Source organism: Coffea arabica, chromosome 2e, assembly GCF_036785885.1.
Source record: "Coffea arabica cultivar ET-39 chromosome 2e, Coffea Arabica ET-39 HiFi, whole genome shotgun sequence".
NCBI classification, from domain to species: domain Eukaryota; kingdom Viridiplantae; phylum Streptophyta; class Magnoliopsida; order Gentianales; family Rubiaceae; genus Coffea; species Coffea arabica.
In genome coordinates, this window is record NC_092313.1 from 72,969,077 (window position 1) to 73,108,187 (window position 139,111).

The following is a 139,111-nucleotide window of genomic DNA, read 5'->3' on the forward strand; positions in this document are numbered from 1 at the left end:
GACTCCAATTTGTCTTGGATAATAAAAATAGAATAATTTTGTTAATCATGGAACCACATCTGCAACAAGTGAAGAACTAATAAAAGACGAAGAAGGGTTTTTCCATATACAAAGAATTGATAGCATACTTAGGAAAGTTGTGAGTGGGAACATTAAAAAGTTCTAGGAATCCATATATCTTCTCAGCACATGAAATCTTGACGTAGGACAATGGCATCATCAATCAACAAACCATATGATGAATCATCAAACTCCAATTAAATCGTTAATTATGTATACACTTTCACATTGTTGTAGTATGATATAATCATTATAAGTGTGTAGTGAATCATGCATCTGCAATATTCCAAGCTGCTCACTGATGTAAAATGAAATGAAGAGTACAAAATAAAAGTAATGTTGGGGCCGCAGAACGTAGAAATTTTTTATTCTAATTTCCCTACATGCACCTTCTCCGCTTCTTAAATTCCATCTCATTCCTGCTAAAAAAATTTCTTTTTGAAAAGGAGTACAAAATGAAAGTAGGGACTCTACAGGAATTTGTATCTTTTTTTTTTTTTTTTTGCTGACGGAGTGGGTGTCCGGGTCAAGTCCTTAAAGAATTTGTATCTGATGCTATCAAATTATGCTAAAACCCTCGTGCAAATGTGCTGGCATTCCAAAGGGGCAATGAGTTGACTTGGTAACAGGATGTAACAGGATGTGACTAATTCTAATGAATTGGCTCAACAATCTTTTCTCATGGATGAATGCACTAATCACGGGGGATTTCTTGCCTCTATGTTTCAGGGCCTACAATATACTAGCTGGCTAATCACGTCCTTAAATTTGAGCAGGCTTACAATCACGTCAAAGGATCCAACAAGATATGCTGATGCTCTCTTGCATATCTGCTGTTTTCACACGCCCCATAACAGGACCTTCAAACTTGATTGTAAAGCTTTAGCCTCAGTGCCATGAATCATCCGTGAAAGTCTCTAGCCGATATAAAAAAAATTGGGATTTTCTCAAAGGACTTAAGAAATGGGAAAAAAAATTAAGAACACACACTTTACATCGGCCTACATAATTTTAGAGAATTGAAAAGTTCAAGAACGTATTTTTATACGATGAGAAAAATCATGAGTATGTTTTTTCATGCACTGAAAATGTAGTAATTTTTTTAGGATTTTTCTGATGAGTCGTTAACACATCTAATGTTCACCTAATCTACCAAATATATACACATACTTACAATTATTACCCTCCCTTGTATTTATACACTTTTCTTATTTAATCTTACCTATACTCCCTTATAATTATTTACTTTTTTAATTAATCTTACATTTCAAAAAATATAACACTTGAAAACAACAAAAAATTTATACACTGTATAGGAAAACTTGCACTTTCTTTATATATATACATAATTGAAAAAAAAAATCTCATCCTTTCCAAACTTACATATAATGCATTGTACATGTGTAGGATCACTTTTTGAAAAACTCGTACACATAGAATTTTTAGTTACCCGATAGCTTCGCTGTTTTTACAATGGGATAATTTCACAAACCTCCCCTGAGATTTCTAACACTTGCACTAACAGTCCCTGAGGTTTTAAAAATTTTACTAACCACCTTTGCTTATGAGATTTTGGTAACAATTCAATCCAAATAGGATTAAAATATTATTTTCATGAGTGAGATGAGATTTTTATTTCATGAATGCCCTCTTGGTCCCTGTATTAGTAAAAGATTGTAAGTTATTAAAAGGTTGAAATGATTAGTAAAGTTGAAGGGGTATAAATACAATTCAGGAACTTTCAAGCACCACATGGAAACATAAGCAATGTTTTAACAACCATAGCAACACCTACCTGCAAGTTCCAACCGCCAGATTTTTTATTTAGCAGCAAGTGTATATAAACATCACAATTGCATCTACACCCTCAAGATTATAATTGTAAGCAGCAAGAGTTTGGGTGCATATAAAGTTATTGTTTTGTGCTGCATTTAGAGTTCATAGTGAAAACATTTAGCAGAAATTATGGCTCTTTAAGCCATAGGGAGAATTCACCCACATCTTTCAATAACAAAATACAACTTTTATTTGACATAAGATCAGAACAACACACCAGCATTTACTTCAACTCTTAATATTTTTCTATTATCCCTTCGTCACCATATAAATTTACCCATAATAGAATGCATGAAGTATAGGAATTTAGCTTTATTACCAACTCAAAAATCTACTGATCAAGCAAAGCAATTCAAAATGTATTGTAGATAACATACTAGTTTTCTTGAAACTGATTCACAAGGATAGAAGTGGTCATCATTGTTTGTGAAACCTCAAGGGAGGCTTGTGAAATTATCCCTTTTACAATCTGGTAGGTTTTTTTACTTTTATTATTTTTCAATTTGCTTTCGATGTGATAGAAGTGGTCATCATATAATAGTCATGACAATTATGTACATTTTGAACGGCACGTAACTTTGTTTGCACAACGTGTAACTTTATAACAAATTTTTGTGGATCCCACACACTTTATTAAAAACGAGGTATAAGAATTGATCTGGACCATACAAATTTTTGGGACCAAATCTTGGCCATGAACAGCTCAGGTCCCTGCCCGTATCCAATAGTCATGTATGATGTACAGATGCTCACTTGTGACACATAGTTAAAATTGTTGACAATTTGAGATTCTTATTCTAGTATAACATTCTTCTTGGTTGAAGAAAATCCCTCAAGTCTCGGCATATCATTTTTCACAAAAACTTGTCTGCTAAAAGATGAAAAAGAATAGTCATCTATCAAATTGGAGAAAATTCAAACAAATAGACAAAAGCTTTTGCAGGTTCAAGAGGACAATCTTTAACAAATATTGTACTACCATGTGGGGTTTTAATAGTTGGAAAATAGCTGTCACTCAAGACATGAAGTCCCTATCAAAAGATCTAAGACAGAAGACTCAATTTTATGAGTGAATCCCAGTTTATTTCACCAATTCATGAACATCTTGTATACTAATATTGATTGAACTGTAGAAAACTGTTTAAGCATTACAGTACTTAAAATTTCAGGCTGCAAGAGAAGTTTCTGTTGGGCAGTCTTCTCCATCAACAACCATACACGTCAACAATCCACATCCAAATTGGACTTTCTTTTTGGGAGGGCGGGGGGTGGAAGGAATTAAGCAATGACATTGCAAATCATCAAAAGGGGTTATCAGAAATTCATGCTGTTTCCTATTGGCAAGATGGTGCATTTTGAATGGCCCGGCACAATGATTAATACTCTACTTGATATAATAATCTTCTTAATTATGAAATCAATATGGGTAACAACACTTTACAGATATTGATTGAAGCAGGCATAGAATAGTTTCTGATTATAAGTATTTAGTGTGTTTCGTTTAATTATTTTTGTTCCAAGATTGTTATCTTATCATATGAGCAGTGGGCCAATCTTAAGGTGCTGAAATCTGTGCTCCAATGCTATAATCATTTGTTCTAATGAATGTAATCATTATTACTCGAATCTAGAAGGTTGGAGCACCATAATTAGTACATACTCTAAAGTAATTATTACTATTAGAGATGGAACATACTAAGCATAAATTATTAAAAAAAACACACACACACTCACACACACAAACTAAGCACAAATGGCACTTCTTTTGTGTTGTAAGATTTGAAGATTCAGTATGTACAATATAGTGTTTAATATAAAGTCGTGGTATTTTAGACACGATTCTTGAAGTCATAAACCTTAATCTTGCTTGTGTTGCTAACCAGTACCATCAATGGATGTAGATGTGGCAGATTAAAATTAGATTGTAGATTTTTTTTCACTTTTAATTGAGAGGTAACGGATTACTAATAAATTTTTAAAAGGAAAAATTATCAAATTATACAATTTTCTTGCATCCATAAAGTACTATAATAATAATAATTTGGGGGAGAGGGAGGGGTTATTCACATTAATAAGAATTAAGGATAACGAAGTACTATTTTTGTTTTTGTGTTACATTTTGGCCTCGTTTGGTAAGTGAATTTTTTGAATGTTTATTTAAAACTTTACTGTAAAATACTGTAGAAATTGTAAAAAAAAATTTTGAAGTGTGTAGATTTTTGAATATTTTGAAAAGTTTTTTGATGTTACTGTAGGTAAAGTTGTTAAAAAACTTGTAGCAAACAAATTTGGCAAAAAACTTGCTTGCAAACAAGGCCTTTATTCCTTCTTGTTACAAAACCACATTAATTATGGAGGACAACTAAATTTGGAGCAAGAACAATACATAGATTTACCGTAGCAAAATGACCCTAATACTGATGTCATTGTAATTAAGAGGAAAAGAAGAAATAATAGCGAGGCAACAGTCAAGAAAATATAATACAAAAGTCATTATATTTTATAGATTAGTTTTTCTTTCTCGTCTAACAAAATTGAATAAAAAAGAAACAATTGTCTCCCTTCCTCACACTCGCTTTTTTTTTCTTTTTTTTAACTCGATAATTTCTAATCTACTCCCTCTTTTATTATACACTAAGGGAGAGGTGGAATATTACACTTTTTCAATGAGTCAATTCTTCCCCTCCATTTCCAAAATAAATGTAAAAGAATCCAAGAAAATTAAAAACTAGAAATTGACCTTCTTACATTTGGACCGGTAATTTTTGAACTACTTTGGACCCAAATTCTATCCATCCTAATTGGATAATTGTCCGTCACTCAATTGGGCCGAAAAATTTTCCTTTTAATAAAACATCTCCAGCCCAAAACGTAAGCGAGCTCTGCTTTCAATCAAAAAACGACGTCGCAGTTCTCCTTCCCGCTCATCAGACCTTTTTAAATCGCTACCCCCTGCTTCCCCAGCACTGAAATGACAGCAATTAACGTTACTCTCCTGCTCCTGCATTTAAATTCCTATCAAGTTCCAATGATGGTTTCAAAATCAAGTGGTTAGTTCGAAAATTGGAGCCCTAATTTTCAACAGTGATTCGGTTTGAATTTTAATGCATAATTACACATATTTTCCGGTATGATTTTTTTTAGGTGATCTCTGGGAAGAAATTTTAGCCGAAGAAGATGGCAATCTTGACCGTGGCAGTGATTTTGGGAACTCATTAAAGCCGAAAGAACCAGAAATCACCGTGTTGTATCGAAGGCGAAAATGCCAGAATCCTAGCAAAGATGTTGTAGCAGAAAGGTCCATCTTTCTCGTTTTTGTTAATATAATTTCTTTTTTCTTTCAAAATATTGAATTTTTAAAGTAATTTATTTCAGAAGGCGGTCAAATTCAAGTTCGACTTCGCTAAATGAGAACCGGGTGAGTTTAGTGCCTGCTAAACGAGTTAGTTGGAATCGATCACTTTCCACTAGGTATGTGCCCTAATTTTCCTTATTAGCTGAATAATTTTTTGCTGGGATGGTAAAAATACGGCATTGTGGCAATTTCATATTATGTAGTGATGCAAGCTGTACATGTGTACGTTTGTGTTTGATCTTTGAGAGCTGTGGACTTCCTTGCATTTAATTATACTTGTCAAAATTAACCGAGTTTCGAATAAGCGTGAGGCAGTTTTGATCAGAAATGAGGGATTGCGGTTCTGAATTAGGACTAACTAAAGTAAAGTTGAAGCTTTTAGCACGTATCCAAAATTCAAATTTTTGTTTTCACGGTTTACTCTGTAAATGAAGGCATGAAGTGAAAAGATGGCTAACAAGTAGAAAGTTAGCAAGATGTTTTATAGGGGACATTCTGCTAGTAGCTTAGAGATAGGAACTCTGGTGAAGGTTTTGATATTGAATCTTTTATAGTCTGAAATGTGTGCAGGAAGTTCTGCATTTGATAGGTTGAGCTATGTTGGGATGTAGTGTTTTAATCCATGCTTTAAGTTGTTATTTCTACCATTTTTTTTATGAGGTTAGAGGTTCAATTTTTGTTATACCCTTCAGATCTGATACTATTAAGCGTGACTTTTCCCAAAATAGCAATGGTGAACAGTATCTACAGAACAACATGTCTATAGCGAGATCTCATCAGCCTGTTATTTTGCTTGTACTCCATTTTAAACTACTGAATAATGCTAAATAGAAGGCATGCGCTGATTTGCATACCGAAGGTATTGTGAATTTGCCCTGAGGTAGCACGGAAAAAGACTGTGAGCACACTACTGGAGTCGTTTTTTCCCCTTTTGCTGTTCGTATATCTAGGTTCTTCATGTTGAAATTTGGAGCATCTTTATTTGGCTGGCCTGTTCACTTTTCTTGTCAAGTCAAATAGTGAATGTACCATAAGTTATTCAAAAAATGCCGCATCTTTAAGTCCATTGCTCTTTTATCCGGTTCAAACATCAGCATTCCCTGAAGAAAGCCTTTCTGTGGCAAGCTCGTAATACATGATAAACCAAACACACATTTTTAAGACCTTCCAATCATAAATTCACAGGGGAAGGACAAGCATCACAGTTGAGGCATTTGTGGGCTACCAACCTCAACAAAGGAAAAGTAAAAGGAAAGGGAAACCACCTCTTCCCAAGGTATACACTAATGCCTTTGCCTCATTTCTTAAACTCCAGCTAGAATTTTACATTTTTGACATATTACTCCCTTATGTGTGGCACTGGTTGCATTAAGAAGCATAGCAAAAAGTTGGTTCAGTAGCTTTCAAACATTGCTGAAAAGTCAAAAACAGGATAGCATTTACTGTTGGTTTGCTGATATTTTAGCTTGAAACAATATAATGCTAAAAAACAAATGCTAGACTTATGTAGGAAGCATTTCCAACTCATGTATGGTTCCCTCTTTCAGTTTAATTCTTCGTTCTATGTAGGGAAAAATTATACAGACTCCCAGCTTTGATAAAGAGATTGCATATTTTAAAGAGGTTGATTCCTTCGAGTTGTTGGAGGAAAGCCCCTCACCTAAGAGATCTGGTACATGGCTCATGGGTGTCCAAACTGATAAGGTGGCCATACCGCATTTGTCATCTGTGCTGCGGAAATGGCTAATTGCTCAAAAACAAGGTTGTGGGCCTCCCCTTTCTCTGACAAAGATATTGCAAACTCCAGCAGTTTGCAAGGAATCTGTTTCTTCAGCTCTAAGAACCTTGGAAGATGGATCCCTTCCAATCCATCCAAGCTTATCTATCCAGAACAGAATCAACTTTAGTTCTCTGAGTGGAGATTTCTCCATAAGGCCTTCTGCAGCAGAAAGGTGTAGCGAGAAGAGCTGTGAGGATATTCAAGTTGCAGTTGGTAAACTCTCCCTGACTTCATACCATGATTCACAGGATGGTCTGGGCTGGGATCCACTGTTGGCTCTGTTGACAGCCTGTGGACAGTCAGCTCCTTCAACACTATTGGATGTACTTTTAAGTTACTGGTTTGTATATATGTTACCTCTTTAATCCCTATTATGATTGCTTGAGATTTTATTTATTTGTTATGTCCTGCTTATGTCAAAGAAAGTGATTTCATTTTTTTATCAGGACTAGTGTTTCTTTTTGTTTTTTTGAAACAGAATCATGAAAAAGATAAAAGAAAATAGTTGATTGGGGAAGTTATTAAGTGGTTTCACATCTACTATGGGATTTTCAGGAAGAACATAAAGTGACACTGCACCAAATTTGGCTTGATATTTTGTATCTAGTAAGAAAAGATGTTTGAGTTTGAACGAGCAGAGTCTTGATGCAGTACACTTGTACCTCTTGCAATTTGCAACAGATTTATATTTCATGGCATTGCTTGTTGCCTCAATTTTTAAAGAACAGTCAATTTTCATGGCATTGGTGACTGGATTCTGTTATGCTTCTAGTTTTTGTTCACCTATGTTCTGGACAAAATCAGAAAGGATTTTACAAATCTGTTAGTTTGCTGAATTTTACTTCGTGATTTAGTAAATTTTGTAGAAGCATAGTTACATTTCCAGGTGCAGCCTTCTCTTCTCAAGGGTGGGATTAGAAGTAAAATCAAAATGAAAGAAGACTGAAAAGAGCTCATAGAGAAATTTAAGCAGGGTTCACAGCAAGTGATGTAGTAGATTCTTGGATACTTCCAAGTTATCTAAATCTTACTTTTAACATCTTTTATTTCCTGCTAAATTTATCCAAAGTCCAACTTGTGCTTGCACATAAGCAACTTGGAGGTGGAAAGGGGGATCTTTGTTGCTAACTCTTTTTTTCTTATTAGTTTTGCACTTGCACTACACTTTTATCATGACATTAATTAAGAAACTAAATTCTTGTTCAAACTCAGTGATTCAGAAAACATATCAAAGGTTGGTGAAGGAACATTTGGAGAAGCATTCAAGGTGGGTGAGACTGTGTGCAAGATTGTCCCATTTGGTGGAGATTTTCAGGTCAATGGAGAAGTGCAAAAGGTAATTAACACATATTCGTACTTGTGCAAGTGAAATAATTTTTTATTTCCATTGGAGGTAAATTTCTGGGTTTTCCTTTTTCAAACTTTGCTCTATTTTCTGTTAAACACCTTGGAAAAATTAATCTTTGCAAATATCAAAGTGATCTTTGGTTAAGGAAACCAGATTTTCTCTAGTTTTATGAAGCATGTTTTTTGTACTTGTTATGAGCCAAGTTGGAAAGTTAAGGATCTATGGATGGTGTCTATATTTGGAAAAAAATGTCAATCTGTTCTCTGTCTCTAGTTCTTTTCTTTTACTTATGTGTGAAGTAATTTTAAGATCCCAAATTCTAATTATTAGCTTCTTGCCCTTCTACTTTTGACATACTTCAGAGACCAGAAGAACTACTTGAGGAGGTGATGCTATCCTGCACTCTTAATAGGCTAAGACGTCATGGGGATGATGTCTTGAATGCATGTACTTCCTTTATACAAACAATAGAGTAAGTTCATTCATCACCAACAATGTTTTTGTCGTAGAGTACATTAATGTTTCGATCCAGTCAAATTTGTTACAATGCTTTGTGCCACTTCATGCCAGTTCATACTTCTTTGGGATCATAGCCTGTCATTCTTAGTCACTTGTTGATTTCTGAATAGGCAAAAGGCAGAAAAGTTTCATGTTATGTACTAGTTATTTGATTTCTTACATTCCAGGTGTTCCTTAAGATATTGTAGAAATTTTCAAGGACTTGAACTATTGTAAGCAAGATTTTGAATAGCTGAACCTAACTAGTACTTCTTTGTATTGTCACTGAAAGTTTGCGGGTGTGCAAAGGTCACTATGGTGCTGCCTTGATCAAAGCCTGGGAAGACTGGGATGGGAAGCATGGTTCAGAGAATGATCACCCTAAGGAGTTTCCAGAAAATCAGGTTCCCTTTCTTGTCAGCTTATTTTAACTGTGCCATTTTCGCAACTAACACATCATAATTTCTGACCATGGCAACATTGATTTGCACATTGGTATGCCTCAACTCTTGTGACCAAGATATATTTATTTTAGTTGTATTGATTATAAGATAATCAGCTAAGGTAACTCAAGAAAATTATTTTAGTACTCGTATTAATTATATATAATCCACTAAGACAACTCATGAAATGTTGTTCAGAACTATGTTGTATTTGTTCAAGAACATGGGGGTAAAGATCTTGAAAGCTTTGTGCTTCTGAACACTGATGAAGCCCGGAGCTTACTGCTTCAGGTTAGCTATTGGCCTGCATGTTCAATTTAGTTTTACTATTTTGTATGTGGCATAATATCTTGTCAGTCATATGTTGCAGGTTACTCTTGCGTTGGCTGTAGCTGAAGCTGCATATGAATTTGAACACCGGGATCTGCACTGGTAGGGTTGTCACGCCTTTTGGTTGGGGGTGGTACCATGCTTCTTGTCACCTCCCTTGCAACTGAAAATTTTTTTCCTTACTTGCAGGGGAAACATCCTTTTAAGTCGGAAAGGTTCTGAAACGCTATCTTTCACTCTTGAGGGAAGAAAAGTGAATGTCAGAACTTATGGATTGTTAATATCAATTATAGACTTCACCCTTTCAAGGATTAACACAGGTCAAGTTTGATTTCTACTTTGTCATGCATTTTCAATGTGTGAAGTCATTGTCGTAAAGTCCAACAATTTATCCACAGGTGAAGACATACTTTTCCTGGACCTTTCTTTAGACCCTGAAATATTTGAGGGTCCGAAAGGAGATAAGCAAGTAAGTTAGGGAAGTTTGTATACATCTTATTGATCTTTTAATTTAAAATTTTCTTAACTATCATGTATTTGTTGCAGTTCGACACATACCGAAAGATGAAAGAGGTTACTGATGAATGCTGGCAAGGAAGGTAATCAAACTTGATCTTTTGCTTTAATATTTAGACCTGTGATACTGTTGCCTCCGTCATGACACAAACCTGCACTTCTATAGACACCCGTGTGCATGTATAGAACATGGCTCGCAATGTTGGTCATATTTAAGATGCCATGCAATATGACAATATTAGTGATGTACATAACGTTTGTGCAAGATTCATTCTCAGTTAGGATGTCAAGTATTTACCTTAAGAATATCTATTTCGTGTTTATGCATGAGATGGTTCCTGTTGAAGGGCTAAGGATAATACGATGCATATCTTTGATTAAGATGCAGTTGAGACAGATCTACATAGGGGAAAGAGTGAAAAACTAGATTTAGGCAAAAGCGCTAATGAAACTGGATCTAGTACATATGTGTTTATAAGTGGCTGTGCAAAGTCTGCAGAATACATAGATCTACACATTTCGTTTGATAATAAACTTACATTTGGTCATTTATTTCTGGTAGAAATCAGTGTGCATTTCTAGGTCAGAGAAGTCGAAGAGAACTTTTTTTTTATTATTAATGCAGAACAGAAAATACTGCACAGAGATACTTGCAATGAAACATCAAACAATCAATCTTTAGATGTCCTACTAGAAGATGATACCCAACCTAGCTTTTCACGTATCTTATTCCTGAGAATTTCTTTCCTCTGTTGGGCGTTTTATTGCTTAGCTATTTGCATAGCACATCCCTCAGGATCTGCTCCCTCCCTAACCGTAAAAACTGCAATGCAAGAGGAGATGGTGAAAAGATGAATTAGTTTCTTTAGCTGACATCCAATTTGTATTGCTAAATATCACCTCAAATTATACAGTATCAACTAGTCTTGCAACATGCCTTAGAACGCCATTTGAAGTACTTGAATGTATGCTAACTGGGGCAAGTTTTGATAGCTGAAAGAGATGAAACTGCCTAAATCCTACAATAAAATGTGCTATTCAGAAGGATCATTAGGAGCATTTCTGATCACAAGTTTTTAAAAGTTGAAAACTTGGGCAAAGAGTTTATGGTTCAGCATAAGCAGGTATCCAGAGATATTTATCCGTCGTGCGTTATATCAACTGTCTTTTTATAAGTGGATATAAGATTCTACTCTATTATCAGCTTTGAATTTAAGATACTCTGTCACTTAACAGTCTTGGCTTCTGTTTACAAAGGCGTTGCAAATTTTAATCTCTTTAAGAAATTTGAATATAGATGAGAAGATTTGATTTTGTTATTAAATGATCGTACAGTTTTCCGAAGACGAATGTCTTGTGGCTGCAGTACTTGGTTGACATTTTGCTACTAAAGAAATCGTATGTAAGTCTTTTTTTTTTTGCATGTTGCTTGACAGTTTAATTCTTGCTCTCTTTATAAACTTTGGTTGATTAATGCTATGAACTCTGGTTTCTTCAACCTGCTTTTAAATAATGTGGCAGGATCGGACATCCAAAGATCAGAGAGATTTACGTTCACTGAAGAAGCGTTTAAATGGTTATGGCTCGGCAAGAGATGCAGCTGCAGATCCTTTTTTCAGTGATCTGTTTGTCAACCATGAATCTTGAAATAAAACTTGCTAATTTCCATGGATATACATGCAGGTCTTAAACCCCTGATCAACTACTTATTTAAGGTCCTGGTAAATTCAGCTCTAGGAGATGACAGCAGAAACCAACTTGGTTTCCGTTTCATGTGGTTATTTAGTGGCCTAATTAATTGAGAAAGTATTATGGAAATTTTCTTTTCCTGCTTTTGTCAATCAATATATCTGTTGTATTCGGGACAAAAAAAATTGAAAAGTTGGATATACTCATGGGAAGCTTCGACGATTTTTGTAAGCTCGGTGCTTCGTAGATTGATCTATTGGTTGGGAACTTTGTGATATATGTTTTCTTCAATCTGATTTTTCTTAATTTCTGAACTGCAATCTTGAGTACTATTAATATTTCAATAGCGTACGCATATCAGCATGTATTGACAAACATTATTATTGTTCCATGTTTTTATTTGGCAAATAATGGCAATATAAAGTTTAATTCATGTGGGTCATCTTTTCTTTTATTTTTTGCTTTTTTCTCTTTTTTTTTTCAAAGGTCATACGGGTTATCTTTTTACTTGCAGGCACTAAATCATGCATTCAAAGCTCCAACCTTCTTAACCAAATTATGACCGCATACAGAATTTCCTGTTTCAAAAGGATCAATCCACCCCAAGCAGCCATTTGTAACGTTTATTAATAAGGAGGCTGCGTGATATGCTCCAGAAAATGTGGACATACAATATCTACAGCCTTTTCCGTCTCTTGATAGCACGCAATAGAATTGTCATATGGCCATGTCAAAAGATATACATTTAAAGAAAAATCAATTCCAGAAGAATGGTGCGTGGCTCTTATTTTTAGAGTTGAAAGATGAATTAAATTATTCGTTATTCAAATCGAGTACAAATAGAATTGAGTTCAATTTGATAAAAAAAAATTTGATAATAGTATTTTTTATTCAATAATTTTTAAATTTGATTAAAAAAATTTATTCAAGTTTAGTTTGATAAATAAATAAATCAAATTTGAACAAATTTTCAAATTCATTTACGGCCCTACTTGTTCTCAAAAGAAGAGAAACATCGGATCAGGAAGTACGAGAAAGAAAGTCAAGAGTGCCACATTTAGTGCTAAGTGCTTTACATCCTTCTTTCCAACGCCAGCACACTCACTTTCCGATTCTTGATGGTATTTTTTTTCTCTTTAGAATTTTATTACCCATTCGTGCTTTCGGCTGACACGAGACCTAGTCAGACAAGATACTTTTGATTCATTTGGTTTAGGAAAATTGAGAAATTAATCCACATGGGTGGACCCAATTACGTTCATATTGCCTAAATGATAACATGGGATAAAAGGTGAAAAAGTAGCCCAATGCATGTTTCTCGTATATAAAAGGTCTCCTAAATGCCTGCGTTAATGCTGACACTAAAAGGGCAAAACTCGCGAATGAAAGTAGGATTTCTTTTTGAGGATTTTTTAAAGCACTATTGAGACGTTTATGCTTAACTTATTATATTATTCCGCTATATTTCACGTTCATAGTCTTATTTTTCTTTTTTATCCATCCCAAATTATAATCTACGTTCTAATTGAAAAATATAATTAACTTTTAACTTATCTAAAATATTTTTATTTAATATATTTTCTATAGCCTGTCTTATTTAATACAGTCAACTTTTTCATCAATAATTGCTTTGATATATATGTCTTGCAATATAGCATAATTATTATTGTTGTATTTAATGTAAAGGTATAGTGATAAGTGATACTCCTAATATTAATATATGGATATTTTACAAAAAAATATTAGACTAGATTTACTTTTCAAACAATCACAACCAATTTTTCTTAAATTGTGTGAGAGAAAAACCTAAAAACTATCAAAGTGGAACAAAAGAATTAATACACACTCACATTTATTGTCCTCCCGCATTTATTAATACTTTTCTGAATTAATTTTACTCTTGTTAAAATATCAACACTTGAAACTATTTCCAATAAATGTCTCGGGAACATTCATCAGCCAAATCCTTCTTTTTTATATACATCTTTACATCGCCTTTTTTTCTTTTTTTTAAGTCTAGTAGATTGTAAACAGTCGTAGATACATGGACCCAGTTAATATCGCGCACCACGTCGAATTCTTGAAAATTTTTCCCCATGTCGTAAATAAGCATGCTTTTGGTTGGAGCTTAGAAGGAAACGTGGGTTTCCTAATATATATATATATATATTCATTAGCAGAATTAATAGGGTTTAGCTTGAATATGTCGTTAGATGGTGGATAAAAAGTCTCAACGACCATTCAATTATTGATGGCATCGACTTTTCACTATCCAACAATTTTTTATCACAAATTTGTTATTAAATTAACCAATCAGTACACCCGTAGTCATTTCATTGATTATTTATCTTAATTTACAAAATAATCAGAACATGTGTGAAACTGCAAGGGCGTATTTGTCCATCAGGGGTATTTTTTTGTCAAAACATAGTTTTGTTTATTTTGCAGATTGAGAGCAATAATTGTTGAAATGGCCACGAGTGTGTTGATTAGTTAGTTTAGTGGATAATTTGTAATGAAAATTTGTTTGATAGTTAAAAATCAATGCCTACAATAGTTTAGTGGCAGTTGAGATTTTTGACTATTAGATTTTACAGTATGAGAAACGATTCGGCTCTGTTTGGATTGTAAGTTATTTGAGATATTTTTACTGTAGCACTTTTTATGATGTGATGTATGTGAGATAAAAAGGTAATTGGGAAGATAAAAAGGTGTATTGAAAATTGTAATGATGATATAAGCAAACATATTTGGGGAAATAAAGGTCAATCCAAACAAACCCGATGGACAATTTACTCTTACCCAAGACAGGATATTATATTATGAAATTAATATTACATTTATGAATAAAATTTCATTTATGAGATTTGTCTACATAACTGTCTGATGCTTGCAGCAGCGCAGTATATAAGAAAATTAGCAAGTTTTTTAGCCACTTCACTCCAATACATTCAATAAAGTTTTTTAGCCACCTCATTTTAATTAGGAAAATCCTGCTTATACCAAATCTGATGAAAATAGTAAAAGGTTGTTTACTTGTTTCCAGCCGACAGATCTCATTATAGTCACAGGTTTAGTCCAAACAAAACTTGAGTTTTTCTTGGCAAAAGTCATTGGAAATTGACTTTGATGCCAACTTTTTCACATTTACACCAGTAACCAGCCATCATCAGCTTTTCTTTAAGACTTTAACCGGGCCACAGGTGTTGGCTGTTGTGTCGTTGGGAGGTGGGCGTATTCCGAATGCGTCCGAAGAATGGTTAGCTTCCATCTGAGCTAATCTGGCAAAATGAGCAGCGTTTATGGTTGATTCTTGCAATTTCTTTATTAGCAGTAGCAATTACAGGTATCAAGAAAGCAGATATTCTTTGTTATCTTTACAGAACCCTGTGCTCTTTAGTTCAGAATATCAACTCTGTTGCAGAAATGCGTTCGTAAAATTTTTTTACTTATTTCTCTGTAGCAGCAAATGTTTATTTCCAATCATGTGTTGATTTAGCTGCAGATAGGAAATGAGTTCATCCACAAATTCCAGAAATTTGGGCTTCTTAGTGCGGCTCAGCTTGGGGTAGCGTAATTGCGTTCTTGCAAATGATGGTGACTGTTGTAAAGTTAGACAGCAGGCTTTGGGATAGAATATAATCTCAAATAAATTATTATAATTTTTTTTTATAATGTGATGTATATCAAACAAAAAATAATTAAGAATATTTTAAAAAAAAAGTTGAAATTTTTGTTTGTGGTGCAGGAATTGTATCCAAAGATAGATGGCGCGGAGATCTCTTTGGACTTTGCCCATGTAACCATTTAGTCTATTCTTGTAACAATAACGAAACAAAGGCCAATTAGTGACATGTTTCAAGTTCAAAGGGTTGATGACTGACTTGATTGCATTCAAAACTCTTCACCCAAGCATCAATTTCACTGAACCGACTCAGCACGACTGAGTTGGCAATTAGGTGACTGTAGATTGAGAGACCTCGACTTGCAATTTTATCCAAGCTTTCCTGTAAATTTCACTAGCATGTGCCTGTGCACTTGAGGGATCAAATTTTTCGGCTTGCATTTGTATCTAGACTTTTTTTAATATTTCACCAGCAGATGGCTTGCATTTGTATCTAGATTTTTTTTAATATTTCACCAGCAGATTCCTGTATATTCATTTTGTCCGATGGTGATTCAGTTTCCTTCCAATTTCTATTAATCCCTTTAACTCCACCTCTTTCCCTTCACTTGGAGTAGGAGTAGGTTTCACTAACTAAAATCATGTTATCTTGTGGTGGAATACAGTTGTATGCAGGGCTAGTGTAACATAGTCATTAATCAGGTAAGTTTGGTAGGATTTTGCCTTATAAATGGTTCATTATAGTCCAAAGACATCAGCATGTGGCACCATGAATGTGACATGGTACTGCTTTTCTGCTTCATACAAAATTTGTCACTATCAGTCCTTTGGCTAAATTTGATTTTTTTTTTTTCGGACACGACAACTGTTGTATAATATAATCTATTCTACACTAAGGGGGAGGGATCGGACCTAAGGAGCCCCAGGAATAACCCGGAGGAGACTAAACCACCACCGAACCAAACGGGTGCACAACACACCCGCCTAGATTTTTTAAAGCAAACCACTTAAATGTGACATTTTGGTTTGCCTCCCACCCCACCAAGCTAGGTGATTGCCACCGGCCTTTGGGCTGGTGGTTCTTCGGCTAAATTTGATTGAACCAAACATTTTTCAGTGATAAGATTCACCAACCTTTTTGGCTTGTGGACGCATATGCATGTGACATTATTGTGAACCCCACTTTTCTTGAAACTACTTGCACCTTACTTTCCTATAACATATAATCTCATGCAAATAGTTTTTTCCAAAAACAATGGTGGTATGTTGGTTCTTTCTATGGCCAAGGGGGGGCAATGCATATTTTTGAACCAAAATTCGTTCTTCATGACAAAGTAATCACTTTTCTTTACCATTCTTCTTCCATTGCAAAAATATTCGTTTGTCTTTAACTTTTTCCCTCTGTCAACTTTATATCTTGAGCACCTTTTCCGCCTCTCTGTCTTCATCTCTTTTTCCAAGATGGCAAGCTTATCAAATTCTCTGGGGCATTTGTTTTAAGCAGCTCAACATGGTCCAACATAAATTAAAATTCCATTTCGAGCTCTTCCCAACAGAAGAAACTCCTCTCATAACAATGGCTTCCTCAAGAGGGTCTCAATATCTCTTCCTATTACTTCTGTCCCTTGTTGTCTCTGCTTCCTGTAAGTGTTCGATTGAACTGTTCTTGAATCTGCGAAAACTGTTTATTTTCTGAGTTCTGTGCAGCATTATGCTTGTTAGATTCCATTGCTCATTGTGGAAAGTTGTTTGAAAACCTTTTCTATTGCTATTATTCTTTTCTTGCTACTGTACGCATTTGCAATTTTGCTTCATCAGATTAAAGATCTTTAAGCGGCATTTTCATTAGTTTATTCTTGTTGGTTAATGGAAACTGTTGTGAATTTGTGATTCTCTCTCTATTCTGTCCTTTACCATTTGTTCTTCAAAAAGTTTAGGGTTCTTGAATCCAAGTATCTTCAAGTACAATAATGGTATTTTCTGCCTAATAGAGTAAAGCTCATGTCACATTAAGGGTAGGACGGTTGGTGGTCTTTTAGATTTTTGTTAGATACATCTTGTTTACTATAAAATACACGTTTCCGCTGTACTCTCCTTCAATTAGGAGGAGCAAATAATATAGAAAGAAGTTTTACTTCCGACCAACTAAATCCTACTTGATTTTGTGGTTTCTGTCTAAAGCTATTTTTGTGAACCATTAAAAATATCGAACCTTAGCATATTGACACAATAAGGGCTCCCTTTCGCGATTCATGTTTCATTTTGATGGCTAAGAGAGAGTGCTCTAAATTTCTGGAAACAGTAATGTATCAAGTGGCAACAGCAGTCGTAATGTGAAATGTATCTGGTGAATGCTTAGTGCTTGTAGTCACAGAATCCTTTTCATCTCGGATAGACTGTGATGCCACTTATTGAGAGGAATCAAGGCAGAGGTGCAGAACTAAGTTCATCTTTATGGAAAGATCTTATATCTAAGGTTGAAGGTGAATTGAGCAAAAGGGATTGATTTGGTGGGACTGATAAAAAAAGAACTGCCTTGGCTGCTTTTATAGCAACTATCCTTTAACATGGTTTTGAGATGAATATCTCAGGTTTTACTTGGTGTAGACTCTCTTAACTTTTCATGAGTTCATTGCAGGTGCATCTGAAGAAAAATTCGAATGGGAAAAACTCCGAGTATTTCATCCATCCTGGAGAGAATTATTGGGAAGCTTTCACATTAAAGTAGTTAAGCATGACTTGGTAAATCCACCAGTTACCACCAATCCCACAACTCCAGTAACTAATCCTGTGACGACTCCGAGCATTGTTCCCCCAGATAATTCAGCCCCAGCAGTTGTCACTGTTCCGGCAACAAACCCTGTTGGAGTAACGCCAAATCCTGTTGCTACTCCTGCAACAGTTCCCCCCACAAACCCTGTCCCGGTGCCTAATACAAATCCGGTCACTCCAACAGTGCCTAATACAAATCCAGTCACTCCAATGGTACCGAATACAAATCCGGTCACTCCAACAGTACCAGCTACCAATCCAGTTCCAACACCAGTTACCAATCCTGTTACCACTCCAACAACACCCGGAGCTATTCCTGTCACTTCACCTGTTAATAATCCTACTCCAGCTCCAGTAACTCCAAACGCCCCAGCAACTCCTGGGCAGAGTTGGTGTGTTGCTAAGAGTGGGACATCAGAAACTGCACTTCAGACTGCACTTGATTATGCGTGTGGAATGGGAGGTGCAGATTGTTCAACTATCCAACAAGGTGGAAGCTGTTACAATCCTAATACAGTGCAGAATCATGCTTCAGTGGCCTTCAACAGCTATTACCAAAAGAATCCATCACAAACAAGCTGTGACTTTGGGGGAACTGCTATGATAACCAATGCAAATCCAAGTAAGCACCTGAAAGATCTCTTTGATTTTGAAATCTTTAGCATTAGTCGACAAAAACAAACAGATAAATCCTTGTTATTGAGACAATCTTTTGTCATGTACAGGTACTGGTTCTTGTGTTCTTGCAACGTCTTCCTCCTCTTCATCACCATCAACGAGCGCCCCAACAACAGCATCTACATCAGGAGGAGCACCGACAGCAGCAGGGTAAAATATGAATATATTCTACTGCAATTTGTCATTGGTTTCCAGAAGAATCTCTACATTCCTTTTTTTTTTAAAAAAAATCTCCTACATTCTTAATTTGTTTAATATATTTTTTGCAGCTCTGGAGCTTCTCCAACTGTTTTAAATGCCAGTAATCCTACTTCAGGAGGCACCTCATCAGGTTTTGGTGACAGCCCTTCAACTTCAAGCACCTCCACATCCCTCTCTATCCGCCTTCAACCAGCTGTTGGCTGCATCTTATTAGTGATTACCTCCACCTTCACAAGGATCACAGTCTCCTGAGGTTCGGACGCTGACTTGTCCATTCAACTGATTGAATCGGTAGCAAATAGCTTGCATGAGAGGTTCAGCTTTAGTTTAGGTAGTATATCAGGTTTTGGTAGTTCAAGCTATGTACAGTTTTATGCAGGATAAAGATTGCAGTTAAAAGAGTACTTTTAAGGTTCAGTGTAAACCATTATACTACTGTTGATCACCGTGACTTTTAGGTGCAATATGTCTACGTGATTGCTTCACATATTTATAATCCAACATATTTGCATCTAATTATCCTTCTCCAAGTAGGTTGGACTAAAGGAATGAGAATGACACAGAAGTACTCTGTCCTGAAACCTTCAGTTTGATTTAAAGAAGCTTAGGGAATCTGATTGATCAATGGTCTAGGCATCCCTCGTCAAAATCCATAACAAACTGATATTCATAGATTTACAGAGCATCAGCTTTCTAGTTTCCTGTTCCCTTTTTCTTTAATTCTTCTTAGGCTCCAAGCTGGTCCAGGGGGATTATAGCAGTTTTTATCCACGATCCAGCAGGTTACCTGGCTATCAATCTCATTTATCAAAATTCTATATGTTAAACCAGTTTTATTGATCACCAACAAGGGCGGAACTAGGGGGGAGGAGAGGAGCCACCGCCCCCAAAATTCTAGAATCTAGATATTCATGCTTCGTCCCTCATAAAATTTTGAGAATTTTCAAAGTATCTTATATATATATTTAGCATTTTGCGCCCCCAAGTTCTCATACTTTCTTTTCTTAATAAAAGTTCTGCAAATTTTCAGAACTTCTTATATATATATTAAGCTATTTGTCCCCCAAAACCTTTTTAAAAAATTTATGTTGATTCTAAAATTTGTGTTTGCATTTCGTCCCCTCAAACTAGAAATTTCTAGTTCCACCTCTCACGACCAAGATGGTTTTCTAATTCGTGTCAAACATCAACCTCTCTAGAACAAGTCTTTTTAGATGACCTAATGGTAGTTTAGGTGGGTATAAGCTTTAATATGTATGAAAGATTAATGTATCTTATCCGTAGCACAAATAATTGGAGTTTCTTAGGTGCAGAGCTACTTTCAAGCTGCACTCCACTTTTCCTGAGAATTTATGAGCCACAACGTAAACTTTCTTTCTTGAGTTGGTGATTGCATAGGTTGGCGTTGGTGCTTTGTGATCTCACACTTGATGATAGACCCAAATTTCAAAGACGCGATGATCCGAATTGTACCACGTCATCTCACCAATTGTGCGACATAATCTCGACCACTCTGCATCTTTGAAAATCAGATCTATCCGAGTTTTGGCCATTGGTTAATAGATACCGAAACAAGACTTAATTGACAATACCATTTTCTCTCCTGTAATTCTAGTTAATAGCAATTATCACAGAGTTGATTGAAGAGCAACATATTGCTCCGTCAGACGAAAAGAATAAGAGCTTAATGTTGACTGTTTAGTTTGGCATTCACCAATGAAAGGGCCTCCAGCCTGCATCGGATGCCACTTCTATCCAACATCCGCATCAATGACCAGTTTCCCTTCAACCTTTAAAAGAGTTATCCTGCTTCCTTCCTTTAATTTTTGGAACTACATGAACAAATGTTTTGTTGTAAAAGACGTTTAAAGGTTTTAACCAAATACTTGGTTGGTCATCAAAGCTATGAAAACATTTTATATGTTCAGAAAGAGCTGCAAAACAATTTTGCTTTCTTGAGTCCCACACAGCTAGCACTCACGAAAGGGAATAGAGAATAGAGAATGTTTTCTTGTGCTCCTTACTTTATATGTTGGAAAAGAAAACTAAAAGATGAGGCCGGCCCTGGCCATGCAAGATGGAGACTTTCAAAAGCTTGCCCTCCAAAGAATATCCATCCACACAGACACAGTGGCGGAGCCACATGTAAGCAAGTGGGGTCTACTGACCTCACTTAACTTTGAAAAATTAGAATTTAGGCTCAGGTAAATTCAAAAAATTTTAAAATTGCATCTTATTTGACCCCACTTAATTTTAACAAATTCTCTTTTTATATATATATATATATATTGATCCCTAAACAATTGAAAATTCACAAATGTTACCATCAGAAGAATTTTGAATTTATGTCAGGTTATTTCAATAATAAATTCTTCCTAAATTTTCAGAAATAAGGGATGAGCTTTCTTGAGTGGAGTGGAAAAGTCAATTCTTCAAATCAATTCTTTCAAACTTCAAAATTTTCAAAAACAAAAACTTTTTCTAGTGGATGCTGAATTTTTTTAAATTTACAGCGGGATATAGAAAATTTTTTGAAAAGAAATCTATAAAATATCAAGTTGAGGATAATTCAAAAAGTATTTTTTCAAGAAAAAAATCAAGAGCTTCAACAGCTTATATTGAAAAGATATATTTAACCAAATTGATAATGAATTAATTTTGCAACATTTGATAGGTTGAAATTTGCTATTAAATTTATGGTTAATTTCCCCTTTATTCCTGTCAAATATTATTTTAATTGTCGGATTCTACTTATATTTGATATTTTGTAAATTATAGGGACGTTAGAACAAAAAGTGCTAAAAGGGGCGATTTTCTTGAAGTTGATTGTCAAGCGCAAGTTTTTCAATCCAAGATGAAGTCTACTTAAACTGTCAAGCGAAGATTAGGAAATTGTCATTTTTATTAGATGCTTATTTAGGGAACAATTAGCATTATTTTTAGGAGCTTTTCCTTTTTTGACTAGAATTCTATTTTCGATTAGCCAATTAGAAACCGAATGAATAGTACTAAGAGTAGACAATAGGTCGGGGTGACGGGTCGCCAAAAAAAAGCAAGAAAGCTTTGGCCATCTTGATCGTTATCTTTTGGACGTTGTCCGATGCTTATGAAAATCATTTCAATCAATTCGTGCTGTTCAAGCAACTAAATTTTCTTTTGGTTAACCAACAACTATAGATCTAACTATTTTTATTAGTTTCTTTTATGTTAGTATTTGCATGTTTTTTGATTTAATTTCTCATGGTTATTAGTTATTTGAATATCAAAGGCGCCTGATATTTAATTCAATTTGATAAATTATAATTGTCCGTAATTGTTTAATTGTCTTAAATTAGTAATGACTAGCGTGATTGATTTCATATTAGGGAGACATACGATCTAATTTAAATAAATCCTAATAGTGTGTTTGTTGATTAAAACAGAACTTTTCTGGTTTTTAATGCAATCAAGAAATTAAATTTTACGGTCATACCTAAGGTTGTTGCTTGATTAAGGAAGTAGTTAACAGGCGCATCTTTGACTATCGAGACACTAAGAAAAAACTAGTTGTTTATCGCGTATATGACAACTATAACATGTTTATTAACGAATAATTGAGATAATTCTTGAATCGATGATCAATTATTTGAACCACTCCCGACGTTATTTCCTTGACTAGAGCTCGTTTATCCTTAAATTAAGTTTAATTTGCTTTAGTTTAATTGTTTTTAATTTGTTGATTGTCCATTTTTATTTTTAGTTGTCCAAACTCCCTCGATTAATTTTCACTTGAAAAAAAAAATAAATTTTCCTCGTAATTTCTGTGGAGATGACCCTACTTACCGTTATACTCATTTATATTTTTATGAATAAAAATTTTATTATTACACAAACCCGACACCTGTCCCATTTTCAAAAGATGAGAAAACATATGTAATGTTAATCATTTTTACTTTTTTTTTTTATATTCTAATTTTTGCATTAATAAAAATTTTAATATAGCACCAACAAAATAAGTTTTACTATATTGAAATTTGACTCCACTTATGGTGAGGTCTTGCCTCCACCCCTACATCCGTACGATAAAATAATTGAAGAGCAAATTACTTAACTTTTTATGCAGTTGAGTTTTAACTCTTCAACTACTAATAATATGTTTTTATCCACTAAATTATTAAAAATTTAAATTTTGAAAATTAATTCTGTCAAATCTAACTATTAATAAAATATCTCATGAAATGTGCAGACCCTTAAATCTAATAGAGTTGATAGTAGAATCAAACAAAATAATCCAAAATTCACACTTTTGATAGTCAAGTGACTAAAAACATGCTACTAATAATTAAGTGACCAAATCTTTAATTGTTGAACAAATTTAGGCTTCCTTTGGATGGAGAGAAAAGGACAGAAAAGAAAGTGACCAGAGAGAAAGCCGTACCATTTCCTTCATTTGGGAGTTTTAATATGGACAGAAAAGAAGGGAAATGAACGGATAGGATCCCTTCCAATTGGTGAAAATTTTTCCGCCCAAAAATGGGAAGAAATGGACGGAAACTTGTTAGGCGGCAAAAGGTATTTTTAATATGACATTTTTGTCCCTTAAAAGCTGATACAAAAATTTATTATTCCCAATATATCCTAAAGTTCATTTGTAAAACCACCGATTCATTTTTTTCTCAGCTCTTACTTTCAATACTTCCAACTGGATTCACTTGGCTTTCTTCCGTTCAACACCCACAATTCAATAACAGGTATTTCTTTGACTCAATCTCTTCTTTCTTTCTTTCTTTGCTCAATCTTCTTTAGAAAATTATGGAAAAAGCATTTTTTTGTGTAGATTGTTATTGTTTATATTCTAAATTTTTTTATTCACTTTCTGTATAAAATTCTTGTCTGCGGGAAATCTTGATCTTTATATTATTGATTTGTGATTATATCTTGCATGGTTATGGTACATGTAAGTTTCGGTGGTGATACATGAATATGAAATTTAAATGCATACATTCTGTTTGTTTATTTGCCTGTGTAAGCTTCAAAGTGTAAAATGATAAACACAGAGTCCATAAACAATATGTTAGCCTCTTTTATTGTAATAATGCATGTTTCTTTGAAATGATTACAAAGATAGTAATACTAGAAGTATTGTTTTGAATGGAGGCTGATGTTCAAAAACAAAATTAGAGATCTCCTTATTCATCATCCCCAGGAGGTTTCATGCTTGTCCCTGCTCAAGTTACGATCCTGGGTATATAATAAGCCTTAAATTGCCTTGAAAACAGTCCAAAGTAAGGATTGGTAATAGTAAAGTTTAAAACTGCCGAAGCTTCTGCAAGTCTGGCCATGTAAACTTTGTCTTTAGGTAGGTACAAAAATTCGGAATTCAATTATCTCAAACCTACAGAGTTCGACAAACTTGACACATTCTTTAAATTACTTGACACATTCTTTAATAGCCTGCCTGAAACCCGCTTGCGGGTTTCCCCCTTATGTAAAATGACTAAAAGCTGCTTTTCTGTTCTATTTATATCAAACACATACTCTCAAACCCTCACCTGAAGGGTGAGGATGAGAGGGGAGGTTTGCTGGGCATCCTAGGGCCCTCCGATGGGCATGTGCAACTCAACGCAGCTTGCATGTAAAAATTTTTTTTTTTTTAAGTAATTTGTTAAATAGCCTGAAACCCGCTTGCGGGTTTCCCCCTTTTTTTTTTTTTAAATAAATTCTATGCTAAAATGACTTAAAACAAAAATAAAAGACTAAAAGTAAATAAAAACTAGCATGAAAAATAAAAATAACAGTAAATAAAAATACACTAAAAATTTGGTGTCTACAGTAGTTACTGAATAATCTGGAAACAGATTGAATGAAGACTCAGAAGAAACGGAAGCTGGTCTCTTATTATTAAAGAGTGAAGGCTAAAATAGGCATATCAGGTGAAAGTTTGTGGTAGAAATCTGTTTTTCGCATATGCACGCGCCTTTGCAGTTCGTTTAAGACACACGCCGAATATTTGACGATTTCCGTCCACTTTTCAGGTTAATTCAAACCACGGGGTATCGATTGGTATGATATTAAACCACAGGGGGTTTTTATGTATGATTGCTTAACCACAGGGGGCTTTTTTGTTGTTTACCCAAAATTTTATAAACATTAGGATGGATCAAGTGGTGAAGAAGTAAAGATTGAGATAATCGAATAATTACTGGTAAACTTGAGGCGATTTACATGCATGCAAGAGAATCGAAATCCAGCAAGAAATTTGTTGTATTATTCACCTTGTGGGAATGCATATGCAATTGTTTTAGAAATTTATCTTGTCCAAATATTCTATTTATGGGAACAAAAAAGCTAATTTTTGGACTTTGATTTACAAATAGAAAGGGCAAATATGTAAAGTTGTGTTCTCATAAAATCCTTTCTTTCCATATCTCTCTAACTCTCAAACAAGAGAAAGATATTTCTTTTCTTTTCTTTCATTAAACTCCCAAACGAAATATGCATCTTTTTCCTTCTCTTCCTTTCTTTCGTAAGCTATCTTTTCTTTTCTTTTCTCTTCCTTCATAAACTCCCAAACTAAGCCGTGACTACCCAAGCAATTTGCTGCAATTTGCTCCACAATTGGGAAGATACGGCTGATAATCATGCTTTGCAGCCCCCAGGAATTAGCACCATTTACCTGCTTCAAAAAATGGATAAAGCTAAGCATTGTAGCGATATTCATTGAAACTTTATCGCCACTACAATCTCTGCAGCTGGAAAAAGAGGATTTTGCCATACAAATACAAAAGACTACCTCTTAAACAAGATCTACCGCCTCCCTAAGGCCTAAATTTCTTCCGCTGGGCTTCTAGGAACCTAAGATTTTTACAGAGTCCTAACTAGTATCTGCTAGAAGCCTAAGTTTTTTACACAGTCCTAACTAGTAACTGCTGCTCTAAAAACGGTACAGGGCCTGCAGGCTATAACATTACCGCTTTGAAAATAGTACTAAGACCAGCATAGACATCGATACCACGATTTTGAACCCTGAGGTTTCCCAAAAATTCTGCTTGTCAATGCTCACAGGTATGTTTTGTTGCTTAGTTGCCAACTGATCTCTGAGTTCTTTCAGGGCTCTGTCCCTACGTTCTCCCATCTGTATAGCAGGGTAATATGATTAGAAATGCATGTTAACATGCCAAATAACTGAAGGAATCACGTATGAATCGCTTTCTCCTTTTACAGGACTTTTGGAAAGGTGGGGGGGGGGGAGTGGAGCTTATTGCCATGTTAGCTGCTCAGGCTTCAAGAACCGCTAAAAGTCTCTTTATCTTGTCTTTCAAATTGGGAAAACAAATGTCAAAACCAAGTTTGCTTCAAACTTGAACAGGAATAGCGGCAATATCTCACCATTACACCAAGAGACTACAAAGCATCGAGAACGATAGGAAATTACCCTTTGGAGCTTGCGAGTTTGAGCACGAGCTTCTTGTAGACAAAACTCCAACTTCAACACCCTCTTCTTCAACTCCTGATCAGCCCTTCGATGCTTCTCTAACTGCTCAACATTGCAAGAAACAATAATGTCAAGGCTATTGACGAACTATGAATTGTGGGTAAAGTAACATATAAGAGAAAATGCGGTGGTCAAACCTTGGACTCCAATTCCTTAGTTTTGAGTTTCCAGTGAGCAGACATAATCCTGATCTCATCTCTCAGCTTGGCTATTTCTTCATCCTTTGCAGCCAACAGCTTATTCATCTTCTCAAAATTTTTTGGAGAAACCTCATCTAATATCCTCCTCAATTCGCAGTCTTTATTTGCTCCAGCTTTGGCCAAAGCTTGCATGATATCCTGCTCGACCCGTATGACTTCATCTTTCAGTTGCTTTTGGGAAAATTCTCTTGCTTGAAGATCCTTCTGCAGGTGATCTAACTGCTCACCCAATTTGTTTACACGACTTTCATGCTCCTTTAAAGAATTATTTTTCTCATCTAGTTCTTTCAGAAGCACCAAACACTGCATTTGCGCAGACTCTGCAGATGCAGCACTAGTAGCTGCAGTTGCTTGAGTTGCTGAAAGCTGTGATCGAAGATCATCCAACTCCTTAAGGTACTGCATTGCATTCAAAGATTAATGTTCTCAGCTTAGTGACCAGAAAAGAGAGGGGGGGGGGGGGGGAGGGAGGCAAAAAAGAATAATATAAGCTGTGAAAAGACACAAGATATTGTACCCTGGGCATTTACAGAACAAGAATGTCGCCTTACATAAGGGAACTCGTAATTTATCATCTCTACCATATGGCAATGTAAATGAAATTCAGTTTTCACAGATTCCAGCTATTGTATAGTTTTTAGTGCATAAGAGAAGACTCAGTCCCCCACTTGTCCAGAAATTCTAGTAGGAACAAACAAACAATAATTAGAAAATAAATAAGAAGTTTAAAATTTTCCACTTGTAGTTTGGAGTAAATACCATCCCAAAAAGACAAAGCGTTGAAAATTTCTCTGTTTCTTTCTAAGTTCAATTAGCTTTGTCCTTCACTCCCCAGTAGAACTGAGTATGGCATAACTAATAATGTTGTTTAACATTTTACCTTTTAAGGGTCAAACTACTTCAAAAGGTGTGGACCGAAGTTCTTTTGCCACCATAACCAGTACAAATGATACTGTCAATCATATGGTAACATCACTCTCGCTTGGGTATACCCCTCTAGTTTTCAAAAACTAAAAGTAAGCGAACCAGGAAAAACAGGATACAACAAACATATACTCCCATAAACATTTGAACAATGTTAAGATTGACAGTGTACTGCCAAGCCAAATATATTAGCAAATGGCTGTATTGGCCTAATCTCACACTAAAAGATTCTCTTTCCCAAACCATTTCATATAAATAAGAGGGACAAACTTTTTGAACCATTCAAACTGCAAAAAAGTAAAGCAAGGCAACCATTTAATAATGAAGTTGATAGTTAATCCTGTTCCTACTTCCCCATAATAACAAACAAGAAAAGCCAAAAAGTAGCTTCAAAAGATGAGTATCAGGTGTCATGCTAATGGATCTACTCACAAACATAAAACAAAAATAAACTATGAAAAAACAAAATGCTAAAGAAAAACAATCCCTCCCTTCAGATCCATCCGGTGAAATCACCAGGAAAAACTAAAATCATCACAAACCAGATTTGCAATCCGAAGACCCATAATAGAAGATAAAACAAAATCAATCTGTTTCGAACACATGCATAACCATAAAGGTGGAATTGAAACTAATACTTTCTCAGAAGTAGATGCAGAAGCACGAAGCTGCCCATTTCTATCTTCCAAGCTCTTGTGTAGTCTGTTTATTTCCTCTTCCATTTTCTTTGCTTTAATCTCCGCTTCCTGCAATTCAAAAAACCATTAATAAAAACAGAAGCTTTTCCAAAACCAACTGTGCCGAGTTTTTGGCTAAAATCAAGAACTCCATAGCAAAATCAAACCCTTTTTCACAAGACCAAGAACCCAGTAAGTAGAACAATCCGCGTTTGCAAAAACAAAAACCCATTAAGAAACTCAAAATTTTTAAGCAAATCGAGAACCCGATAATAAAAACCAAAACTTTTCACCACAATCATCAACTTAAGGCCCCACCCATTATTTCACTTCCAAAAAGTCAAAAACTCATATATCTTTCCATTTCGGAACATGCCTGGCGGGTTAGGGATTCACGAGCAAATGACTGTTCTTGAGAAGCAAGGCGGCTGCGGACATCCTTCAGCTCAGCCGCCAAGGACACCACGTTCCTCCGGAAACTCTGCTTCTTCTCACTTAGATCTTTTAACAAGGGATCTATCTCCCTTTCTCTTCCACCACCACCACCACCAGCCCCCAGTCCCACCGACGACGACAACGACGACACCGAGGAAGTAGACGAGGAGGAAGACGACGGCCTCTCCGTCACCGTCGATACTGATGACATCACTGCATACACAACTACTCTAATGCTCCTCTGCTACTCTGCGTAATAGAAATGAGCCCACTTTGCTATGAGTTGAATGCTTTCATGGCGCTTCATGTGAACACGTATGCCAACCCAGCATTTATTTCGCTGACAATTAAAGAAAATTCTTTTAAATCAGCTAATTAATCACTACCATATATACCACTATTATTACTATTCTTGAAAATAAATTACAGGGCTACTCATCGTTGACAGATACCACACTCAGGTTGATTCAAATTTGAAACTTTTTTTTCTTGAAGGGTGTGAAACTATAGGACTCAACTCAAATCCCAGATGGAAAGCAAGAAGGAAAGACGAACGGTAAAAGATAAGTATTTGAACAGATAATTGTATAAGCCTCAAAAGTCTTACCTTTTTTAGTTGTAGATTGATTTTGAACTGAAAATAAAGAAACCTCTTTTGATACGAAAGACTACAGCTTACATGCAGAAATAATAGCAGTTTTCACATCTATATGGTTGAGGAGACGAGGATAAATGAAAAGAACACGGAAAATACACACTACTACCACTCTGATCCTTCGATTTTCAGCTACACCATTTTTAATTTTAAGTCAAACTTTCATGTGATACAAGCATATAGATGCAGACACATGTACTTAGAGAGAGAGAGAGAGACGACGAACGAGGAAGGTAACCACACAAGACAAAAACAAGCCCGGATTCACTGCTTTTAAAAATGTGTTGTGTAAGTAGAGATACTATGAGCTAATTCTCTGCTTCGCCCTTAACCTTTAAGCAATTTGCACTTCATACCCCAAACTTACTTTGGTGCCGGTATATCTTGTTTATATTGAAACTTTTGGGAATGGGTCGTTTTTCCAAATTATTTTTATAAATGCTTTTTAAATTTTCAACTTACTTATAGTAGTCCTACGAAAATTTAAATGTTATACAAAATGTTGGACAATAAGTGGATGGATGTGATGGCAAAGGAAAACAAAAGGGAATCAAAATGAATAATCGATTCAGTGTTTTATCACAAAAGGATCATAATTTTATAATGTTGGGTTAGATTCAAATTTAAACTTTTTGAGATAGACTTTTAACTTCTATTTAAATTAATTACTTCATTTTAACTGTATTTGGAAGTGATTAAAAATTCACATAAATATTAAGGCACAATTGCATAATTAGTTTACAGGTGGTATTGATGAGGGTGGAAATAGCGTGTAAGTCCAAAATGCGCCCACAATCATTTCATTTCATTCTTAGCAATGTTAGAAATTTCCAACTGCATTGCTTTTTTTGAAATTCTTATAAAAAAATTATTTTATAACGATTTGATATAGCTGTGAAATATATTTATGAAAAATGTATTCCATTTTTTGAGGAAAAAAAAACAATGCAAACAAGGGGAAAAGTGAGAACTTTGAAAAGATTCATAATAGGGATGTAAAGGTGGAATCTTGCAATTATTGTAATAAATATGTAACGTAGGGGATTTACCGGCCGTTGATTAGTCGGGGACAAAAGATCGGACGGCGAAGAATGGACTTAGAGGGACGAGGATTTTTGGGTGATTAAGGGGTCTTGAGTGATTAACATTATTGTTGCTTATATTAAGCGACATGGGTCTGGGAAGAAGACAACTGGACAGGGAGTAATAATGAGGGTTGAGGTTCGGATTTGACGGTTATGTTTCTAGGAGTTGGTTCGGAGAGTCCGAGCCTCGGGTTTGTCGAAATGACAAAAGTCCGAGCCTGAAGGTCGGTCAGGAGATAGCGGGGGAATGAGGTAAGCGCGGCAAATCTTAAATTTTCATGGGGAAGATAAATCCGGCCACGTGGACGGCGTGCTGAGCCTTTGGACCCAGGTTTGCCAGTGCGCCAGAGCTCAGTCCATTGGCCCAACTAAACTTAGAGCCCAGCGAATAAATTAATTTGGGTTGAGAAAACATAGGAAATCAGCCACTCAATTTGAAGTAATATAATATGAAGAAGAAAAATGGGAAAAAAAATGAAAAGAAAAAAGAAGGAAGCATGGAATAATTTGGATTGTTTATCCTAATTAGTATTCCTCTGATATTATTATATATTGTATAGGTATTAATTAGGTTTGATGAATCCTTTTCCTTTTATTGATAGATTTGTGATTGTGATGTCTCTTGGTTCATCTCCTAAATCCTAGCCTTTAAACCTTTGCAAGGCCTAGTCACAAAATTATAAGTACTTTTTTCTAAAATTTTTCTAACAGAGAATGAATAGAATGAGATTTAAGGAATAAAATTCTAGCCTCCCTTTGTCAGGCTAGCTTACAAAATCATAAATATATTTTGTAAAACAAAAATTTCTAGCAAGGAAGAAATTATGTCTAAAAAATGGAGAGGATTTGAACTCGAGACATTTAAATTATGGAATTTCAATCTTAGCCACTGAACTAAAGTCTCGTCGGCCAAGTAATGTACATTTATTGTTACATGTGTGATTATATTTCATAACTGTGCTTACATGCAAGCTTAACTTCTATTTTTCGTTAAGTTGATATTGTGGTGTATCTGAATCCTATTTTGTCACGATCAAATTCCTATATTAATACTCATTAGAAAAATTCTTATATTACAGCAATATATAGTGCATGTTACATTTGTATCTTTCATAAAAAAAAAAAAAAAAGAAAGCTTCAGAAAATATTGTCTGTTTGGATTGTGAATTATTAGAGATATTTTTACTGTAACACTTTTTGTGATGTGATGTATGTGAGGTAAAAAGGTAATTGGGAAGATAAAAATGTGTATTGGAAATTGTAATGATGATGTAAGCAAATAAATTTGAGGAAATAAAACCCAATCCAAACAATTAGAGATTTAGGGGAAAACTCTGATGTAGAAGGCAAATTTAGATATGGGCGTATTAATGCAATCAAATTTTCGGTACTCAAAATTTGCATGCGTGCAAAATCTACAGCATCGTACTTATGTAAGAAAAATTCACATAAATGACTATTAACCGTTGTGACTTTACTACTTTTCAATGATTTTCGCATCCAAAACAAAATTCATTGCCTTATGCTTATATTTCACAATCCCATAGACACCTGGTCTGGATTGTGGTTTTCGCAGAAAAAATTTTATATTTTTCTTGACGTATAAAAACTCTTAAAACTAGCAATTCAATAAAATTATTCTATGGTAAGGAGACATTTATAAACTCTCCTAGTCCTCAAGAAAACTTTTGGAAGTCTCTTGTATTCGTTGAGTGTATAAGCAAATCCCGTCCCATGCATAAACCAACGAAAGCACGCCAACAACTGATCTTTGCTCGAAGAAGCTAAGGTGAAAGCGTGAGGAAGCGGGAAGGTAGCTGGAGCTGTAAAGCCTTCGACAACAGCGCAGCTAACCCGACGAACAATGGTGAAGTATTCCTTAACTTGCCTGTACACTAAAAGTAAAAGTAAAATTCTGTACTACTTTTTCGTTTTGGCCTTTTTGTCTGTGTCCAATTCAAATGACGCTGTAGTGCTGTACTATGCCCGTGAATCACATTTTAATCTACTATTACCAGAAATTATTGTGGGCAGTCTTGGAAATATCAGTTAGTACTACTACTAGTTGTACTAGTTCCCTTGTTTACAAACAGACATAGAAACCCAAGAAGTTTGTTGACAGCTGATTGCACATGTTTAATACTTACTTCGTCCCAATTATTTAGTCATATTGATCGGAGAATTCAACTTTTTAAAAATAATAATTTAATTATGATGTTTATATTTTTCTTTCTAATTTTATCTCCATAAATTTAAAATTTAATTTGAACGATAATATGTATATAATTAAAAAGAATGGTTATATTAAAAAAAAGATTAAAAGGTATTTTGAGCTTTTTAACATAACAAATGTTTTAAGATATTTTAAAACATAAAGTATGACGCTTTCCATGAGAAGGAAGGAATAGTAATGTAGTAGAAGTCATACACAAAACTGCTCTAGTTTTTCTTGCTTTCTATTCGCTGTCCTAATTGGAAAAGATGCAGTTAAGTCTCCCAAGTTTTTGATTGCCTTATTCTTGTATTATTATTATTTTGCCATTTCTTGCTAAAGGGTTTTGCCCTACCTGTTCAACATGCAATATTTTTTTCTTTCACATTTGTTTGCTGCGCAAACAAGGAATTTGTGCATGATCTGAGTCATCTGACAAGGAAAGTTAGTGAAAGTGGAACTTTCCGGGCAACGGTGGTCTACGATGAAGACAATAAATTTGATAATGACTTCATTGTAATTTTTCAGTAGCTAATACATATGAAATAAAAAATTTATTCTTGAGAAACGTTAAACGTTTTTTCTTAAGAAACTACAATCCAAACAAGACCGTACGACTGCTGACAATCATTTGAGATAGTGAGTTATTTAAGATATTTTTACTGTAGCACTTTTTGTGATGTGATGTATGTGAAATAAAAAGATACTTAGAAAGATAAAAAGCTGTATTGAAAATTGTAATAATGATGTAAGCAAATATATTTGAGGAAATAACCCACTATCCAAACAAATCCATTTGTGTCGAAGGTCGAAACCTTATCACCTCCTATCCTCAACCTTCTCCTCCTCATTCAATAAATGTCATATTAAGGCAAAAAGAAAATTGAGTATTTCCCTTTCGTTATGTTCTTGGACTTGGTATGGTTCACTGATAAGCTTGATCATAACATCGAGGTTGACTTTACAGGCTGAGTTGAACATCAATGAGGTTAAAAATAAAGCATGCAACGCTATTGATAGAGAAAGAATTTAATTCCCCACTGGCCTTTATTTTCTTTTCCCCTTTTCCCACCAAATTCCTTTTTGTGCCAAATAAAGAAGATTGACAATTAGATTCTTTAGTGGTGGGTGCTAGTGGATTACATGTAGAGCTGTTAAACGAACCGAGCTGTTCGGTAGCTCGGTTCGTTTCGGCTCGTTCGTGTTCGTGAAAGGCTCGTTCGAAATTTTAAACGAATCGAGTTCGAACGAATTTTTTTGTTCGATTAATAATCGAGCGAACACGAGCATGTTCGCGAGTTTTAACGAACATTCGCGAACATGCTAAACGAACGTTCGCGAACACGAACATGTTCGCGAGTTTTAACGAACGTTCGCGAACATAGACATAATTATCATTTAACAAATTTTAGGGTTAATTTTATGGCTGGACTTTTATATTTAAAGGGCAAATTTCTTTGTTTTATTTATTGTTTTTATGTTAATGTTAGTTATATAGTTAATGAATAATAGAATTTAGTCACTTAGTGCTTTAATTATTTTTTAGAATGATTAATAATTTGCATGGCATATTTAAGGCATAAAATAATTTGGATTCGACCATTTCGAACATGTTCACGAACGGCTCGTTTATGTTAAACGAGCCGAACTCGAACTCGAACTCGAACATGAATTTTACTTAACGAACCGAACACGAACACATGTTTGGAGTTCGAAAATTAACGAACGAACACGAACGTTGTTCGAACTGCTTAACGAACAGAGCTCAAACATGAGATACTCGGTTCGATTCGGTTCGTTTACAGCTCTAATTACATGGAGGAAGGATATTCATTGTCCAACTACATATGATAAGGAGCGATTTGTGATCCATTTCAATTTTGATTGCTAATGATATCAAGTTGTGAGTACAATTGTAAACGCATCATTACTCTCAAGCTTGTGATGTAAAACATTTTAGAGATTGTATGTAGCTTGTTTAATTTTATGACATCTCTTTAGGGACAAGTACAAGTCCCTAAGTGCAAAAATTTCACATCTAGAGAATTACTAGTGGCTTTCTTTGATCTGCACATTTCTCACTTAAAACTAAAGGTGTGTTTGATAAAACTGAAAATTGAAAATTGAATCTATTAAGTTATTAAATTGTTAGGTACTAAATTTGATATATTTGAGTGTATATCACATTAAATGATAAATGAACAGTTGATCACTTATTGTTTAGATAATGTTTTGACTAAAAAATTCAATGTCATTTAATTAATTAAGATGTTCTATTTTTTTATTATCAAACGCATTTGAACATATTAATATTTGAATTTATTAAGTTTAAGTGCTAAACTGCATTATCAAACAGGCCTAACACTCTTTTGCAAGGCAACCTCAAGAATTATTTTTTTTCTTAAAAAAAAGGGAAACTCTCTTTTGTATGTTATTACCAAAATGAAAACTCTTCTGCAAGTAGGCACTGGATGGTCCATATTCCATCTTAAGTCAAATCGTGTCAAACATAGTAGGGTTAATTACAACAAATCCCCCAAGATTTTAGAAAGGACACATTGTACCACTTTAAATTTCAGAAATATGCACTCTGTCTCCTTAACTTAAAAATATTTGTATTTTCAAACAACAAGAGATAAGCGAATTTTGTTGAAAATCTAACCATTTTTTCCAATGTCAGAAATAATTACTTTTTTAACCAAATTTTCTCTTTTAATTTCATTTTTGTGAGTTATCTTACTACTTGAATATTATGCATGAGCCATATATATTCCTTATTATGAAGTGTCTGTACTTAACTTTTTCTAAATATTTAAGCATGCAAATAATATATTTGACTTACAAAAACCGAGCTAAGGATTGTGAATGTAAAAATGAAAAGGAATGTAAATGTTTAGACAGAATAAACAATAACAAAGTTGGTATAAGATAATAATTGTTGTTTTCATTTAAGTAATTAGAACACATACATAAACTTTACTTAAAATAGTATGGTTTACACAACCTAAAACCACATATCATTTGTTAATGGCTAAAATACTTGCAGGTTGGCCACAAATGATGTAAAATCAAAGTTGCAATAAAAAATTTTCTGTTAATAATGGGTGTGTTTGGACAGCCAATTATTTGGCCAAATATATTTGCTGACATCACCATTACAATTTCCAATACACCTTTTTATCTTCCCAATTACCTTTTTATCTCACATACATCACATCACAAAAAGTGCTACAGTAAAAATATTTCAAATAACTTACAATCCAAACACACTCAATGTCTAGCTAAACTATTTCCAAGAGTTATTTTTCTCATAGTGATTTGTGGAGTACATTTTGTATTTGCTTAACATAATTTGTTCAAATAACATGCACAACACGCGAGTTTTTTATCGTGACATAGGTTACCTCCGAGCAAATTATTTATGACAACTTATCTCTTTGCTTGTATTTGTTTTACCAAAAGTACGTTTTCAAAAAAAAAATATAAACACGCTTTTCATCTACGTTTTGATGATTCGATCTCACAGAAATAACTGTTAATAAAGATGCTACATGATTTTTGTAGAAACAAGTTACAAAATCACCATCTAAATGGACTCTTCACTGATAATTCGTAGATACTATTATTGTCATTGTTCGTCAATCATTATTCATTGCATTGGTTCTTTTTTCTAAAAAAAAATTTTAACTTCTTAGTAATTTAAACAATTTGCAGGTCTCTAAGAGTATATTCGTGTAAACTTGTAGAATAAAGTGTGACTATCTCCAAAAATTCGAAGGTAAAGTCAATTTTGAAAATAGGAAAAACTGTGGCGTAATTATTAGTTAGTACTATTACAGAGTGGTGGAAAAGAAAAAAAGTGGAAAACCATTGTGAGGAGTGTAGAATGGTTTGCAATCTCTAAATCTTCTGAACACCAGACCATGACCATGCCAGTCTTCCTACGTCAATCCCAACAACTCTCACCCCACCATCCCATCACCTTGCTTCTTAACCCTTCAGGAGTCACCACCACTCCAAATTATTTCCTCTAGCCACTTTCTCCCCTCCCATTAACCAATTCAATTAGGACTTTACCCAACCAAAATCTGATCTGCTAATTGAATAATTCTGCCATCCAAGATAAAGGAAAGCCCATCAATCTTTGCCCACAATCAGACAACAATTGTTTTGTAAATTAGAATCTGGGTTTTGTTTAATAATGGGCGGGGCAGGAGGAAACGTCGGGGCAGAGCAGCCGGGGGTGGCGGAGCCGCAGTATGCCGCGGCGAAGATATCGGTTTGGTGGGATATAGAGAATTGTCATGTGCCTAAAGGATGCGAACCCCACATGATCGCTCAGAATATAAGCTCTGCCTTAGTCAAGATGAATTATTGTGGGCCGGTTTCGATATCTGCTTATGGTGATACTACTAGAATTGGATCTTCTATCCAGCAGGCTCTAAATAGTACTGGGATTGCTCTCAATCACGTCCCTGCAGGTATATGGAATTGTGGTTTTGGTGGAAAGTCTAGATTTTGATGAAAATTTTGGTGGGTTTTGTTTATTTTTAAGGGAATTATGGGTTTTTTGGTGGTTTGTTGCTTTGTGTGACTCTGGTAAAGTTTATAACTTTTTTGGGATTTTTGAAGTGGGTTTCTGTGGCTAGATTTAGTCTCAGTCTGATTCTTTTTTCTTGCTTGCTTGTTGATGTCGAGTTTGGGGGACAGGACGAGGAGTCGGTGTACGGTGATCAGTTGGATCTGTTTTTCTGATCTGATTAATTGGTCGGAATGTGTGTTATAAGTAATAGTTGTGGATAGATCTTGCTTTTCTTACAGGAGGAAATTTGGGAAGAGCAAAGGGGGCTGCTAATTTTGCTGTAATATCGGTCATGCTATTTTTACAGCATGGTTTTCGTTAAGCTTGTTACTTTGGGGTTTGTGTGGTGGATTTGCCTTTTGCATTGAGATTTAAGTGTTTAATGTCTACTTTGATAAGTTGATTTATTATTGTAGTACCTTGTACTGGTTGTCTGTTACTGAAAAATTTGCACTATCATTACCTTCTCAAGTGTCAGTTCTTCAGGCAAGATGTTTCATTGTGCTTCGAAGTTCGAATAGACAAGGATACCTTTCTGGCTGTTGGATGATTCTCTTTTCATACAGAAAAAAAATTTTCTGGTCACCCTGATCAATACCTTTGCTGTTTCAACACAGTGTTTGCATGATTAGAAAACTGAATAAGAAAATAAGAAAAGAAAACTGAATAAGCTGCTTGTGAAAACTTGGAAGGGAGAGAATCTTGGGTCATTCTTGCTGATTGAGCACTGTTATATGCCTCGTGTTAGATATTTCCTCTTGTATTTTGTGATCTAGAATGGAATAGATCTAATTTCGGTTTCATTTGAATAGGGGTTAAAGATGCAAGTGATAAGAAGATACTGGTCGACATGTTATTCTGGGCAGTTGACAATCCTGCACCTGCCAATTATTTGTTGATTTCTGGTGATCGAGATTTTTCGAACGCACTTCACCAATTGCGCATGCGGAGATATAATATACTTTTGGCACAACCTCAAAAAGCATCTGTTCCTCTTCTAGCTGCAGCAAAAAGTGTATGGCTCTGGACAAGTCTTGTGGCTGGAGGACCTCCACTTACTAGTAGTGAAGCATCCCAATTTGTGAATAACAGCTTTGGGTTTTCTTCCAATGGTGACAAATTACATGTTCCAGTTTCTGATTCGATTCAGATAAATCAACCCCCAGATTCATTTTATGATAGTCCCCATTTGGGAAATCAGAGGTTCCCAAATATGGGAAGGGGAACAGATATAAAAAACAAAGGAAGACAAATTCGGAGAAACTTGACTCAACCAATTATGCCAAGAACTTCAAGCACACAAGATGACCTTGACAATGGAAACCCGCAAAGATCAGGATATGGGCTTCCTAAACACTTTAATGATTTGCATGAGTTTTCTGCTACTCAGAATCCCAAGGTTCCATTTAGTGGACCCTCCCCTAGTTTGATTAATCCAGATCCTTTTCCAAATAATATCAGTATTCCTCATAGCTCTCAACAAATTCACTATCCTATTCCAGTTAGGCCGAACAACCTTCCTTCTCAGCTTGCATTGCCTCCTGGTAACTTTTTACCGCCTAACTCTCATATCCAGTATCCTTCACATACAATGCCTCCTGGTCCTCCCCGACCTGATGCATTGAGCTTTACCTCGGGACCCTTTACATCTGTGCCTGATATTGGTAAGATAAACATTTCTGAATACCCTAACAACCACAAGCCTTCTACTTGGAATGGAGGAGAGCTTAGACAAACATCTATGACAGAACCTACCAACTATGCCAATTCATACAGGCCTCAGAAAGGGCAAAATTTGCAGAAGAAACCACCGGCGCCCCATGAATTAGTTGGAAATAGGTATCCAAGCCCTAGTCAACAGATTCCACCACCACCTGCCCCAGAAGTTGGTAACACTAGTGTCTCTATATCTGAGAGTGGTGTTTGGGGAACTCCAGGATGTCCTAAACCTTCTGAATATATTCAAGGCCTTATGGGGGTAGTTTTACTTGCATTGAACACACTAAAAAATGAGAAGCTTTTGCCTACTGAAGAGCACATTTCCAATTGCATTCGTTATGGAGATCCCAAACATCGCAACACTGATGTTAAGAAGGCTCTTGAGTGTGCTGTTGAGCAGCAGCTGGTAGTTAAGCAGACCTTAGGTGCTGTGCAGCTGTATGTTGGTAAGAATGAGAGACTATGGAACTGTATAAACCTCGGGGATACTAATATAAAGCAATATCCAAAAACAACTTGGGATGAAATCCAGAAATTTCTGTCATCATCTTCTGGACGAACTGCAATACTAGCTACTCAGTGCAGGTTTGCGACAGATTTACCCTTTTTTTAATAGTTGCTATTATTGTTGTTTTTATCATCACCATCATCATAACCATCACCATTTTGTAATTTAGGTTTTGAAACTTTTCTTCTTTCCTTTTCTTTTTTATTTTCTTCATCAATTGTTTTAAGCTCACTGACACTTCTCGTATCCTTTGAACCTTGTGATGTGTTGGATAGGTATGAAGCAGCTACTGTCATAAAGAGAACATGCTTAAAAGATCTTACATTGGGAGAAATTCTGCAGATCTTAAACATGGTAATATACATGAAAAGATGGATTATGCATCATCAATCAGGATGGCAACCGATTAAGATTGTTCTTGCAGAGACCTACCCTGAAACAGGGGTGGCCGCTGCTTCATAATTTCATGTTAAACTAGTTATGGGAGGGGATAGAGCCTGAGGATGGTGATGGATTTATGTCTTCAAAATGGTGGTTTGGAGTTATAAATAGGCTCTATGTGGTCCACCTCCCACCTTCCTAAAGAATACTTGGATGTTTTGAGTAGCTGCGTTTAAGTTTAATTAAAGGATAGACGACTGGGTCGATGTTTAGTTCATATCTGGACATGGTTTGCGTGTTTCTGTAGATTTTGGGACAATGGTAGCTCTGGTTGGCCAGAGTTTAACGAATTCACGCAGGATGTAAATTTGGGAAAATTGGAAACCAGTTGTGAGCTGGGCTGGTGTCGGTGCCAGGTCCTGATTATGACACTTCAGTGGATACTGTCAAGTTGTTTTTCGGATGCTTCTTTGTTGTATACGTTCTTTGCGGGGATGTTTCTCATCAACTCATGCTCTATTACAAATGTACTGAATTTTGAAGGAAGTTGCTAGATGGGAAAGTTGTAGGAGCTCTTTGGAAAGAGATTCTTTTGGAAAGTCATCTGTACTTGGAACGTCTGGAAATTACTGTTGTACAAGGCATAAAGGCTTTTGGTTCATTCGTCCCGGATAAGATAATTATGTCGTGGAAACTGATAATGATAGGTATGCTTGCTGATAGTTTACGTGAAATTAATTAAGAGCTACAAGCTTGCGATGTGGCCTTTTACATCATGCACTGGAGCTTAAGGTAAAAGGGACTTGAATGAAGACGGTTTAGATAATACTTACTTTTTTGGGAAGAATTAGAAGGTACAATGAAGTAAGGGGACACTTTTGAGCAGCCAAAAGGATGAGCCAGTTATCACCTGAACTCCTAAACCTGGGAGTTAAATTAAAGGTAAAAAATCTACATACAACAGAATTTACAGAACGAATGACAGGCAGCTGACAGCAGATTGTTCAAGGCATATGCAATTTGCAGAGTATGAAAGATACGGCAACTGGATTGGATCAATGAAAATTGTGGTATGCTGGTTATATCTTGTATGTATAGTATAATTGAGCTATATTGAAGCATGTTTAAAGCAGGTCCAACATTGTTATTATGTTGATCCTTCTTCTAGATGCATGTGTACACTCAAGTGGGAAAAAATTGTGCGAGCTTCTGATGGCAACCTGCTTCACTTGTATCTATTGTAATGACATAAATCATGACATAGTTGTCAATGACTAGCTCTTGTGATGTCTGTGAGAAGGTTTAATGTTTTTGAATCTTCAGACTAGAATTATTATTATTATTATTATTACTATTATTTTTGGCTGCCTCTGTGGAGTAGTTGGGAATTTTCGTGATTGTTGTACGTGGAATTTCCACGTATCATGTTCACTTTTCTTGTGAAAGGGCAAAATCTGAACCGTGTAGTTTGTCTGCATTGAGGTTAAGGCTTGCTCTTTGGGACGGATAAATGCATCTAGTTTGGTTTAGATTCTGGATTAATGACTTAAACAGAAGTAGACCGGTGGACATGGTCCTGTGCTAATCATTCTTCTCCTAGTCTCTGGGTTTTCATGCTGTGTAATTTGTATCTTCAGGCTTCAGCTGGGATTTTGGATCATTCTTGCCTAGTCTTTGTGGTGGTGTACTTTGTTTCTTTAGCTGGGATTATGATGACAACATAACCTCGTAATGTGAGCTCTTTTATGCAGGCGGGCACTTGTTTGCTGTAATTGCTATTGGATTCTTCAGTCATGCACATGCACTTAGGTATCCAAAACATGATCTTGTGTAGTAACATGGGCCATGCGGTAGATTAAGTCTTTCTGCGTGATTGCGTACATTTACTAAGGTAAAAGCTTAAAGGCCAGTTTAAGAAATCGCAGCAGTTTTCTCTGGCAAATTGCCATATGCTAGGTCTTAGGTTCACAACATTCAAAATTATTTTTTTCTCCAGTTTCTGCTAATTTCTTGCAGCTAACGAGAACCGTCCTAGTTATTCTTTTCTTGGTTTCGTCTCCAAAACCACACGGGGCCATGCTTTTTCTTTCCCCAACCTGGTAATGATCCATTGCAATGTTAAATTCATATCTGAAAATGTACTAGCTCGATTATCATGAACGACTGTCTTGTCTAGATGATGCTCTTTTCTGTGCGTCCAATTCGAAGGAAGGAAGGAAGGAAGATTCATGCGACAGCCAACGGTCATTGTCTGTGGTTGTTGGACGTGTTGCACGTTTGACGCAAGGTTGGTTTACTTTCCGCGAATACTGCTGCCATTGAAGATCAGTCGGCAGTCTGACTTTGATTTTTTTTTTTTTCACTAACAACTGCTAATCCTCCCATGGAGGGAAAACCATCTAACTACACTAATTGTTGTTTGTGACCCAATCTCGTGTGTGTCAATTTCTTGATTGTCAAAAGGGATGGAACATAAAGACTAGGACTCAATTCCTGTTTGACACCCCCTATGGCTTGACAGGAGGAGGGAAAAAAGCAGTGAAGGAGGCAGGCATACATGGTACAGGACTAATGACTTGTCCACTGACTTTGGGCATTGACGCTCAAGTCTCACCCATTGGAGTCAAGAAAGCAGCATGAGTTGCTTGGTCCATCAAATTGCCCGGTGGGGTGGAAAGTGGAAAGTGGGAGTTGTGTGAGTCCTACTACTTAATAGTGCATAATCATTTTGTGCTTTGTATGGCTATATCCCATTACCTAGTTGCACAAATTGAGATGGTATGCAAGCCAAGCCAACTGGTGTGTCACTTAAATGATACCAGGTTTGGTTATTGAATAAAATTTTCATATTGGGTTTTGAACTTTTGATACAAATAAAATTCCAAATTCACGTATAAATGAGTTAAGCTACTTGAGTTTGAATTAAAGTTGGCTTGATAAAATAAAAATTGGTTGGAGTTCAACGAGAAGGATGCTAAGGTGCTCGGCTCCGGAGTAGAAGTCCAATTCTTGAGACAGCTTACAATAAATTTTTTTTTTAAAAAAAAAAAGAAGAGAAGAGAGAGAGAGAAATTGTTCTCTTCCTTGTAAGCATTCTCCTTTAGTGATTTTTTTTTTGCCATAATGATATTATTTCTATAATCTAATATATTTTCTTTTAGGAGGAGGAGAGTATAAAGAGAATGTATAAGAGACTAACAGATATATAGACTCAACAAATCAAATGAGTGTTCTGGTATCTCTTTTAAATTTTTTTCATTGCAGGTAAAATTCAAACCCCCGACTTGCAGTTCAAAGAGAGATTTATTCACTTTTTGGTGGCCACTGATGATTTACATCATACTTAATTTCTCTTTTTATGAAAAAATTGGTTGGACATATATCTACTTATCTAAGAGCTGCTTCTAGCATTGAACATCAAAAAATTTTTCATCTATGAACCACCGCCAAATCATTAAAATTTGATGGGGTAGGAGAACCTTGCCTTCCAACAATTGATACACTGGTTAAAAAAATTCAAACGGGTGTATAGTGCATCCGCCTGGTCTGGTATAGTTATCGTTTTGAAAAAAAAAAAAAAAAGAACACCCAATAGAAAGAGAAAAAGAAAAAGAAAAATGAAAAAATGTAAGGAGGAGAAGAAAACAAATTACTCTTTTTAACTTTTTGTTAGCGACTAACTAATGAACTACCCATCCATCCAAATGTTCTTGCACAAACGTCACCTAAGCATAAGCTTCTTTTTTTTTTTTTTTTTGGGAGAAAAACCTGAGCCCTAATTTCGAAACTTGTACTATATGCTAAAAAAGTTGCACTAAAAATGTTAAAATGCCGGTTGAGAAATTAATGTCTCGAGAAACAGGAGAGCAATGGCAATCACGGAATCCCAGTCTCCCATTCCTTATTTGGTGTTAAATTACTTCCTGAATCAATTTATAGCTTTTACTTCTTCCTCTTCCACAGGGAGCGATTCCCAGGCAAATCATTAAAAAGCGAAAATCCCAGGTTAGAGTTTGATCATTCCCGCTGTTTACTACTTTTCTTTGCTGCAAACCTTTCATATGGAACTTCAATGGCCGTAAAGCTTGCATCTTTAGCATTTTTAAAGAGAATTCCCAAAAGGGTCAATTTAAATGCCACTTTTTCTTCACTTTCATGTGCAAATGTTGTTCATATCAATTCAGAAACTGATCATACTCCGTCAAAATCTTCTGATTTTGAGTCAAAGATCCAATTTTTAAAGAATAAGCTTCATCCAGATATCTTGGTCCATGTCTTGGATTCCACAACTGATGTAAATTCTTCGTTGAAATTGTTCAAATGGGCTTCACTTCAGAAAACGTTTAAGCATAATGTGGATACTTATTATTTGATGATTTTGAAGTTGGGTTTGGCTGGAAATATTGAGGAAATGGAGGGATTTTGTAATGAGATGTTAAAGGAGAAATGTCCTGGTTTTGATGAAGCTTTCTTGGGATTGATTGAATGTCTTGTTAGAAATGATAGGCTTGACGAGGCTTTAAGGGTTCTTTCTTGTATGAATTCAAGTAGTTTTAAGCCTTCAATAGGTGTTTTTAATATAGTAATGGGTGCACTTTTGGTGGCAAAGAGGGATTTCAAGGATGTATTATTTGTGTATAAAGAAATGGTGAAAGTAGGAATTGTTCCCAACGTGGAGACTTTGAATTACTTGTTGGAAGCGTTGTTAGAGGATGATAGGGTGGGTACAGCTTTGGAACAATATAGAAGGATGAATAAGAAAGGGTGTAGTCCTAATAGTAGGACCTTCGAGGTTCTCATTAGTGGACTTATTGCCAGGGAAAGGATCGATGAATCTTTGCTTCTTTTAGATGAAATTTTTGAACTTAGGTGTGAGGTGGATTTGAGCTTTTACACTCGGATAGTACCGCTGCTTTGTCAGATTAATAAATGTGAGGCAGGGATGATGTTACTTGTGAAGATGAAAGCTTCAAAAATTTCTCCAGATTCTTCAACTTATGGAGCTATGATAATATGTTTATGCCAGAATCTTTATGTGGATGAAGCTGTCAACCTTTTTGAAGAGATGGTGGACAGCGGAATAACTCCAGAGGATGATCTATATGTGGATATTGTGAAGGGATTTTGTACATTATGTAAATTTAGTGAAGCAAAGAAGTTTTTAGTAGATAATGATGTTGATATAACTTGTCCTTACAATGCACTTCTTGGAGCTTATTGCAGTTATGGTAATCTTGCGGCAGCAAAAGATCTGTTTGATGATATGTTTGAGAGGAGTTTAACTGATAGCTTGTCTTGGAATTTCTATATTCGGTGCCTATGTGAGATTGGCGATATCAAGAAAGCCTTGGAAGTTCTTTGTAGAATGATTGTTTTTTCATTTCTTCCTGACTCTACCACTTACTCTGCTCTTATCATTGGCAGATGCAAGCAGGATGAACTTGATGATGCTATACTGTTGTTCAATCAGGTCCAGCAGAAGTGTGATGTTTTGGATTCTGTATCCTATGCTGAACTTGTTAGATGCCTTTCTTATAATGAAAAGATTCAAGAGGCTGCTGAAATTTATTGTTATATGTCAGGCAAGCAAGTAGCTTTGCAGTCAACCTCTTTTGATTTGTTCATTAAGGGGCTTTGTGCAATAAGAGAAGTCAAGAGTGCAATCAGGTTTCTATCTCTTGCTCATTGTTCTGGTACATCGTACTCGTCTGTAGCTTACTACAGCATAATGCGAGTTTTATCCAAGTTAGAAAAGGCAGATGACCTTTTAGTGGTATTATCACGAATGATTGTAGATGGTTGTCCTGTTGAGGAAGAAACTTATTTTATCCTCATAGAAAGTATGAGTCTAGCCGATAATCCAGACCATTGTGCTCGGTTTTTCAATCTGATGCTCAGCAAGGGTTTATTACCCAACTCCGAAACACTAACTACTGTACTGTCTTGTTTAGACAAGCATTCTCAAATGCACATGATTTTGAGTGCTATGGATCAGCTTATCTCTTGTTCTAATATTCTTGGTTCCAGTGCCTATAACATGCTCATCAGGGGCCTTTTGAAAGAAGGATATAGAAGTGCAGCTGGTCGCTTGCTAGATGTAATGTTGGGGAAGGGTTGGATTCCTAGTACTGAAACTCATCAATTATTGGTTGGTTCTGTTGTAAAAGAGGAATCAGAAGTAAGAGCATATATGAGCGAAAATTTTGGTCCGCAGGATGAGGTTAGCAGCATACTTGAAAACGCATTGGCTCAAACTTAACCTGATTCCATATATCAACACTATCATTGGCCGTTGTTCAATGTCTCCATTAAGTGCGATTGTGAAAGCCTCTGTAAGACTTGTAGATTTCATCTCAGACTTCAGTGCTATAAAAGGTATGCTATGTTCACACAGCACATAACTTTGCTTCACGTGGCATGGGTACTTAACAAATTGTTCTTCTGACAGTCTTACATGCACTTAATATGTTGGTACATACTCCACCAAATTTTTTTTAAAAAAAAATTTTGTGTTTTTAATTTCTTTAGTGGTAAGATATGCATTTACTGAACTATAAAGTTTTGGTTTGACTAGATTAACAGAAGATGGGAATAGTTGAGAATGGTCTGAGAGCTAGTCTAATAGCAGATGACTTCTCATGTCTGTGTATGGACTCGTACTTTACCTCTCGAAGTAAATTTTAAAACATAAAACTATAAATTCATTCTTCCTGTCACTTAGTTATTCCTGACAAAACATAACCTTGATCATTTTGGTATAGTTATATTTATCCAGACTAGCATAGTAGTCATCAGGATCACAATGCTTGAACTGTCTTCCTAGTAACCACTTTTTAGTTGTATACGATGGTCTTGATGAACTGACTTGGGTTGAGGGAATGGATTTGACTTTAATATCATGCCTTTGACGAAGTTTATTGGATAATCTGTCCCCCCCCCCCCCCTTTCCACCAGGAGGGTATCTTTCTCAGGGATCTGATTTTGACAAACTTCATTGAAATTCAGTGTCGTGCATAAATTGAGGGATTGATGCTGACGGAAATACCATGAAGATGGCCTTTAAATGATGATCCCGTGGATAAACTTTCTGGGAAATTTTTTGGAAGGAATTATCCTGGTCGGCGGTCATCCAGCCCTTCTGAAACTCTTGAAATTTTTGTCAATTTGATTAACCCTGAAGGACTCTGGAAGCAACATCCGTAGCTCCGAAGGGGTTGCGAGGCTGCTAACATGAGCTTTCAGTGGCCAAATACCATGAACAGAAACTTAAGAGTAATGCCCCCTTCTGAAAGCAGAGCAATATATGTATGTTCTCCCGTGTCCAAATTTCCGCATGGAATGTCCATGCAAATTCTGATGCATCCGCTACAATGCTCGACCCTAGCTAGAGGGTGGCATGGTAACTAGAATATTGTCTACAAATGGAAGACAAAGGACTGGCTGCAGGTGTTTGCATGGTTTCAGGCATGACAAAGGCATCAGTTTTGCGGATTGTGTTCTAAACACGGTAATGCTACAGGTTTTCAAGAGAAATAGGAATTACCTGTATCAAAACCCTATCATCAATAAACGTATGTTACTAGTAAGTTATACTGCGAATAAAATATCGTAGTAATTTATACAGCGTGGAAGATTGACAGTTATATTTTCCTTCGTGGCAATCCCAATGAGATATGGTCTACGAGTCATTACAATTATCTGATTATTAATTTCTGCATTGTGATTATTTTTCTTCCTCGATCATATTTGCTGAATTCTGAATGTAGCTGCCGGATACCTGCTCTTTTGTAAGATTGGAATGAAGAAAACACAGAAATCTGTCTGGTTAGTAGCTACTGCTCTCCATTCCTGGTTTTCCTGTAGCTGGATTCTCTGGAATCACAAGAATCCTTAGTTAGAATGAGACTCCAAGCCCAAGCTTTAGCATGTTGATGATTTTACACTCATGACGATTTCACAAGTACTTTTACAAGCAGAGCTCGATACTAGAATCACATTTCCAAGTCCCAAAACTGTCGCGAGCAGAATACGTATCTATCCCGCTCCAGTCTTTCAAGTCTTATTTTCCATGCAACCAACAAGCCAACAATACCATCCTCTCCTTTCCCCACCCACTACATCCCCTCTCCCCCGCCCCCCTTCTTCCCAAAAAAAAAAAACTCCAAAGACTTCAATCCAGAAAATATGGAAGATGGATAATTCAAGAAATTTTCATTCAACACACATCAATAAAGGCACCTGCAAAAACCCAACCAAAGAATTTGTTTGATTCAACTGGAGAAACAACCACCAACTTGGAAGTCCTAAACTGAGGCAACACCCACCTGTCCTATTTCTGAAAACGCATCATCCACCACAAGTTAATGTCCATGAAAAGCATGGTTAAAACCTAGCATCCTGCCACTGCTGTGCTTATAAGATGCTTTTACAAAGCCTTAACCCATCCATGGGATAGGTTGTGTGACTCTTAAAACCTGAGCTCCCAAAAACTGAAAAAACCTGAGTGCTACACAAGGCTATGCATAGAAAGCTCTTGATTAGCCCATAAGAGCCTTTAACAAACCAAAATAAGTTCCCTTAAACAAACCCAGGTGCACGAGTACCAGGACTAAAAACACGTATCTGAAACAGGGAAGCGACTACAAATTTTTTCTACCTAAGCTACTAAAGGCATTTGTACCAGAAGAACAGAAAGAGAAAAATCATCAACCACAGTATATGCACTGCAACCAATTATAGAATCCAGCTTTAAATAACAAGATTTACTGCATAATAAGCTCTAAAATTCCCTACAAAGAACTAGGCTCAACCTACAGATTATGCTATGTGCCAACAGAGTTCTACTTGATCTTACAAACTCTATTCCCGTGTTACTTTCCATCAAAAGTTCCTGAACTAGGCTTTACACATTCCAGAAACCTGAAATTCGACATTATGATGGGAAGCAAAGAGAAGCTACAAGACAAAACTTCATTATAAAAGGACAGCATGAGATCATAGAATCCCACCTCAGACTTCTCAAATTATTGGCACAAGTCTCTGGACATCATGAACTAATGTCCTGGTCAGTTATGATTCTGTTGCAAAGACAGACTCTTTTCCGCATGCCGCACCTGATCCTCCGCAGGCAAAACTACAGCGTCCCCATTACTAACATTCTCCATTACTCCATTGGGATCCTTCACATGATCTATATTTCCAGATTTCTTAGCAGTCAATTGCACTGTCCCATTCTCCTCAACGTCCATTGGCACAACATCAATCACATTGTCCACCTTCAGGTCTCCATTTTTCTCTCCTTCTCTCAATTCCACCGCATTCAAGGCCGCTAAAACATCATTAGACCCATCCACTCTCTCCACATTACCAGCCCTTCTCCCTTCCCTCCCTACTCCCACCACGCCTACATTAACACTACTGACATTGCTATTGACGTTATTTCCACTAACATTAGACACTTTAGCACCGCTGCTACGCCCGGCAACCCCTAATACCTCCACGGCCGTAGCTGCAGCGGCAAACTCTTTTTTCTTCAATTTCTCCTTTGCAACTAAATAAGCGACATGCTCCAACGCCTCCCTAGCACGTTTCCTCGTAAAAGCTGCCTCTTTTGCCCGCCTCTCCGCCTCTGCTCTAGCGGCTACGGCAGCTTTACTCATCGAAACGGCGGCAATCCTCGCCGCAGCCAACAAAACCTTAGCAGCCTTCTTATCAATAACCCTATACTCCCCATTATTCCCATTGGCAGCCTCCGAGCCCTCAATTCCCAAATCTTTTGCTTTCTTCAGCGTAAAGATCGGCGAATTAGGGTTCACACAATTAGGACAAACGTAAGGGTTCGGGTAATTGGGCCCCACGCAATGAATGTGAGAAGAGGAGTAACATTTAAAGCAGGTGACGGCGTCGTTTGGGCCGGATGGAGGCGGGGAAGGATGATAGACGGCGAAGCAAGTAGGGCAGAAGGATTGAGGGTGGAGACGGAGGACGCAGGTAGTGCACAGACGGCGGAAGATCCCGCGGTGGCGGACGTGGTGGAGGAGGCGGCGCTCCTCGACGCCGCAGTTTCCGCAGGTGGTTGGGGCGGTGGAGGAGGCAGAAGAAGAAGATGGATCGGGTTTGACTAACATCGTTGATTTCATTCAAAATCAAATCAATACAACATTTGAAGGAAAAGAAACCCAAAAAAAAAGGGTTATGTTCTAGCTTGGTGTGCGAGAAACAGAGGGGATTCTTTGTTTGGGGCTTGCGAAGTAGGGTTTGTGAAGGAGCACGAGGAAGAAGAAGAAACAGAATTGGGAGGGATAGGCGTAGTGTTTGACCTGGTAGACGGTGTCGTTCCGCATAGCTTTATTGGATTTTGCAAACGTCCTCCAATTTTTTGCTGCTTTACCGGGAAACAGTGGCGCCGTTGGTACTTGGGAGTAGTATCACGTTCCACCTTGAACTCGATCATTATCACACTTACTTGGGCTCCAGCTCGTGCTAAATTTTAATTCGAATACGACTCGACATAATGAACCTGTTTGGATTGTCATATTCATATTTTTTTATTAACTTTTTCCCTCACATATATCAAATCGTTACAGTAATTTTTTCATGAAAAATGTAATCCAAACGAGGCATAGCTCAAACTTGATTCATTTGAACTTCATTAAAAATGCAAGCCTTATCAAGATTTAACTATTCAAGTTCGAGCTCGATTTTTTCTTTTCTTGTTTTTAATTTTTTATATTTTAGATTTATCAAATTACCATTTTATCATCCATCAATTTTTTACTGAACATTATTTCATGTAAAATTATTAAAAGATGAACTCATAATATTCATTCCATAATTAGAATATATAATATATAAATAATATAAATACTCGATTAAACTCGTCGAGTAGTTATTGCTGATATTCGAACTCAATTCGTTACATGAAATGAGTAGCTCAAGTTTGAGCCAAACTTTTGACCTAGCGGTTTGGCTTGCCCACATTCGTAGTTGTTGATCAATGGAAAATCATTCAAAGTTTGGTCCTTCATTTTTAAAATAGTAAATTTACATCTCTTAGAAAATCAAATCGGTAAAACGTTTTAATACAAATTTTTTATTAGTTTTTACTCTAAATCCATCACATGACTCCACAATCATTTGTTTAACTAAAAAAAAGGTTAGATTTTATTTATAATTAAACAAATAACTCAATCTATATTCATTTTTAGTCTTAAAAAAGTAGAATTTGACTCCAATCATATTCTTTTTTTTTCTAAAAAAGTGAAATATGATCCAATCTGTATTTATTTTTGCCATTAAAGAAGTGGAATATGATATTTTTGTACATAAAAAAAAGATTGCATGTAGATTATGTAGCGATTTCAAGTTAAAATGTGATTGAAAACTTAAGTTAGGACTAAGTTTTGATAATTTAAATTTATGAGCGATATAAATTTACTATTTTAAAAGTGAATGGCGAAAAAATTCGTTTAACGTGTTAAACTATTTTCTAATCAATTCCTCATGATTTGGGCTTTCAAAAATCAATTCCTCTTTTGCAAGTGAAACCTTTGGAGTTCGCAATTAGGCTTGGCCCAAACTAATGGGGCTAAATAATGCAGGCTGAACACGATGTACGACGCTGGGTTGGTATGGAGTGTGGACCTCCATTTCCTAATTAACTTCACGCCACTCAAACTAGCGGTGAGTTAGGCAAACAATGATGTAGTTTTTCTGAATATACCATAAAAATTGAGTGGAGGAGCCTCCTTTGCACTTTAAATCACATTTTGGTAAAATCTACGGTTGGATTCGTGCCAACAAATCACTGAATTCAATTGTAATATCAAAAGTACATGGCTTCAATTCTTTTACATTTAAACTTGAAGTAAGGTATCATATAATATATATATATATATATAAATATATGTATATATATATGTATGTATGTATGTATTTTTTGATAACAAGTAAGATATAATATTAATAGCTAGTTTATTTCTTACGAATCCGTATTGCGTATGGAAGATCTAATCCAATGTACACACATATATTTTGTTCGGAAAAGAAGGTTTAATCCAATATTGAGTAGATGGAAATAGAAGTTTAATCCTATATTGATCAAATCCCCTGTTTATAGAAAATAGTGTTGAGGGTACACTCGATGTACGTGCAATTTTAGAACAAATTAATTTTTTTATATGAAAGAATTTAGTATAAAATTTTCATAATAAAGAAAATTTTATTTCTAATATTTTTTTGAATGGGCTTTTAAAGAGTTTAGATAATTAGGTTGAAATTTAGGTAATTAGGTTTAGATAATTTGCACCGGGCCTACGAGTATTACTTATTGGGACCTGATTTGAAATTGGTCTTAGCTCAACGGGATGGTTCTGCTGCTGGACTATCTGACCATGCTGGAGCAGGAGGAATAATCCGACACTCTTCTGGTCAATGGGTTTTTGGATTCTCTAGGAACTTGGGCTCCCGCTCAGTCCCACTAACTGAATGCTGGGTGTGCGAACGAGGTTTGGGTTGTAGATATATAACTTGGGCCGAGACCTGCAACATTACACAAGATCACAGAGCGAGGCTATCCCCTCGGCGTAACTCACGATGCCTAAGTCAGTAAAAATGACGAGGTTGAGGTGTTCAGAGAGGCGGAAGCAGTAGTAGTTACCTCCTTCGTCGAGAGCGAGAATCATGGAAAATCGGGTCAGTAGGCTGACCTCACTGTTAGAAGTAGTTCGCCGTGTCAGTTAGAAGCCTATCACACTACAATGTCAGACGGTGCAAGTCACATCAATCAAATCAACAGAGCATTCTTTCCGGACAATGGGCCGGAACGGTTATCAAGAAAATCGTTCGGGGCACAAAATTGTGCAAAGTGCATACAAAATGCATACGGCGTAACTCTGTCTCACACGGCATAATTCACTTTCAACAACGTGTAACTATAAAACAAAATTTTGTGGGTCTCACACATGATGTGCAAAACGAGACGCAAGATAAAATCTGAATCTTTTTTTTTTTTGCCAAATCTTGGCCATGAACTTTCAGAAACTGCAGCCGTTCCTGTCCCTCGTCCATTCCTTCCCAAGGTCTGTCCCAACTATCTAATCAGGAAGTTGGTTGACCTTGGGGGAATCATCTGGTGATGTCGAGTTTCGGAGAACGCAGGTTCAGCCGAGGAGAGGTTCCCTCACCGGGCAATACGGGATGGCTTGGAGTTAGCAAGCAGACCTCTAACATTTCTTTTGTGGAAGTGGAGCTAGATTCCACACAGTTTACTTCCTTTCAAAAATATTTTATCCATCTACTCATGAGCTTTCTCCCGTCTTGAATGATTGCAGGAGCTGTTGACTACATTTCACCAAGCACATTTCTACCATAACTTCCGAGAGACAAAACAGATGTGCACATGCATTAGCAAAAGCATGAATCATGTCCAGGCTTGTTTTCACATTTTATTTGGACGATTTGAAGGGAGTTACCCTCCCAAGATTATTGAAGTACATCTATCTGGGTCTAAATTATGCATACAAGCACCTTTTGAATTACAATATGACATTTGTTGTCCATTTAATACCAACCAAAATCCTAAAATTCTAGTTTTGAATAATAATCTCTAGACATTTAGGATCCTAATCCAGTGGGAAATTACATAGAAGCAACCGGCCTTGAGTACATCAGGAAAATAAGCAAAAGAAATGTTATACCTTGTTCCTCATTAAATATAGTGATTAATTTTGGTTCACACAAAGAGAATGAAAACAAAAACATCTCCAGGTTACAATCTTATCTAGATCAAATGATGTTAGTTTCAAATCCGAACTCAATCCATGAAGTTCAGAAGTTGTGCCACAAATTGAAATTATCGTTTGAGTTGAGGGAAACTAAAATGATAGTGAAAGAAGACAGAGACCACAATAGTTCTGAATTTTATGATACAAAAGAAAATGAATTTTAACCTGAAGGCGGTTGGGGATGGTCATCCTGGCTCGGCCCCTTTTTTTTTTTTTTTTCTGCCACTAGTTATTTATAATGGCCATCTGACCAAGCCGATCCCGTCACCACTTAGGGCGACCCCCATCCGTTCTGGTCACCACGGCCACACATCGCATACGGATAACAGAGGTGACTCTCACATCTACTGTTATCTCGGATTGGCGCCGTGCCTGGCATGACAACCAAGGTCCTGTCGAAGACCCTGACACCTGCAGGATGGACAGGACATCTGCTGAGACCTATCCACTGCACAGACCTGTCAAATCAGACTGACATGCTCAGTCTCAATCAGATCCTAGGAAATTGGAGTCCAATATCCTTCCCTCCAAGTTGTCTCATATAAATACAAGGACCCTCACTCAGAAACAGACAGGCAAAATATTCCGTAAGAATTACTTTCAAAAACTTCTTCAACCCTCTCTTATCCAAGCTAACTAGATCGTCAGAGGAAACCCGAGGGATACAGTCCTGTCTCTTATAATTTGAACAGGTGACTTTTGTGCGGTTACACTTCACTTAGGAGAGCACTTCGGCAACTTGGCATAGCTTGTCAAACCAGAAATCGCCTCTTCAGTGGTAGAACCAAGGAAAATTAAATGGCAGTGAAAGAAGACAGAAAGCACAATGGTTTAGAATTTTATGATACTAAAGTAATGATATTTAACCTAAAGGAGTTAAAAAAGGAAGAAACAAATTTTACACACTAGAAGAATGGAATCTTCCTCTGTGCTATTTGGGTTATGAAGTGACACCAAAATGGGGGAAAAATTAACGGGCACAAGCACATAGTTAGAAAAAAAAGAAAAAAGAAACACTAATCCCATGTAGAACAAAATTGACATCGAAGTCACTGACATATAACTTCGGGTTCGTTCATCACCACGAGTTAGAGCATTCTCCTGGACTTTAGGTTATTTACAGAGTCTTTTACAATTCACTCACTCATTAATACGGTCCTCGTATCGACGGCAGCAGCATTCGGATATATGACCTTTATTTAGGAAGTAGTATGATCTTACCAATTGAGTTGAGCTAACTTTTGTTGGCAAACAGCCAAACATACATCGTGTGTTATCGAACTTATCGTGATTCAACTAATCAAATTATGGGTAAAGGACAAAAATTGAGATGGAAGAGAGGAGCACTAGAACTGTAGAACTGGGATGTGAGAGGAATAAGTCCCTTGTTTTGCTAATAATAAACCTTTTGAATGAGTGATGAACGTGCCAAACTAAATCCATCAATTACTTGAAAGAAAAATTCAAATGATATTGAGATGCCAAAGGTGATGATAAGATGACAGGACAGCCAGGGAAGAGGCAGTGCACGGAAAGGCCATCAACACCAAAAATCAAAATAACCAGAGGGTGTTGAAATGCACCCTTTTCATGCGCTGCCTCGTCCCCGTCTGTCCTTACCAATCTTGTTTACCTTGTAGCCGAATTATGCAGATGATTAGCACCCCATGATGTGCTAATGAATACCTGACTGCAGCCGTAACTGCCCATCTCCATGATTGGTGGAATGAGCATAGGGAAGAGAGAATTGGCAGAAAGCATATGAGGGTTAGGCTCGAGAAAGCATGTTTGAGTTAGAAATTGATGTCCCGTTTAAATATGAAGAATGAGAAAAGCATTCTACCAAGAATTCTAACTCTTTGCTCGAAAAAGATGGTTTCGAAATGTCTGCCCTGATGGACACGAATTGGCAGAACAGAACGGCTGACTTAAATACAAGGAGAAGGAAAAAGCAATAGTCGCAGTACAAATGTTAGTACTACTAGAATAGTAGGAGCTAAGGGCCTAATAATGCTGTACTTCCTATCAAAGATGTACTACCACCAAATTGTTGGAGCTTTGAAGATACACAATGATTGTAGCAGCAACACAAGGTTATTGAAAAAGTGTTCTGACGAAGTTGGTCACCCATTTGATAATTCTGATGTCGCATGTAACAACGGCTTCTGATGACCAATCCTAAAAGACCCACCTGGCTCAAGAAAATGGCACATTTATCATCAAGTGTGTCCACAATTCATTCCAAACTCCAACGAAGCCATTTTTGCCTTGGAGATTGGTGTAAAGTATAACTCAAATCACTTGGGGGTTCTCGAGAAGCAGGCTGAAAGGGGAGGAGCAGGTAAGAGAGGCGCTAAATGGTGGGGGAATGCCATATGATGCTGTGAAGGATTAAAATACGCAAAAAGAAAAATAAAATGACAAAAACTTCCGAGGATGGAAAACAGGAAACTTTGGTTGTACTGGTTGTACGACTTTTTCTGTGGAAAGATAAGTGTACTTATTGTTTGAGACTTGCAAATTTTAGCAGTTGCGTCAACCTTGATACTAGAAACGACAGGGACATTTACACTAAATTGGACCACATTCAAGCATGTTCAGCAATTTCCCTGTACAATTTTGTCTAAAACTAATTCTCACTATCCACAACCTCCTTGAAAGGGAAACTCCGACTACAAGATCCACCGTGTATCTTTTCCATGAGAACCTGGGACTTAAATATGAAAAGGATTAAAAAACAAAAAACCAAGGAACCTCTAGTACCATTACCTAAAGCTTTCTGATCTAATTTGATATATCTTTACATTGATAGCCTTCTAAGGGTGGAATTCTTTTTAGGATCACAACTTTCTGAAATGTTAACCAGTTAACCTGCCCACCACAATGCAAAGGCACACGATCCAAAGGCTATCGTCCAATTAGCTGTGTTACTGCCCCCTGTAAAATCTGCAACAGTATATTCTCCCATGGTGATACAGCAGCAAAAGACTTCAATTGGGTTCCAGTTCCTCCAGCTTAAAAGGGGAGTACTAAATAAAGTAGCGGGACCTTTCATGCTAAAAGAAAAAAAAATGAATAAAATTGCTAATTGCTAGTAGTACAGATCCACATCTCACCAATGGGAATGTACTACCATCCCTAATCTCTTGGTACAATACCAAGAGAATCCACAAAAGACACATCCAGAGGAAGCTTTTGACATGAAACAAGTGAACTGCGCAACTGATATTTACACCACAAGGTGAGCTGATCTCAGTTAAGAAAGCTGTCTAATGATTCTAAACATCTAATCTAACTTATTAAGGCTAAAAAATATCTAAAGTTAGAAAAACCAAATAAAAGAAAATGATAAAAAAAATGAAGAAAAGAAAACTGCCTAGAAGGTACGTCAGCAACTATCGATGTGTTTGATGGCACAACAGTTCCATTTGTCCAAAAATCCTGAAAACAGAAAGCAAACAGATTCAATTCGACTGGCACTGTTAACAGCAAGTTGTCATACCAATGCACTGAAACTAAAACCAAAAAATGTTATTCCATCACCCAGGCAAACCTCCCCAGCATACATGATCAAAACCACTTGCAAAAAAGAAAGCAACAAGAAGCTTAATTTAACACTAGAAAATATGCTGCATAGTAGCAATAACATAGGCTGCACTCCTATGCAATACAGATTTAAAACACTAGAAAATGATATGGGGGAATCTGTACTACGGTCCAAATAATTAACTAATTTATTTGGCTAATTGTCCTATGGTTTAAGATGTCAACACGCAAACAGATAAAAGATAATACTGTACTGAGAGGACGTCATATCGTTAGTACTTACATAGTCTAGAACTCCAATGCAAACTCTTTGCATGTTGACTTATTGTGCCCAGTACCCTTGCATCTACTACATTGGAGCTGACGTTTCATAGACTCCTGTGAAGCATTTTTCTTAGTGGTAGGTCTGCCAGGAGGGCGACGAGTTGGAGGAGGGGTTACAGTTACAGCACCCTGAGAAATATCCTTTCTCCCAGGCCTTTCTATACTTGGAATAGGATTTAAGGACTCTGAATATGTTAATCTGTAACTATTGGTGGTGAAGTATCTAGCACAATAATCATATGGATCTCGGCCCAAGCAACCAATGACAGTCAAGGCATGGCAGCAAGGCAATCCAGAAAGTTGCCATCCCTTACATGTACAATTGCAGTTCGCAATGTCAACAAGTTCAATGGACTCTCCACGCACCTCATATGTGCTCCCAGAAGCTGTTAATACTTGATGGGGGCGAACTTTAAGGCTTTCCTTTTCAAATTTTTCCTCCATAGACGGGGTTAACCGTGTGATCCATTGATTGGATTCAGTCCGCCGGGTGTAAATCAACTCCATTATCTTTCCTCTTATTGCATCAACCATCTGTGTTATTGGCAATTCATTGGCATCTGACACCCAACTGTAAAAGAGCTCTCCGAAGTTTGATGTCATATGGTTATATCTTGCACCAGGAAAAAATGCATTAGCCCAGTGCTCAGGCTCACTTTGCATGATCCAGTTATAGGCTTCAACTGAAATACTTTTAATACTCTCAATGCACCTTTGGAAGCCTTCTGGCCTCGTTGCATAAGCTGTTGCAAACAAGTCTTCAACCATTAGACGCTTAACTTCATGAGAAAACTGACCCTTCAAATCTCTAATTAGTTGCTCAGAAAGATATCGCAGACAATAAGCATGGTAGATCTCATCATCCTTAAAAATTTCAGCTATTGATTCTCTTAATCCTTTGTCTCTATCTGCCACAATTGTCATACTGCGACTTGCTGACAACGTGTTGATGGCAATTGCCTCTCTGTCAACTCCAGCAGTCATATCACGACATCTTGAAAGTGCAGTTTTAAGTTGTAGCAAAAACCAACGCCAATTATCATCAGATTCTGAATCTACCACAGCAAAAGCAACAGGGAAAACATCATCATTGCCATCAGCAGCTGTTGCTGCCAGAAGCGTACCTTGGTATTTTGAGCGCAAAAGTAAGCTATCAAGGAAAAGCAAAGGACGACATCCATGTTCAAAGCCATATAATGATGCATGGAATGCTATGAAAAGCCGATGAAAACTCGAATTTTCTTTGGTAGTGAAAGTAGCGAGACTACCAGGATTTGTCTCCATTATCTTTTCACAGAAGTACGGTAACTGTCTATATGCCTCTTTATATGAGCCTTGAATTTGTTCCTTGGCAATCTCTTTCCCACGCCAGGCCTGAAAGTAATTTAATTGTATTCCATAATCCTGTTTGATGTCTTGCACAATGTCCTTTGGCTTATAGTTAGGGAAAGCTTTCAACTTCTCCTTTATGATACTTGCAACCCAACTTCTCGTTGCCTGATACCCATTCTTTAGAGTAGCACCTTCACACGTATGCGTTGGATTCATTTTCTTAATGCATATCAATTGGGTTGTTGACAACCTTGATGCATGAATTCTCCACGGACAGCCCTCTTCTTTGCATTTTACTGTCACACGATGACTGTCATTCTTCTTGTACTTGAAAGCAAACTGATGTGCAATAGCATATTTGCGCAATGCCTCACGAAATTCATGTACACTGTTGAACCGTTGGCCAACACCAGTAATGTTGTTTTGCCACATTTCAGTGGCTTTAGCATGCTTTTCATTATAGGAACCAACAGCATTTATAGGAGCAGCAATTTCAGCTGGAATATCAATATCAACATCACCATGGTTGGTATCACCTACAATATCAAAGTTGGCATCAAGTAAAAGACCAGCCTGGTTTGAATCATCAGCAACATCTTCCTCCATGACATTTGGAGGGGCATCAACTGGAACTCCCGCTTCTGACAAAGTTGTCCTGCTTGACCTGCAAAATAAAATGTCCCCAAATGTTTCATTCGTAAAAGGCAGACACTTGACACACTATTAGACAGCAAGAGAACTACCTACTGCCAGGCATGTGCGAAGCTTCAGGAACAATGACCTCAGTCATTACAAAAATCTCAGCAGTCTCAGCATCGCCGTGAAACTTGATCATGCGTTTAAGGTCTTTATCATTGGAGATAGTAATAAGTGTCTTCTTGTTGCTTGGGAGAAAATATTTGACAGTCATTGTATTAAGGTTGGAATTAAACATCTCTGCAACCTCCGTCTTGAAATCCTTATACTTCATCTTATCATCAATTTCCATAGCATGAGCATCTCCACCCTTATAAGATAGAAAACCATCTTTATCCGTCTCAAATTCACCTCCTGACTGGCAAATAGCTATCACTCTTTTCCCAGCCATGACCTGAAGCCAAGTCCAAAATACAAAACTGCATAAGCCAGTAAACGACCTCCATTTACACCAACAGGTGAAAATTCGTTCGAATTAAATCAACGTCATCTACCTCCTTACGAACGAACACTAAGGATGTTCAATAATTTAAAAAAAAACACATGACCGAAAGAACGTTCAACAAAAGTTAAATTTAATCAAATACACAATCATTCCGGACTCTGCCCTGTCAATATCTATTTACCAGCAACTTAAAAACCTTAAACCATCTCTCCATCGGGATATACAATTTTCATATCCCAAACTACATATAAAGTAAACTATATCAATATGTAAACGCTTAAAACATTAACTGAACACTCCCAAATTAGGGCAAGCGAAAAAGGGCAGACTAAAGAACAAGAAAGTAGACATACAAACATGTTAATTAGGCAAAACCCAGATGAAACATACATATTTCTAGCAAAAACCCATATAAAGATTGAGTCTTGGACCAATGAAATTCAAAAAAAAAAAAAAAACTTAAAGACAGTAAGATGAAAAAAGAAACAAAAAGCCCATAAAAATCGTACCTTTAAGCCAGGGTGCAAAATTGGGAGAAGGGTTTGTAGTAGGAATTGACGAATGGGGGGGAAATAGAGGAAAGGTGAAGGGGGAGGGAGTCTGATGAAGATCTACATTAAAAGGCGATAGATACGCTTCCAAATAAAACTATACCTATATATATGTATATATATGTATGTATCTAATAGAGGCTGGAGGCCTTGGAAAGGGGCGAGTAATTTTGTCACAGGTCTAGTGATGGAAATACGGAGTACCAATTTAAAAAAAAAAAGAAAAAGAAAAAAACACACGCAAATACACACACAATAAAAAGCTTGTAAGAGGGGCTTACGTGGCTATTGGCCACTGACCAATCAGATGTTGCCGCTTCTCATATATCAGGCATCCCCATCATTGTGTCTTGTTAAATCTTGAAAACAACCTTGGAAGACCACGGGGGAATGCTTACTAGATGAGGATTAGGAATAGGAAGTGGACAAAAAGTGCCCATCTTATTATTTTTTTTAATAAGAAAAAGAAGGTTTTAACCATTTGTGATCAATGTGTTTGGAAAGGAGATTATTTGCCTAAATATATTTGCTTACATCATTATTATAATTTTCAATATATTTTTTATTTTTTTAATTACCTTTTTATCTCACATACATCACATCACAAAAAATGCTACACTAAAAATATCTCAAATAATTTATAATCCAAACACAGTTATTTTTATTTGAAAGATTCTAGTATTATATGGTTTCTTTGAAAGATAAAATCCGGGCACTTTTTTAAATGTGTTTAAGAGGCCTTGATTTTCTAAGGTAATTAATTTGCATTGTGAATATAAATACAATCTAAAATTGATATTTTGCCATTGATATAACCTTTAAAATTCCTAGATAGACGGATCATTCAATCTCAATAAGACTCTATTTGGGGTTACAATGCTTTTAGTAAAAAAGTATTTTTTAATGTTACAAGTACTTTTAAAGCGTTTGGTGAATATCATTCCATTAAATTTGAAATTGAGTATTCGGTGTTAAAAACACTGTCAACAAAAGTTCAAATTTGGTACTTTTAGAATAGCTTTTCCCGATTTAGAAATAAAATATTAAATTTTATCATTTTATCCTATATTATGAATTAAATAAAGAGATAAATACATTTTTAAATTTTTAAATTACACATTATTCAATACAATGAGTACTTATTCAACTATGTCTCAAAATAATATATTTAAAAGCAATTAAGTACTTAATAAGTACTTTTGTTAAAATCTCTATTAAAGAAGTGTTTTTCAATAAACTATCGCAATTCTAAACAAGCCCTAAGACAAAATTATGAAAGATAATGTAGACCAAAAAGTAAATGTTGAGCAATTAATTACCTCACACAATGCACATATTCTCCGTTGTGTTTGGATTTGTAGTTACAAAGTCACCATCAAGCTTGATATTTGTGTATAATTTCCCTTCCCGCACGTTTCCCAAAAATAGGAAAGTTGATGTTATTTACTGCTTGTTAGTAGTTGAAGTACTGGTGAGCCTTTGGCAAGAGTCTTGGTGTTTCCCCTCCCCCATTCCCTCTATCCCATATCGATTGTGAGTGGTGTGTGTGTACTATTTAAGGTCCTCAATGTAACCTGAAAGTCAGCATGCCTTTTGGGTTGGGCTGTGGGTTTCCCTTAGGTAGTGGGTGTGCGTGTGTGTGTTATTTGCGGTTGTTTGGATAAGTAGTTGAAGTACTGGAGAAGGGTGAGAGGAGGGATGGACTATATGGTACGAGAGAGAAGGTGTAAGTGAGAGGTTTAAGATTTGAGACCTCCTACTTATATATATATAAAAAAATTAAGGAACAGTTAGATTAGCTAGTAAAGTGGAAAGGGTTGGATTAGGCGGTAAGATGAAAGAGATTGTAAATAGGAAAATTTTGAAACTTAAAAAAAAAAAAAAAAACTTATGGGCTTGTTTGGCATTTAGGTGTTTTGGCGAGGAATTTCGAAAAACTCTTCAAAATTTTTAAAATATACATTTCAAAATACCTAAAAACACACAAAAATTTTTTCCTTTCTTTCTTTCCCCTTCAACCTACTACCACCACTACCCGTGCCCGCTGTTGCTGTCATTGGGTGCTTCCCTATTTTTTATTTTCTTTCTTTTCTCTCTGTCCTTCTCTGTTCTTTTCCGTCTTTCCTTTCTTCTTCTTTTCCTATCCTCCTCCTTTCCCCTTCTCCTGCCACCCCATCTTCTCTCATCTCTTTTGACCTCTCTGGTCCGTGAGGGAGAGAGGAAGAGGGGGGAGGAGGGTGGGGGCGGGGTGAAGAAAAGAGGGTGTCGGGAAAGAGATGAAGGAGGTAAAGGGGGAGAAAAAATGAGGAGAAAGGGAAAGAAGGAGGAGGAGAGATAGGAATTGAGACAGAGGAAGGAAAAAAGGGAGGCGCTAACAGAAGTGTCGCCCGACGACAGAAGTGGAGGCTGGCGGTGATTTGAACAGTTGTGAGAAGGAAGAAGATCAGAGGAAAGAAAAATAAAAGAAAAGAAAAAAAAGAAAGGAATAAAGCATTCACCATTGCCACTATTGCTCCAAATTATGATAAATTAAGCATCAATGATATCCTAATTTTACTAGTTATTATTGTTGTTATGAGTTTTGCTTAGGAGGGGCACTTTTTAGGAGTTTTTAACAAATAATTTTTTTTACAACTTTTATCTATAGGAATCTTTAAAAACATCCCACATTTTAAAAATGCACCTTAAAATATCCCAAAACACCATCAAATTTTGTCTCTTTGGCCTTTTTCCTTTTTCCTCTTCTCCTACCTCAATTCTCCAACATGTCCGCCAGTTAGCACGTGCACTGTCATCTACTCTAGTACCGACTCCACCCCCTCTCCCCCTCCCTTTTTTTTTTATTTTCCTCTCTGTTTTCCCTCCTCCTCTCTCCATCCCTCCACCTATTTCTTTCCCCTTTAACGTCCACCCCTCTCCTCTCACTTGGCCCCCCTTCCCTTCCATTACTTGATCCCTGTGACTTCTAGTCAAGCTACCAAATCTGGTCATCTTTTCCCTCTAGTCAAGCAATTAGATTCAATCGTGTGACCAAAGGTCGCGAGGGTGGGAAAGGGCGGCAAGGGAAGTGAGGGAAGGAAAGAAAGAGGAGGAAATAGAGAGAGAGAAAAAGAAGGGAAAAAAAAAGAGAGATGGGCAGTGGCGATTGAGGTAACGGCTATCAATAGCGGCAATAAGAATGGAGGGAGAAAGAAGAGCAAGTGTAGGAGGAAGGAGAAAGAGGAAAAAATGGAAAAAAAAAAGAAAAAAAAGGAAAAGAAAAGAAAAAAAATAAAGTTTTTTAATTTTTTAAAACTCTAAATAGACAAAAAAATTTATAATTTCTATAGTAAAGTACAATAAAATTTTATATAAATCCCAAAAAATACACCTTGTAAAAGACCCGTGGTTATTGATATTAGCGTAAGTTTCTCATGACCGTAGAGCATTTAACAATTTTAATTAATAGCTCATAAACTCAAATCAACCCATTAATAAAAGGAATAATTTCAAAAACCTCTCCTAAAGTTTTTGATAATTTCATTGATCTCCCCTGAGATTTGAAAAATTACACTGACCTCCTCTGACAAAATAAGGGGCCATTTGCTAACATCACCTAGTATAAAATTACTCATGTACCTCAACACATTATCTAAGATTAGAAACTAAAATATGAGAATTAAGTAATTATGGCACAAATCAACTAATTAATAGAATTATTTATTAACAAATATGAATAGTAATGTGAAAGACACAAAATAGTGTCATTTTGCCATACCAATTGGCACCGTTTTGTGATTGACATGACTTGATGTGACCACATTTCAATCGTACATAAGAAAGGCTCGAGTAGAATAAAAGAAGCACCAAGCAAAGAAATAGAACAATAAGTTTGTTTTTGAAGATTTTTCCCCTTGGTTTAGAAACTAAAGAGATGGCCTTTGTATCAAAATAATTTCGTGAAAGTAGCTAAGAAAAAAGATAGAAGAAAGGCAAAATTGGATATTCTTTTCTATGCAAAATCACAAAAGGTATACCCTAAATCAGGTAAACAATCTCCTTAGCTCAATATTTAAAAGTTATAATCTTAGTTGAAATCATGAAATTTTTCGAGATAATCATAATTGCAATGCGTCTTGGCCGATAATTGTTTGCAACTGATAATTATTTTTGCTGATACACGTTGATTGGAATGCATAAGGGGTATTTGTGAAACAAAATTTTCATCTCTCTCCTAAAAGTAATTTTATTAGTCATACTTTTTCAGAGATGAACTGATTTTGTTACAAAATCATAAACCTTAAGGGAGGTTAATGTAATTTTTCAAATCTCAGGGAAGATTAGTGAAATTGTCAGAAACCTCTGGGGAGATTTTTGAAATTATCCCTTTATAAATTAAAACTCAAAATAGTAAGGAGCTCTATTAACAATTTAACATTATACGAATTTATACATTGATAATAATTAGTGATTAAATCAAATTCTAATAAAGTACAGTTTATTAAAACGTCTATGTTGACCACGAACCTTAATGATCTTCCTTTTCCTTTTTTGGTTTTCAGCTGCTACTACCAGAAATAAACTGAACCTGTAGACGATTGAATTGAAAGGAGATAATACAAATAAAATTAACAACACAAATGCCATTCTTTAGCCGCAGGTGAACCAAAAGATGGCGACAGCGGTAGGATGGACGTGGAGTTGGAGACCGCCCACAACCACAGTTACAAGTCCCCGGTGGTCATCGCCTCTTTCTTTACCTCTACCAAGCTTCAGGTAACCCCTCCTTCCTCTCCCTACTTTTCTGCACAAGAAACTCCAGGCGGGTTCTAACTTCAATTGTTAATCCCTGTACCTTTTGGGGTGGGGATTTTATTCCACAGGGTGGTCCATGAAAGCAAGACTAGACCATTCAAAGTCTGCTGCGATTATTCCTGCTTCGAGGTAAGCTTTCCCTTTGGTTTCCTACATTGGGATACATTGACTTGAAGTTTATGTTTTTTCTGTGTTCACTTTATAGATGGTTTGTCATTTGAAAAAAATGACGACTTTTCGAACTGTGTATTTAGGATTGTGGATACAAAGCAATGAGGTACAGAGCTGTTGAATTTTGAACTGTAAGAGCAAAATGAAAATGCTGTCCATATTGGCAATTGAAGTTCAAATAAATCTCGAAGGTTCTGAAACATCAATCTTGAGAATAGATGAAAGAGAGCTGAACTGAACTGAACAGAAAGAATTCAATCATTTGCTAAAGCTTTTGCTGATTCTTAATAGAATTAGATCCTAACATTATGGGAGGAAGAAGATAAGCATCGCTTAATTGACTAAACTTTCTTGTTACGAATATCCTAAAAGAGTCTGTAACAAATTAAGATGCGAGATTGTTTGGTTTTCAAGTTTCATAAATTGCCCTTCATCTTTTTAGCTCTCCGAGTTTTGAATGCAACCAAGGGTGATTATCACATAGTAGAGTGCACGGATGTAATTCATTTAGTGCTTTATAAATTGCATCCTTGGTCAAGTGGAACCAAGAGGTTGAGATGTGAAGTGTTCTTCATCATCTGTTGGACCTTATGTACAAATATCAACACCTGTTTTTATGAGATTTTCTGATTCAGTTTCAACCACAGTGACAGTACATCTATATGTTTGCTAATCGATATGTAATATTTTCTTTCTATTTTGTCAAGATGTGCTTTGCTACTAAGCTTTGTAGAATCTTTACTGGACAATACGAAGGTCAAGAGTTGCTAAAATACCCTAATTTCTATTTCCTAAAATATGTGCTATTGCCAGCTAAAGGATGTCAGTTACCAACCTCCTGGAACAAAAGTCAACCTTCTAGATGGCGTGAGTTTCTCCCTCCGTGAAAAAAGGTGGAACCTTGTTTCTTACTTATCTTTGCATAATCAACTGCTGTATTTCTATTACTTTCAAACAGTTTTTCAGTGTTCCCCTCAAACTGGTAACATAAGCTACCTGAGTAAAACCAATTTATCTTCTTCTGTTAATTAATTGGTGCTTGTGGAATATATGTATTCAAATTGCATTCTTTTTCTTTCTTTTCAAATTTGATTTGAATTTCACTGATGGTAAATTTTTCCTTGCACCATGTTTTAGTGGACACATGCATCTGTTATGAAATGCTTCACATTTTATCTTTTTGTCATGGATTTCTGCAGTTTTGGTTTGATATTTGGACGGAGTGGTAGTGGAAAAACTACTCTCTTACAGGTGCTAACTCTGTTATTAGAATTTGTGCTGTACAATTAATACAGTTATGATTTGTCCCTCAAGTTAAACTTGCATCACTGATTTTTCTATGCACAGCTGATTGCAGGATTTAGTAAGCCCACGTCAGGCTCCATTCATGTCCAAAGATATGGTAATGATGGCTGCCCAAATAGGTCCCCTGAACTCTTAGATGCAAATAAAGTTGGGATTGTATTTCAATTTCCTGAGAGGTAATGAGATGCTGTTTAAATTTAAAATGAAAGTTCTATTGTTTTTATCTTTATGTGACACATAACTGATTTATTTGGTGTGATGAACTTGTGATTTTATGGGAGGTAGGGTGAATAGGGAAGGATTTATGATTGGCTTGACCTTATATCTTTCAACACTTTTTAAGTCTCTACCTTTCTTTCACGAGAATTTCTGAAGGGTTACATAGATTTTGGATAGGTTTGAGTGGTGTAGGATTGTTCATCAATCTAGAGAATGACTTTAGATTGAGCAAACTGGATATAACAATGTTATCTGGGAAATATTGTTGATAGGTGAAGTATTATGGTGTGCCATACTCCTGCCATCCAAGTGCTTCTTTTTCTCAATTTATGTTTGGAGAGAATGAAAACCAAGAGAAAATAGAAAGAAATTGCACACTTACAGCAAAAAAGAATATCAAACTAATGATATAGGTAAACAAATGTCCAACTTTAGAGCAGGCTGTCAGGCTATGAGTTTGCTGTTAGGGTATCTCACAGTTAGATATTATTGTTTGATATATGTAAATGACACTAAAAAAAGTCTCTCCTCTAATATGCAAGTTTGCTTAACTGCACTAAGGAATTTGCAAAATAATACGCCATGTACTAGGTATTTTGTGGCAGAGAAGGTTTTTGATGAAGTCATCTTCGGGTGGGCAAGACAAAAAGGTGGCAGTCAGTTGAAAGAGCTTCTTGCATTAAGACTTCAAAAAGCTATTACTTCAGTATGTATTGTCATTGAATTAATTCATTCGCTGCCCTTCTAATTACCATTAGTTCTATAATTTATCTGTCTTGCAGAATATTTCTATTTTGTGCAGTTCCAAAATTTTTTCTTGTGGTTGTTGCAGGTTGGTCTAACTGGAATTGCTTTGGATCAAGATCCACAATCACTAAGTGGTGGTTACAAACGTCGTCTTGCTTTAGCAATTCAGTTAGTGAGAATCTGTATCTTCTGATGTTTTTTTCCTACTTTGACATTCATAATATGTCTGCACCAGCAAAATGGTACACATATTTACATGTCATTATTGCACTCTGGTGCTAATTTGACTGAAAAATTTTGTTTACTTCACTCAGGTACAAGCTCCAGATTTGTTGTTATTGGATGAGCCTCTTGCTGGTCTTGGTATGCGGATGCCCTATGCTAAATTGCTTGTAACTTGTTATGCTTCATGTTGCAAATTTCCTTTCTACCTTTCATGTTCTAAGTAAATATGATGAAAAACATGTCAGTAAAACAGTTATGTTAGATTTATTCTTACAAATGTGTAGCATGGGACACACTCAGAAAGTCCTACAGGATAGTTTAATTGTAACAGTAGCATATATTACAGTTATTTGTAGAGAAAGAAAAGGGATGTGCGTATGTGCAATTCACTTTGTTAGTCGATGGTATAGATTCATTCTTCTGTTGATCCTTTTGCCAATACAAATAAATGCTTGGATGGAGAGGAAGTAAGGTAACAATTGCATACAGATAGAATGAGATTTAAACATAAAAGGCAGATATAGTTCCTTTTTAAGATACCACTTTCTTTCCAGGAAATGATCGAGGATAGTGGGAGGTGGTAGGTATTCATGAGGATATACACCATTTCCAAGTTATTGGTTGACTGTTTAATTTTGTTTTCGGGATTATAATTTATTTCAAAGAATTGTGTTGTTATGTCTTGCTACTTCTTTGAGTCTTGAAAAATGAAGTGAGGGCATATCTGATTAGGTTATATTGTTGAATTATCTTGATCATTCCTCTTATTCTCCAAGTAACCACTCCTAGATCGCTGAATGTTTTCTGTGTTATGAAATTCAGATTGGAGAGCTCGTGCAGATGTCGTGAAACTTCTAAAGAATCTAAAGAAGGAATTAACTATACTTGTCGTCAGCCATGACCTTAAGTAAGGTCTTTTTTTCTTTTTAATTTTTCCAATAATTTCTTGTCTTGGAATATATATATATTTTTAAATAGAGATTTTGCTTTCTTTGATTAATTTTTCTTGATTAGCTGTTAACAACTTTGCTGCATTATGTATTTGCTTCACTTATGGACGGAGGACTTCAGTTCCCTATTGTGCACGTGGCTATCACCTGTATTTCTATGGAAAAAATGAAAATTTTAAACTGTTGTTATCTTAGTCAGAAAGTAGGTCTACAGAGGAGAAGTGTACTCGTGTTTGAATTGCATTGAGTTAGTACTTTTGTTCCATGTAGCTGTGTTCAAATTCCATTGAGTTTGTACACTTGTTCCATGTTGATGTTGTAAAGTAATTTAGTTTCCATGGGACATTACCAAGGTCATATGTTCTGCTCATGGGTGAGTTGAAATGTACTCAGCATCAACCAAGTGAATTTACTGAGAGTATAGATTTATATTGGTAGGAGTTTTGGGTGGAATTTTGCCAGGCATAATTCTTTGTCTTGCTTTCCTTTTTCTGAAGTATAGTGTCCAATTTCCTATGATTGAAAATTGTCAATCATACAAAGTTTCTCCTCAATGACTCTTCATGTAGTATGAAAGGTAGTGTCTCCATATGTTCTTTCATTTTTCAGCATATCTTGTCGACCTATATCATCCTTTTCACTTCCTTTTTAAACTATTATATAGGTAGAACTGTCTCTTATACTGATACCAGTTATGGGATATAAAATTTTGGATCAAGGGTGTATTAGGTTTTTGATGGGGCTGAGCTACCATGTTTTTATTCAGAAATGTGAATTTATTTGTAGAGAGTTGTCATGCCTAGTGGATCAATCATGGAGGATGGAGATGGGTGGAATACTTAAAGGCGAGCCACTTCCAGTTTAACAGATGCAATAAATCTTTGCCTACTTGAGCTATGCAAGATGTAAATACATGAGGTATGGCAACAGAGTATTGTAAACTAATTGAGTTGTTTATGTTGCTGAAGTTCAATGATCATGTTTATTCAAAAAGATTTAAACACAATTAACTAAAGTACATTCACTTCCTGCACCCACCCCCCCCCCCCCCCCCCCCCCAAAAAAAAAAAAAACAGATGGCAAAATCCTTTGTGAAATGCCATGTCACTCGTACAAAGATAAGCTCATATTTCTCTGGTGCACAATTGTGGTAGTATAATGCAACCCCATTGGATACCTGCAAAACTTTGGAGTTTGCAGTTCTGCAATTCATCATATAAAGAGCCACCATTTTGACAAATGCTTTTGAAATTTAGTACAATAGCAGTACATTCCATTAACTTTTGCTTTGGTATCACATGCAGAGAGATACGAAGAACCCCTCTTTATTCTTGCTCTTCATCGAGTTCAAGCACTACCACTCATTGCTAATGACATACTAATCACCAGCTCACAGTGACGAATCACGATACTTGATAGATGAACAGTGAATACAAGAGTTGGATTGATGTTTCATACTAGGGTGAATATGTTTGTTCTTTGTTAAATGTAGTCAGCATCAGTTTTGATCCAGTGCTTCCAAATTAACCGTTATAGTACCAGTGTCAATCCCTTTAGAAGATGGCACAGATTTGGAGGTCTCCTCCTTCAAAGTGATCTTCTTAGGAGACCTTTATTTTCCTGTGTCATCCCCATAATGCATGCCCGGCTTGCCAGAGAGTTTCTTGATTTTGTTTTGTCCAGTGCTTTACATATATATGATTAGCATTCTTCAGAACAATCTAATTATGTCTTCCATTTTATCTGGATGAATAGTTGAAATTGGACATCTAATTATGTCGACTGAAAACTGTTTTGTCAATTTGCACTAAACATGATAAAACATCTGGGCAGTGCCAAAGTGAACAAAAGTGATTTTATTCAACAGAAGTAAAATGCTTATCACCAATTTCTTTGGATTTCTAAGATTCACAGCAGATGAGAAAGATCGTTATGCCTTTATACTTAGTGAATTTTAAACTTTTGAAGTGTAGATGGGACTCATGTGACTGCAAGCTGAAGTATATCCTCCATCAATCACAAGATTGTGGGCTGTTATGAATCCAGATTCATCGCTAGCTAAGAACAATGCTGCTTTTGCGACATCTTCCATACTTCCGCCTCTGCCTCTCAGGAGACTTCCCCTCTCACCCACAATCTTTGTTACGTCCTCAGCCTGTAGATCATCCCTCCCAAGGCATGTTCTGTAGGCACTCAAGAGCATCTCTGAGGCTACACCATGAGGTGAAATGCAATTCACACGAATCCCATATACTCCCAACTCACAAGCAGTAGTCTTGGCCAGTCCAAGAATTGCATTTTTTGATGCTGTGTAGGCATGTGAGGCAAGGCCTCCCATGATGGCTGCCGAGCTTGATGAACAGATAATGCTGCCTCCATTTTTACCTGCGATCATTGCTCTCGAAGCATGCTTAATGCCGTGTATAATGCCAAACAGATTGATGGAGAGGAGGGCTCTCACATCCTCCATGTTAAGACTGGAGATGCTCCCTCCAGGGCCACTGACGCCGGCATTGTTAAACATGATGTCTAGTTTGCCTTTCCATGCCAACGCAAATTCTACTGCTGATTCAACATCTTCTTCTTTAGATACATCACAATGTATGTAGCGCCCTCCAATTGAATCAGCTAATTTTGATCCTAATTCGTCTAGTATATCAGCAATAACAACGTAGGCTCCATTCTTGGCAAATAGCTTTGCTGTTGCACCTCCAATTCCTCTTGCACTACCTGTTATGAGTGCAACTTTGCCCTCAAGCCTGGACCAGAAAAAGGAGAAAGAAAAGTGAAAAACATAACTAGGAAGATCAATTACTAGGAAATATTAGCACAAGGTTTATGTATTGACTAACCTCTTTGATGGACTCTGTCGATCTTCTGCGCAAGGATCCATTTCATTATGAAGAATGTCAAGAGAGCAAAGGCACTAGCTGCATATATAGGGGCCTATGTTTGTTTTCTCTCTTCACACGTGTATATTTTAAGAAGCAGCTCTCTTTAGGCTTTTATGTTTGTTTTCTCTCTTCACAACTTTTCTCATGTAAAACTACTTTGTAACTAAAAAGAATCTGTCTCCTAAAGTGGAGTTGAAAACTCTTGACAGGAGATAATCCCAATTTACAAGGGAGAGGCAAAGAATGCCCGTCATCTTCTAAGTTTTTTTATGGCTAATGAGTTGAAGAGAATTCTCTAATTTGCTTTGCCTCGAAGGGCAACTTTCAGCCCAATAATTCTGTTAAAAGAGAAACGAAACTCAACCTAAAACAAGAAATCTCCCTAATAATTGAAAACAACAATTGCTAAAATTTTAAATGTATTATGGACATCATGTCCTTGGAGAATCAGATTTCAGAAAGAGCTCTTCCATTTTCATTGACGACATGGATTGTGATCTTCCATAATTAGATGGGGAGGAAAATCAATTTTAAAAATCTAACCAGGATGGTTTTCACGATAAATAAAACTACAGATATGGTAATGGTATTAGCTTTGTGAACTTTCCATTTTTCAAGGTATAACAGCTTTTGCTTATTCTGATCAACCTGAACATTAAGTAGATTTTTGGAAACAAAATCAATAAAAAAGGTACATGTTTCCTCAAACCATGACCATTGCCAATGCAACAGTGACTACATTGTAACTGAAATCTACACCTGAAAAAAAAAATAAAAATGTATGTATAACTTCAGCTTAAAAGAAGCAGCAGTCCTTCCACCCAACGAGCTAGAATGCTGATGCAGCCCATTCAAATAAAATACTGAAACTGATGTTAGGAAAGACATCTAGACAATGACCTAACAACTCCAGTGTCCAAGGAATTCGAGTAGGACAATGTGCCAGCTCTTCAAACGATCCCCGTTAATATGTCCCCTTTACAAGTTAAATGGACATAGCTATATCATCCAGGATAGTACAACAGAGCTTTTAGTGGATGAGTTTCTGGCTTAACACTTCACAGCAAACTTCCATTTGCATTTGAAGGTGTCAAGTCCATCAAGTGAAATCAATCAAGTCACATAATTCTTGTTGAGGCACTTTATTAGCCAATAGCTCCAACAGCATGAATGGCAAGTATCAGAGGTATTTTAGTAGCTGAAGCATCAACGGCCATGAAGGCAAGCTTTTGAGTGCAGGTAAGCACTTCAATTTACAGGTCTTTGTCTTCAACCTCTTGAAGCTATGGTGGTCAGCACCAAATTAAACTGATGAAGAGGAACCAAGAAGTATTTCTTATTTGAAAAACAATCATTCATCAGCCAGTGATCTACAAGAGAAGAAAAGGCATGTTAGGAACAACTAAAGCATATTGGGCAGGGTAATTTACAGGTAGAAAAACTCAAAAAAGCGGTTTTTCCTTTACAGTAATATGCTTTGATGGGCATTTCTGAGCAACCAAACACAAAAAATGCTTGTGTCAAGACCAAACTTTATATACGTTATGGATCATCAACCACAAGAAATTTAAAATTCATGAACTTATATGGAAAGAAGCTCTAATTCAAAGAAAACATATCTTGAAAGTTGTAGGTAGTTGTCAGCAGCAATATTTATGATGTCCAGCAGAAGAATCAAGTTAGTCCAATCACAATATGTAGCATAAATATGATCCGTACTTTCATTGCAGAGTTGGGAAATTCATATCACAATTGTTTCTCTTAGTGACTATCTGTCACAAATTAAATGAAAATTGGAAGTTTTTCTTAGTTCTTTCGCATCATTAGGAAGTGGTGTATCTGGGAAATTAAGACCTCATTACTCTTCAGAAGTGGGAGTAAAGGTTGAGTTTTTCTCCAATAAGATACTAAATGTGCCCTTTTAGCCAAAGTGGGGTAGACCCTTTTACAAAATGGTAAAGCCCACCAATTTTAGGTTTTCCAAAGGAAACCTTTACACTGCAAATACACCATATAATTGAAGCATAAGAAATCCTCACCTAGAAAGAATTTTCGTAACGAAAACGGACTTTTGCACAAGAAAAAATTTTACGACCTATGCTCTGTTTTTCTGAAAATGAAGGAGCTCCTTTTGATGCAGACACGTTCTATACTTTTGATCTGGAACCATCAAATGATTCTATCAAACCAAGACCTTTATTTTCTTTACCCATACATAGCTGCAAAAGGCAAGTAGTATACAAAGCAAGAGCAGAAGGACCAAGCTTCAGACGGTAGATATAGATATAAAGAAAGAGATCCACAAAACGTTTAAAAGAGTCAACTTGACCTAGAAATCAAGTAACTCAATTTCCAAAGTTCCTGTTGGTAGCAAATTCTACAAAACCCAATCCGTGAGAAAAGCAACCGTAATATGGCATGACTAACTCCTTCGATCATCAGCTTCTCATTATTTTGATACATATTGTTACCTCACGAGTTAGTAATTTGACATGCAAATGTAGGAAAGAGCAAAAATTCAGAAGTAGCTTCCAAGAAAGATGTATAACCTTCTCAATCTGAGAGAAAAGCACAAGTAACACCATCGTTAACGAGCTTGTTAACAGCATCCCTGAACTTATAATAATCCTCAACTGTGTTATACACTTGATGGGAAATCCTTGCATACCCTGTTATAGGACTATCCTCCCCTTTTTCTGGTTCTCTATGGTATATTGGCACTTCAACTTTAAAACAATCCCTTAAATAAGCCCTCAACTTCAAGCCATCAGAGTGACTAAAAATCCCCAAACAAGCAGGCAATCCCACCATAGCCATGCTGGAACACATATGTGGAGGCACACCTAGATGCGTCCCCCACGCCTTAGCCAACATAATTGCCATTTCCACAACCTTCTCGTGATTCCTCTTCTTAATTCCATCAATCCCACCATCAAACCTATTCACAAAGTCCATCACCTCTGGAACTACCAACTGAGCACTATAGTCCCTGGTACCGATCCAAGAACTCTCGATCGCCAATCCATTCCCGTATTCATGTGAAACAACAGGATGATGCAATTGATTCAAAATATCCGATTTTTTACAGTACAAAAACGCCACAGCTGGCGGGCAAAAAAACCACTTATGCAGATTACTAGTGTAGTAATCAGCCCCAATATCTTTCACATCAATATCCACACACCCAATGGAGTGTGCCCCATCAACAAATATCTGATCCACATCTTCCTCTCTACACATCTTAACCAATTCTTTGACAGGAATAACAACGCTAGGCATTGAAGTAATATGATCAATCAAAGCTAGCCTGATTTTCCTACCATTCATCCTCCCCAATTCAAGGGCCTTTCTGAATTCTTGAATAATTTCTTCATCCGAATTCACGGGGAACGGAAGCTTCACCTCAATAATTTGGCCGCCGGCGCGGGCAACATAGGCCTGGAGGGATTTCTTGACGGCCCCATAAGCATAGTGGAGAATGATTGCCGCGTCGCCGGGCTGAAACTGGGAGGACAAAAAGGACCAGGTAACATGCTGCAGGACAATGGCTGCGGCCGTGGTGGCGTTATCGACGATGGAGATTTCCTCCACGTGGTCGGCGTTGATGAGGTCCCGGATGATTAAACGGGCTTTTAAGATGGAGGGCTTGAGGGTGTTGAAGTAGAAATCATCGGGTTGTTGAAGCCATTTGAGCTGCCAATCTTGCTGGGCGGAGATTACGGAGGATGGGCAGGAACCGAAGCTGCCGTTGTTGATGCGGGCTATTGCGGGGTCGTGGTGGGCGAATTCGAATTGAATGTCAGGTGGGGTGGTGGTGGAGCCGTTGGGAATGTGGTGGTCGTCGGAGGCCATGGCAGGAGGAGAGTTAAGATGGAGGAAGATGGAATGGGCGAGGTGTCATATTCTTGGAGAGGTTTTAGTGCTCAGAGAGGGTGGAGCTGCCCATCAGGTCAGAGCAAGCCTCTGTGTGTGTGTGTGTGAGAGAGAGAGAGAGAGAGAGAGGGAGTCTGTTTGTGAAAATGTTCACTCAAGGTGTTAATTAAATATTGCTTCATGACAGATGATGATGTTGCTTATCAGAAAATTTGTTTTGATGATTAGTGATGAGTCATCCACTAAGGAAGGAAGAAATCAAGCAATTGATCTTGGCCATTCCTTAAATTTCTTTCGGTGTCTTGATGCCATTGAGTGGTTCCTGGTGTGATTGGGGTATGGTTTTTTTATCAAACACTAAATCAGTTTTCAGTCCGTTTGAACTGCAGAAATGGTTCAATTTCACGGCCATTTTGTGGAAAGTAGATGTTTATACTGTACGAGGAATTACCTATAAGTCGCAATTTTGTCATTTATTTTATAATTAATTTTCTCCTATTATATTATCTTTTTTTTTTTTTTATCAACACAGGGCTGTCCGGGTCAAGACCCGAAGGCGGCCCGACTAATCCCCTGCGCCCAAGTACACCGCCACCCCAAGCGCACCGGGAGTTAAGTGGGATTCGACCACTTGACTTTGGAGTTTCGGAAGAAGCTCAAGACCAGATGGTCTAGCCCCGGGGGGCTCCTATTATATTATCAAGTGTGTATTAATCGACGGATTCTACTCACTTTTGAAAATTTGTATTTATTGCATGGAGTTGAAATAAAATATGGTAAAAGGGCACAAATTCTTCGCTACATCTGCTAATTTATGCAATTGCTGGCCATATATCCTTGTTGAACAGGAGGTGCGCAGAATTAATTCCTGTGACAACAAGTAAAGGCGTTGTGTAGCAGTCAATAAGGTGGAGACTACTTCAATTCTGTTTCCTTATCCAATGGAAAATATGCGGCAGAGGCAGACGTGGAGTCAAATTAGAACACTTCCTTTTTCTTCTTTTGATAGTTTCCAAAGAGAATGGAGATCAACAAAAATTAGGACTCTTTTCCTTTGCTTTTAGGGGAGCGGGGTAGCCGTATAGGAGTAGGGAATTAGGTAGGGAATAGAGAGGAGAAGAATAGCAGACCATCTTGATTACTCTTTCGCTTCTGACTTTTTCGTATTATTCATTGTTCTTTCAATTATTCATTCGGATTGATCATCTCAATCGAGCGATGATGTATGCAACAATTAATTCTACAGTTATGCGTGAAATTTTCTCCATAGAGATGAACTAAATATCTTTTTTTAGTCAAGAAACAACGGAGGCTTTAGTTCATCTAAAAATTGTGAGATCGAATTAATTTTATTTATTCCTCTTATTTACTGATATTTGTATATTCTCTGATTATAATGCTTATACTTGTTTTATTAATTGAGTATACTGAACCCAAACGTTGAATTAATTAGCAACCTAAATGTCAATTAGAGCGTTAAATTCGTAATTGTTTAATTACTCTAAAATAGTGGCAACTGACATGATTGGATTTGTATCAGGGGAATACGCAAGCGAATCTAAAATAACCCTGGTAGCGTATTATTTGGTTAGAATAAGACTCCTCTAATATGTAAGGTAATTGGAAAATTAAATCTTACGGGCATACTTTGGATTATTTCTCGATTAGAATAATGATTAACGGGTGTGCCTTAGTCACTGACATAGTAAGGAGGAGTTGACTGTCATTCGCTTGTTTGGCAGTTATAACTTATTTATTAGTTAATAATTGAAATTACTTTTGCATCGATGATCAATTAGGTGAACCATTGCCTAAATTATTTCTTGGTTAGAGTTTAGTCATTATTAATTTGATTTTAATAGTTTGTCATTTAATTCTTAGTCGGTTATCTATTTTTTATTCGAACCGTTTAATTATTACCACTGCTATAAAAAAACCCTCATTGTCAATTTAAATTTCAAAAGAGACAAATATCCCCAATCCCTATGGATTCGAGCTTACTTATCACTATCTACAAAAATTATATTTTATTTGAACAATATTTATTATTACACAGGTTCGACAACCTGCCAATTACTCTCTAAGACTAATTAGAACAATTGTAGTAGTAGTATTATGATTTCATCTTAAGTAGTAAAAAGAAGAAGAAAATTCACAAAGAAAGCTAATCGAGGTGATGTTTCTTGAATTTTGACCATTAATGCTTGATATGTGTTTTCTCGATATCTTGACAATAGGAGGATAGAGTGATAGCATTATCAGGAATTGATGTTTGTTTGGTATTCTCATGTTTGAGAACAAGCATAGTCTAGGTGTGGGGGAAATTGATAAGTCACAATTTTGTCATTTATTTTATAATTAATTCCCTCCTATTATATTATCAAGTGTGCATTAATCGGCAGATTCTACTCACTTTTGAAAATTTGTATTTATTGCAGGGAGTTGGAATAAAATATGGTAAAAGGGTACAAATTCCTCACTACATCTACTAATTGATGCAATTGCTAGCCATATATCCTCGGTGAACAGGAGGTGCGCATAATTAATTCCTGTGACAAAAAGTAAAAGCGTTGTGTAGCAGTCAACAAGGTGGAGACTACTTCAATTCTGTTTCCTTATCCAGTGGAAAATATGTGACAGACGTGGAGTCAAATTAGGACGCTTCCTTTTTCTTCTTTTGGTAGTTTCCAAAGAGAACGGAGATCAACAAAAACTAGGACTCTTTTTCTTTGCTTTTGGGGGAGGGGGTAGCCGTATAGGAGTAGGGAATTAGGTAGGGAATAGAGAGGAGAAGAATAGAAGACCATCTTGATTACTCTTTAGCTTTTGATTTTTTCGTATTATACATTGTTCTTTCAATTATTCATTCGGATTGATCATCTCAATCGAGATATGATGTATGTAACAATTAATTTTACAGTTGTGCGTGGGATTTTCTCCATACAGATGAATTAAATCTCTTTTTCTAGGTAAGGAACAATAAAGGTTTTAGTTTGTCTAAAAATTGTGAGATCGAATTAATTTTATTTATTCCTCTTATTTACTGGTATTTGCATATTCTCTGATTGTAGTGCTTATACTTGTTTTATTAATTGAGTATCCTGGACCAAACGTTGAATTAATTTAGCAACCTAAATGTCAATTAGAGCGTTAAATTCATAATTGTTTAATTGCTCTAAAATAGTGGCAACTGACATGATTGAATTTGTGTCAGAGGAATATGCAAGTTAATCTAAAATAACCCTGGTAGCGTGTTATTTGGTTAGAATAGGGCTCTTCTAATATGTAAGGTAATTGAAAAATTAAATCTTACGGGCGTACCTAAAATTATTTCTCGATTAGAGTAGTGATTAACGGGCTTGCCTTAATCACTAAGGAAGAGTTGACTATCATCGCTTGTTTGGCAGTTATAATTTATTTATTAGTTAATAATTGAAATTACTTTTGCATCGATGATCAATTAGATGAACTAATTATTTCTTGGTTAGAGTTTAGTCATTATTAATTTGATTTTAATAGTTTGTCATTTAATTCTTAGTCGATTATCTATTTTTTATTCTAACCGTTTAATTATTACCACTGCTATAAAAAACCCATATTGTCAATTTGAATTTCAAAAGAGACAAATATCCCCAATCCCTGTGGATTCGAGTCTACTTATCACTATCTACAGAAATTATATTTTGTTTGAGCATTATTTATTATTGCACAGGCTCGACAACCTGTCAATTACTCTCTGAGACTAATTATAACAATTGTAGTAGTAGTATTATGATTTCATCTTAAGCAGCAAAAAGAAGAAGAAAATTCACATAGAAAGCTAATCGAGGTGATGTTTCTTGGATTTTGACCATTGATACTTGATATATTTTTTCTCGGTATCTTGACAATAAGAGGATAGAGTGATAGCCATTATCAAGAATTGATGTTTGTTTGCTATTCTCATGCTTGAGAACAAACATGGTATACGTGTGGGGGGAATTGATAAGTCGCAATTTTGTCATTTATTTTATAATTAATTTCCTCCTACTATATTATCAAGTGTGCATTAATCAACGGATTCTACTTACTTTTGAAAATTTATATTTATTGCAGGGAGTTGGAATAAAATATGATAAAAGGGCGCAAATTTCTCGCTACATCTGCTAATTGATACAATTGCTGGCCATATATACTCGGTGAACAGGAGGTGCGCAGAATTAATTCCTGTGACAACAAGTAAAGGCGTTGTGTAGCAGTTAACAAGGTGGAGACTACTTCAATTCTATTTCCTTATCCAGTGGAAAAGATACGGCAGACGCAGAGTCAAATTAGAACACTTCCTTTTTCTTCTTTTGATAGTTTTCAAAGAGAACAGAAATCAACAAAAACTATGACTCCTTTCCTTTGCTTTTTGGGAGAGGGGGGTAGCCGTATAGGAGTAGGGAATTAGGTAGGGAATAGAGAGGAGAAGAATAGAAGACCATCTTGATTATTCTGTAGCTTTTGACTTTTTAGTATTATTCATTGCTCTTTCAATTATTCATTCGGATTGAGTTATGATGTATGCAACAATTAATTATACAGTTGTGCGTGGGATTTTCTCCATAGAGATGAACTAAATCTCTTTTTCTAATCAAGGAACAACGAAGGTTTTGGTTTATCTAAAAATTGTGAGATCGAATTAATTTTATTTATTGCTCTTATAGCATATTCTCTGATTGTAGTGCTTATGGCAGTTTTATTAATTGAGTATCTTGGACCCGAACGTTGAATTAATGTAGCAACCTAAATGTCAATTAAAGCGTTAAATCCGTAATTATTTAATTGCTCTAAAATAGTGGCAACTGATATGATTGAATTTGTGTTAGGGGAATACGCAGGCTAATCTAAAATAATCCTGATAGCGTGTTATTTGGTTAGAATAGAGATTTTCTAATACGTGTGGTAATTGAGAAATTAAAATCTTACGGGCATACTTAGAATTATTTCTCGATTAGAGCAGTGATTAACGGACGTACCTTAGACACCGACACAGTAAGGAGGTGTTGACTGTCATTACTTGTTTATCAGTTATAACTTATTTATTAGTTAATAATTGAAATTACCTTTGCATCGATGATCAATTAGATGAACCATTATCGAAATTATTTTTTGGCTAGAGTTTAGTCATTATTAATTTGATTTTAATAGTTAATCATTTAATTTTTAATCGGTTATCTATTTTTTATTCGAACCGTTTAATTATTGTTATTGCTATAAAAAAAACCCCATTGTCAATTTGAACTTCAAAAGAGACAAATATCCCAAACCCCTGTAAATTCGACGTTGCTTATCACTATCTACAAAAATTATATTTTATTTAAGTAGTATTTATTATTGCACAAACTCGATAACCTGTCAATTACTCTCTGAGACTAATTAGAACAATTGTAGTAGTAGTATTATGATTTCATCTCAAGCAGCAAAAAGAAGAAGAAAATTCACAAAGAAAGGACAGTAATAACCGAACAGGGCATTTACGAAATGAGAAGCCCACCAGCCGCTGCCGGCCACTCTTGTTGGAGATTGTGGTTTCATCGAACTTCATTCCAAAAACCGAATCAGAAAAAGAACCAGCCAAACAGGATAGCAATACTTGATACGACATATTAACAGAATCTTTTTTTTTTTGGTGCAAAGGCCAAACAGGAACTTCTTTTGTAATTCTAAAACATATATATTTGGATAGGGTATTATTTGAAATAATTACTATAACACTTTTTGTGATATGATGTATGTGAGATAAAAAGGTAATTAGAAAGATAAAAAACTGTATTGAAAATTGTAATAGTGATGTCAGCAAATATATTTGACCAAATAATCAACTATCCAAACAAACCCATTATATTGTCTTTAAACAACAGCATTTTTTTTCATCATAATTAAATATTTGAGAAGAATCAGATGAAGGGAAATTCAACAAGCCAACACCAGTATAGTGCATAGTGTTCGCTGCGATGGAAAAAGAATTATGTGCCCATCACTTGAATATGCTTGAGAACTAGTGGCAACTCCAGAGGGCAAATGAAACTACTTGGCTAGACAATAAATAAAACTGTCATTTCGTAAGTTGACAAACGACACAACCACCCTTCCATTTTTTTATTTTTATTTTTGGTTGGATAAAACGGCGAAATGTATTAAAAGCAACCACCCTTCCATGCTTACAACCAACCTTCCACCTTTTTTGATAAAACTTTTGATTGCTTACAATACAACCACCCTTCCCCATGCAGAATAGTTTATAAAACATGCAAATGCCCACTTTTAGGAGAGAAACTCACAGGAGACACTGTAGTTTTACAAATATCAAAACTTGAATGTGTTAATTACTACTTTTTCTTGTCAAAAGCAGCTATATTTTGTGGCTCACATTCAGGACTAAACAGCCGGACAAGCAAAGCTGTAGATGAGCTTGCAGTGATTGCTCCACAGGCAGCCCACCTAAGACTTCGAGGAATTGTAATTCTGGGACCTGAACCACCATCAAAGTCATTTGGATAATTACTACATGGAAATTGAAACGATACTAATTCCAGGCTGCAAAATGATGGGCACTAAAACAAACTCATAATATGCCAAACGAGTAATATATACTTGGAAGTAGGACTGTTTTGAAATTGATCATGTAAAATATAAGCAGAAGGACCATCTTCAACAAACCAGTATCAACAGGTAGAGATTGCAAAGACAACAAAATCTGGGATATCAAGCTCATTCTAAGAATGTAAATATGTACCAGAAACAAAAGAGACGGTTCTACAATAAAATTCTTTCTTCCACTTTAAAATTTTATTTTTCCCTGTGTATTTCTTCTTCCATTTTCTTTATCAGTTTCTTTCATTTTTGGTTGGACAGGAGGGGAAGTGGGACAGGGAGAGAGGATCGCAAGGGACAAGGTCTGCAAGTTGTATTGCAATTCCTTGGCATTGGTAAAGGGGAACTTGGAAGCACTTGCTTAGTTGTATTACTGGTTTGTTGAAGTGGGACAGGGAGAGAGGATCGCAAGGGACAAGGTCTGCAAGTTGTATTGCAATTCCTTGGCATTGGTAAAGGGGAACTTGGAAGTAGGACTGTTTTGAAATTGATCATGTAAAATATAAGCAGAAGGACCATCTTCAACAAACCAGTATCAACAGGTAGAGATTGCAAAGACAACAAAATCTGGGATATCAAGCTCATTCTAAGAATGTAAATATGTACCAGAAACAAAAGAGACGGTTCTACAATAAAATTCTTTCTTCCACTTTAAAATTTTATTTTTCCCTGTGTATTTCTTCTTCCATTTTCTTTATCAGTTTCTTTCATTTTTGGTTGGACAGGAGGGGCAGTGGGACAGGGAGAGAGGATCGCAAGGGACAAGGTCTGCAAGTTGTATTGCAATTCCTTGGCATTGGTAAAGGGGAACTTGGAAGCACTTGCTTACATGTTCAAGTTGTTTGAAGAAATGAAAAAATAAAATTAATTTCAAGAGTAGCATGAATCACCAAAAGCAAATTGCAGGTCTCCACAGAGCAAAGAATCAAGATATAAAATCCATTCTGGATTAGGTATTTTTTGGATTTTTTTTTAACAAAACTACAGTGTAGATGTGTTTTCCAGATTAATTAACTTCAGAGAATAGTAAGAAGATCTTCAACATAGAAAGACGAACAGGGCACATGGGGAGGAAACGTCACAATTAATCAGCGCATACCATAATGCAGGCGACAGAGAACCCAAAATCCTAATGCTCCACCAACAGAGAAAATCCCAGCCGTTTGTCTCATCAACCGGGAACAGGGTTTAGCATCTGATCTCATTAACTCCCCATCAGAAAACCCCAAAAAGCGCCTCAATGCCATAGGCTGGCTAGTTTTTGGCCCAAAATTCCAGTTTTCACCTCTAAACCAAAAGTACCAAAAGATTCAGTGCAATACAACTGCAATAACCTTAAGAAAAATGGGGAGAAAGGTCAAATAGTGTGAATGAGAGAGAAGCAAAATCAGCAAGAACAAAACTTTGACGACTCAAAAGAGAAATTTCCATGTATTCAAGAAATATGACTTCACTCTGTTAACACTAACTGCATTTTATTTATAGAACTCTCATTAGGACAAATATTTCATGGGAGCATGGGTTTGTTTAATTTGCAGTGAATTGCATTCCTACTCATATACAGAAGTAACCTCGCATCAGGAAAAACCAAGAAACCATCAAACAAATAAACGGATAAATTTTTTTGTAAAGTTTCAAACTTTGGATAAGCAATGCCATTACAAGCAAAAATTTGACTGGGACATTTTGTCGAACAAATGCATAGCAAAACCAATAAAAGAACTACTAACTACCGGCAGCTTCATATTTCCCTACCACCTCCAGAAACCCCCCCAGAACAATTAAGGGACACAAAAGGGTTCAGATTTTACCTGTTGAAGCTTCTAGCAGAAGGGTTTGTGGAGGGTTTTAAGCTAGCGTTGCTCGAACTTTGCTCAGTATTTTTGCGTAGTTGCACTTGGGCTAATTACTTAGAATATGGCTGAGGAAAAGAAAATTCGGACATCTACGGCTTTGACAGGGATATGTTGCATACTTATGGGTGCCGGGCTGATACAGCCCGGTACCCAAAAGCGAGTCCAATTTTTTTTTTTCACTCTGATACGCTGCCGGGCTGACAAGGCCCGGTAGCCGACAACCTCTGCACAAAGCAATCTTACTAAGCATTTAGCGCTAAAGCTGTAATAGCACAAACATGCTTAGGTGGAATAGGTCATTTCATTTTGTGAGCCATCATATCCATACTCAAGAAGAATAAAATACGTAATTGTCTGGCCTGTGAAGTCAAGCTTTGTAAATTAGCATGCACAATGAAAAAAATCAGTTGCAAGCTCATTAAATCCCTGTACACCAATTAGAGTTTAAACAAAGCCACAATGCCCAGCCCACCTCCAATCCTGTCCCTGTCCTCTGTATCAAAAGCAAAGAAACAAAAAGAGGAGCAGAAGTATCTGCAGTTTACCATACCACAATATGTCCAAAAACTGTGAAAAAAGGGGAGAGAGAGGGAAAAAAATTTTAAAAGGAAAAAAAAATTTTAAAAAGGGCTACTGGAAAGAAGTATGCTTACATTAGCAAGAATAATAGAAGAAAATTTAAAAAAATCACATAAAAATGAAGCTTTCACGACATTGTTACCTGAATGTAAATTAGAGTGTAATGCAGTGGGTAAAGTCGAGCTAATTTACCAATTGAATCCAAAAATACAAGAAGGTTGAGACAAGAACTCTTGATTCAATGGACTAAAGAGTTAGCAGTCTCTACATTATACCCCAATAGCAGAGTTCACAGTGGCAAGACAAATCTAGAAAAATAAATTATGCCATATTAGTCAAAAGTGCTCAGACAGGAGCACCTTCTGTTTAATCCCTTTCTTCTGCTTTCTCTGATGGTGGGTAAATACTCGAGTGAACAGGAACTAATATTAGAAATTTAGCAAATTTGACAGATACGATAAGAATAAATGTTGAAAAAAAGGAACCAATTTGCTTGACAAGAGAACAAAAGAAAATTTCCCAACAGTACTTCAAGCTAACACTCAAAAAATGTCCCATTACGCAGGTTCAAGAGGAGGAAGAAATGATGCCCCAAGAAAAAAAAAATCACATTAAGCAAAGGGGATTAAGTACGGTAAAGCTTACGCAAATGCAGAGCTTTATAGATACTAAAAACAGAAAATAACGCCAGAAAACAGAGCGGAAGCACAAAATTTCCACCATGTTTTTTTTTGTTTTGTCAATAAAAGAAAAAGAAGAAAAAAAGGCCTCTACAAAATTTTACCTCAAAAGATGGAGGAGGAGAGACAGAGCGGGTAGTGACCAGTGAAAGACGACAACTGTAAACGAGGTCCAAATGTATGTGGCTCCACCGTCAGTAACTACGGCGGCGACAACGAGAATCTCCGGCAGCAATCGCAGGGTTTTTGGAGAGCTGAAAATGCTTCCTCAAAACCCTAAGAAGCAGTAAGAAAAATGGTCAGCAAGAAAAATGGGTTTTGGTTTAGTAGCTTCTTTGGTGGGGCGCTGAAAAAGTGAAAAAGCTGTAGAGTCACTTCCTCCACTCCACCTTGGATCTCTCATGCAGTTCTATCATTATAATTTCCTTGTATTCCTAAAGCTTATTGTAGTGGGGATAATCCACGCATGACACGTGTTAGCCCGGCACATTGCACGCATCAGGTCGGCGCAGGGGATATCAAATCCTGCCCGGGCCAGCTCGGCATAAGGGGGCCAGCTCGGCCGTGTCAAGGGCCTCCTATGATGGGCTTGATGGGCCGCCGCCTCCGAACATGTAGGGGCCGCCGCATAAAATCCTAGGAAGACTCCGAACCCTAAGGGGACTTTGACTCCCATAAGGAAACTACAACTCATCCGGTCCTATATATACTACGCTACCAAGACTACACAAGGTACGCTGACACAAGTATTCTCTACTACTACTATACTCTCCGGCCAAACTGACTTGATCGTCGGAGCTATTCCAGGGACTTTCGTCCCGCCTCCGGTTTTCTCTTTTCAGGACCCCCAGCTCGACTCGCCCTTGCAGGTCGGCAGCACCTGAACAACCCGGCCGTCTTAACTCAGCTCGGATACGATTTTTGGCAGTCGCATCAATTGGCGCCGTCTGTGGGAACGAGTATTCTCTTTTTTCGCGAAAAACATGCCAAAAACTAGGTCGCAGAGGAATGCTGGCGGATCCAAGGGGACCGAGCGAGGTGGCCCTCAAAACCCCTCTCGGGGTCCCACACCCGGAGAAGGAGGGGCAGGGCCCTCACGAATCCCGCCTGAACAACTGGTTCAGACGGTGGCAGAAAACCTGCCCACCTTCGAGGCAATCATGGACTACCTCAAGGGGCAGTCGGAAGGTCATCAGGACAAGGAGACAAAGGTTCAGGGAGCAGATCAGTCCGAGTCCCGAACTGGAAGTCCTACCAAAACTGGGGCCAAGCGGGCACGCCGGGAGGTCACGCGCGAGCAAGTCGAGGTCATGGAGCCTTCTCACAAGAACTCCCGAACTGAACACCCGGAGCCCGTCCGGAGGCTCCCCAGGGGAGACCTCTCCCCCCGGAAAGAACGACAGCAGGTGCAGGACGAACTGGACCTACTTCTGGACCCGGAAGCGGACAGGTACATTGCTTCCCCCTTTGTGCTCGATATCGAGGAATACCAACTACCTGCGAAGTTCAAAATTCCAAACATGAAACCTTACGACGCGACCACGGATCCGGAGGACCACCTGTTCGTGTTCATGACGCAGATGCGTTTACAAACCGCCGCGGATGCAGTCAGGTGCAAAACCTTCCCAATGTTCCTAGAAGGAAGGGCCCGACAGTGGTTCCAGGGACTCCCCCCTAGGTCGATCAGTTCTTTCCCTCAGCTCGCACGGCAGTTCTCAGCACAGTTCGTTTCTTCGCGAGCCTACTCTAAAAGCACCGCTCACCTCATGACTATCCAACAGAAGCCCGAGGAGTCCTTGCGCGAGTACATGGTGCGCTTCAATAATGAGTCCCTCCAAGTTCGAGATCGCGACGACAAGGTGGTCATGGCCGCCTTCATCAATGGGCTGCGCAAGCAAAAGCTGTACACCGAGCTTGTGGAGAGACCTCCCAAGTCAGTTCGGGAGATGCTGGACCGAGCCCATGAGAAGGCCAACGCGGAGGAGGCCAATCGCCTTAAGAGTGCACAGGAAAAATTGAGGGATGACAAGCGCAGGAGGGGCGCCGACCAGGTGAGGGCGCGGCCTGACCAGGGAAGGAAGATTGCTTATGACCGTCTCCCCAGGAACCGCCCAATGGGAGAGGACAAATCTTGGACTGGCCTCACGACACCTAGAGCTCGAGTACTCGCAGTGATGGAGCAGGAGGGGCTATCCAGACCTCCTCGGCCCTTGGCCGGGGACAGAAGCAGACGGGATCAAGGTCTGTATTGCGCCTATCACCGGGATGTGGGGCATGATACGGAGGATTGCCGTCACCTCAAGAAAGATATTGAAAAGCTGATCAAACGAGGCCATCTGGGGCAATTCGTACGGGAGGAACGAGCTGACCAACAACGGGGAAGGCCCAGGTCGGAACGTCCGAGTTACTTCCAGGACCGACCTCAGTTGCCCCGTGGCCGAACTCCCGAGCAAGAAATACAGAACCTGGCAGGGGTGATTAATACTATTGCCGGGGGACCTGCTGGCGGAGATAGCCATGCAGCTCGGCGGCACAATCGCCCACCTCCCACGGGGGAGAGCTCGGCCAAGCGATTGAAGATGTATGAGGAAATAATCTATGGACCTGAGGACGCAGTCCCTTTGGCCTCTAATAATCATGAAGCCATTGTAATAGAAGTCATCACCTGTAACTTCAAGGTGAGGAAGGTGTATATAGACAACGGGAGTGCCATAGACGTGCTTTATTATAAGACCTTCAAGGAGCTGCAGCTGGAGGATAGACAGCTCGTACCGGTTCGAACTCCGTTGATCGGCTTTGCTGGTCCTCCTGTGAGGCCGGAAGGGATGATCACTCTCCAGGTCACGGTGGGGGTGGCCCCGAGGTGCCGGACGATCCCAGTAAACTTCGCGGTGGTTAAGGAGCCGTCATCCTACAACATGATCCTGGGACGTCCCACGTTGAATGCCCTCCGGGCTGTTTGCTCTACCTTGCACCTCAGCATGAAATTTCCTACTTCTGCGGGGGTGGCTGAGGTGCTGGGAGATCCAGAGGTGGCAAGGGCGTGTTATATTGCCACCCTCAAGGGTAAAGAAAAACTGGTAGCTCAGACCATTTGTCTGGAATCCTGGGAACCCCTGGAGAAGGGAGAAAGATTGGAGACAGACGAGGGATTGGCCGAGCTGCCCGTCCAGCCCGACCGACCTGAGCGCACGGTAAAGGTCGGCGCCGGCCTGGGTGAGCTGATCAGAAGTTCTTTGGAACCTCTCTTGGAGGAGTACGCTGAGATTTTTGCTTGGAGTGCTGATGACATGCCAGGAATCCCCACCGAGCTGGCAGTCCACAGGCTACATGTGGATCCCAACGTCCGGCCAGTAAAGCAGAAGAAGAGGAACTTCGCTTCTGAGCGAAAGGAGGTCGTCAAGAGCGAGGTGGGAAAGTTGCTGGAGGCTAAGATCGTTAAGGAAGTCTACTTTCCGACCTGGCTGGCCAATCCGGTGCTGGTCAAGAAAGAAGAGAAAGCTTGGCGGATGTGTGTGGATTTCACTGACTTGAATAAGGCTTGCCCAAAGGACTGTTACCCACTCCCACGGATTGATCAGCTCGTGGACTCGACAGCGGGCTATGAGATCTTCTGTTTCTTGGACGCCTTTAAGGGGTACCATCAGATAGCCCTAGACGAGGAGGATCAAGAGAAGACCTCGTTCATCACCGAGGACGGGACATATTGTTACGTTACCATGCCGTTTGGGCTAAAGAACGCAGGTGCGACCTATCAGAGGTTGGTGAACAAGCTGTTTAGAAATCAGATCGGTCGGAACCTGGAAGTCTACGTGGATGATATGTTGGTAAAAAGTCGAACCCAGGAGCAGTTCATCTCCGACCTGAGGGAAATTTTCGAGGTCCTTCGGAGCTCACGAATGCGGCTAAATCCCAAAAAATGTACTTTTGGGGTCAGGTCGGGAAAGTTCCTGGGCTACATGATTTCTAAGGAAGGGGTGAGAGCTAACCCAGATAAGATCAAGGCTATCATGGACATGGCTCCACCCCGGAATATTAAGGATGTGCAACGCCTAACGGGGAGGATGGCAGCCTTGAACAGGTTCCTGTCCAAGTCGGCAGTTCGGGGGTCGCCTTTTCTTCAAAGCCCTGAAAGGAGGTCGGCAGTTCGAGTGGAATCTGGAATGCCAGAGGGCGTTCGATGAGCTGAAAATCCACCTCGCTCGGTTGCCAGCCCTAACATCTCCCGAGTTGGGAGAGACCCTGTTCATCTACTTGGCTGTGGGTGAGGGAGCTGTTAGCGCGGTGCTGGTGCGAGAGGAGAACAAGGTACAGAAGCCCGTATATTATGTTAGCCGCGCCCTGCAGGGGGCCGAGGCCAGGTACTCGGCGGTGGAGCGATATGTTTTGGCATTAGTACACGCAGCTCGGAAACTCAGGACGTACTTTCAAGCTCACCCCGTAGTAGTCATGACGGACCAGCCCCTGAAGCAGATCCTTTCCAAACCCGAGTCCTCGGGTCGAATGGTGAAATGGGCTGTGGAGTTGTCCGAATACGACCTGGGATATCAGCCCAGGACGGCCATCAAAGCCCAAGCCCTGGCGGACTTCATAGCGGATGGTGTTTCCTTTGGATTGCCCGAAGCGGAGGTCGGTCAGGTCAGGAATGTACAGGCCGGGAACGATGGAGAAGATGCTAAAAAGGCACATAACGGACAAGCAGCAAAGCCCTTACAGACCCCAAAGACTACCAAGGCCACTCAGGCCCGAGAAGCAGTAGAGGTCTTACAGGCCGGAGACGCTGCTGAGATCATCCAGGCCATACAGGTAGCGGAGGATGGACCGTCCGAAGAAGCAGCTGAGGCCCAGCAGGCCGAAGAAGCTGCCAAGGACAGGCAGGCCGGAGAAGCGGCTGAGGTCGAACGGACCCAAGGAACTGCCCAGGTCGGAAAGACCAAGGGGGCAGCTAAGGTCGGGCGGGCCGAAGATGCCGTTGAGGCCACGCATCCAGAAAAAGCGGCAAAGGCAGACCTGTCTGGGAAGGCTGCCCGGGCTGGAAAGGACACAGAAGCTGCAGATCCCACCTGGACATTATACGTGGATGGCGCATCAAGTAAGGAAGGATGTGGTGCAGGGCTCTTCTTAATTAGCCCCACTGGGGAGGAGCTGCCCTACGCCCTGAGGTTCGATTTTAGAGCCTCTAACAACGAGTCAGAGTACGAGGCTCTGATTGCGGGGATGGAGATGGCCCGAAGGTTGGGGGCCAGATCGATAAAAGTCTACAGTGATTCACAGCTGATAGTGAACCAAGTAGGGGGGAGCTATGAGGTCAAAGAAGGCTCACTAAGAAAGTACGTGGCTAAAACATGTGAACTGAAGGGTCAGTTCGAGCAGTTCACGCTCGAGCAGATTCCGCGGAGCCAGAACAAGCGAGCCGACGCCCTGTCTAAACTAGCCTCCACCTCGACTGGCTTCTCAGGTCGGGAAATACTGGTAGAGGTCGTCAGAAGTCGGGCCTATGAACAGGTAAGCGCTGCAGTCATTCAGGTAGTGAGCTCCTGGATGGATCCTATCATTCAGTATCTGGTTCGTGGGGAGCTTCCACCAAGCAGGACGGAGGCTCGCAAAATCCTCATCAAGTCACAGAAGTACGCACTCACACATGGAATTTTGTACAGGAAATCTTACTTGCAGCCCTGGTTGAGGTGCATAACGCCTGAGGAGGGCAACTACGTCTTACGCGAGCTGCATGAAGGCATCTGCGGCAACCACGTCGGCCCGAGAGTATTAGCCAAAAAGGGAATGTTGGCTGGATACTATTGGCCAACCATCTTTAGGGATTCAGCTGAGCTGGTATCCAGGTGTAGGTCTTGCCAGCTGCACGCCCCCGTACATCACACCCCCACTCAGGAAATGATTCCTCTCAGCAGCCCGTGGCCATTCTTCCAATGGGGTATTGACCTGTTAGGACCGTTTCCCCGAGCCCTCGGGGGCTGTGAGCACTTGGTAATAGCCATTGATTACTTCACCAAGTGGGTAGAGGCCGAACCCCTCAACACGATCAGCAGCAGATCGATCCAGAAGTTCCTTTGGAAGAGCATAGTCTGCCGATTTGGCATACCGAAGGTTCTTGTCTCGGACAATGGCAGACAGTTCGCTGACCAATCTCTTCAAGAGTGGTGCACGGAGCTCGGCATCCAGCAGCACTTCTCCTCAGTAGGGCATCCCCAGGCCAATGGGCAGGTCGAAAATGTCAACAGAACCATCCTGCATGGCCTAAGGACGAGGTTAGAGTCCGCCCGAACTAGTTGGCTAGAGGAGCTACCTACCATACTATGGGCTTACCGGACAACACCTCGAACAGCCACCCAGGAGACTCCATTCGTCTTGACGTATGGGGTCGAGGCGGTAATACCCGCAGAGGTCGGAATACCCTCAGGTAGGGTGCAACACTTTGTGGCTCAAGATAATGAGGAGGAGATGCGGCTTAACTTGGACCTGATCGAACACCGAAGGGAAGAGGCGGCTATACGGATGGCTAAGTACAAGGGCCAGGTCGCACGCTACTACAATGCTAGGGTAAGACACCTTTCTTTCAAGCCAGGAGACTTGGTGTTACGCAAGAACTCCGTCAGCCGAGCTGTGGGCACGGGAAAACTAGACCCAAATTGGGAAGGTCCCTACGTGGTGAAAGAGGTCGGCCGGGCAGGTTATTCCAAGCTGGCTCGCCTGGATGGAAGCGAAGTCCCGCGTACCTGGCACAACTCAAACCTGAGACTTTTTCTTTAGTACCCTGCCCGAGCTGAGGTGACCAGCTGGACAGGTCTGCTCTTTGCTTATCTAGCTCACTTTACTAGTCCACTTTATTAGTTAGCTCGGCCTGGACGGGCGTCTCTCAATCTAGAAGTTTTTCCTTTAGTAGTTTGCCTGAGGCTGAGGTAGTCGGCTGGACAGACTTATTCTTCATTAGTTCAGTACTAAGAATTATAAATGTACTCGAAAACATGGAATAAAAGAAAATTTTTACAAGTGTTGGGTAAGAAAAGAGGCTGTTCATTCCATTTCAAAAGGACATACATAAGGGGGGCCATACAAAAGCGAGCTGGCCGAGCTCGGATCTAAGCCTAGCCTAATAGACCTGCCTAAGGCACTACCTCTCTAGTTCTCCCCTTGTTGTTCTTGCTCCGGCTCGGGGGAGGTCGCGGGCAGAGCAGGGTCGGCGACCAAGGCGGCCAGGTCGCGCCCGTTGGAATAGCCCGTGACAAGTCTGTCAATCTGATCGGCGGCCTGGGGATTGTAGTCAGGCCATTTGCTCAGGTCAAAGCCCGGTAAGTTCAAGGACTGAACATCCACCATGGCTTTGGTGTAGCCGAGCTGCAAGACGGGGCCATTCAAGATGGCCAGATCATTCATGAAGACATCGGACTTTTTGAAGTCCTGAACGCCTAGCTGGCGCCCTTCCGCTCTCGCCGTCTCAGTCAGTTCGGCTGCTTTCTTCTGCTCAGCCTCGAGCTGGGTAGTTAGTTCGGCGGTCTTTTTCTTTTCCAGCTCGCAGGCAGCCTGGGAGTCAGCGAGCTGCTTCTTCGTAGCCTCCAGCTTTGCCTCGGCCGCCTCAAGCTGACTGGACAGCCTGTTCTTGGCTGCATCAGCCTGGGAGAGATTCTCTCCCATGTTTTCATATCGCTGAGCCAGCTCGGCACCGGCGACGTTGAGCTGCAGGTCCAACTGTGAGAAGTCTACGGATTAAAGATACTAATAAAGTACCAAGTGAAGAAGCTACCTGGGCTGCGCTCAGGTAGTAGTGCGACAGCAACTCGGAGTTGGATGCGAGCTGGATAAAGTGATGGTCGCGTGGGAGCACCGAACCTTTGACGAGCTCTCGAGCAGCCTCTGGAAACTGAGCTCGGTCATTCATCGACAACCCCCACTTCGGGCAGAAATGGAGGGGGTGGGGGTGTGTGCTCAGCTCGGTGGGGGGCTTGAGAGGAATGATGTTCCTCGTCCGCCACATCGAAGGGGGCGACTCAGATGAGGCCTGCAGCTCGGCAGTGTTGACCCCATAGTGCTCCGTGGAAGCGCCAGTAGGAGATGGTTGGGGCGTAGGTGTAGCCGAGGTGGTCACCTCGGTCCTGGCTTTCTTGGCGGTGGTCTTCCTCCTCTTCTTTTTGGGTTCCTCCAAGGGGGTAGACTGAGCTGCGGGAATAGGCTCTGGTGGGGGAGGAGCCACATCACCAGGAGCTGAGGAGGGTACCGAGGTAGCCGCGCGCGAGCTGCCTGTCCCTCCTATGTTCAGAAGCTGGGAGAACCTCTTCACTGAGAGCAAAGAAAGGGGTCAGTTCGTGCGGCAAAGGAAAAGAAAGGAAAGCAAGGAAAAGAATATCAAAGGGATTACAAGCTGTAAGCTCCTCGGGTGTGAGAGGTCGGAGGTCAGGCGCAGGGTCGTTCACCTCTGCTCGAATCAGCCCCGCCGACCGGAGCTGGGCGTTGCTAAATTCCTTCACCGATAATCGAGCATCCGAGCTAACCAGGAGGTCCAGCTCGGCCGCAGGAAGAGGTGAAGGAATGGGGTCGGACACCTGGGTCTCCTCCCTCCAGGTCAAGGGAGGAAAGCCCGTGTTCTTCACATAGAAGAACTGAGCTTTCCAGCCCTTAATGGAAGAAGGAGTGTGCGTGAACAGTTCGCGGGTGGGGAGTTCTCCCCCGCTCCTGCGAGCAAAATAAAACCAGCCATGAACTGGCCCGCTCACCTTCATTTGGAAGAATGACCTGAAAAGGTCTAGGGAATAGGGAATTTCGAGGACTCGGCACATCATAAAGAAGCCGAAGATCGATCTGATGGCGTTTGGAACGAGCTGGGTTATTCGAATTCCCCAAAAGGTTAGAATTTGGTAAAGGAATTGGGGAATGGGAAGACGGAGACCAGCTATGAGCTGATCCCTGTAGATGGCCACAAACTCAGAAGGAGGTCAGCAAGCATACTCCCCTGGTCGGGCAGCCTTAGCCTCGAACTGGAGGGGGATATCATACCTCCCCACCAGCTCGTCCACACTTCCCTGGTCTAGGATAGGGGGGATAAGCTCGACTTCCCCGAAGTCGATATCCGGCCCCCTGGAAGGTCCCGCCCTAGTCCGAGCTGGAGTTACCTCTAGGGGAATCCCTAGGTCGGCAGCCCCAACGTCAGGTCGGGCAGGCTGGTTGGGTTGGTCCATCTCTAAAGTGGGAGAGTGTATGGGGGAAGGTAGGTATTCCGACGAGCTGGAAGAAGAAGAGCTAGAGGAGGAGGAGATTATCTCTATAGGTGCAGGTCGGGCTACTCTACGCCTAGGTACCGAGCTAGTGATATCTGAGTGCGTGGACGAAGAAGACATAAAAGGGAAAAGAAGACTTACTAGTGGATGAGGAGCTGTTGTGTGCTTAGGGGGAAGCGCTACTCTGGAGTTCTCTAGGCAGGAGGCGAGCTGATGGGATTTGTGAAAGAAGAGAAATGAGAAGGGAGGTGTGAAAGTGACGTCTTGTAGGGCCTATTTATAAGCCCCCTGGGCGGGAAGCCGAAAGGTTCTGAGTTGGAAATTTGAATTTATTGCTAAAAGACGGTTGACCTGGAGAAACGCTTGAGCTGACAACCGCCATCATGGGGGACGTGACTCTTGAAGTGACGGTTATGACAGCAAACGTGGCAGTTACTCGGACAAGGCGCGCTGTCGTGGGATTGTGGGCCCTACTGCAGGCTGACCTGACGCTTCGAAATTTGGTCCAGACTCACATGACCTATCAGTGACTCTAGACTCAAGGGGGGCTAGTGTAGTGGGGATAATCCACGCATGACACGTGTTAGCCCGGCACATTGCACGCATCAGGTCGGCGCAGGGGATATCAAATCCTGCCCGGGCCAGCTCGGCATAAGGGGGCCAGCTCGGCCGTGTCAAGGGCCTCCTATGATGGGCTTGATGGGCCGCCGCCTCCGAACATGTAGGGGCCGCCGCATAAAATCATAGGAAGACTCCGAACCCTAAGGGGACTTTGACTCCCATAAGGAAACTACAACTCATCCGGTCCTATATATACTACGCTACCAAGACTACACAAGGTACGCTGACACAAGTATTCTCTACTACTACTATACTCTCCGGCCAAACTGACTTGATCGTCGGAGCTATTCCAGGGACTTTCGTCCCGCCTCCGGTTTTCTCTTTTCAGGACCCCCAACTCGACTCGCCCTTGCAGGTCGGCAGCACCTGAACAACCCGGCCGTCTTAACTCAGCTCGGATACGGTTTTTGGCAGTCGCATCACTTATATTCATTTAAGCTTTGATTCTTCAGGCCAGTGTTTTGTGGTTTTATTGGTTGCTTCACTTTATGCAATTTAATTATATGTACAACTTTTGCTAATGATGTCAACATATTAAGGTCTATTCTTCAGGCCCATTTTTTTCTTTGTCCATAAGCCCTGCCGAGCGCTTTGGAATTTTGTTTTAAAGAAATTGGACTGCCGACCACAGCTTTGTGCAGAGGTTGCCGGCTACCGGGTCTTGTCAGCCCGGGAGCCGATAATTTTATAAAATAAAAAAAAAATTTCGTTGCCGAGCTGTGTCAGAGTGAAAAAAAAAAATTTGGACTCAGTCCGGTACCCATAAGTATGCAACATATCCCTGCCAGAGTGGTAGATGTCCGAATTTTCTTTTCTTCAGCCATATTCTAAGTAATTAGCCTTGCACTTGTTCTCTAGACCCTGGCTTGGCATTGCAGATAGAGATAAAACTGGAGATTGGACCTGTTAGCCCGAGTCCAAACGGAGGAAACAGGGTTGCTTCTGTTTTTTTTTTTTTTACAAACGAGGTTGCTTCTGTTGGATCCAAGGAAAAGTCCAAAACGTCCTTTAGAATCTTGGACAAGAAAAAGAACACCCATCTCATGACTTGTTTTTTGTTCATTAGAGGGTTGATCAGCTGCCCTATGAAGCTTCAAGGAAATTTCAAAAAAGAGAATGCTTGATGCTTTTTTCCCCTTTTCGTGATGCTTCAACAGATTTTAAAGTACTCGAACTTTGGGTCTGTTTGGAACCTGAGTTTTTTGGGAATTTGTCTAAAAATTTACTGTAGTGTACTGCAGAAGTTTTTGAAAAAATTTTGTAGAAATTTTTGTAAGGTGAAAAACATTTTTTTCCTTTTCTTTTTCTTTTTCTCTTTCTTTTTCTTTCTTTCCTCTATTCTTCTTCTTCTTCCTTCCCCCTCCCCCTTCCCCGTTACTCTCTGCCTCCCACCTCCAGCACCTCCGCCAGCACCACTTCTCTTCTTTTTTTTTTTTTTTGCTTTTCTGCTCTCCCCTCTCCCTCTCCCTTCCCCGCCACTCCCAAACTTTTCCACCATCCCTTTCCTCTCTACTCTGCCCGCCACCCCTCTCTCTCCCTTCCTCGCCACCCCCTCTGCTCGCCACCCCTCTCTCTCCCTCCCCCGCCACCCCCTCTACCCACCATCCCTTTCCTCCCCTCTCCCCCGCTAACCCCCTCTACCTACCACCCCTCCCTCTCCCTCCACCGCCACCCCTTTCCTCCCCTCCCCCTCGCACTCCGATGATAGAGGAAGGCCGGCCATGGACCATTAATTTTTTTTAGCTTTTTTTCTCAGAACCACCACCCCTCCCCTCTTCCCCTCTCCCTCCTCCGCCACCCTCCCCCTCTCCCTTTGTGATTTGGTCGAGCGACCAGATCGTACCTAGCAGGAGGGGGAGGGTGGCGGGGGAGGGAAAGGGGAGGAGAGGGGGTGAGGGAAAGGGGAGGAGAGGGGGTGAGGGTGAGGGACAGAAAATTTTTTTTTGAGGTGACCGGTGTCGGGAGAGGTGGTGGAGGTGGTGGCTGGCGTGGTGGATGAGGGAGGAAAAAGAAGAAAAGTTTTTGGAAAATTTTTTGTGTATTATATTTTTTGGAGCGTGTAGGTAAAAAATTTTGAAAAGTTTTTTGGGGTTCTTGTAGCAAAAGTTATTAAAAAACTAGTAGTTAAAAAACTTGGGTAAAAAACTCAGTTCCAAACAGGGCCTTTCATTCCAACATATTTCATTTGCTTGTTGGTTTTGAGCACATAACCCTACATAGATGATGGACGAATCAAACCAGCCTAATAATGACTCCAAGTTAATTTTGAATAGTGGAAGAGACTCTTTTAGGACAGAAAAAGGCTCTAGTGGAAAAATTGGACCATTGTTGCTCGCTCGCAGGTAGTCCAACTGATTTCGTAGCGTACTAATAGTTATCAGTAAGTTCCATGATTAATTCCGTGTATTATTTTACTGTATATTCTTGGAGTAATACTCTATAGAATCTTAGGAGATTAGTCCGGTCAAAAGACTAAAACACCTCCAAGTAAAAAAAAAGAAAGGAAAAAAAGAAAATTGGACCATTGGATAACCAATTTGGTAGAAAAATAGCACGCCCATATTAGAACCGCATGAAGATTGAAGCCTTTAATAAAGCTCCAAGCTCCAAGCATTTAATAGTTGTATTGTAGGTAGAATTTCTTTTTTGCTTCTAAATCCCAAATAAGCTCAAGAATTTAACTAGGACAAATCACAGTTTTAGGCTGTCATCTACTCTATCACTAAAATTTAGGCCCTTTAAGATTTTGCAAACCATGGCTGATCTTATTTCTCAAGTGGATCTAGAATGAGCTTAGTCCCATTACATCATCAATCATGTTTGAGAGAGTCATGGGTCATTTTCTACAGCAAGTTGCTCTTTTGTGCAATGCTGTGGTAATGTACTTTGAGATTCGGGTTGATAAAGTAATTAATTCAACGGCTGGAAAGTGATGTTTGGGGTGCCAAAATTGACAAGCAAGAGGAGCCCTTGCCCCGTATTTAATACTCTTTTACAGATGGAAATATATATATATATATATATATATATTGTGGGAAAAGATAAACATTGCGTTTGTTTGGATAGTGTATTATTTGAAATATTATTTGGAATAATTACTGTAGCACTTTTTGTGATGTGATGTATGTGAGATAAAAAGGTGGTTGGGAATATAAAAAGGTGTGTTGGAAAATGTATCTATGATGCAAGCGAAATATTATTTGGCCAAATTGGGGTATCCAAACAAAATAACTATGCCAATTTGAGCCAGAACAAAGTGCATACTGCATACTTCATTGCTTGTTGTTCCAAATTGAAATCCTCATCCTTCAAAAAAAACAAAAAAATTGAAATCCTCATCCGGTAACTACAATAATGGATCTTGTCGACTTTAATATTGTGATTGGGTTTAGATTAAAAAAAAAGTATATGTTTTAGTTAGGTATAATTGATCTCGAATTAGATGCTAGTCGTAGTATTCTTGCATTACAATTCATCAGAAACAAAATGGTTCTTTTTTTTTTTTTTCCAGATATGTGAAAGTGGGGAAAGACTTTCGAACCTAACACCACCTACCATCAACCATCAATTTAGAGTATTATTGGCAGAATTTTGTGAAATTCAATTCGGCCCTGATTGGATTGCCATTTTCTGCCAGAAATTGCGTCATTTTTCATAATCACATTTCCCTATTACCTTTTTCCCTCACATACATCAAATCATTACAGTAATTTTTTCATGAAAATTGACGGAAAATGCAATCCAAACGGATTAGAATTTGGTGGTTCAGGTTAAAACTACAGCCATTTTGGTATCAATCTTTGATAGACACAAAACATGCTCCTATTTTTTTTGCTTTCAACCCCCGGTATTCTTATTCTCAGTAAAATTAATCTGAATTCGATTTAGGGAGCGTCTGCAGAATTCGACTCTTATTCGAAGGTCTTAATTAAAGTTTTTCAAAGCGCCATACGCAAAAGTTAAATTTGCGACCTTCGGTTGACAAACATGCTCTTATTATGGTACCTAACTCTCTGCCAAATTCAAATGTAACATAATAATTTCTCTCTTTGTCATTTTTTTCCTTTGGTAAGCTCCCCCTTTTGTCTTATTAGTAAGATTCTGTTCGCATCTGCTTAGATTGAGTTAGCTTAATTTTTTAATTTAAGCTTCTCCCTTTTGTCTCATTAGTTTGTTTTTCAGTGACAAGGAGAGCCCCTTCAGCCTTTTTGTAAAACAAAATAAGTTTTTACATGCAAAATTTCTTGAAGATTTTTTAAAAAAATTTTTCACATTTAACTTGAGGAATCTTAAACAGCTTTAGGAATGCTGTGAGCCCAAAAAAAAAAAAAAAAGGTCAACAACAACAACAAAAGAAAAAAAAATGAAGACGAAGAAGAAGTGCTGTGTGACGGAGCATTCAACAAGGCCTTAATTTTTGCTAACTTTGGATCATTTCCCACTGGTGAATTAATTACTATGTCAGCTCTAATCACAAAGTAAATTACCAATACCGGCATTGCACAAAAGAGCAACGTGGTCAGAAACTGGCAGTAGAACTATAATTAACGATTACGCGTTTGTTTGGATAGTAATTTTTCACTTAAAACATTTACGTTTTTCATAAACACATTTTTCAATTACATTTTTACGTCATATATATAAAATACTATAACATATTTTTTGTTATAAAAATTTTTTAAAAATAACAATCCAAACGGTGATATGTACCCATTTCACCAACAATATAGTAGTAGTAACTAGTAAAACATCTCTCATAAGTATGTTTCACCATCAAGAAGTCGACAAGAAATTTTTTGTGTTCGTGGAGCAACCTCACATGTTTGCTGCTAAAGTCAAAAAACTAGTAGAAAGAGTTGAATGTTTGTTAAAATCTCAAAAAAGTTTTGGACTGTTATGTTAAAAAATTTGTTTGGGTCTAATATATCGTAGTAGTGAGTTGACAAAGTAACCCGATGATGCTTTGCTTAATCCATAAGCTTTCGTAGCAGTAATAGTCGTAGTGCATCGTTTAGTGGCATCTTCCGAGACACGTATGCCCATGGACCTCCACAAAATCAACTCATCTAGCCTTGAATCCTTTTGTGAAGAAGTTTCTGGGCACTTTCCTCATGCCTCATGCTGCTCGATTGCTTGTGGGCTTGTTCAAACAAAATGCTCACTTCTTCTCTAATGCCTTCGCTCCACGCGCCTCCGGTTAATCAGTCCGATTCTCAACCACCACCTTCCCCAAAAAGATAAATAGACTTATCAGCGAGTTGGGTACAGATTAAAATTAAATATTTTATATTCGAGCACGTTTATTTATATTTATTTTGAATTCGACTAGTATACTTGACGGATTTTATACTCGATCTCTCGAATTGAAATTTGATCGAATTTAGACACGAGTCATATATAATCATATCCAAAATTATGTATTAATATGTGTATATATATATTTTATAACTATCAATTCATTTAAACGGATTTAGGTAAGATATTTGCATTTAAAAAAAAAAAAAGCACAGTGGAATTGGGTTTGGGTCTAGACCCGAACATTGACAGGCCTGGCTGTAAACTCGCTACGTGTCCCACAAAACTCACGCTCCTTAAATGCGAGTGGGATACTGTAGATAGGATATTGGACATTGTAGATAGGATATTGGACAACGTAGCATTTGCGCTATCTATGTCCAGTTTTCGTTTTGTTTTGTTACTTTTTCCTTTTGTTTTAGAATGAATTAGCGGTAATTTTTGTTTTTATTTTATTTTTCAATAAGTGAGGAGTGGAATTTAAAAAATAAAAAGAAAACATAAAATTCGAACCTAGATCTCGATTTCAACTTTAATCACTCAATCATAAATGTTTCATCAATATGGTAGTTTTTGTTTGTCGAAATTTTTTTCCCCATTTACCCCCTTGCATTTGTTTGCTGAGTTTATCTCACTTTGTGCTGCTTAATGAGCAATTCGCATTGGTTAAGAGTAGGGTTGCATATTAATATCTTTGATAAAAAAAAAGCATGAACCTAAATTTTGGAAGTATTAGTTGGAGCCAAGATAATAGTATAAAATTATATTTTTAAATGGAAAATTGAATATGAAATAAGGAAGTGCTTGCTTCACACTCTAGAATCCGAATCGGAATCAGAATCAAAATAATAAAAACTCTAATATGAGTTTGGTTTGCAGTTTAGTTTGAAAGTAGAATGAGTTTTATTCTATTAAAGTGTTAATCAATTTGAAACTTAAAATAAACTTGGAAAATAATAGGAGACAACATTTAGCATTTTCATTCTCAATAATTAAAAGCACTTGTTTCTTATTTACAAGTCAAGTAACTCCAAATGTTGATGCCATCTTCGGATTTTCCTTGGGAAATATTTTATTATTATTATTAATTGTTTTTAATGTAGTTTTCTTAAGAATCCATCCAAGAGTAGTATTAAAAGCTGCTCCTCCACTCTTTTCCTTTCTGAAGTATCTAAGCCACTCTCTTTACCAGTGGACCGTCCTTCCGTCCAACAAAATACAAGTCTACTCTCAAGTGAGTATTTCAAAGCTTCTTCTTTCACTTTACTGTCACTGGTATTATTCAATCTATCTTTTGAGTTTTGCAAGAGCCCATCAAGCATCAAGGTTTGACCTTTAATCTTTCTGACTAATTTTGTTCTTAGAGTATGTGCTGATCATCATCGGCCGCTGGTTCTGCAGATTATTGGTAGTTTTAAGTACTCGTGACTGATGAGACCATCTCGATTTTAGTTGCTTGCGACTAATTAGCTTACCCTTTTCCGATTCTTGGTTGAATGTTTGGTATTAGCTTTCTTGATCTGTAGTCTGTGTTCTTGTTCCACCCCAGATCGTGTTTTCCTGTTTCTTGTTTGGGATGCAGCAAAAGGTCTTTAACCCTTAGTCCTTTTTTTTTTTTGGGTTTTCATCAGTTAATCGTGGTTTCACAATATGGAGCATATAGGAAAAATATCTTGTTGGTCTTATACACTAGTGAAAGAGGCTAAAAAAATGGAAAGGGGGAAAACACAAACACAGAGCCATAAAATAAAAGTTATATAGGGAAAGGTCTGATACAGGTAGTGCTTACTTATTTGTGATCAAATAATAGTTACTATTTGGTATGCAGCTGTATAGCGAACTTAAGTTCAGCTGAGTATTTTATTTCTTAGGGAGAAAAAGCTATATCTTTCCAAAATGGGTTACGTGAATAATACGTTAAAGAACTGAAAAAGTGACACCTTTGAGATATATGGCGTCTTTGTCGGTTGAATGAAAGTTGAAGTGATTTCTTATTATCTGTTAAAATTGTAAAAGAAGATACACTGGCTACTTTCACATGTGGTTTCTATGCTTAAATATAAAATTTTCAACTTGATCAGTAAAAGAATAGATAAAGATAGGAAGAAATCTTACCGGCAACGTGTTATCAGCAAGGTGAATTTTTTTGTCATATTCCTGAATAGGCATCAATCTTTGCCCTTTTTTCCTTTTAAATTCATATGGATGCAGTGTCACGATTTCATGTTTCCACTGATGATAATCATCTCTAGTGCTAGCAGATATCATATATTATTTAGTTGAATAGCCATTTGACAATTTGGAAATTATACATATTTCGACCTAAGTAGGTCTATTGAGATATTTGTAGTACTTTCCTTCTTTTCCCCCTTGACATGCTTTCTGTTGCTGTATTTTGACGGTTAGACTCTCTAGAACTTCTTTTGGATGTTGTTAATTGGTTTTCTTTTTTAGGATGTGAGTTACCTCTTTATGTAATCCCGCTTTGGTTCCAGTTATGATAAGTGCATCATTGATAATATTTCTTCCATTTACTATGTATTAAACCTTCTAACAGTGGCGTCAGAGTGCATATTCACTGAGATGGTGAACAAGATTGTACTAAAGTTCCCTACGCTAGCTTGCTTCAGCTGAGCTAACTGTTTTTCTTTCTTGAAACAGGCATAACCAACGATGGAGAGAAGGTACCTTTGGGCAGCATTTGTATTAGGGGCAATTGTGTGTTCTCTATTTCCTCTTCCTTCTGAAGGATTAAAGCGAATTAGCCTGAAAAAAAAACCCTTAGATCTTCAAAGCATAAGAGCTGCCAAATTAGCTCATCTGGAGAGCACACATGGCACTGGTAGGAAAGAGATGGACAACAATTTAGGCAGTTCCAATGAGGACATATTGCCTTTAAAGAATTACCTGGATGCCCAGTACTATGGAGAGATTGGAATTGGCACTCCACCTCAGAAGTTCACAGTTATATTTGATACAGGCAGTTCCAACCTCTGGGTTCCCTCGTCAAAATGTTACTTCTCTGTGAGTATCTGTTGATGTACTACTAACTAATTTTTTGCCATTTAACTAGATTGTCCATTGTCAACAAAAAGAAATTTTTTGTTGCAGATTGCCTGCTGGCTCCACTCCAAGTACAAGGCAAAGAAGTCAAGTACTTATACAGCCATAGGTAAAGACCAATTTTCTTGCTTTGAATTCTTAATTTTCTAATTGAATTCCTAAAGGGCTTTAGACAAAATAGCGAAAGAAATTCTTCTAAGAAATGAGTTTGTGTCACTTTTTAGACGTTGATCAAGTGCTTAGGCACATGGGAAGAATTTCCCTATTTGGCAACTGCAGACTTGCATTCCTTTTGCGTTAAATTTCCCACTCATGATTTTGTGGAGGTTCTTGAGTGAAGAATGCTTCTTGTTTTTCGCACTCTTGTTTTACTTCTACAGCAATTCACAATCACTCAGAAATTTTTAGTCTGTGTATGCCTTACCATACTTTCTGCAGTGGCAGCCTTGACCATTTTGCTTGCCCTTGAAGTTTTCTTGATATGAGAAAGCTTCAAGGGATGTGAGATTATTGTAATTACTGCTAAAGTGTTACCTGTGGTTAGGGAAATCTTGTTCAATTCGTTATGGTTCTGGATCAATCTCTGGATTCTCCAGTCAAGATAACGTTGAAGTTGGTGATCTTGTTGTCAAAGATCAAGTGAGTTTTTATGTGGCTTTAGTCATCTTATGAAGAATTGTTTTCCTGTGTGTTAATTCTGCTTGATAATTTATTTATCTTTTTCCCAGGTTTTTATTGAAGCTTCACGAGAAGGAAGTCTTACATTTGTAATTGCCAAGTTTGACGGGATACTTGGCCTTGGATTCCAGGAAATCGCTGTTGATAACATGGTGCCAGTCTGGTATTGCCACAATTAACCTGTTTTAACAGTGTTGAGATATCTGTGCATGTTTTTCCTGTTCTAAACTCAAAAGAGTAAGCAATATGCTAATCCGCTATTCAAGTACAGGTATAATATGGTGGACCAAGGTCTCGTGGATGAGCCAGTATTCTCTTTCTGGCTTAACCGCGATCCAAATGCTGAAGACGGAGGTGAGCTTGTCTTTGGTGGTGTAGATACAAATCACTTCAAGGGAAAGCATACATATGTTCCTGTAACTCAGAAGGGATACTGGCAAGTAAGTGAAGGTTTCATGTCCATTGGCCTGTTTTTTTGTCTTTAATGGGAAGCAGAGGAAATATTCACCTTTTGTGCATCTTTATAATCTGTTTTTTTCTTCTCTTCACCAGTTTAAAATGGGAGATTTTCTCATTGGGAACGTCTCAACAGGTTAGGAGCATTATGTATTGTTCTGTTTCTGAAAACAATGGCTAAATGTCTCCCTGGATGATAATTGCTTTACTGTTTGTTTTCTCCTTTCATATATTTCAACTACTGTTTGTTCTTCAGATTTTTAGCATTAGACTTGTACATCATGGACATTAAGTTCCTTTATCTAGAAGGTACATGGTTTAAGAGCTCCACAAGTTTAAATTCCCTTTTCATTTTTGTATATTCCCTCTTGCAGGCTTTTGTGAAGGAGGTTGTGCTGCTATTGTGGACTCTGGAACATCGTTGCTCGCTGGTCCAACTGTATGTTTATGTTGATCATGACATTAAACCAGATTCCAGTTTTTGAATATTTAAGATCTCTTGGATGTAAATCTAAAATTTGTGAGAACATCTATTGCAGACTGTTGTGACTCAAATTAATCATGCCATTGGAGCTGAAGGAGTAGTTAGCACTGAATGTAAAGAAATTGTTTCACAGTATGGTGAACTGATTTGGGATCTCCTCGTATCAGGGGTAATTTTTTCCTTCTCATTCTTCTTTATATTTCAAATCTTTTTCCATATGCATAATTACTAGTTTCAGATCTGAAATGCTGTATCAAAATTATGATGGGCCACAGGTACTACCCGACAGAGTTTGTCAACAAGCTGGTTTATGTCCCCTTCGCGGAGCTCAGCGTGAGAAGTAAGTCTAAAATTTTGCTTTACATATCACTGAACCAGGTGGACATAAACTACAAAACCGTCTTCCAGGAAATGGAAGGCTGCTTTCTGGGTCCCTCAAATTACACTGGCTTCTATGGATATTTTCAAATAACAACTGTTAATTTTCATAAAGTTTAGAATTTATGCAATATTTTGGTGCCAAATCTGATCTATACAGCTATGCTATGTGCTGACCTTTAAAAATAGAACTAGTCACATGATTCTGGAGCTGAAAGAAATTATATGTGCTAAATAACTCAGCTCTTCAACAATATCTCCGAGAGGTTCTGCTTATTCTAGTATAATGATCTAGAAAAGCTCGGATCCTTTTGATTATAATATGACACAAGTTCCACAGCGCGATTTCTTCAACACACCGTTTGAGTTGGATGATATACTGACTTCTTGATCCCTTTTACTTGATTATTGCAGTGCTTATATCAAGTCAGTCGTTGATGAGGAGAACAAGGAGGAAGCTTCTGTTGGTGAATCCCCGATGTGTACTGCTTGTGAAATGGCTGTTGTTTGGATGCAAAACCAGCTGAAACAGCAGGGAACTAAGGAGAAAGTGCTCGCATATGTGAATCAGGTGATTTTCCATGAACTTAATATGCTACTATTTAGAGGTAACATATGGTGCATAATGGTTGATTGGATTACCAAATTTTTGTGCGGCAGCTTTGTGAAAGCATACCAAGTCCCATGGGAGAATCCATCATTGACTGCAACAGTTTATCCACCCTGCCAAATGTTTCATTCACCATCGGAGGGAAAAGTTTTGAGCTAACCCCTAAGCAGGTTTGTTTTTGATATGCCATTCTTACACATGCACTTGCTAATTATTCTGTTTGTTCTACATCAATTTCATGTTTTTCATTCATGTTCTGCCGGTTATAACTTCCTCAGTGGGTATAGAAGGTTTACACACAGATCATGTTTGTTGATCGAAATGGTTTCGATCAGCAAATAGTAATTCTTTTATCACAATCTCAGGCTAAAGTCTTGAAATTTTGTATTTTGCACCCTTGTGCCAAGCTCTGGAATATCTTATGATGTTCTTGAAGAAATGTCTTGGGAAAATATGAAATGAAAATTGCGACTGGAATAAGATTTCATTGCACTGGGGGAGAGGACTAAATTGTAGGAACAAGCGAGGTCAGTTATTTGTGATTATGCACCTATCTCTTTTGGAAAGTACTATATATATATATGACTGGAGGGGGCTTGGGGAAAGTTGATACGTACTTGCTGACTTGCGTTGCTGCTCCTAGATTTGGTGGCAGTATTTGCTTTTTGTGTAAAGTAGCGGGGTTGGTTTTTTGGCATGATGGTGGATATATTAGGTCATTATTAGCAAGTCAAGTCATTTTGAAGCTAATATATACTGAAAGCTGATTTAAGTTGGCCAAAGTCTGCAATTCCTCCGGTTGGAATTATTCGGGTCACTGATGTGGAAGCTTGGATTCTACCTCCTCCTCCTCCGTATATTTCTCATTTCCTTTTCTGAACATTTTTTGCTTGTAGGCCAACTGTTTCTAAAACTGGCTTTTGTTTCTTGCAGTATGTTCTTCAAACTGGAGAAGGCTTTGCTGAAGTCTGCATCAGTGGATTCATGGCTATGGATGTGCCGCCGCCTCGTGGTCCCATCTGGTATGTCAACATTGTTAGCATCAACACTAGTTTTTACGATGATTTTTCTCCCTGAAATGTTGAATCACTGCACAAGAAGGGGAGGAGGATGAAACATGATTATTACACGAACTCTCGGCCATATATATAGATATAATAGAACTGCTACCTGTAAGATTACACATAAAATGCTGATGCATAAAACAGATGTATTGGTCCAAACTATAATGCGTACAATATGTTGGTGGTTGTAGGGTTCTGGGAGATGTGTTCATGGGAGTGTACCACACCGTGTTTGATTATGGTAATCTCCGGATGGGTTTCGCAAAAGCTGCTTAGACAAGACTATTTATTTCGTCTACTGTTTGACGGTCCTAAGAGAAGCTATGAAGACGTGTAGTAGCTTGTAAATTAGGATTTTTAATGATGCTTGGCTGGCTTATTTAAGGGTGGTTGTGCTTTTAATATTGGATTTTTATATGTAATGTAAATATCTATGCGGATATGCTACCTTTGTTCTAGAGTTTCAAGGAAACTGCAGTATCTACTTTGGTCAAGAAATGGTGCCACTATCTATTACTCCTCCTTCGGTTTCAATTATTTAGTCACGTTTCGCGAAAGAATAGTTTTTTTAATTGTGATGTTTATGTATTTTTCTGAATTTTATTTTTATAAATTTAAAATTTGAATTTGAATGATAACATGAATATGATTAAAGAGAGGGACGATATTGAAAAGAGAAATTAAAAGGTGCTTTTAAAAGGTAACAAATATTTCGGGATATTTCAAAATAAAGGCGGGGGGTAACATTTTAACATGAGTTGTTGCTCTCCAGTTTCTACTGCTGTGGTCCAATCATACAGGCCACATCAATCAGAGGCCCGCGATATCCGGTCTTATTCAAGACAGACAACTATGAGTATGTGAAATTTGCTCTTGCAGGCCCACTGGTGAGATGTATAGCGTGTGTGCGTCGAACAGGGCCTGATGTGCAGTTTCGTCTGAGAAAACATACAAATGAAACTCATGTTATAAGTGTTATTTTGGCCCAAGGCATGTCTGGAACTCCTTGTTGCGATAACCATGAAATGTGTGGAATTTTTTTTTTCTTCTTCTTTTTTCGACAGTCAGGCATTAGTTTACAAACTTATTTCGATATTAGTTTACTAACTTATTTTAAAGGGAGAGTTCAACTGAGCCATTGAGGGATCGATGGAAACTGAACCACCGTGAATAGATGGATACATGGTATGAAATGTGTGGGATATAGTAGCTCTCAATTCCTTCGAACTTGCAAAACACCGAAATTTTCTACCATGGGAAATCCGTGGCATGTGATTTACCCTGAGACCTGTATGCACCATCGCGTGTATGGACAAGTCTCTATGTATACTAACAGTCTATATGTTATTACTGTTAGATTTATTATACATGTGTAAAAAATTAAATTTTACATAATTATCATTTATTCAATACCGAGTGATTAATCCTGAATATATATGCATACCACCTGTACAAAACTTGACCATAGTAAACTTATTACACCTGCTATTTGCATCAAGTGTAGACATTTGAGGTAACAGATCATAAATTTCCAAATTTAAGTTTCAATCATCAAAAGCTTAAAACACTATTCAAAGACACTTTTAAAAATTTGATAACCAGACAATGCCATTTAAAACAATGTCATGCAGTGCAAAATTAAATGTCCGGATATCCATATATAACACATTTTACAACAAGAGTCAATAATAGCACAAATCACAATTACAGAGGACCAGGAAATACAGAACGGTACTCGATCAAGGAAACTCATCTACCACAATTTCCTCCTCCAAAATACACACGTTTCCTCTACTCCTCATCACTGTTATTGCTGAAAACTGAAGCAACTGGTACTTTTGGCTTTTTCGTGGCGCTTTTAACCAAGTTCTGCTTCAAACAAAAACAACATATAAAGGATAAGCAGAATCCATAAATAATCAGCACGTTTAAAACATAAATAAAATGCCTGGATATGAGGATGGGGAAGCATAATTTGACAATTTCAGCCAAAAAAAAAAAGCAGCAGTTTAGGCATTTCTGCCTACTCAAGATTCTAGTTAGAAATCTCGTTTCCAGAGCAACGAATTGTCCTTCAAATAAAACTAGCATATCAGTGAAAAGTACAAAAATGGCTTCTAACCTCCAATCAATTTGCTAATCAATCATTACAAGTAGTTGATTATCAAATCTCTATCTTTCATCAATCTGCGTGAGCAGTTTCGAGAAAATCCTTTGCAAAAGATGATATTACTTAAATTCTTCTATCAAATTTTATCTCTTTTCTTCTTCATTCCCACAAAGGATTATCAAAACCGATAAAATGAATTTTAAGGGGTAATAAATGACGGTGACAAAATGTAGAGAGACACTAGAATGAAATTGCATAATTGGGTATCACCATTTGTTCATGTTTTAAAAGCTAACTTTATCTCTCTTCTAAAACATCAGTCGTTTCTGCACAACCAGAACTAAGATCTTTGAAAACTCTGTCGACTCTCTTCTTCTTTTTTTGTTTGGGGGGGGGGGGATTGAAACAAAGGGTGAGAAGGTTGGTTTATCACGTCAATCTGGTATATCATTACATTTCTGACAAGTGGGACTAATGTTAAACCAATATCACATTGTAGTTAAGAAAAGGGGGAAAAAGGTTGACATTCAACTCTCATAGTACCTTCGAGGTGCTGACTTTTGCAGCAAATCCAAACTTCAAAGCCTTCCTCTGGTCCTGATCAGCAAGTGCAGTAGCACTATTCACTGCAGCAGAGACTGGGATGCTACCAGATTCCTCATGCTTCTGCTGCTGCTTCTGTGCATCAGCCCTGGGGTGGTATTAGATAGAGTTAGCCATCAACAGGTATCACCGATTAACCTCTTCTCCTCACCCAAAAATAACAAAAGAGAATCCCTCAAGAGAAAAAAGGTAGATCAACGAAACTACATCTGTGCAAACTTTGCGATTTCTCTCTCTTGACGTTGTTGTTCTCTTTTCTGCCTGTCATCACGACTGCTACTTCCATGCATTTCCCTCATCTCTTTGAACCTCTGGATTTGACACAAAAAAAGAAGAAGATGAGATTCAGACAGGCAAGAAGAGTGCAATAAGAACAACAAACCCAATGAACAAGTAGTAGTGAATCAGCTGAAGAAAGACTACAACCTTTCTGTGGTTGTGGTCATATGAGCTTAGATGTGCTTCAAATTCCATTGCCAATTTATATTGCTTGTTGCAGAGATCACAAAAGAACACCTTGCGAATTTCTTTCACTTCAGTTTGAATTTTCTGCTCACGTTCTGCTATAACCTGGATTTTCAATGTGCAGGAAGCAGGCAGTAGAAGCCACCAGGTAATAAAAACTGCACGAAATTCTCAAGACCTTCCAAAGTTGATGTTCGCATATGATATACCATTCCCGTCAAAAGACACACATATATGCTATATGCTGCCTTCTGTTATTAGATGTATGTTTCAGAGAAAGTAAAGCATCAACTCGAATTATCTCTTATTGAAAATATTTACCACTACTGACAACTTTAATGGCATACCTCCCGTTTCTTAACAAGTTCATCAGTCTCCTCAACCTCAACATCCAACTTTCTTCGCTGGATGTTTTCCTCTGCTGTAAAATAATCATCTTCTTCTTGTTTTCCAATCCCTAATTTTGGGTCTCTTATACCAGATTTTATGGGCTCAATTATGCCTGCTTATACAGAAGACGTGAACATGATATTAGGTAACAGGATAGCAATAATGGTAAATATGACACTCCAGAAAGCCATGAAACAAGAAGCAGAGAAGGTTCCAGATGAGCTTCCACAGTTTGCAAACCCTTAAGAGAGAACCAAATAACAATTTCATTTAAGCAGGATTCAAACGCCTAATGCAAAAATGGGACCCAGCTAGTCATCAGCATTGCTAATAATGACAACATATAGTCTGTTACAAGATTGCAAATACCTGCTGTCAAGATACCCAAAACCAACATCATCTCTACAAAATATCCTTTAAAGAGAAAAATTTTACAAAATTGATGTTAAAAATAAAAGAAGGCAAAATGGTGATTGTTGTAAATATGATGAGTTGACTTGCACACAACCAACCTATCCTGAGCTAAAAGGATATGCTAGAATTAAGTCCTAGATTTAATAGAGTTAGCACTTGAAACGTGACACAATATATAACAAATTCCACAATTCGTAACATTACAATGGAAGTTCAATATATACTGTTTCAAACAAAATCACCCAGTTCTTTTGACGTTAGCTGCAATCTCTACAACAAAAAAGCCAGCTCCTCAGATTTCTAATAAAGAACTGCACATGCTGGATCTAACAGAACTCATATTCCAAAGAAAAGCTGATTTCCACACAAAGGTAATAGGATAATAACCTGAAACACTTAGATTTATGTTGTGCAACATGTATAAACAGGCATTCTACCACAAGCTATACCTTGCTCATCCTTTCCAAGTCCCTTCCCTTTCCATCCCATCTTCTGGAGAAGCCTGAATCCAACATTAGATGATGTCAACTGAGTGTCTAAAGATGCTTGTTCCACACCATCTAGATCCACATTCTCTGTCGGTCTATGATCAATTGGAAGACGAAAATCATCTGCAAGATCCTCAAGAACAGAAGCCTGATGTGCCTGCCAGACAAAAATAAAGCATGTAATTAAACTGAAGATCATCTTGACATTGATTATCCCAAAATTAGACAAATTTTAAAATACAAGGTTAAAACCATAAAAATGCAACAAAGGGATTAGGAAAACTATCCATTCTCAGACAAATACAGAATAGCAAAAGGTATACTAGTAGATGAAATTTGCATATGCAAGATGAAAAATCTCAACCTTGCAATAAAAAAGCATTTACTGAACTCGATCATGAGCATAAAAATATTTTTGACAAAAAGAACCTGAAAACCCCATAGACCCTAGAAATAACTTGACGATAAATTATGCAAAACCATTCCACATATCAGTTCTTGAAAGAATCTGTTCTGACTTCCCATTTTTGGTGGGATAGCATAGTGAACCATAAATTCAAATGAGGTAAAAGGACAAAAAGGAAGTCTTTTAATAAATAGGATTCTATATGATCTATAAAAGAAAACATAGGATCTGCATAATGAATGAATGAGTACCTCGTCTTCTCTTCTATCTCTAACTCGCATCTCTTGTTTACCACTGTACCATCTATTATCCATTGTCTTGTACGCCTAGGCAACACAGAAAGAACGAAATAATCAACACACATGAAAACTCCCAGAATCTGCTTCAGAATCTAAATTTCCAAAAATGGAAAACTTCAAAAGATAATAAAACACATATACCTCTCCCAAAAAAATGGTAGTCCATACACATCAATGTATAGACACAAGCTTTTAATGGCAACAATTCGGGAACAATCTGACGAACATAAATTTACAAGAGAGCAGAACACCAACAACAACTATTAGACATAAATCTACTCTCCTGATCTAATTTGTCCTAAAAGAATGTCACATGCCATCAAGTGCAAGGGCTAAAAATAAGCCACTCGCATATCTCTGACCACCAAAAATACATAGAAAACTGGAGGGAGATGGAAAAGGAAAAGAGCATTGTCATTGACTTATGCGGAGTGTGAATTTGGACTTAATTACACCCCTCGGCAAGGCATTAAATTGTGATTGAAAAAATCAACTGTGCAAAGCATCGAGTTATCTTCCAATATAATTCCACATCAACCACATGGATAAGGACATACATGTGAATACAAACATCAGCTCCCTAGCATTTCAATCTAGACAGTCATTTCAACAGAAAACCATGTGTTCTGAGCTTGAATTATTCTTATAACAGTTCTTCACTTAAATTTGAGGGGTATGGAGATTTTTTCCTTTTCAGCTGAGAATTATTTCTTTATATGTATAACAGTTCTTCCAACCCAACTCTGGCAGTTCTCCTATTTAGATTAAGACTACTTCCCTACTTATGTTCCTCGAAATTTACCACAGGAAAACGAGATACTTAAATTTACAACCAAAAAAGAACCTCAAATTTCGAACTCAAATTCAACATTTCTGGAATTCAATTTCTATTTCGATCGATTATTACCGCTCTCAAAAAAAAAAAAAAAAAAAAAACAATGTAGGGTATAATTTTTTTTAGGTAACAATCTAAGGTATAATAGATCCAGAACGCAATCAATGAAAAAATATATATATCCCAGAAAATCAACTATGCGTGTCGAATTGAAAAAAAAAAACTGTAAATAAGAAAATTTACCTAGGCGGAAAAAAGTTTGGGTGCTCGATGGGTTTTGGATTTTCTTCTGAAGTTCTCAATCTCCGACAAAAGAAGAAGAAAGGCCAGATTTTCTGGGATTTAATATCCTTACCCACAGTTGATCGTTTTGGATCACGGTTGTTTGTTCTCATGCTAAGCCCGTAAGCAGATCATCGGGTCTACTAATTTTGAAGTTCGAATTCGACCTGTGGCCATGGGCTTATATCTCATAATTGGCTTGTGGGTTCAGTTATTATAATCTACGTGGGCTTTGGGCCGTAAAGCATAATTAATGCTTGAAATGAGCTGCTGTGAACTTTGAATGTATCCGAACCGGGTGCCCAAATTCTAATTCTGCACATGCATAATAAATTCTTGAATAAATAGTTATTTACTCATTTACTTTCATATGCTTGCTTTTTTCTTTTTTTTTTTTTCCAATTTTAGTGCAGGTAGATGAGGGACGGATTGATAAGCACAATAGGAAGTGGGCTACTCCAACTCTTTTTATTGTTTATTGCTATATATCAGAAAAGAAATTGTTGTTTGAATATTGTGAATTAACTAGTAGATATTATTGCATTACATTTACAGGTTATATTCACTATGAAAATGTGCTTGTAAAATTAAAATTCGGTAGATATTTTAGTTTAATGAATACTAGATATTATTATATTAAAAGTATTTTTATTTGGTGCGCTTGTGCTTGATGTTACGGGCGAGATATTTTCTTATAAAAAGGTTATCCACTATGAAAATGTACTCCTAAAATTAAACTTTGGCATATGTTTTAGTTAAATAATTCGTGTGACGCTTTAGTTTTAACGAATAAAGTTGTTATGAGAAGCATCTATTAAAGATAAATGACTTTCTTAGTATATAAATGAGTAATTTATTTACAATGGGGTTCCAACTAATTATACTTGATCCTAACAATAGAAAAGAAAAATTGATCGAAGAATCAAATAAAGCTTGATAGAGATCGCATTAACATTTCTTTTGGACTTGCAAAGCCAATCAATTGATGAAGTTGGTAGGATGCCCATCTAGAAAACTAGAATGCAAATAAAACATGCCAACACATGCTTTTTACCAGAACATATCAAAGTTTTTCAAGTGCATTGCTAGTGGAAGTGATATATATAAATGTATGGTCTAAACTTTTTTTTTTTTGTCAACATAGAGAGAGAGTATTCTAACTTTCGATCAAACTAATCTCCCTATGCTTGTATTCCTGTCCCCCAAGAAACACAAGACGGTAGAAAGAATCGAACCCGACCATACGGTGGCAGGACCAAACTAGCTAGGCGACCCTAGCACCAGCCGAGCCAACCCGAGGGACCTAAACTAGAAACGAGTATTTTTAAGCTTAAAATTGTTCTTGATGCTCTCTTGCTATAGTGGTGCCTAATTGTGGCCCCATGATCAATATGAACACATTACTGCAGTCCTCAAAAGAAGGACCATTTCGTACTTTATTTCTTCTTTTTATTATTTTTTAAGTTGTAGAGCCAGCTTCTTTTGAGCTTAATTATGCATGAAGTGTTGCAACATAGATGACTATACAGTTGTCTACAAGAATCATAATGTCCACGTAGATGTGAAAGAGACAAAGTGGGACTATATCATCAATTTACTCAAGTACTAAAAGTTGTGCTGGAGGAACAAACTAGCTAGCACCCTTTACCAACATGTATAAAATTCACATATTTGTGTATCTGCAAGATTTCCCTTTCCATTTTTAATAACTACAAAAGCACTCCTACATGAAAGTAGTTTTGACCAAATTAGTTGAAAGTAATGCAAAAGTTAAGAGTAGATTAGTCATGGTCCTGATTATGGGATTGACTGGCTGTACATGCCTCTCCTTCAACAAGCAACCGCGTATTCAGAAGCCCACAGGGAATATGTGAAAGGAATATGTTTTCGTTCTAAAGATCAAGAGCATTATTAGACGATCGAATTGCATTCCCCCCAAGCAGTGAGTTTAAGTTGATTATAGCCCTCAGGCCACAACCTTTTTTTTTGGTGTATGATGAAGAAGTCACAATGCAAAAATGTATGCTAAACATCTATTCCTAGGCATACAATTGAACAATTTTAATTATTAGATAGGGTTTTGCTAGCTAGCTATAACTGAGTAGTAAACCTCTGATGACATGTAGTACTTATTACAAGTTAATGCTTGATGATTGGCTTAATATTGTTATTTATCAATTTGATTAGACTTAACGGAGAAAACTATGTGGTATGTGTCAACTGATTTACTTTCTTGAGATTACTTCTCTACGACAACCTTGAACAGCCTAACACGGTCTGAAAAAAGCTGTACTAGTTAATCCATGCACTTTTCGGCTATTGCAATGAATGAATCAAACAGAAACCTATATAGTATTGATTAACGTGAAGACAGCCAGAAAAACACTATAAAACATTATAAAAGCTGATTGGAATAATCAGATAAAGAAGGTGGTTCCGTAATTTCGAAGTACAAAGGTTAGTGGGCATGCATGCATACCAACCTCCGGCTGTGGTTAGGGTTTAGGAAGAATCCTTAAAGCTAGACAGCTTGCAAGCAATGTTGGTATAGGAAGGTGTAAATTTCCTTTATTTGTCTGATTTTTTTTTCTTTCCATAAAAAGTTTCCCCAAAAGCCGAATTATGTACTCATTACCCTTGTTTCTTAGTTTAAGGCGTAGAAGCCAATGCATGTATTCAAACATTCTAAAAGAGCACTTCCAAGGATTCTTTGACGATCTTTTTTCTTCACTCTCGATCGAGTGGCTATCAAATTACTTTTTTATGATATATTCTCCTCCAGTAGCTTTCTTCTCACTTTTGCACATCAAAATCACTGTTCATCCACTCAAGCTTGTTGCAGAACACATAATGGGGCAAATATCTACTAGTTGTAATAAATTATACAGGAAATTGCTAGATATGCAGCCCTCTTCAGTTTTTTGCACGAAATAAGTTGGTTTTATTCGTTTTAGCTCGTGCTCTGATTTGATTTCACACACACAAATTAAGCACCTTCATACATAACGACTTTTACTTTCCAGAACCCTCAAGGAAAATGAGTTCATAAAGAGTTTAAACCAAATCATTTGATGTAAAAGCCTTCTGAAAAGCTAAATGACAATAGAACTGTAAGCTCAGGGTCCAATTAATCATTCATTATACAACTTTGTAGCTTTACACTTTTTCGTTCACCAATATTTAGTGTTATGGTGTTTCTATACAGCCCTACATAATCTTCTCTTCCGGCCAAGCCCATATCATTGCTATTCTATTTGATTTGTCAAGTTAATGTGTTGCCCGTTGTAGCTAGCTGGTAAATTAGGTACCTGGTTGTAAAACAAGAATCAGACGAATCTCTAAGGTTGCTTTGCATTTCTGTCTCCAAAGATTAGACTAAGTAGCGTATGGCATGTCAACACCTGCAACTGGAATCGATCTGTCTCATTCAGTAAAACTAAATTAATCATCACTCTGCTCAATAACTAAGTAACTGGAAGTTTGATAGCAACCTCGTACAGGATTTGGATAAGAAAGCCATTCTAGAGATTTTCCACGTTCGAAATTAAGTCACTTCAAACGTATCTTAAATGTTAGAGATCCAGATTAAGAGAAACTACTGGAAAAGACATAACCATATTTAAGTGATGAAGAGGGTACTTAAATCTACCTTATCTCTGATTTTTTTTTTTAAAAAAAAAAAAAAAAAACTGGTCAGAATCTGTTAGCCTTCCTTTTTACCTTCTTGTCAGGAAATATTGAAGATTCCTTGATCACTCACATATTTTTTTTTATTCAATATTGTTGTTCTATTTCTTGTGAATGTTGAACGTTAGGCCATCAACCCGTGGTATATTATTTGCCTGACGCAGTAACAACCATCAAGTACCTAATATGATAATTTACAACTTAAAGAAAGTGGACTGTTACAGAAAGAGCTTAGATTTAGTCATTTAGATACCCTTAGGTATTTAACCCAAAGTGTTGCTTTTTTCCAAATAAACGGTGCTATATTTTCATCTTCTTGCCTACAATATAGTGATTTCAAACCTTGGGAAACGTATAGATTCTATAGAAGTAATGATAACAAAAAAATTTTTTCTTTCACTTGCTGAAACACATGACTTGGGCATGTTTTTCTTTTTAAACGAAGGTGGAGGAAAAATCTGAAAAGGAATCGCAAACGTAGACGACTTGGGAAGTCAATTTTGAGCATGGACATCAATTCATGCCTTCATTACCAATCTTAAAAATGGAATCATGACTAACTATTATGTCTTGTTAAATACCAAAGGAATTAAGGGCCGTCAATGATTTCATCCCAATTGCTGTGAGAATTAAGATAGTGCATATCATAAGAAGCAAGTAAATTCGGTAGCTACCTACCTGTGCATCTTCGTAGTTGGTTCAACAATGCTTTTGTCAACTTTCAAACCAGCGGTCCACAATGCAAATTCTTTGCTCAATTTTTACCAGCAGTATAACTTTCATTTCATAATTTCCATCCATGAGGACCGTCAATCAGATCAACGGCCTTGATTCATTCTTCATTATCCACCCTTGGATCACCTCACCAACCGAGTATAAATTCAACATCCCTGCATGGCTATTGGAATACCAAGGCATCCCAAATCAAGATACAAGCTTGATCAAAATATCAATTCCCTCTAAAACCCCAATCCTCCAAAACCAAAAGAAACTTCCTAAGCAGCCATGGGAGGCGGCAAGCAAAAGAAGTCTTCAGGTTCCTCTTCTTCCTTTTCCTTTTTCAGCATGTTCAAAACGAAGTCTAGGAGGGCAGATGACATGAAGGATGACTACATGAAGGCTTATAAAGTGTGGCCTAGTGATGAAGATAGAGGTCGATGGGTAGCTGAGCCTGGAATTGATAGGAAAGCTACTGCTTTCATTACTTCAAGAACAGAAAGGTGGAAAAGCGTCGAAGTTGCCAACTAACCAAAGCTCAAATGCTTTGATGATCAGCTGTTCTTGACTACATTCGTTATGAGTTCCATAAGATCCCATCATGTTGCTTTATTTTATATTTTTGTTTGTAGGTTTTAGTTTTGTTCTCTAGCTTGTGATCAACCTGCAAATTACTTAACGAATAATGTGAAAATCCATTTGTTTGTATTCAAGCTTTGATCTCTTCTCTTTATTAACTTCAGATTGGCAATAATTATCCTTTGTTGGGCATTTGAAGCTTAATTTTATCTATCAAGTGTACTAGCAAAATGCTTAACAATGGCTGTTTTTCCTCTATATCATTCCATCAACTTCAAGCGCAACGACCAATTCATAGTCGGCTGATATTGATCTTTACCAATCCTTGGAAATTTCGACTGAAATATGCAAAAAATACTTGGAAGTTTCTGCCCTTATATGCATAATTTTGATAGATGTGATTCAAAATTACAGTGATAATTCTTGAGTATGCATGGGAGAAGAATATACATGTCGACTGATGAGTCTGATTTCAGAGACTGAAGCAATAATGCATGGTACGGACCGCCTTTTCTTGGCCATGAGATTATCAGAATCCAGTTTTCTCTCAGTTAAAGAATATTATAGGTTTGCGTGCCCCTTGGTCTTGGAATCCTTGAAAATCCCATGAAGAAGGGTGTGTATTGCTTCTGCTAACATTATTGGTAACATCCTACCCATTGTTGTCTGAAAGTTCTACTTCAAGCTTCTGATGTTTATTCCAGGATTCATCCTTAAAATTTTCCATTGTCGTTCTTTCCCTTCCTTCTTATCCTTCAAGATCTTAAATCGCCTCAGATGATGAATGATGAATAGAAGCTAGTTATTAAGCAGAGAAAATGGAGGGAAGAAAGATCACCTGCATGAAAGTATACACCATGATTCTATTAAATATTTTTTCCATAATTATATGTGGTTAAATTGCAAAAGTTGAATTTGGATTTCTGAAAATGATTGATCAACTTAATAGAATCTTATGGAAGTACAAAATTACTTTCTTCGATAATTTTACAGCAGACAACAGAACATGCATTTGCCATATAATTCCTAGTAAAGTGACTATTTATTGTACTTATTCGCTCCTCCATTGGGCTTAGGGAGAATCTTGGAAAATATCATTGCCCATAGTCCTCCTTTGGTTTATCAATTACTGCTGGTATTTCCCCTCCTTTGGTAAAATGAACCCCAGAAGCCCAGATATTGGTTGAAGTAGGAAGAAGATGCTCAGATGTTAATTGTTGTATCAGGGCCGGGCAGCTTGCATTCATGTCTTTTTTGGCTTTCATGCTGCCTTCCTTCAAGTTAATATTGTTAAAGTATTAAACTTCAATCATTTCTGACCAATGGTTTTATGGCTACTCGGGTAGCCGCCAACGCCCAGTGTAAAAAAACAGGACCACCAATGATTCTTCAGGAAAGTGAAATACAACCACCAGAGAATTATATATTAATTAGCCCGCTCAAGCTCATGATACCTCTAGTAATATCTTGGGATTCTCCCTTCTTCTCCTCTCCTTTATCCTCCCTAGATCATTCACCTCATTGGTCATTTGCAGATAATAGAGACGTAATGGAGGGGGATCCTAGGCAAAGTCACCTGCCTCCCAACTTGATTTACAGAAAAAAAAGTACAAGTGTCCAATGAAGCAATCTATGTGAGGGTAATTTCATTTGAGAAACACAATACATGGATAACATTGATAACATTAGGTAGTTTACAATCTATGCCTCCAAATTATTTTTCATTGTATTTTGGTGTTTGACAAAAGGGTTTGGCAATTTATTGCTGAATAAATGGACGGATAGAAGCAACTCTTAATCAATGTTTTGAAAATCGGACCGGATTGGCCGGTTCGACCGGTTGAATCACGAACCAGCCATGCCTCCGGTCCGATTCAATTACAAAGCCAAAGAATTAATTGAATCGATCAAAATCGGTCAAGAATCAGTTAACCCCGGTAAAAATCGGGAGGTTCAACCGATTTTTATTAAGTATTTATTTTCTAAAATAAATATTTTAGTTTTATTCAAAATTTTTAATAATAAAATGAATAAAAAATTATTAAAATTTTGAACCGAAATTGAACCGATTGAACCGGTCGAACCATGAACCGGAAGGTTTTCCGATTCACTCTCCGGTCCGGGTTTAAAAACATTGCTCTTAATTTGACACAAGAAAACTCACAAATCTAACCAAAGTTAAATAAATTCTTGCACAATTAGACACCACTGTTAGAATGGCCAACATGGAATCCAGATTGTGAGTAACGGGTACACATGTTTACAAAAAGGAAGTAGTCTCTGAATAGTTGCAGGCTACAAGATACTCGTGCAATGGTTTCATTCTCCTTTTCTGATACAGCTGTAACCTGCATTCAAGGATAGCCATCTAATTGCAATACTTCTTTCTTTTCAGTGCCTTTCACAATGGTTCAATCATGTGTGCTGTCTTGAAGAAGTTTCCTTAGGCCACCGAACCTTTCTATTCCACTATACTTATATTACAATGGGTTTCATACCTTTCTCACTTTCTTTCGGACTTTATATCGATTTTTTCCTGGTTTTTGTCATGCACTTGCAAGATTCACCACAAAGTACACACCATTTTTCGTTACCGGACAAGAATGTGTTGCAATTCAGCAAAGGGCTTAGCCATCCAAAATCATAAGTGGAACATGCATAATGCTGCGTTCCTTCTGAAATTCGATAATAACCTCAATTTGGTCCTCATTCTCTTGCTTTAGAGACTACCTACATATAGCATATTGGGCCTAGCTAGTGTCACTCACATAAAATAATTTTCTAATTATGATTGGATCGATTCTTAAAATCAAATGAGGAGAAACAAATATAGCAAATAAATACTTTATCCCTTTTAACATTGGGTTAATCCTCTTATCATCTTGTGTCCAAATAGCTTGCAAACCCTCTCAAATCATTGCAAACAAGTCTTGATCTGTCCCAGAAGAAAAGGGCAAAAAAAAAAGTTCGCTTGTCTTCTTGTGAGCTGTGCTTAAGAGTCCCTTATCTTTCCCTTAAAGTACACACGTATATCATACTTTCTTTAACATTGCAAGATGCTTCAGATTTTTTATTCACCATTTTACCTTTACAATTACTTGTCATCTGAAGTGTAAATTTGTTTTTTTTTTTTTTTTCTAAAAATAGCAACTTTTATTTTATGAAAAAATATGACTCGTTTTTAAGTTTTTCAACAAAGTTTACAGAAATAACTTATTGATCGAGTATTTTGGATATAAATATAAACAGATAAGAACGAGATTTTAATCACTTTTTTTTTTTTTTATCCTGATCTTAGCTTCATCTATTATTTAATTGCATCTATACATGTTAATTGAATCTTAGTTGTGAGAGACACTGAGACTTTTGACATTGGGATGCCTAAATACAAAGGATTCGAAATTCAGGATTTGTTAAAGTTGCAGTAATCCGACAAGAGCTAAGCAGGAGAAGCTAACGTTGAATTTGCATGTATCCATACAACTGGACCAAGGACACGTGGTTGTCGCTGACAACCTTGCAAGGAGGTTCATGGCCCAAATTTTATTAATAAGGCAAAAATTCAAATACACAGATGGGAGAATATTACATAACTTTGATTCAATTAACATGTACAGCTTTATATGAGTAATGGTTAACAAAAATATACAAGTAGTTTGTAATGAGTTACAATTTGTTCAAGAACTCTTACGCTGTTTAGAAACAAAACAGTTGCATTTCCTGCTCCTCTCCCACCATCCATACTTGCATTGATTCATCATCTTCTCGAGAATGCTTGACGAAATAGTAACTTATTTCAAGTAAGCAATCACGTAAAAAAAAAAAATTTTTAACGAGCTTAACAGCTTTCTTATATCTTGCTCTATCCACTTAAAGACTTGACAGATAAGAGTTAGGCCATATGATTCTGTCTTATTGGCATTCAAGTTCATTGTTTGCTTAATAGGAAAAACAAGCAACATTGGCATAAACATGCCATCAACCAGTATTTGCAATGACCAGCATCATAACTTTTGACTTGTATTGAGGTTCTGCTTGTATATTTTTTCAATGTAATCATGAAGCTCCTTTTGTCTTCAGATGTTTATTCACATGCTTCAACATATCATCGTATCTCATTTTGTCATGATTCTCGTCTATCTCAATTGCATATAATTGAAGCCATATATTCCTCGTTATCTCTTGGAATTCTTGATTTCCATGCGGTGTATATTTTACAACTCTACGCAATTTTGACCCAATGAATACCTAGGGTATATAAGGTGATACTATTATAAGAAGTTTGGTATAACTAATCCAACTAAAGATTAATTAGGAGTAAAATAAATGGCAAGGCATCAGAGACTGGCGACGGCGAATTGTGGTGCATGTTATACTTATACCACACCAACGGCAAATAACTTGAATAGTCACTGAACTATTTGAGTCCCATATTTTTTATTACTAAACAATGTTTCGTTTCAGATTATCCATCGTTGATTTCATTTAGTTATTGTTAGATATACTATATTCTGTTAGGTTTAAGGGTATTTGTAGCATTAAATTTTCATTATAACAGACACACACACATATATATATATAGTGTGCGTGTGTGTGTGCGCGCGCGCTAATATGCTAGTATGCATGTACATAAAGGAGGAGAAAAATTGGAGAACTTGGTTGCAATACAACTCGAAAGAAAAGGAAAAGAAGAAGAAAAAAATTGATAAGTAAATACTAGTATAATAGATTTCTTGAATTTATATGAATAAACCTAAGAATAATAGGAAAACATAAATTTAATGGAAAAAAAACTGACAGAGTGGCAAAATACTACTTTTGTGAGTTGTGCAAGTGATTTGAAACAAAAAAAAATCGAGTGACCAAATATATAAGATTTGAAGTAGCAAAAAAGGATTTTTACACATTTTAGATTTCAGTGATGGAGAAAGCTTTATATTTTCTTTTTCTTGTTCGTTTGGAGGAAATTATTGTCTAGGTGTAACAATTGCTTTTGGGTGAAATATAATTAAAGATTTTCATCAACGCCACGATATCTGAATTCATAACAATAGTGTACTTGTTTTCATTCTGCGATCTTCTTCACCAATTGAAAAACTCACACATACAACAATTGCTTCAAACTGATTTTTTAAAAAAAATATAAATCTTCGGATGTTTTTGCTCCATTCTTTGGCATCATAGTCTGTGTCATCAACAAGATATAAAATGCATCTTGTTGTCGAGATGTGATTGGCTGAAAAGTAAGATGCAAGACTAGCATGTTTGGGCATCAGGACAGAGTTCTTGGCAAACGATTTGACGAAATAAAACCATATTACTAGAAATATACGAATATACACAGCTCAAAATTGATTGAATTAGCAAAAACACAAATTAAGGACGACAATGAACCATCAACCGGAGATGACACCCCCGCGGGAAACAGGAGAAAGATAATCTTTCAGGGAAAGAAGGCACTAGACCACATGGGATTATGATTGTCATGAAATTGCATCATCATCTCATCACCATGACCAAAACCCATGTTTTCACCTGCAGGATTATTCATCCAATCCGTGAACCATTGAGGCCTGTGAACTGCTGCATCCATGGTCAGATCCACCGATGGTTTCTGCTCCTGTACTTGTACTCCTCCAGCTAGCATGTCATTAGCAGCCAGAGTCACAGGTGGATGTGCTGGCGGCGGTGGCGCTGTTGCTGCCTGAGGCTGTGAAATTTGCTGATGATGAGGAGCCATTTTCTTGAGGGAATCAATTCTTTTGTAAATCTCCTTCAGATTCTGATCAATCAGCCACCCCAGATCATTCAAATCTGGCATGGACATGTTCTGCATCCCTTTTCCAGTCAAGCACTGGTACATCACCTCAGTCATCTCCTTCTCTCGATTATCCTTGTGCTGTTTCTTGAGTTGTTCGTTTGCCTTGGCTATCCTTTGCCTGATGAAGCTCTCTTGATTCACCATCTTCTTGCTTTGCTCCATTTCAGGCATTCTCTTGAACTGGGAAATTACACGTTGAACTCCCATGGTATTTGGCCAAACCTCAGGCTGAGATTCGTATGGACTATATATAATAGCACAGGCATCAATACCACAAAGGGTGCTGAGTTCACCCACCTTCTTCATCAGACCCTTCTTCCTTTTCTTGAATGTTGCTTTTCTTGCCGAATCATTAGTGATGAAAGCCAGTTTTACCTTCTTCCTAGTCATGGCTAAAGAAACTAAAGATGCAAACAAAGGGAAGAATATGGTATTTTGAAATTTTTTTTTTATTGTTTCTAGTTCCAAATTGTGATTGCTATATATACAGATATTTCAGGTGTCAGAATTAATACTAAAGATTTTTTCAATTTGAACACATTGTATTGGAGACTCAGGCGATCTTAAGATTACGGTAAGTATGTTATGGCCATTTATTGCTGCCATGATACTAGTCCATTCTATCTACTGACTTTTGCACTACATTTTACTTGAGAGGATGAACTTTATGTACATATGTGAAATATGAGATTCTGTAAAGCTTGTGATTACAAAAGTCTTAATGCATTGAGGATATTTTCAGGTACTTTCAATTTTTGTAAAAGAAAAAACTAATTTTTTAGGGCATGAGAGCGCGTGGCCTCCCCTTGATTCCGTCTTTGCAAAATAGGTATATTTTTTCCTTTATCACATGGTATCATACAAACAAAAATCCTACCAAAATATAAAAAGTAATCAATTAAGGATCCTAATCCTTTTCTTTTTCTTTTTAGGTAAGCGATTAAGAACGGCGCGTGTTAATTTACGCGATTATCTCAGCCAAAAACATGCTAGAAGCTTGCTTAAGGTCGACCTTGGCTTCTTGTAGTTTTTGAACGTTTCGACATACATGAAAGCAGCCACAAAACCTCAAAATAATAATAATAATAATAATAATGAGTTTTATGCTTTAACCAGGAAAAGATTTAGTTGAGTATGAATGATTTTCAAATTGTATCTCCAGTCCAAGCTATTCTGGCTAGCTAGGTGTATCTTGACAATTTACTATGTCAGTTGTTACATCGAAGGACAGCCTAGATAATAAAACTGAGATTCAAGATAGAATCGTAACAGCTATATGGTCTCATTATACACAATAAAAATTCACATATTTATACAGATATGGTAACAAGAAAAGATTATCAATAACTCCTCCAATGAACCTGGATATGACATACAACGTACATGTTATTCATGTGACTAAACTTACGTTGGCATATCTGATGAATAAGAGCATGAACAATGATGTTTTGTTTGAGTTACAAAGTCTTCTCCTGTCGAATTTTTTTTTTTTTTCTGCGAGAGAGATTCTTGATTAAAAGCACACGAAAATTACAACATTATTGAGGCAATGTATTAGTTTAATCAAATTGCATATATATATATATATATATATATATAAGTGTCTACAAAGAACCAATATTTGTAGGAGTAACGTTTTATATATGCATTCCATATTATGATGCATACATTGTTGGAGGACCTCCAACAATGTTGCAAAATTAATTTACCAAATTAAATAACGAGATTTAAACAATTTGTTGCCTTATTAAAGTGTTTCAATTATCTAAGCATCTCACTTTAACTTGGTGATCCTCTCTTTCTCTCTAACTTTTTTTTTTAACACAATAATTTGGATCATTTCTCGATTTGTTTGTGTCATGGCCATGCTAGTCTTCTCGATATTGTTCCAATTTTATCGGATGTCGCTGAAAGGAGTTCGTGATTTTCAGCAGAATAATAAGTCTGTCAAAGCATTTTCCTGTCAATTTAGCATACGAGTATCGAAGCTACGCATTTTGAGTTTCTTTTTGTTTGGTGAGCCTAAAAGAACAACATTTTTAAGTTTGGTGCCCAAAATAGCTCCCCTTTTCTTTTACACTAGCATCCACAAATTCGTCAATATTTATGAAATTCTAAGCTAGACCTATGCTCCTATGTGCAAGCCAGCCAAAGCAGAGCTTCCTGAGACAATCCATTTTCCTCAAAAAAATTTTATGTTTTTCGTGAACTTATTTTACAATCAATCTTTTGTTTTACATATATCAAATCGTTACAGTATTTTTTATTTTTTTTTACAAAAGTTTTAGAAAATAGTAATCTAAATGGGCTCTAAAATTGTAATGTTCTACCTATTGCCATTATAGATGGAGAATTATTTATGAAAACAGCCGTTTAAAGTGACTCTTTTCTTTTAATCTACACTTGGTTACTATAAGAAGCTCCTGGTAAAAGTACAGTTGAGCATGCATGATTTTAGTTGATCAGTCCTGCCCACAAACATGTTCTGCGATGCTTTGTATCCACAAGAGGAGCCATTTCTTGAACGACTTAGGAGTTGATTCTCTTGTTTAAGATGGAATTGATTGTGTGATTCTGTGTTCAATTTACTTAATCATTCTTCTAATCAATCTTGATTTCCAATAGTTTGAGCATTTTATCGTTTTAGATATTACAAAAAAAATTGGTTCTCAATACTATGATTAATTGGGTTAATACCGCTCTATTTATTATCTGACCAAACTCAACAATGACTGACGTTTGTTTTCTAGTTTGAACTCAGTGGCCTGTCTTTTTTCCATTTCAATTTTCCTGGACTTTCTTCATTGGTTTTGCGAGAATGATTTAAAATTTAATGATTGCCCACCAATTTTAAAAGCGGTTCAATGTCAGAGGATTTTTTCAGTTGCAATATCCCTTGGACTTTGGGTGTGATTGTGGGCTTGGTGAATGTAGCTTGTCTAAGATCAGACACAAGTGGAGACCAAGAAGTCTTCAGCCTTTAGTGAAAACTGGATTGGATTTTTTTGAGCCAATGCTTAAGTGTACCCAGAATAGGAAAATTTTGAGCTCTATATCAGGGCTTCATTGGGCTATCAATCATATTAGCTTTCATTTTTTAGGGTACGACAAATTCTATCCTACACCGACTCGTACTTTATACTATGGAGAGAGGGTATCTAAAGAGGTCAAAGAAAAAAATAGGAAGAAACTGAACCACCACCAACTCAAATGAGTCAGTAAGGTAAAAGTTGTTCTGAGATTCCGTTGCAAAAACAAGGGAAAAAAAAATGAAAAAAGAAGTTGTATTGATATGTTTCATTCTTTTTGTCATTTTTCTTTAGGTTATTCTTTGCTTTCAATAAAAATTTCAATTGCCAAATAGTCCTAGTCCTGGAAGTGCTTTTGCTCCTCGAAACTTTCGATCTAAAGTGACCATTTAAGTTTTTGAACAATTTTTACAAGAATCACTTTCTGAAGATGTCAAAAGAAACTAAAATGTCTAAAACGTACCCTTTAGTGTAGTTCTTTTTTTCTTTCTGGGCGAGGAAAGTCATTTTTCAGCAAAAAATTTCTACGTTTTTCGTGAATACATTTTCCACTTACCTTTTTACCTCATATATATTAAATAGTTACAGTATATATTTCCACACAAACTCCAAAAAATTGCAATCAAAACAGGACCTTGATTTTCTGTATAAACAAAGTATATGTATTTGCGTTTGTACGTTATTTATATTTGTGCATACATATTTGATGGCCGACAAATGTCGATATCTATGCTTAGTTCGTCGGAGCAGTGATCAAGTTAAAGGTGCACGGTTATTGGAATATGTCACTTGCAATAAGCACAAATAAATTAAGCACCTTGATTTGTGTTTCTGTGGCAAAAGAGCAGTCGTGGTCAATTGCCGAGATCAATGATATAAACAAAGTCGAATCTTCACCAGGAAGGTAGATAATCCATTTTTCAGTTAACTACTGATACAAGTAATGAAAGTTAGAGGTGTAAACGGGTCGAATCAAATCGAATATCTTAACATAAAAATTTGTTTAGTCATTTTAATGAGTTTGACACTATGCCTACGTTTGGTCTGTTTTTCTATCGAGTGGGTCAAACTCGAGTGACTTAAATCCTTTACTTATAAATTTGGACAAATTACATTTTATCCCCCTGTGATTTACCCTTTTTTTTTTACATAACCCCCCTATGGTTTCAAAAGTTATACATAACCCCCTCATGATTTGGATTAAAGTGTCAAAGTGACAGAAATAGTCACTCGTAACGGAACTTCTAAAAATGTCGAAATTACCCTTTTAAATACATGACACATTAACCCCGTATGCTTTTTATATTTTACCATATAACTCTCTTATGATTTAATACTTTACCATATAACCCCTTATGATTTTCAAAATATACACATAACCCCCCTTGGTTAATAAATAATTTTCAACTTTACATAAGGGTAATTTTGACATTTTACGTGACGCCGTTACGAATGATCATTTCCGTCACTTTGACACTTTAATTCAAACCATAAGGGGATTATGTACAGCTTTTGACACCATTGAGGGGTTATGTGAAAAAACGCTAAACCACAAGGGGGTAAAGTAAAATTTACCCTATAAATTTTAATTTTCTGCTCATTGAGTCAAGTTCAAATCAAATTTGAAAGTTTATCGAACACAAAATATTATTCGACTGTAATTTTATTAGTTGTAAGTTCAAACAACACTTTTACTAAATCAAACTCGATTCTTGTTCCTTGAACCTTCTTGTTTAATGAGCCAACCGAGCCTGGCTGGGATCGAGGCGCGACCATTTAGGTGTCATCCGATCCGAGTTAAGCAGAGCAGTCGATTTTTATGCTTTCAATTGCCAAATTTCAATAAAAGAACAAGAGAAGAAAAGAAAGCAAAGTCCTCAAGCACCACACGAGATTAATCTGGAAAATTGGGAGAAAGGGCATCCTCCAGTGATTCGCGGTCAAATGAATAATTATGAGGCAGTTTTCATTTTGGCAATTACTTGGTCATTTTGTCAAATCTTATGTTGACATGTATGCCCCACTCGAGAAATAAAAAAAATTATAAATCACCTATATATACTGTTTGGATGAATCCTGGTGTAATGTAATGTTGACAAGGGCGTAACAAGCATCAAACACGTATCAGCTTATTAGAATTTTCCGTTTACACTTTGCAAGATCAACAAAACAAATCACATGAATCCAAATGTGGATTTACAAAGACACAAGAAATCAAATCATCAGCCATGACATAATAGACAATGACAAAGTTAATCACCAAATTCCACTCCAATTCTCCCTACTGCAAATACAGAAAAGAAAAAGAAAATAGAAACATACAAACTAAGGACCTATATCAGTACCATCCATCCATGATAATAGTAGTACTCCATATGCCCTTAAATTACATACAAAAGAAAATAATATTCCAAGGCCATCTTTGTATCCCGCCTGTCAAAAGAGAATAAGAATAAGACGCTGGACCTAATCTAACCATTTTGATAACATGAAAGGTGACTTCGAAATATGACAAAAAAAAGAGAGAATATTTTCAAGATTAGAATTAATTTTCTTTCTTTTTACAAAATATGTAAATGTTCTTTCAATTGATGTAAAGCACGAATAGAGCAAGGTTCTAGAGCCAATACAATCGGTAAGAATAGACCACTTCTTCCCAAAAGGCAAAAGATCGTGTGTTCAAATTCTACTGCAGATGCGAAGACTTGTGTCGATGGGATAAAAGAAGAGCAGGATTCGAGAATGTGGTCTCCTAGACTATTCAAGCTAGAGAAAAGCTCCAAACACCATGAAAATTCATGATGAGGCGTTTGGTCCTTTGGCATAAATCAAAGTTGAGACATGAGAAATTATTTTGGGCCCAAAATTCTAACAATATGATTAAAAAAGTGGAAGGTATGAGTCACTAAACACTTCGGTGTAAAGTGGGACAAGGCAACAACACGTAACAATCGATGGCCTTTGGCATACGAAAGTAGACGAGAGAAGTTTATTTTCCCTTCTCCCCACCGTGCAATCCTAATCCCCTCCTAATTGTGACTGAAAAATTAGTGCGATTGTTCTTATCCAAATGAGTCCAGGAAAAAAAAAAAACAAGATTGCTACTACTACAGAAAAAAGGCATTTTCAAAATGGTAAAACTGCAAAAAGATGTGCCCTTTTGCAAATCACTCATGAGTGATCTCCTCCGGATTTTGGTTTCTTTTCTTACTTCACCTATTTGATAAGGGGTTTCTCCACAAGGGTTGGTCTCCATTTCACAAAAGATCGAAAAAAGGAGAAGCAATTACAGGTTTGCTAAGGTGCATTTAGTGGTAAATTCAAAGAATTAAATCTAGATTATGTGTATTAACCCGTGTTCATTGGCCGCCATTAGCAAAATACAACTCATATTAGTAGCAAGTGATCATTCTAATAACCAAAAAAAAAAAAAAAAAGGTTAGTGAGAATTAATTACCGTCAGGAGAGTAGATCACTTCTTGGTGATGACCCATACAGCATAAATGATCCCAGGCAGGTACCCAAGTATGGTCAGCAACACAGAGATCCAGAATTCAGCCTGCTCCCACATATCATAACCGTCAAAATCTCACTAAAATTTCCTTTCTTTTAACTCAAAAAAACAAAAGTAACAATTTTTTTTGTTGGCATGAATCAAAAAACATAGCAACTTATTACGGTTCCGGGTCTGTGTTAAAAAAAAAGACATGCATGAATCACAAACCTTGGAACGCCAAAATCTAAAAGGGAAGAGATTATTCTAACCCCTTACTCCTTTACAAATTAACAAGAAATTTAAGATCTAAGCCAAAATTTTCCTTTTTTTTTAACCTAAAGAGAAGGAAAATTTGAGGGGATTAACATATACCTTGCAGCCATATTTGAGGAAGACACCGAGAGGAGGCAAGAGGATAGCAACAAGAATGTCTAAACAAGTGGCTGTACCTTCATCTGCCATTTTCGCTCAAGAAAATCTCTTCTGGGATGGCTGATAAAACAAAAAGTAGCACTTAAGGTACAAGTCTCGCTGCACAAGATTGAGAAGAAGAGACTTTGAAAGGACTCAAAAATGCTAAAAACACAGAGTCACGCAGTGAAGTGGCGGAAACTGAAATGGGAGGCGTGGAGATTTATAGTACTACCAGTAAGAGGTGGCAACAGACAGACGCGTGTTTTATATTGATTGGACTCTTGACACAAAGGGTAAGACGGTTTAGGATGGGAAGATGACCATTTGGTATGAATTTTTGGCTTCTTATCTATCATTATGATTTCTTTATCTTTACAAAAGATTAATTTAAAACCTCTAACAAAAAATTTACAAATTTCTAACAAAGTTAGTCACGACATGTGAATCATTAGAAAATGACCATTTTAGTCTATTGTCTTTGAGGAATTTTTATTCCTCTGTATACTATGGCATACTAATTGAGACGTGTATGAATTTTATTTTTCCATATTCTACTCTTTTTTTTCTTTCCTAAAGGTAGACTTATAGTGCAAGGAACTTACTCTATTAGGGTTTTCTAATTTCTCATTAAAAGTCTTACATTAACTTTATTTTGTGAAAATCAGAATTTAAATTGTTGAAATGATAAACTAGAAGTGACCTTGAAAATAATGAACCAAAAAAGTCATTTTTAACTTTGCACATACTCCTCCCATGCATGTGAGTAACTACATTTGAAATTTTCATTTTTCTATTAGAGGTCCTAGATTGGCATTTTCTATAAAGATAAAGGACTAAAAAGATGAAAATGATAGACAAGAGATTAAATTGGCCAAAACTTCAAAGATGAGGGACCAAAATAGCCATTTCTTTGATCAGCTATTTAACAATGAGATTTATCTTTTAAAAGTGCTTAATCACTAAGTCACAGGTTTAAAGCATTAAATGCTTTTTTCATGTTCTAATGTTCCTTAGCAATGTGAATCATTATCAATTTATCATCAAACATCATTATTACAGCTCACATCATTAAATGTGGGCCACGTGGCACGTTATGGATTCCTAAATTGGATCTTATCATACTTGACCCCACGCGTCCAGGAATCTGGAAATTGATGTTCACATTTCACTTCAAAAAAAAAAAAAAAGCAAAAATCACCTGTGACGGAATGGGCCCCTGTTCCCATTTGAGCAGTTTGTCCTTGCAAGCAAGTTTAGTCTAATCGGGCTGGGTGGACACATCATAAATGGAAGGGTCTATTGAGTAGCTAGGAGTAAAAATTTATCAATATATAATTTAAATGTTAATATTTTAAAAATATAAAATTAAATAGGAGAAATTTATAAATGTAAAGTAAGTTATTATTATTAGATTTTGCATTCATGTGATACGTTAGTTATGATTTAAGTATTTTAACAAATGTCTATTGATTACTTATTTAAAAAATCCTAAACGTAACACCAAAAAATTTTCTTATTACATTATGTGAAACCGTTCTTATTTATGTGGACTAACTATCAACTTAAATAAAAGAACTTAGTAATAACAAAAACAAATTATCAACAAAAGAAGTGATGCAAAATAGCAAATGTGAAGAGAAGAATTGAGGGTTAGTTTTTTGCTTTTTTTTTTTAGGGGCAAGGCCGAGGGCGGGGACGCAGGGTAGGGGGGGAGGGGGAGGGGGAGGGGGTTCAAAAAGAACCTCTAAACCTTACAAAGCCTGGAAGAGACAAGCTCGGGTTTAAAAGACGAACACAGGGCCTGTTTGGAACCTGAGTTTTTTGGGAGTTTGTCTAAAACTTTACTGTAGTGCACTGTAGAAGTTTTTAAAAAAATTTTGTAGAAGTTTTTGTAAGGTGAAAAACTTTTTTTTTCTTTTTTTTTCCTTTTCTTTTTTTTTTCTCTTTCCCTTTCTTTTTCTTTTTCTTTCTTTCCTTTTTTCTTTTGTTTCCTCTCTTCTTCTTCTTCTTCTTCTTCTTCTTCCTCGTTACCTCCGCTAACCCCAGCTGCAACTCCACCTCCCGCCGCCCCCTTCTGCCCCGCCACCCCCCTCTGCCCCGCCTTCCCCCTCTCTCCTGCCGCCCCCCTCTGCGCCACCCCCCTCTGTCCCTTCCCCCTCCCCCCGCCTTCCCTCTCTCCCCCGCTGTCCCCATCCCTGCCCCTTCCCCCTCCCCCCGCCGCCTCTCTCTCCCCCGCCTTCCCCCTCCCCCCGCAGCCCCCTTCTGCCCCTTCCCCGTCCCCCCGCCTTCCCCCTCTCCCCCGCCGTCCCCCTCCCTGCCGCCTTCCCCCTTCCCCCGCCGCCTCTCTCTCCCCCGCCTTCCCCCCTACAGCCCTCCTCTGCCCCTTCCCCCTCCCCCTGCCGCCTCTCTCTCCCCCGCCTTCCCCCTCTTCCTGCCGTCCCCCTCTGTCCCTTCCCCCTCCCCCCTCGCCGCCCCTCTCTGCACCACACCCCTCTGCGCCGGACGTAGAGAGAAAAAAAAAAGACAAGAGAGGATGATTGCAGGGGAGGAAGAGGGGGAGAGGGAAAAAAAGGGGAAAAAAAGAGACCGGTACCGGCACCGGAAATTGGTGATGGAGCCGGCAATGGAGGTGGTGGTGGGGGAGGAAGAAGAAGAAAAGGGGAAGGGAATTTTTTTTTTTTTGTGTTTTTGATATTTTAAGTGTGTAGGTTAAAAATTTTGATAAGTTTTTTGGGGTTCCTGTAGCAAAAGTTGTTAAAAAACTAGTTTTATACAAACTTGGTAAAAAACCAAGCTTCCAAACAGGGCCACAAACTACATGATTATTTGACTAATATTTAACAAAGTGTAGTTATTTAATTGATGGCCTTGTTTGGCACGCAAGTTTTTGGATAAATTTGTCTGCTACAAGTTTTTTAATAACTTTAACTGCAGTAATTTCTAAAAATTTCTTAAAGTTTTAAAATTATATACTTCAAAATATTCAAAATTTTACACACATCAAAAAATTTTCTATAACTTCTACAGTAAGTTACAGTAAAATTTTAGACAGACATCCAAAAAACTCACTTATCAAATGGGACCGATGTCTTTACCAGCTGAATTAGCTATAGTAACTAGATCCTTTATTTTCTACCATTCTAAATTGCCAAATAAATAGTGAAGTATTTTGTCCACAGGAAGAATGGGAGACAAGTTAAATGCAACAATTGTGTCTCTGCCAAAACTTTTGGTCCAAAATTTCTCATGGCAATAAGAAATTGAGTGCTCAATGTTGGTACAATCAAGGGTAAAGATATCTGTTCTGATGACAATCAAGGGTAAAGATATCTGTCTCTGCCAAAATTTTTTGCTCCAATTAATATCGTAGCTAAATAAAAGAAAATTTTCTATGCTAAAGGGTCGTTGCTGGAATCAATTGATGAAGTCCACATGACCCACTAGCTGGAAGAATTAAGATGACTAATTTCAACCCTGGAAAGGCCAACAAAATGGGAAAGAGAGAAAAAGTAAGAAGAATAAAGGTGGACGAGTAGAAAGTGGAGAGGTGTAAGAAAAGAAGGAAAAAGAAGAAGATTCACTTATTCTGTTTTATTATTATTATTATTATTTGTTACTTAAAATTTTTTTGGTTTCAAGGAAGGTATGAAGCCCATTCAACACCTTGTTTGGAAAGACATTTTTCTCCAAAAAAATTTCATATATTTTGTAAATATATTTTTTAATTACCTTTTTACTTTATATATATCAAATCGTTATAAGATATTTTTCTACAAAAACTTCAAAAATATCTATCCCAAGAAAAATGACTTGAAGCATCGTTTTATTTGGATTACATTTTTTTGAACTTTTTGTAAAAAAAAAATACTGTAATAATTTGATATATGTGAGGTAAAAAGGTGATTGGAAAATGTATCTATGAAAAACGTAGCAATTTTTTTAATAATTAACCATTTAATAAATTCTTTGGAGTTCAAACCTTGTGTTTTTAGGGCCTTGCGTTTTGTATAATAATAAAGCTTAGAATATATCGAAACTTACATTTTAGAAAGAAAAATTAGCTAATTTTAACCTTTTTTGTAGTGCTTGATAATCTTCATCAACACCAAATCTGTTATATCCAGTTTTTGGTCTATTGCCTACTGTCAATTTTTCTACTTATCTTTCTGATGAAAAGCCAATTGCAGTAATGTAAAAATCATACACCTTTCCTTTAACACTGTGTATCTATAAATACTTTTTTTTTTTTGTGGTTTAAAGAAACACTCTAAATTTTAGGTTTTACCCGGATTCAACCGGTTTGCAGCCTGGTGCGGTTGGGGCCCGTACGTAATATCAAACCTCCTTGCTGTCGAGATGGCCCAAATGGGGCGGTTCTCGATATTCGGATCAGATCCGATCTCACATGTCGCTTTTGCAGAACCCCTTTCCAAGGCGGCAAATCCATGCAAAGACGCAACCGTCTTTCCACCCCCACGTGTGCCAAGAGTATGGTAGTAGTACAACGCGTAAGAGAGTCGACGCGTTTCGGATAACATCCTCCTACTTAACTTTCATGTGCCGTTTCCTCCGAAATCCAGCTACCTTCCCTTCAAGTCAATTGCTCAAAGCTTACGCAGGATCGCCTTAGACCAGACGTGGCACGGTTTTAGTTTGAACTACAATTAGACCGGATTTTGCGGTTGTTCATAGGGCCGTAAACAAATCGAGTCTTAATAAATAATTTGAGTTTGATGTGTTGAGGGTGGATTCGAGTTTGATTTTTGATAAGTTGGAACTCGAACAAGAATTAAGATTTGACTAAAGTTTCGAATAGAGTTTGAATTTATGCATATTTGATTCGTTTAAATTTGATTAATTTTTTTATATTTTAATTTATATATTTATATTATATATATACAAATTTTAATATAAGGTTATGTATGTATTATTAATAAATTACTAATAAATATAAAAAAAAAAAATTTAGCCTTCGAGTCGAGCTCGAACCTATCGAATACTATAACGAATCGAATTCGAGCTCAAATTTTAAGTTCATACAGGATTCCGGTTCAATAGGTCAAAAGTTTCATTTGATTCGATTCGTTTATAATTCTAGTTATCAAATCAGAATTGGAATTATGGCCAAAACAATGATTAAAGGTAATGGTTCAGGCTCATACGAAAAAATTAGAACACAATCGAAATCAGCCGGTTCAAATAGTTTAGTTTAAAAAAAAATTAGAGAAACCAACTTAATAAGAAAATTGGGTCATTTTTCCCTTTTCGTTTTCAATTTAACGAAAAAATTATGCATCTCTTGTTTTATTTAAAAACATTTAATAAATGCAAGATATTTTTTTCAAAAAAATTTGTATCTCTCTTTTCTTTTCCTTGTAGTTAATACTACAATGAGAGTCTTATTTTTCTTCTATATTTGTCCTATTTAATTCGTATCAGTTCTATAATCACAAGGGACCAAACGTAACTAGAAGTAACCAAAATCGCAACTAGAAGGAATTAAAATCACCTCGACAATTTCAATCTTATGCTAGTACTATTTTATGAGTGTACCAAACATCCTAAAGGGACTTTGCTTGTTATCTGGGTGCAGGTTGCATAAGTAAAACAATAACGTAGATTAGCCAGTCAAATGACTTCATTAATCGAGACCAATCTGCATGGTTCTGCAAATCAAACCTTCTTATCACGACACAAAAGATAAATGAAATCCACTAATTTAAAATCAATTATCTTTTGGTTATTTATTGGTGGTCGTTGTAGGACACGTATGAGATAATTGGTTGGTATGATTAGGCAGGAAATGATTTTACAAAGTTAGACATCGTATTAATATATTAAGTAAAAGTCCGGCGATGCTTTCTTGGCCTCCTGCCGTCGTGAAGCAAGAATAACTTCCAGCGGCGACGGCTATGAACCAGCTAACACGTAGTTGGTCGGCACAACGTTTCTCAAAATTTAGGAATCACTTCCCCCTTGCAAAACACTTATGCAACATATACACTCATTATGGATTAATCTTCTGTACAATGATACTTATTGTATATTATGTATATATTTTTATTATTAAATGCATGACACATAATTCGAGTTTAAATTTAAAACTCAAATATTGCATGTCATATAAAATTAACTCGTATAGTATACACTTAGTTTGTGATTTAAAATGAATTATTGGATGTCCACAGTACAAACTTCGTATGTATACTCGTTAATTTGTCATTGTAAAGTTACTCTAGAAACGGTACCTTCCTAATTAAGTACTTAAATCTACTCTTTTATTCTGTTCAAATTTCAAAATTATAGGAGTATTAATTAGTTGGTGAAGTAATGAACCCTCATTTTTAACTTGCTGTGACAAAACAAGTGAAAATACCATTATTTACAATTTTTTTTTGCAATTTCTGGAAACACATTTTCTAACAAATTTTTATCTTAGATATATATCATATCAAAAAAGTATTACAGTAATAATAATATCAAAAGAATTTTTCTGAAATAATTTTCAAACCACACCAAAACCTTGTTTGATAAATCAATTTAGGATTTAAATTTAATATGTTCAGAACTTAAGTTCCCAATTTAATACCTAAATTTAACGTGTTCAAAACTTCAAATCTTAATATGTTCAGACGTATTTGCTAACAAAAAATAGAACGTCTTAATCAATTAAGTAGTTCTGAATTTGTTAGACAAAACTTACTCAAAATAATAAATTATACGTTATTCACTTATCACGTAGTATCTATTATATCCGAATTTCAAAATTTTAATACTTAACAATTCGGTAACTTAATACATTCAAATTTTAAATTTATCAAACACAAGATGAGTGTTTCTGTTATTGGTGCTAACTCAATTAAAAGGCCTTGTACAGCGTCTACATGCTTGCATGATTGGGACGGAGCAACGCACGGGGGTGACTCACGCGCAGACTGTAGAGTACAATCGCCGCACAACATCTTGGCACCGACAGTAGCCGACAAGATCACCATTGACTAGCCAAAAAATCTTGATATATATCCACTGAAACAGTGAATTTTGCGATATTTTGAAGCTTGAGTTTGTTTATTTGTTGTGGAATTTCTAAAGTGATTTACAAGAAGTTTCCGTTTGAATTGTTATTTTTATGAATTGTTATAAAAAAATATATTGTAATAATTTAATATATATATAATAAAAATAATAATTAAAAAATATGTTCACATAAAAAATGAATTTTTTTTTAATGAAAAATCACAATCCAAACAAGATGCATTTGAACTTTGAAATGAATGCATCACTTGAAATTGTAGCCAACTTTTTCAAAGTTCTTCTGATAGAATTAAGTGTACTACTATTGCTTTATGTGATTTGTACTACTTTTGTATTTATACCAGTCATAAATCAATGCATCTTTTGTACTTGTCTTTAAGTTTTAGGAAAAGGGAAACAAACAATCACTTGAATCAAACATACGAAGTGAGTTGATAGATTGAAACCCCTTTAGCTATTCTTTATCATCTAGCCATTAACAACACCACAGGAAAAGAGAATTTAACATGCCCTCATGTGAATCATGCAAAATTTGCATAAATTTTTGTTCATAAATACAGAAGTTTAAGTATCAGCATGGGCAAGGAAGGCAG

General features: G+C 37.4%; 16 protein-coding genes, 2 long non-coding RNA genes and 1 pseudogene across 33 annotated transcripts; 9 read left to right on the forward strand and 10 right to left on the reverse strand.

Moving 5' to 3' along the window:
* Positions 1–4,808: 4,808 nt before the first annotated feature.
* LOC113733023 (serine/threonine-protein kinase haspin homolog) lies at positions 4,809–12,132 on the forward strand. 2 transcript variants are annotated; one of them, XM_027259136.2, is made up of 15 exons: positions 4,809–4,946; positions 5,041–5,194; positions 5,272–5,367; positions 6,437–6,527; positions 6,821–7,371; positions 8,244–8,367; positions 8,742–8,851; positions 9,170–9,281; positions 9,519–9,611; positions 9,691–9,752; positions 9,840–9,970; positions 10,049–10,119; positions 10,197–10,249; positions 11,502–11,568; positions 11,688–12,132. In XM_027259136.2, exons 1-15 carry the CDS (start codon positions 4,868–4,870, stop codon positions 11,811–11,813), a joined length of 1,920 nt encoding a protein of 639 aa, XP_027114937.1. In that variant the 5' UTR covers positions 4,809–4,867; the 3' UTR covers positions 11,814–12,132. The 2 variants fall into 2 exon arrangements, with proteins under 2 accessions (XP_027114937.1, XP_027114939.1); XM_027259138.2 differs by having other exon boundaries at positions 11,502–11,564.
* Positions 12,133–16,739: 4,607 nt separating this feature from the next.
* LOC113733025 (uncharacterized) lies at positions 16,740–19,647 on the forward strand. The gene is made up of 4 exons (XM_027259139.2): positions 16,740–17,123; positions 18,119–18,874; positions 18,978–19,080; positions 19,200–19,647. The coding sequence occupies exons 1-4, from the start codon at positions 16,991–16,993 to the stop codon at positions 19,381–19,383; spliced, it is 1,176 nt and encodes a 391-aa protein (XP_027114940.1). The 5' UTR covers positions 16,740–16,990; the 3' UTR covers positions 19,384–19,647.
* A 3,919-nt stretch (positions 19,648–23,566) lies between these two features.
* Positions 23,567–28,949, forward strand: LOC140037072 (uncharacterized). The gene is made up of 3 exons (XR_011841000.1): positions 23,567–23,682; positions 23,791–23,861; positions 26,335–28,949. It is a non-coding gene; the product is annotated as an uncharacterized lncRNA (long non-coding RNA).
* LOC113733026 (nuclear envelope-associated protein 2) lies at positions 25,800–29,052 on the reverse strand. The gene is made up of 5 exons (XM_027259140.2): positions 28,783–29,052; positions 28,368–28,475; positions 26,743–27,204; positions 26,546–26,647; positions 25,800–26,245 (listed from the first exon to the last, which is right to left on the reverse strand). Exons 1-5 carry the CDS (start codon positions 29,050–29,052, stop codon positions 26,078–26,080), a joined length of 1,110 nt encoding a protein of 369 aa, XP_027114941.1. The 3' UTR covers positions 25,800–26,077.
* A 7,590-nt stretch (positions 29,053–36,642) lies between these two features.
* LOC113733029 (uncharacterized) lies at positions 36,643–41,340 on the forward strand. Its single transcript, XM_027259144.2, has 3 exons — positions 36,643–37,274; positions 38,188–39,679; positions 39,878–41,340. The coding sequence occupies exons 1-3, from the start codon at positions 36,995–36,997 to the stop codon at positions 40,062–40,064; spliced, it is 1,959 nt and encodes a 652-aa protein (XP_027114945.1). The 5' UTR covers positions 36,643–36,994; the 3' UTR covers positions 40,065–41,340.
* A 151-nt stretch (positions 41,341–41,491) lies between these two features.
* Positions 41,492–47,680, forward strand: LOC113733028 (uncharacterized). Of its 3 annotated transcripts, XM_072081015.1 has the most exons (4): positions 41,492–42,082; positions 42,160–45,650; positions 46,011–46,358; positions 46,938–47,680. In XM_072081015.1, exons 2-3 carry the CDS (start codon positions 44,056–44,058, stop codon positions 46,240–46,242), a joined length of 1,827 nt encoding a protein of 608 aa, XP_071937116.1. In that variant the 5' UTR covers positions 41,492–42,082; positions 42,160–44,055; the 3' UTR covers positions 46,243–46,358; positions 46,938–47,680. The 3 variants fall into 3 exon arrangements, with proteins under 3 accessions (XP_071937116.1, XP_071937115.1, XP_027114944.2); XM_072081014.1 differs by lacking the exon at positions 41,492–42,082 and having other exon boundaries at positions 43,169–46,358; XM_027259143.2 differs by lacking the exon at positions 41,492–42,082 and having other exon boundaries at positions 43,169–46,358; positions 46,989–47,680.
* Positions 47,681–48,702: 1,022 nt separating this feature from the next.
* Positions 48,703–50,471, reverse strand: LOC113733030 (uncharacterized). The gene has a single exon (XM_072081016.1). The coding sequence runs from the start codon at positions 50,120–50,122 to the stop codon at positions 49,049–49,051; it is 1,074 nt and encodes a 357-aa protein (XP_071937117.1). The 5' UTR covers positions 50,123–50,471; the 3' UTR covers positions 48,703–49,048.
* A 6,497-nt stretch (positions 50,472–56,968) lies between these two features.
* Positions 56,969–60,836, reverse strand: LOC113733031 (uncharacterized). Of its 2 annotated transcripts, XM_027259147.2 has the most exons (4): positions 60,620–60,836; positions 59,713–60,059; positions 57,597–59,633; positions 56,969–57,208 (listed from the first exon to the last, which is right to left on the reverse strand). In XM_027259147.2, exons 2-3 carry the CDS (start codon positions 60,054–60,056, stop codon positions 57,602–57,604), a joined length of 2,376 nt encoding a protein of 791 aa, XP_027114948.1. In that variant the 5' UTR covers positions 60,057–60,059; positions 60,620–60,836; the 3' UTR covers positions 56,969–57,208; positions 57,597–57,601. The 2 variants fall into 2 exon arrangements, with proteins under 2 accessions (XP_027114948.1, XP_027114949.1); XM_027259148.2 differs by lacking the exon at positions 60,620–60,836 and having other exon boundaries at positions 59,717–59,855.
* A 4,322-nt stretch (positions 60,837–65,158) lies between these two features.
* LOC113733032 (ABC transporter I family member 11, chloroplastic) lies at positions 65,159–71,764 on the forward strand. 7 transcript variants are annotated; one of them, XM_072081017.1, is made up of 12 exons: positions 65,163–65,416; positions 65,524–65,584; positions 66,440–66,519; positions 66,826–66,877; positions 66,974–67,107; positions 67,742–67,856; positions 67,983–68,069; positions 68,212–68,260; positions 68,945–69,029; positions 69,859–69,990; positions 70,377–70,534; positions 71,046–71,764. In XM_072081017.1, the coding sequence occupies exons 1-10, from the start codon at positions 65,313–65,315 to the stop codon at positions 69,935–69,937; spliced, it is 846 nt and encodes a 281-aa protein (XP_071937118.1). In that variant the 5' UTR covers positions 65,163–65,312; the 3' UTR covers positions 69,938–69,990; positions 70,377–70,534; positions 71,046–71,764. The 7 variants fall into 7 exon arrangements, with proteins under 7 accessions (XP_071937120.1, XP_071937119.1, XP_071937121.1 ...); XM_072081019.1 differs by lacking the exon at positions 70,377–70,534 and having other exon boundaries at positions 65,159–65,416; positions 69,839–69,990; XM_072081018.1 differs by lacking the exon at positions 71,046–71,764 and having other exon boundaries at positions 65,159–65,416; positions 69,839–69,990; positions 70,377–70,840.
* Positions 70,914–72,049, reverse strand: LOC113729473 (short-chain dehydrogenase reductase ATA1-like). The gene is made up of 2 exons (XM_027253767.2): positions 71,925–72,049; positions 70,914–71,831 (listed from the first exon to the last, which is right to left on the reverse strand). The coding sequence occupies exons 1-2, from the start codon at positions 71,963–71,965 to the stop codon at positions 71,027–71,029; spliced, it is 846 nt and encodes a 281-aa protein (XP_027109568.2). The 5' UTR covers positions 71,966–72,049; the 3' UTR covers positions 70,914–71,026.
* Positions 72,050–72,645: 596 nt separating this feature from the next.
* Positions 72,646–76,168, reverse strand: LOC113733033 (probable L-cysteine desulfhydrase, chloroplastic). Its single transcript, XM_027259154.2, has 2 exons — positions 74,516–76,168; positions 72,646–73,336 (listed from the first exon to the last, which is right to left on the reverse strand). The coding sequence occupies exon 1, from the start codon at positions 75,816–75,818 to the stop codon at positions 74,520–74,522; it is 1,299 nt and encodes a 432-aa protein (XP_027114955.1). The 5' UTR covers positions 75,819–76,168; the 3' UTR covers positions 72,646–73,336; positions 74,516–74,519.
* Positions 76,169–81,930: 5,762 nt separating this feature from the next.
* On the reverse strand, positions 81,931–86,001 carry LOC113733034 (uncharacterized). Of its 5 annotated transcripts, none has more exons than XM_072081022.1 (4): positions 85,677–86,001; positions 84,269–84,537; positions 83,557–83,744; positions 81,931–82,335 (listed from the first exon to the last, which is right to left on the reverse strand). In XM_072081022.1, the coding sequence occupies exons 3-4, from the start codon at positions 83,702–83,704 to the stop codon at positions 82,193–82,195; spliced, it is 291 nt and encodes a 96-aa protein (XP_071937123.1). In that variant the 5' UTR covers positions 83,705–83,744; positions 84,269–84,537; positions 85,677–86,001; the 3' UTR covers positions 81,931–82,192. The 5 variants fall into 5 exon arrangements, with proteins under 5 accessions (XP_071937123.1, XP_071937122.1, XP_071937124.1 ...); XM_072081021.1 differs by having other exon boundaries at positions 83,557–83,791; XM_072081023.1 differs by lacking the exon at positions 84,269–84,537 and having other exon boundaries at positions 83,557–83,781.
* Positions 86,002–86,732: 731 nt separating this feature from the next.
* Positions 86,733–89,756, forward strand: LOC140036459 (uncharacterized). Its single transcript, XM_072077883.1, has one exon. It carries the CDS (start codon positions 86,733–86,735, stop codon positions 89,754–89,756), a length of 3,024 nt encoding a protein of 1,007 aa, XP_071933984.1.
* Positions 89,757–90,021: 265 nt separating this feature from the next.
* On the forward strand, positions 90,022–92,340 carry LOC140036460 (uncharacterized). Its single transcript, XM_072077884.1, has one exon. The coding sequence runs from the start codon at positions 90,022–90,024 to the stop codon at positions 92,338–92,340; it is 2,319 nt and encodes a 772-aa protein (XP_071933985.1).
* Positions 92,341–101,810: 9,470 nt separating this feature from the next.
* On the forward strand, positions 101,811–107,982 carry LOC113733035 (aspartic proteinase oryzasin-1). 2 transcript variants are annotated; one of them, XM_027259159.2, is made up of 14 exons: positions 101,811–101,949; positions 103,377–103,739; positions 103,827–103,887; positions 104,323–104,417; positions 104,507–104,619; positions 104,728–104,896; positions 105,009–105,048; positions 105,287–105,351; positions 105,452–105,565; positions 105,672–105,736; positions 106,189–106,345; positions 106,435–106,554; positions 107,318–107,406; positions 107,640–107,982. In XM_027259159.2, exons 2-14 carry the CDS (start codon positions 103,389–103,391, stop codon positions 107,722–107,724), a joined length of 1,524 nt encoding a protein of 507 aa, XP_027114960.1. In that variant the 5' UTR covers positions 101,811–101,949; positions 103,377–103,388; the 3' UTR covers positions 107,725–107,982. The 2 variants fall into 2 exon arrangements, with proteins under 2 accessions (XP_027114960.1, XP_027114961.1); XM_027259160.2 differs by having other exon boundaries at positions 101,902–102,041.
* Positions 107,983–109,074: 1,092 nt separating this feature from the next.
* On the reverse strand, positions 109,075–113,840 carry LOC113733037 (uncharacterized). Its single transcript, XM_027259161.2, has 8 exons — positions 113,702–113,840; positions 112,576–112,650; positions 111,880–112,075; positions 110,974–111,128; positions 110,588–110,731; positions 110,369–110,472; positions 110,102–110,249; positions 109,075–109,317 (listed from the first exon to the last, which is right to left on the reverse strand). Exons 2-8 carry the CDS (start codon positions 112,636–112,638, stop codon positions 109,240–109,242), a joined length of 888 nt encoding a protein of 295 aa, XP_027114962.2. The 5' UTR covers positions 112,639–112,650; positions 113,702–113,840; the 3' UTR covers positions 109,075–109,239.
* A 10,208-nt stretch (positions 113,841–124,048) lies between these two features.
* LOC140037379 (agamous-like MADS-box protein AGL80) lies at positions 124,049–125,597 on the reverse strand. Its single transcript, XM_072081499.1, has one exon. It carries the CDS (start codon positions 124,932–124,934, stop codon positions 124,167–124,169), a length of 768 nt encoding a protein of 255 aa, XP_071937600.1. The 5' UTR covers positions 124,935–125,597; the 3' UTR covers positions 124,049–124,166.
* Positions 125,598–126,369: 772 nt separating this feature from the next.
* LOC140037427 (U6 spliceosomal RNA) lies at positions 126,370–126,461 on the reverse strand (annotated as a pseudogene).
* Positions 126,462–131,029: 4,568 nt separating this feature from the next.
* On the reverse strand, positions 131,030–132,079 carry LOC113727885 (uncharacterized). Its single transcript, XR_011841001.1, has 2 exons — positions 131,442–132,079; positions 131,030–131,132 (listed from the first exon to the last, which is right to left on the reverse strand). It is a non-coding gene; the product is annotated as an uncharacterized lncRNA (long non-coding RNA).
* Between the last annotated feature and the right edge of the window lie 7,032 nt (positions 132,080–139,111).

Coding starts and splice junctions, on each gene's coding strand:
- LOC113733033 (XM_027259154.2), bottom strand. CDS start 75,818: ATGGCCTCCGACGACCACCACATTCCCAACGGCTCCACCACCACCCCA.
- LOC113729473 (XM_027253767.2), bottom strand. CDS start 71,965: ATGGATCCTTGCGCAGAAGATCGACAGAGTCCATCAAAGAG. Junction 71,832..71,924: donor CGACAGAGTCCATCAAAGAG/GTTAGTCAATAC, acceptor TTTCTGGTCCAG/GCTTGAGGGCAAAGTTGCAC.
- LOC113733029 (XM_027259144.2), top strand. CDS start 36,995: ATGGGCGGGGCAGGAGGAAACGTCGGGGCAGAGCAGCCGGGGGTGGCG. Junction 37,275..38,187: donor TCTCAATCACGTCCCTGCAG/GTATATGGAATT, acceptor TCATTTGAATAG/GGGTTAAAGATGCAAGTGAT. Junction 39,680..39,877: donor ATACTAGCTACTCAGTGCAG/GTTTGCGACAGA, acceptor TGTGTTGGATAG/GTATGAAGCAGCTACTGTCA.
- LOC113733034 (XM_072081023.1), bottom strand. CDS start 83,704: ATGGCATTGAGGCGCTTTTTGGGGTTTTCTGATGGGGAGTTAATGAGA. Junction 82,336..83,556: donor TCTCTGTCGCCTGCATTATG/GTATGCGCTGAT, acceptor ATGGTGGTTCAG/GTCCCAGAATTACAATTCCT.
- LOC113733028 (XM_072081014.1), top strand. CDS start 44,056: ATGGCCGTAAAGCTTGCATCTTTAGCATTTTTAAAGAGAATTCCCAAA.
- LOC140037379 (XM_072081499.1), bottom strand. CDS start 124,934: ATGACTAGGAAGAAGGTAAAACTGGCTTTCATCACTAATGATTCGGCA.
- LOC113733035 (XM_027259159.2), top strand. CDS start 103,389: ATGGAGAGAAGGTACCTTTGGGCAGCATTTGTATTAGGGGCAATTGTG. Junction 104,418..104,506: donor ATCTTGTTGTCAAAGATCAA/GTGAGTTTTTAT, acceptor TCTTTTTCCCAG/GTTTTTATTGAAGCTTCACG. Junction 105,737..106,188: donor CGCGGAGCTCAGCGTGAGAA/GTAAGTCTAAAA, acceptor TGATTATTGCAG/TGCTTATATCAAGTCAGTCG.
- LOC113733030 (XM_072081016.1), bottom strand. CDS start 50,122: ATGAAATCAACGATGTTAGTCAAACCCGATCCATCTTCTTCTTCTGCC.
- LOC140036460 (XM_072077884.1), top strand. CDS start 90,022: ATGACGGACCAGCCCCTGAAGCAGATCCTTTCCAAACCCGAGTCCTCG.
- LOC113733032 (XM_027259151.2), top strand. CDS start 65,313: ATGGCGACAGCGGTAGGATGGACGTGGAGTTGGAGACCGCCCACAACC. Junction 67,857..67,982: donor TTCAAAAAGCTATTACTTCA/GTATGTATTGTC, acceptor TGGTTGTTGCAG/GTTGGTCTAACTGGAATTGC. Junction 69,030..69,858: donor GTCGTCAGCCATGACCTTAA/GTAAGGTCTTTT, acceptor ATTTATTTGTAG/AGAGTTGTCATGCCTAGTGG.
- LOC113733023 (XM_027259136.2), top strand. CDS start 4,868: ATGACAGCAATTAACGTTACTCTCCTGCTCCTGCATTTAAATTCCTAT. Junction 9,282..9,518: donor AGGAGTTTCCAGAAAATCAG/GTTCCCTTTCTT, acceptor AATGTTGTTCAG/AACTATGTTGTATTTGTTCA. Junction 9,753..9,839: donor GAACACCGGGATCTGCACTG/GTAGGGTTGTCA, acceptor CCTTACTTGCAG/GGGAAACATCCTTTTAAGTC.
- LOC113733026 (XM_027259140.2), bottom strand. CDS start 29,052: ATGTCATCAGTATCGACGGTGACGGAGAGGCCGTCGTCTTCCTCCTCG. Junction 28,476..28,782: donor GTGAATCCCTAACCCGCCAG/GCATGTTCCGAA, acceptor TTTGAATTGCAG/GAAGCGGAGATTAAAGCAAA. Junction 27,205..28,367: donor CTGCATCTACTTCTGAGAAA/GTATTAGTTTCA, acceptor AATGCAATGCAG/TACCTTAAGGAGTTGGATGA.
- LOC113733025 (XM_027259139.2), top strand. CDS start 16,991: ATGGTCCAACATAAATTAAAATTCCATTTCGAGCTCTTCCCAACAGAA. Junction 17,124..18,118: donor CCTTGTTGTCTCTGCTTCCT/GTAAGTGTTCGA, acceptor AGTTCATTGCAG/GTGCATCTGAAGAAAAATTC. Junction 19,081..19,199: donor GGAGCACCGACAGCAGCAGG/GTAAAATATGAA, acceptor TATTTTTTGCAG/CTCTGGAGCTTCTCCAACTG.
- LOC113733037 (XM_027259161.2), bottom strand. CDS start 112,638: ATGGATAATAGATGGTACAGTGGTAAACAAGAGATGCGAGTTAGAGAT. Junction 110,732..110,973: donor AACTTGTTAAGAAACGGGAG/GTATGCCATTAA, acceptor TTGAAAATCCAG/GTTATAGCAGAACGTGAGCA. Junction 110,473..110,587: donor ATGACCACAACCACAGAAAG/GTTGTAGTCTTT, acceptor TGTCAAATCCAG/AGGTTCAAAGAGATGAGGGA.
- LOC140036459 (XM_072077883.1), top strand. CDS start 86,733: ATGGACTACCTCAAGGGGCAGTCGGAAGGTCATCAGGACAAGGAGACA.
- LOC113733031 (XM_027259147.2), bottom strand. CDS start 60,056: ATGGCTGGGAAAAGAGTGATAGCTATTTGCCAGTCAGGAGGTGAATTT. Junction 59,634..59,712: donor TCGCACATGCCTGGCAGTAG/GTAGTTCTCTTG, acceptor TTTATTTTGCAG/GTCAAGCAGGACAACTTTGT.